The 144,179-nt window shown below is 38.6% G+C and overlaps 4 protein-coding genes across 4 annotated transcripts; 1 reads left to right on the forward strand and 3 right to left on the reverse strand.

Annotated features, from left to right (window-relative positions):
- Nucleotides 1-32,324: 32,324 nt before the first annotated feature.
- Nucleotides 32,325-45,955, reverse strand: vrk1 (VRK serine/threonine kinase 1). Its single transcript, XM_084394301.1, has 13 exons — nucleotides 45,866-45,955; nucleotides 43,836-44,005; nucleotides 43,688-43,743; nucleotides 43,090-43,159; nucleotides 42,430-42,517; nucleotides 42,127-42,235; nucleotides 41,575-41,667; nucleotides 38,447-38,579; nucleotides 38,059-38,179; nucleotides 37,745-37,803; nucleotides 34,757-34,929; nucleotides 32,719-32,812; nucleotides 32,325-32,601 (listed from the first exon to the last, which is right to left on the reverse strand). Exons 2-13 carry the CDS (start codon nucleotides 43,999-44,001, stop codon nucleotides 32,483-32,485), a joined length of 1,281 nt encoding a protein of 426 aa, XP_084250427.1. The 5' UTR covers nucleotides 44,002-44,005; nucleotides 45,866-45,955; the 3' UTR covers nucleotides 32,325-32,482.
- A 984-nt stretch (nucleotides 45,956-46,939) lies between these two features.
- On the forward strand, nucleotides 46,940-87,961 carry LOC311281327 (protein phosphatase 1 regulatory subunit 37; the record flags this gene model as incomplete). Its single annotated transcript, XM_084394170.1, has 11 exons — nucleotides 46,940-47,069; nucleotides 47,740-47,837; nucleotides 51,016-51,061; nucleotides 53,085-53,185; nucleotides 55,275-55,394; nucleotides 56,352-56,499; nucleotides 61,557-61,712; nucleotides 61,834-61,946; nucleotides 64,651-64,792; nucleotides 64,926-65,092; nucleotides 87,409-87,961. The coding sequence occupies 11 exons, from the start codon at nucleotides 46,940-46,942 to the stop codon at nucleotides 87,559-87,561; spliced, it is 1,374 nt and encodes a 457-aa protein (XP_084250296.1). The 3' UTR covers nucleotides 87,562-87,961.
- A 5,230-nt stretch (nucleotides 87,962-93,191) lies between these two features.
- On the reverse strand, nucleotides 93,192-108,853 carry ak7b (adenylate kinase 7b). Its single transcript, XM_084393859.1, has 18 exons — nucleotides 108,743-108,853; nucleotides 101,818-101,997; nucleotides 101,597-101,705; nucleotides 101,411-101,505; nucleotides 101,194-101,304; nucleotides 100,954-101,037; nucleotides 100,758-100,846; nucleotides 100,577-100,667; nucleotides 99,822-99,899; nucleotides 99,568-99,717; nucleotides 99,310-99,438; nucleotides 99,020-99,113; nucleotides 98,819-98,947; nucleotides 98,658-98,711; nucleotides 97,729-97,926; nucleotides 93,916-94,136; nucleotides 93,498-93,656; nucleotides 93,192-93,403 (listed from the first exon to the last, which is right to left on the reverse strand). The coding sequence occupies exons 1-18, from the start codon at nucleotides 108,830-108,832 to the stop codon at nucleotides 93,368-93,370; spliced, it is 2,097 nt and encodes a 698-aa protein (XP_084249985.1). The 5' UTR covers nucleotides 108,833-108,853; the 3' UTR covers nucleotides 93,192-93,367.
- Nucleotides 108,854-109,615: 762 nt separating this feature from the next.
- galcb (galactosylceramidase b) lies at nucleotides 109,616-116,787 on the reverse strand. Its single transcript, XM_084392872.1, has 17 exons — nucleotides 116,580-116,787; nucleotides 116,397-116,465; nucleotides 116,245-116,308; nucleotides 116,029-116,142; nucleotides 115,784-115,923; nucleotides 115,662-115,700; nucleotides 114,945-115,075; nucleotides 114,618-114,773; nucleotides 114,386-114,510; nucleotides 113,199-113,326; nucleotides 112,523-112,612; nucleotides 112,348-112,437; nucleotides 112,027-112,171; nucleotides 111,732-111,915; nucleotides 110,231-110,394; nucleotides 110,063-110,139; nucleotides 109,616-109,897 (listed from the first exon to the last, which is right to left on the reverse strand). Exons 1-17 carry the CDS (start codon nucleotides 116,718-116,720, stop codon nucleotides 109,751-109,753), a joined length of 2,004 nt encoding a protein of 667 aa, XP_084248998.1. The 5' UTR covers nucleotides 116,721-116,787; the 3' UTR covers nucleotides 109,616-109,750.
- Between the last annotated feature and the right edge of the window lie 27,392 nt (nucleotides 116,788-144,179).

Here is a 144,179-nt window from a genome sequence, read left to right on the forward strand (position 1 = left end):
AGTATCAATCAAAAACAAGGCAAGGGGCAGAATGGAAGCCATAATGTTAACCCAGTCTGAGGAGCAGAGGGACCAAAATGCATTTCCTTTGTATAGGTAATTCACTTGCTCTCTCCAGACCATAAGCCCCCAGCCTGGGTCCTGGAAAAAAATAAAATATATAAATCCTATCTCCGGACAAGGCTTTTGGATTATCAAATGGAGCATGTGCCCATTACAGGCCTGTTTTGTGATGGTATCTGGTCGTACAGATAAGGGCCAACTGGTCAGACGTTTGCAATTTTGATACATGCGAAATAAAGAGCTTGTGGTGTGGATGCACCTTTTTCCATGTTCAGTTTGAATATAGTTCATACTGTACATAACATTCATGCGAAATAAAGAGCCTGTGGTGTGGATGCACCTTTTCCCATCAATCATTTCATGTTCAGTTTGAATCCGATTAATACCGTTCATGAAATGCATAGGCTTGAATAGAGGTTGTCAATCCAAGATGCAATATGTATTGGTATTAGGAATAAAGCATGTACAGTACAGTAAATTTTAGTATAGTACATGTGTAAATATAATTATATTATAAATAAATTAACTGTAATATACTAAAATATAATATACATGTGTAAAACCCACAAAGTTGACAAATAAATATGAAATTTGATAAATGATGACAGACACCATGCCACAATCAAATTGAAGCATCCATTTAAGGGTCAGGCTCACAAATTAAATAAGTTCTGTATTTTGAAATTGATCATTGTTTCATATCTACAATTTCTTCCTCTTTTTGAATAAATTCTGAATGATTTAGCATTAAACAGATATAGTTCCAGCAATCAGTCTATAGTTGAATGAAGGTCATACGTGTTGACCTCCAGATTATGCACTTCCAGTGTCTTTAAAACAAGGTGTGTTACCATACATTACAATAATTGTAAGGCATACAAATTCCTTCAAACAAAAATAGTCAAGCAGCTTCCTTTTATGCACTCATTGTACACAATTTGGAAATGCAATAGAGTTTTTTTAAAAACCCATTTAGCTATTTTCAGAGGTATATATATAAACCCTAAAAAAAAACAAAAAACAAATTCACACCACAAGACTAATTGTACATTTTGGTACGTACGTTTCACAACTGTTTGCATACTACTGTAGATATGTCAATTGCAAGATCAGGTTTTTGACTCTTAAAAAAGTAAGGTCTTGTAATGTGCCCTTGAGTTTACGTGAAGAAATACATCGAAAACAAAATTCAAACAGCCCATATCATATTGAAATGCCACAGAAGATAACTTTAAATTACATTACAAAACATGCGCTCATTATGACTTCATAAAAGTGGGGGGTGTATGACCGACAAGCCAGCTCATGGCAAACACATAAGTCAAAATCACTCCACGTTAAGATTCAGCGTGCCTTTCCGAGCGGCCCATCCAGCTTCCTCTGTCCAGTCATCCATCTACCCCCACCATCTATCTGTCTCCGAGCTCAATGCCTACGTGCCTCTTCGCCGGCCCCATTTCCCCCCTTTGCACAAGAAAAAAAAAAAGCACGGCCAAGGTTTTTAATTCAAATTTCATCTCCAGTGCCGCGGCCCGTAAGCTCACTCAGCAGCCACTGGAGTCTAAAGTGACTCTAGGGAGCCCTCTCACAGTTCTATATGCAAATAGGCCTGCACCTGGGCAGTGGAGCAGGCCTGCTGAGAGCTTACTTATGCAAATCTGATTGAGTGAGAGCATATTGCTGGAGCGCGTGCGCAGGCCGCCAACACCTCAAGTTATATTTCACAGGATCTGCTGCCTCTGTGTTCTGATAAAGCGGGGAAGAAGGGGAGCGGAGAAGAGGGGATAGAAAGTGGGGGGAAAACGAGAGGGTGCTGGCCATTCCAAGAATGGAGGGCTGTTGGTTTGATGAACACCCTTTTCTCTCTCCTAGATTCCACCCTTCTTGGTTTTATAGCGTCAGGGGGCAGATGGAGTGTAAATGACACAGGACCTCTGTAATTTCCTATGCACACTTTGTAAATGGGTTGACATCTCAATATGTCCAACACACCACCATCACTGAGTGTGGTATTAACCCCATGATTAAGTGGTAAAGGTTGGATGCAGTTCAATCTCAAACTGAAAGAAGGCCTTGATGTAGATAAATGAGACTGAGAGCAAAGAAAAATAAAAAAGAAACCAAATGCAAGGCAAATCAGTAACTGAAAACAGACAGGGAGAAAGACCAAGGTACATAGATGGATAGAAAGACAGACATACAGTATGTATATATCAGGGCCATTTCCAAGGGAGGCAAAAAAACTGGATGAGAAAATAATATTAAAAAAATAACACAACACAAATATAACAAAATGTGACATTAACAAAAAAGTGTACAAGTCACTCGTTTTTATAAAGTAACACTGCCAGCATTGCCTCTATGATTGGATATGATCGGTTATAATTAGATATGATCAGTTATGATTGGATATGATCGGTTCCGGCGATAAATCCATCCTCTAGTTTTCATGCGCGTTCTCGAATTGGCCTGAATGAAGACAATGATGACCTTAATTGTTAATAAATGAAGACTAATTAATAAGTAAATATACAACTCATCCATTTAGATATCAATACTATGTCACGTCAAAATCAAAACTATAAAAAATTGTTTTCTGAAGTTTTTACGTATGGAGGCGCTTGAAAAAGCATTCAGTTGTGTTCTAGACGGTGGGACAAGTCTATGGCAAAACTCAAGTGTTTTCTACATACCATTCAGATCAAAATGAAGGTCGAAAGCACTTGTTGGAGGCACAAAACCTTTAGCGTTAGGTAAGTGCCTATATTACCAACATAATGCAATCTGAATTTAATGAATACATCATTCGACCCGACCTAACTGTTAAATATAGGCTATATGTGTTTGCCATAGACAATATATAAACTGGACACAGCGACCCCATTGGATTCAACGGAGACAAGTGAAGTCAATTAGAAGCTTTCACTTCCTGCGGGTCGAGCGTACTGCGCAGACTCAAACTGAGCTTGACGACGTAGATGTGATGTGAGCAACCCGTCTGTATTCTAGTAGCTGTGCCAAGAGAAATCTGAATCATTCCTTTCCGAAACTTGCAGAGATGGAGAGTGTGAGAAACTTTTAGTAGGTATTCTGATTAATTATTTTGTCATTTTGCCTCCACGTCCCCCCGATTGCCCGCGAGCTTCTCCTCCTGTCCATACGGTAATTTCCTACTGTGGAACAGAGAGTCGCGTGGTTATGACGCAATCGTTAGCCTATTTTTACAAAAATTGCTTCTACGGGGCCATAACGTAAGCTACAAGGTAATGGAGCCTTTTATACATTGTCGTGTTTCTTTAGAAATAAATAATGGACAAATGGAGTCTTTAAACGCCTCAGATGTAAAGTTATTCGCTGTCAAAGTGACGCCAAAATGAATGGGAGTCAATGGGATGCTAACAGCAGGTGGGGGTCTGCTAGCCAATGGCGGCGCCCGGGGAAGCTTCAAAATAATATGAAACGCTGCCCCCCTGGTGTTTGCGCACATGATATCAGGAAGCGACGTAATACGCACACGACGACAGGAAGGTGACGTGACACCGGTGAGTAAATCAAGTTACCCCTCCCAATTCTGCTAGTTTTACTGAGATATCTTATCCTACACGAATTGGCCATTATTATTACAGACGTCCTGTGGTAACATTACAATCTACCCTTGTAAAACGAATCCCTTCCAAAATCCGAAAAGGGCTAAAGACAGATAAAAAGATAGATGTGAATAAAACACTTACATAGTTTCATAGTACAATTACATACAGGAAACGTATCATTATTATTATAATTAGGCTATTATTTAAAGAGTTTTACCTAAACAGGAATATCAAATAAAAGTAAAACACTGCTGATGATTTGATTTGTCATTATTGCAATAAACAGACACCTTGAATGACATATCGAGAGAGGAATATTCTGTCTGATGTCACATGATCAGTCAAATCACACCAGTGGATGGTTCCAGGAGCAGCACATCATGTATGGAATCACATTATAATTGCACCAGGTGTAGTAGCATGTACCCGTTTTGTTAAGTACAGATGATTGCATGCACTTTTGGTCTCTAAGGCAGTATATCAAATCGATCATTAATTTTTGAACAAATTAATCCACTTCACTGTTACATAATTATTGGAGATAACAGTCAAGGCTGTTAACATATCAGTCATGACCATATACTGACTCATGGATAAAGACACATATTATTAGTGCTAGACTCAGGGGAATGAACCATTGATTAGTGCACTGGGATAAAAAATATATATGTGCGATTACGAAGAGTCTTTTGTTTTGGAGCCATTGTGTTGTGGCCTGTTGTTTCTCTCCATACAATTCCCCCCAAAAGAAAAAGAACAACAAAAAATGTTTTCTTCTATTGAAGTAGAAAAAGCAAAGGAACTGAAGGGAAACAAACACATTCCTCCCAAAAGTCAGTGATGAAAAAATGCTTTTCTCGTTTGTCTATGCCTCATGCACTTATAATAGCCCAATTAAGGAAAGAAAATGCTTGTTTTCTTTAGGTGTGTCAGAAATTGATTATCTCACCATGCACAGACACCCCAATGTTCAAAGATTACTGCTGTTAAGCCAAATCAGGCCGTTTATTCACACTGTCAAGGACTCTCGAGCCTAAATTGCTCTAATAAGTGATCGTTTTCACACTTGTTTAGTTTTTAAAGTGCTCATGCAAAATACAATAAAAGGGAAAAAAAAAGGAATTGGGGGGTTGGTTATGGAGAGCATGCTGCTGTTCCTTTTAATAAGGGTGAACATGTCATCCATGGCAGTCATTTTTCTGATGGTGTTCCTTCTCAAACGTGCCTTTGCAGCTCTGCATGAGCTCTAATGTCATTTAAAAAGATTAGCAGATTTGTCCCTCACTGCCGCCTGATGATGCATCAGCCAATCGCAGCCTTGAAAAGATAAGCCCGACAGGGTGTGGAGCACTTGTTCGCCCATTCCGCATAAAAAGAAGTTAAGGAGAGGAAAGGAACTGACCAGAAAAGGAGAAAGTAGCTCATATATGAGGATCCCAGAAAAGGTCATCTCCGATGCCGGTCCATCATGCCCTGTCTGCATCCGAGTCTCTGACAGATGAGCAACAAAAGGGTCCCTGCGTTTCTGATTGACAGCTTCTCTAATTGTATCCAGTCATTCATGACAATTTGATTAAAATATTACGCCAAAGTCTCGCCCCCTGTTTGTTCCGTTGCTCCAAATCTAATTTTGATTTAAAAAAAGAGAGATTAGCACCACAAGCGTGACTGAGGATGCTGTTCACTTCTATGATCTTTGTCACCGATGTGATTTTAACATATGTATAACTTTCGTTTCGCTCTCTCTTTTCTTTTTTTTCCACCTATGAAATTTTAACTGGGAGTAGAAAAAGGCAGAACAAAGATCTATTTTCAGAAAAAAATGCAAAGAATATGACTAATATAGAGTGGTCATCCCAAGATTCTATCAAGATCCTGCTCATACCATCAAAACTTTGTCTAGTTAGGGACCTAAAATGGAAGTACAACCAGCCGAGGTGTGACCGTTAACACCACAGTGACCTTTTCTCCGGAACTTGAATCATCGTGTTGAAAACCACATTAAGGTGATATCCATTTTTGCCCAATCTAGATTTTATTGCAATTAGGTGCACTGAGTAAGGCATCAAAAAGAGAAGGGATCCTTGGATCAGTAACTCAATGTTTTACCTCAACCCCAGTGCTAACCTATGGTACGATGAATGAAATATGGCTCTCAATTTTTCTGATAGAGTGATCTCAGCAAAATAGAAATTGTTCGTCCTTGTTTTAGGTCATCAATTCAATTAGTTCATCCACCGCTAAGACTACAATAAATCTGAGCAATTCAACCTCTTCCTCCAGTTAGAACACCTCCTATTACCCTCCCTCAGCCCTTGTGGCTCCTGCCCTTCCCCTGAAAGAAAAATAAATCCATTGTAATATGATAGCAGTGAGCGGGGGCTGATTGGGGGGGTTAGGCTAACAGCTAGGAGGATTTCGGAAAGGAAAAAATACATGTATCATTCACCTGATTTGAATTGTAGCTCCCTTTTTTGAACCTCTGCCAATTCATTTTGTACATTAAAAATTGGTCAGGGTTGATAAGATTCCATTTTCACGGTTGGCAATGCAGAACTGGAGAAAGAATACAATTACAGACCCCAGAGTAAACTCTCCGAATGTCAACTTGATGTAAATGATCAAGAGCGGCTGCACAAAAGAACAGGCTTCAACTTCAACGTCAACCCCCCCCCCTCCAACTCTCCCTTTCTCTCTTTTCTCTCACAGGGACCTTTTCACCCCAGTGATCTTGCCCCCGCACAGCCGGTTATGTAAACCAAAGCTCTAGTTCAGTCTGTTCTGGAAACGTTGATAGAAAAACAGCCATTTTAAAGTAGGTTAATTGACTTATACAATGTTAACACCAAAAATCAGGGGTTCCTAAACTTTTTGTCAGCTGAACACCATAGGTGTAGAGTATTTACTTGAAGTACCCCCTGAGATTTTAAGTTAATATTTCAATCATTTCACGATGATGTCTGTTAATGGTCACATGATATGGAAGTAAAGAGATGTGTCATGCCCTGTTCCCATTCCCCTAGTGCTTTCTTGTTCCCCACTATCCTATCAATAAAAATAAATTAAGAAATATTCACTTATTTCACTGCATTTATTTTGCATTTCAACAGTAAAAAAAAAGTCAATGTGAACTCTTTGTGAATTGTCTGAAAGTACACCCAAGGATAAATGTCTGGTAATGAGAGCAGTATGTAAATGTCTCTGGGCACATCAGAATTCAAATGTCAACCCCTTTGACACTAAGGCTGTTTGGAGAGACCTCCGTGCTATATTTCGCTCTGGTGTCATCACCCAATGCCAGCCAGGGCGGAAGCAGCTGCATGGGGCGACACCTCATAATTACAGAGCCGTGCTACCGCCATATTATCAGACAATATTGGCCTTTCCCTACAGTCATCTCCATCTAACCTTTACAGACAGCTGCCCTCTTTCTTTATCACTATTTATGCATATGTCCCCTCAACCAAACAGATTAGATTTCGATAATGACCGGCATGGCCCCATTAACAGGAGCTACATGTGCGGACATCGGGAAATAGGATGGAAATCAAAAGCAGGTCAGTTGTGCTACATGATAATGCCTAAATGGCACAGAATTCTGCCCCGTGGATCGATGTCATAGCCTACTGACAAATTGTTCTGGCAACAAAAATGTAATCTAATAAACTTAAGGGTTGTTTTGTCTATAAGAGTTTAATTCATGCAAATTTATTTAGCAGTTCACTATTACTGTTCACTTTTTGTAATTAGAACTAAAACTATGTGATTTACTTGCCCTCATGTTGTTCCAAATCTGTATCTTACTTTCTTCAGTGGAACACAAGGAGAAGATTTGTAATGGTTGTTCTTTCCATTCAACAATTTTTTTTTAAAGCTTCTAAAGAACACATAAATGCCATTACATACCAAGTACACATACTGTACCAAGTATCAGGAAAGTGGTCCATACAGTTTTTCCATTAACCTTTAAATACATGAATGTTTCGCCAATCATTATTACATACTTGGGTCTTTAGCAACCCGATCTATCTCTAACACCTTTTTAACCATTTTTAATAACAATTACAAAATAATAAAATAAGGCATATTTTGTTAACTTTCGAAACATGGAAGGGTTCATTTTGAGCAGATGCTTTTTACCGTCATCATTTTCAGATGTCATTTCCCCAGTACATTCAGCATCTGGCTAATGTTCGCGATCTTAACCACATTCACAAAACATCCCATTATTATTGTGTATCAGACATTGCCACTTTGAGGAATAAAGGTGAATTCTGCTAACTGAGTCATCAGAGATTCAATTATTATTGCGCTTATTGCGCAGACAAAAATATACTTAAACTATTACATATCTCTGGTCTCTAGGGACCCTATAAACAAAACAAAAAAAAATAGAAAACAGACATTCTTTTATAATTTTTTCGTGTTATATTGTTTCTAATGAATAGATTGAGGAATACTAAGAAGTTTGATGTCTAACTTTAAAAAAATGAATGAGGGGGGGGTTAGTGAATGACGTCCCGGGTCTATGCCGACCCGAGGTATACGCGTTTAAGTGTTACATTTACTGAGTTAAATAGTTATTTACTGAATTTTTTTTTTTTTTTTTTTTTTTTATCTGCTGTGACTGAATCATTGAGTCAGTGAGTTGAACTTGAGAACTGGATCGGTTTAATTTGTAAACAATTCATTAAGATCAGTTTTATGAACTAGATCATCCAATTTATTGAAAAGATCAAACTAAAAAAAACACTGTAAAAAGTGATCAGTTGACTTAACTTAAAAAAAATTAGGAAACCCATTGCCTTAAAATTATTAAGTAAATAAACATCATGCATTAGCAAAAAATAAAATAAAAAAAATAATGTGAAATTGTCAAGTTCGCATAAGTAAATTTTTTCAATTAATCATTACGTTTATTAACGGGTTTAGTAAAAAAAAAAAAGTGACCTGAACACTTTTTACAGTGAATGATTCGTTTTCGCAAATCAGATATTCCTACTTCTTTATTAACTCTCATGAAGATGCCAAGGGGAACTAGTGTGGACATTACATTTTTTGTGAATAATGACTTAGTGAATAATGTCTGTTCCTCACATAAAGCCATCACATTGAAATATAGTGCTTGAGTCTATGGACCACTTTTGTTATACTTTTAAAGTGCTTCTGCATCATTTTTTAAGTTTGATAGCCTCAAGTCACCATTTATTGCATGACAAACAGTGACCTGTAGAAATCTTTAAAACTTCTCTGATGTTCAACAGAATGAAAAAAGTCATACAGGTTTAGAACGACACAATGGTGAGTAATTCTTTTTGGGTGAAATATCCCTTTAAGCATCACAATCAATTGAACACAAGGAGAATGCATATTTCGTAATCTGTACATGGTGCAGCAATATGGACATGAATACAGCAAAACATACCCCTGCGGACCCACTATCAAAATCACAAGGAGACTAGATTAGAGGAAATAGACCCCATATCTGTTTGACTGCAGTAAATGCACTGAAAAAGTGAGATTCAGAGGCGGCAAAATGGAAATATTGAGGAAAAACCATTGGCACACTCAGATGACTCGTTTTCTAGTTATAGTCGAATCATCGTATCATAGTTTGGCTACTCTCACATCTGTTGCACTGCCAACAGAAAACATAAACAGCACGATAGAATATACATTTTGCTGTTTGACAGGTGGTTTGGCAAGATGGAAAGTGCACTGAGATTTCTTCTTGTGTGGAGGAGAGGCAGACGGCTAATGGTCAAGCTCCCTATGAGCTTTGTTTCTAAAGTTAGTGGCTTACAGTAGGTACTATAAACAGCCTAAATGTTTCCCTAAAAAAAGAATAAGAGTAAAACAAGATATTTAAAGAATGATTTACGAGATTTAAGACAGTTCCCATCGCTCTATCCCATGCAATTACATTTATTGTGGACTGAAGCTTTAAAACTTAAAAATGGACACAAAAGCATCATAAAGTTATCATTAAAGTGGCCCATAATACTTGTGCTCTATATTCTAAGTCTTCTGAAGCCATACAATAGTTTTGTGTGAGAAGCAACCCAAAAATGGAATGTTATTATTTTTATGTTGTGAACAAATCATTCATACCAGTTTTGTGAACCAAATCAACTTTTTATTGACGTGAACTGACTCAAAATAATGATTCTTTTTTGAAGTTTGTTCATTATAATCAAGTTTTCCTTCTGAAAAGAGACTTGGAACAACATGAATCATTTTTGGGTAATCTATTGCTTTAAGTGTTGGCTCAAGCGTTTTAACATGTCCACTCATCCCTGACTGTATTTTAAAAGATTATCTGTCAAACAACAGAACCCTAAAACTTTAGCATAAAAGTTCCAAAGTGCCTCAGCATGTGATGTGGCTTTGATGTGCTTTAAGTGGGCTGATGAATTTCAAGCATAACATCCTGCTTTCATGATGCTTAAGATCATCAATATTCATTCCGTTCTGACAGCCCCAGTCGACTTTGTGTAACAGTAAATGCTTTAAAGACCGCACGGAAAACATTTGAGGACGTCAGTACGTCTTTGAGATGTGCTCATCAACGAACGCTCGTACGCAGTGTACACAACTTGTGCTGGACACAGGTCCTGAGTCTCTTCTGGAGTGGCTCGATGGAAATGGGAGTTGACACCATTTGCAAAGTGGGAATGAGGATAGGCATTGCGCATAGCTGGAGCGGATGCCAGGGAACTGACGATCTCTCACCCCGACTGGAGAAACAGCCTTTGACACCCGCGTGGCACCGCCATCTCTAATGACCACATGGCCATTTCAAAGAGATAAAGAAACACGCTCCGACAACCATCTGATGGGCCTAAAGCTGCAGCGCAGGAAGAGGAAATGGATCGGAAGGGGTTACTTCATTATGCAGTAAATTAGAAAAATTCATAATTTATCATTACACCCAGCCGAAATGCCACCCGACTGAGCCTCACCCTGTGAAAAACATCACGCGGAAAGAGGGAAAAAAAATTACTGTCAGAGGCCTGCAGCAGCCAACGGGCAAAATTAATATGCAAATGTATGCAAGAAATTAAAAAGCAGAATTACACAGGCAAATGAGGTAGCTACACTTGAATTGTTAGGATTATGAATAATTACTGTGAATTTCCTGCTCCTAATATAACTTGTTTTTTGATAAACAAAGACTTAATTATCGAGATGCGCTGGAGAATTTCCGCGGCACTCATTAATCTTGCAGAAAAAACAAGTCCCTGGTGGCCGGCGGTAATGAAGAGAGCGTGCCCTGAATCGGCAGAAAGATCAGAGGCACCAGGGTGCCAGGGTAGCAGGAATGAGATGACAGTGCCACTGTCCCTCACGCGTACCCAAGAGTGTCATAACTTCTTCCCCTAACTATCAAAGGGACTTATTTATGCTGGCAACCGAGCCATAAGTCCAATTTTACGAGGCCTGAAGCGCTTGAGGGATAGTATGTTGATGCGCTCTGGAAATGCCACTTTTGTCGGCTCCCCCAGCTTGGTCCCCACTGATAGCGAACGGTAATGGACCTGAAGGTTGCTGGCAGAGGAAGGGAGTTGGCACACCGTGGCGCCAACCTATGGGGGGCCATCGGGGCCAGGCACTTTGGGGACACGTGCCATAGGTCTTCGGTAAGAAGCTGGAGTCCAGTGGTGCGGCGGGGGGAGGTTGGGGGGGGGTATGTCTTCCCCAAGGATGGGTGAGCAGATAAACATGGACGCATGCTACAGATGGCTTTAATGGGGCCTGCAGGTACCGTTTGTTCTTCAGGGAAATCAGCAATTTTCCAACCTTTCCAACCAGTCTGAGACAGACAGGACGTACACACAAAGCGGAACCTCCACATGATAAACAGAGGATGAGAGAGATGGAAAGAAACACACACACTAAAAAAAGGCAAGAACACAAGTCAAGGGCACACTCCTTCTTGGCTCACTTGGTGTCATCTGATCTGCTGCACTGGTCCCAAAAGTGAAATCTGAACCCAGAATGAAGATGAATCAAGGGCCCAAGTCTGGCAACAATATTTCAGTTATATATTTATTTGACTGCTCGCTCTGAAATATATACTTACTTTATGTTTCTAAATGCATATATGAGGGACTTCATGCATGTGCGGCGTCAGGTGGGATGGTCGTCCATCTCCAAGACATCAAAACAAACGCAGAGCAGGCTGAACAGTTAATAAAGGACAAAGGATGACACAGGGATATTGTGAAAATATTCTTGCTCTGTGCATCTGCTTCCATCATGAAATATTGATATATTATAAAACAAATAGTTCTGGTCTTTGATCATAATTGGTCAAAACAGTGGTCCACCAGTCATGCTTAAATAAACAATACAGTAACAGCTATGATTTCACTTCATTTTTTGGTGTTTGCACGGCAATTAACGAATTTGCTTTTAAAAGTAAAATTAAAAAACGTCCCTAATATTTAAATTTGTTGAAAAAAGTTAGCAAGAAGTCATTGTCAATATAGTAATGGCTGAATCAAGTGTGCCGCACACGTCCTGAAAGTGAAGCCAAACCATTTTGATTGCCCCCACTAGTGGTTGGCTGCAGTATAGGTCATAAACTCCTCCCCTCTCAGTGTAATCGAATGGGACATGAGCCAAAAAAAATAATAATTAAACATAAAAAATCAGGAGCAGTAGAATGGGTAGGACCTTGATAACGCGGCTCCACATCACCACATCCACATGCAAATTACGCAGTTGGCACAAGTTCTCAATTTCTTCTACTACAATGGAAGAACAGTTTTTCTACAGTGGAAGGAAGTGGAGACACGTCGTCCATCTTTTTTACAGTCTATAGGCTGAATGTGCCATTTAGTTGTGACTATATTATTTCTTATTTAATGTAGCTACATCAACATGGCCATTCTACATAACATACTTACGTACCTAAAGGTGCAATATGTAATATTGACAGCTAGTGGTTGAAATGGGTACTGCCATACAAATTCAAAATATTGGAGAGGGTTGTTTCTCCTGTCCCCTCATACTAGACACCAGAGGTGTGGACTCGAGTCATGTGACTTGGACTCGAGTCAGACTCGAGTCATGAATTTGATGACTTCAGACTCGACTCGACAAAATGTACAAAGACTTGCAACTCGACTTGGACTTTAACATCAATGACTCGTGACTTCACTTGGACTTGCGCCTTTTGACTCGAGAAGACTTGCTACTTCCCATGAAAACTGGGGGAAAAATGTCCACATGGCCGCGCCGCTCTCAGTTTATCTGCATCTGTGAAAAAAATGTGCACCACCTGTATGCATGCAGCGAGCGAGCGCGCGCGCTGCCTGCACGACATCCAATCACTGTAGTCCCACGTTGTTTTGATTCGACAGCATCTAACGCCCGTTTCACATTCACACATACTCCGTTTGCAGTGCGTATGCGCCAGCGGGTGCGCATTTTTTTCCGTACCCATGTTAACAGGTTAGAGCTTTCACACTGCACGCGGTTGCAGTCCGTCGATCCGTTCCAGGTGCGGTGCGTATACAGCAGTGCCGCGATCGTTTCCGCACCGAGTCTATTTCTGCTGTGCTGCACATGTGCTGCACGCGCTGAATTAAAGTGACAGCGCATGTTTCGTGGTCAACATGAACACAGATTGACCTAAAAATGTAGTAATTTCACCATAAATGCGATTAATTAAATAAAATGTAGTAATCTCACCATAAATGTATTTAATTAAATACTATTTTCACTTTAAGACCAGGGTAAAGCAAGGAAAACTACAATTTACCTCAACAAGGCGACATAATGAACAAATCTTGTCTCATTCCTGGAGGTGGAAAAACATGTTCCTTGTGACATGCAAGATTTATTGTATTAATTTAAATATAAAATAAAAGGCATGAGAGTCGGCTGTTTTTTTATATAAGTAGCCTAGGCTACATGGTTAAATATTTGACCAATTGCTTTAGGAACTTAATATAAGTAGAAGTAATGCATTGAATAATAGGCCTACGTGCATACGTCTATTAAAGAGTGTATATGTGTACAAAGAGAATCGCAATGCTGAGACGTAAGACCGGGGTAGCCTAAATCAAGGGAAAATACATATTTCAACAAGGCAACATAACACTCGTCTCATTCGTGGAGGTGGAAAAACAAGTTATTTGTGACATGCGAGATTTATTGTATAAAGATTTAAATTATGCAAAAGAAAGAGTATGAGTCTGCTGTTTTTGTCAATTTTAAGTTTTAATTTAAAATGTAGGCTATGCGATTTTAATATAAATACATGGTTAAATATTTTACCACTTGTTTGAGCAACTTAATATATAATTATATAAGAGTAATGCATTAAATAATATGTTGTTTAAATTGTATTTAAACGTGAATACGTCTATTAAAGAGTGCATACGTGTGTACAAAGAGAATTGCAATGCTGACAAAATTTTTTTTTTAAATAAAAGATGCTAATAACTTCTGGATTTGAAATACAAATAGTGAGTATGCATTTGTGGTACAGCCGCGGATCACGCACTGCAAACGCAGCATATGTGAAAGCACTATTGCGCGTGCTGGTCTTGCACCGCATATGCACTGCAACACGCATTCCAATTATATTATCAGGTTGGTCCAGTTTTTCAGAAGTGATAATTTTGAGGAGTGAGGATTTTATTGATGACATGTTTAAAAAGGTTTAGGCTAAAACGACCCATGTCTATTTGAAAGTTAAACTGTTTTGCAATATGAGGTTAATACAATACAGGACTGAAGCTGCATGCTGTGCATTGTTCTAGTGCAATATGCTGTTGAAATACAAGCATTTTTTGTGAAAATTAAATTTTCTGTTTTTTACTGTATTTGATTATAAATCAAAGTATAAAAAGAGCTTTAAATAAATACAAATCTTACAGACGTACATGATTTGTATACATTTTATTTCTGTGGTAAGAGGACTTGAAATGACTCGAAACTAAAATGGTAGGACTTTGGACTCGACTTGAGACTTGTTGGCTTTGACTTTTGACTCGACTCGGGACTTGCCTCATCTTTGACTCGACTTGACTCGGGACTCGAGGGCAAAGACTTGAGACTTACTTGTGACTTGCATAACAATGACTTTGTCCCACCTCTGCTAGACACTTACGCTGGTTACCAGATTAAAGACACACAATAGGAATGAGCGCAATGGACAAACAGACCTAGTTTGTTTGTTGGCTTCCGTGGCTACAATACGCTGTGTTTTCCGCGAAATGGCAACCCGGGGTGTCGAAATACTATGGGACCAAGGGAAAGGAAAGAAAAAATATATATATATATTTTTAAAGAAAACAATTAAAAGAATAAAAAGATAATGAAAAATAAAACATACACTCACTCTTTACATGCCATAAGGTCTACCTACAAATATAAATTATATTTATGAATAAAAAAAAAACAAAAAAAAAACATTCCCAGATATTTTGTAGGTCAACATCAGATACTTTTGTATCAATTAGCCAACACTGCTGTCACACTGGCAGCTCCTGTCTGTTGTTTCAAAACAAAATCATCTATCCCAGTGATGTCTAGCTTTAAGCTGACAGGGGGCTTTGATGCTGCAATGCAGCTCTCCAATGGAACACTTCCACCCAACACTCACCTCTCACCACACAGCCAGCGCTGTCTGGAGCTGGCCTAATCGACATGAAAAGCAAAATATATCCTTTAAGGAAGCCCTGCCATGCCCAATAAATTACCTCTGAAAAATATGAAAACAAGCCTTTTGACACTTGTCAAAAGTATCATTTGAGGAAAAAGGGAGTATGAAAATTAATAGGCAACAGTTCCTCACAGGTGATGGAGAGCAGGATGCAGACGAAAAAAAAAGAGTAGAGGTGGTTTTAATCTTCAAAGGCTGTTCTTCCAACAAGCACTCCATAGGTGCTGTTAAATCCATCTGAAATCAGCACAGTGGACAATTTGACTACATAATTGCCAAGTCCTACTTCCTTAAAATGAACAAAACCTTTAATGCAACAGAGGACCAAAAGTTAGCCAGTGAGATCCCTCTTGTTTTGCAGAGCCTAGTGAACAATGCGAGTGTATTGACTACAAAGTGGCCACAGGAGGTCATGGAACCTCAAAGATTAAGAGACCACTAAGACCCAATTAGAAGAATGGCGACCCAGAGGAACACGGCCTTTTCCCTTCAACCGCCCTCTGTGGAGTTTCATTACAGGAAAGATGCATGGATCTGATCTCTAAGGACATTCTGGACAAACCAACAGGGCTCATCTTCCTCTAAACACATGCACACAAACACACCATTAATAAAACAAAAAAAAAAACAAGAAAAAAAAACAAGCAGGGTTTATGTCCACGATGAGTTGAGCATGCATGCAATTAGGCGCATTGGGAAAAAAGAAAACACAACAGATGGTGAAGTGTTGAACATGCCATGATCTGGTCAAGCAAGGACATGGCAAGCTGGTGATTACACCAGCACCCAAAAACAACAACTGCATTAGAGCTGAAAATTAGGTGATAACTGTCGTGATATATGACAGGCTACAAGACCAGCTAGCGGGGAACAGATTACTGAACAACATGTTTTATCCTGGTCTATAATCAAAAAGGCACAATACTTGAGAGCAATTACTCACCCTTATGTTGTTCCAAACCCGTATGGCTTTCTTTCTTCTATTAAGGAGGACTGGGCAAAACACAAATTGTGTGCAACACTTCATGTTTTCTTCAACCATATGATGGTTCTGTTTGAGAAACGAAACGAAACGAAGTTTACATTGTTTTGTTATGTTTTTTTCACAGAAAATCTTGGCAAGAGGGGATTCAGAGAAGAGAAGTGATTCATATTTACAGATTCACTCTTTTTTGTTGGATGTTTGCAAAACTGGTACAATTCAGTGTTTCAGTCTTGAAAGCTACAGTCCCCATTTATTGTAAAAAAAAAAAAAAAAAACACATATAGACCTATTTGTGCTCCAAGGAGAAAATTAATTCATACAAGTTTAAACCGAAGAGGGGAAGTAAATGATGCCATTTTTTTGGGTGAACGAATTCTTTAAAAACAGCAAAATGGTTTGTGTATAATAGTACAGTACATACCCATTGTATAAGTTAAGAGTCTTTAAAAGCGTTTCTGAGGCTGCATGAATAAATGTCGGCAGAATGCACTACATTTGCCCAGGGCTTGCCAATAATGTCCATTTGTCCCTCAGCATCTTATAGAAAGAACTGCCTTCTAACAGCTCGGGAGCCCTAAAGACATGCCTCTGGATGTCCTGGCAGAGAGATGGCAGTTAATGTGTTTGACCAAAGATCTGAGTCCCGCAAGCCAGAAGTATCTTGTTTTAATTGAAGCCCAGTCTAAACCAAAGCACCAGGATTTCTAACACATGGTTGGGAGTTATAAATGCAAATTTATAGCCCTCGTCTTGCCAGAAATGTGCCCCTCTTGATTTTTAAAAAGCAAAGATTTATATCCACGGTGCAGTGGACACTTTCTGATGCGATGCCAGTTACTGCAGGGCACAGGGGCATGTTTTTGGCACACGCAGGAGGCAGGGGTGGGTTCTTGCGGGTTGTAGTCGTGCTCCATTTGCACAGAGAGCGTGAGGGTGGCTGTTAACGGATGTGATTGCGCTGTGAAACGAGCGGTTTGTGTGAAGAGGTGATTAACATAGGTGGGAGATCACACGTATACGTGTCATCAAGAGGAGCTGTTGATTCTAGCCAGGGGACCAGAGGCAGAGGTTTCTTAACTCATGTACTATATATGTGTGTGTGTGTGTGTGTGAGAGAGAGAGAGAGAGAGAGAGAGAGAGAGAGAGAGAGAGAGAGAGAGAGAGAGAGAGAGAGAGAGAGAGAGAGAGAGAGAGAGAGAGAGAGAGAGAGAGAGAGAGAGAGAGAGAGAGAGAGAGAGAGAGAGAGAGAGAGAGAATTTAGTTTGATTTTGTGTTTGATTGTTCTCAGCAGGCTAAGTAAAGAGCAAGAGTGCAAAATGCTTAGCCAGCCTTTCGGTTATCATTTGAAGCTGGCAACATATTCTGATTTGTGGCTCATTATTCAAAGAATTAAAACAATTTAGCTCTTTCATGCTAAGCTTGTGCATGTCATCACGCCAATTGAGTGGTGCAGGGATCATGTCAGTACCCGGAAGCCTAATTCGCCGCTGGTTCCTTCGAGATTTTATTAGACTTCCGGGTTCTGATGTCATCTCTGCACTAATCTATTACCACGGAGAATAACTGACTCATCCCTTAACTTCTAAAAACAAACAAAAACCATGTGCTAACATCTATTTTTTTTTACATTTATATGATTTTCCAGTCATCTAATGCTCACTTACAGTTACAGTAATTTAATAACACTTTTAAATGTAATGTTAAGCAAATACCTAAATTAATATCCATTTTTCAAATTGTATATTATAATAATGTGATGCCTAAATTCTCTTATACTGTAGCATTATAAATGGTTGATGAGACTTTTTAGTGTTTTACTTACAAAATTGTATGTAATGTTACTATCATTCATTTATCGGTAATTGGCCATAACATTAAAATAATTACTGGCTTGTCAGTAAAAGGCTTTACAAATATACAAGCTGCAAAGTGTCATTTTATTTATATATTTGACTTTTATATATATATATATATATATATTAAATATGTCCAGTGTAAATGAGCTTTTATTTTTAGATTTTCAGTTTTTATTTAAGTTTTCATCGTTTTTTTATTTTATTATATATTTGTATTTAGCTTTAGTTTATATACTTCAGAGTAATTTTAGCACTTCAACATTTAGTACTTTCCATTTAAGTTTAAGTTCACGTTCTCATCTAATATTATATTTGATTTCATCTTTATTAAAAAAAGGCAATTATTTTCAATAGTTTTAGTTAGTTTTAGTTAACAAAAACAAACCTGTTTTACCCATCCAGAACGCCCTGCCAATGGACTTCCAATGTTCTCTAAATGCATAACTATAAATGCAATTGTCTGTTTACAAACTTTGTGGCGAGTCAAAATGATTGTCTGTGGTGATCAACAGCATGCCACCGATGTTGCTGACAGCTTAACTTGTTTTGAACTTGAACAATCCTTTAAAATCTAAAAGGATAATGCGGTTAACTATTCCCCTTCCTTTGTGAAAATGTGCTTTCCGGCATTTTCACTTCATTAAAATTAAAACCGAGCCAATACACCCACTCGTATTTCTACCTACATTTCAGAGAAACATCTTCCAAAGTGGTTAGCCAGGCTTGCGTAGTTGCTGGAAGCCGATTGGCTGATGTGGGGTGAAGGGAGGGAAGTTCAGTAGGCTCATGGCCTCCTCTGAGGAGTTCCCCTTAAGGCAGTCTTCAGGCAAGCTTCAGGACAACACCAACATGCTATCACCACCCTGTGGAAAAACAGTCTGGAGAAGACAGCACTATCCACAGCTAAGAACCCATTTAATTGTAAATTTATAGGTGCATTAAAAGTTAACGTTACCCTGATAACTATTTCCATGCCAACCACAGGGAACAACAGCCATTCTGTTAAAAGACATTTCAGTACCCGACGTATAAAAGAGACTAAATAAGAGCTTACCTCTCTGAACATAGCACACATGGCTTTCCATCATTCAGTGAGGAATTTAACATTGCTATACACACAAACACAAAATTAAAATCTAGCAAGCTCTGATTCGACCGAATCGCTTCACGCACACTGCCATCACTTCACTTTTAGCTGGAGCTTCCAGTCAAAATAAATAGCAACTGATTGGGGGGGGCTGGTCTTTGTGATTAGCCTGTCTTTTATCCTGTGTGGCAGGAACATTAAAAAATCAACTTCATTACAGTATACAGCATGCTGTTTTGCGGCGGTGTCCGTGTCCTACTATCCCTAAAATGAAAAGACACACGAGTCACAAATTGTTACGTGCAAACCTTGCGCCTGATGAATTTATGAGTAAACTACAACCCCGTTCTTGTGGAAAGAGACGGAGGGGGATGTGAGCGGTAAACACAGGCGGACTGGTTTGAGGCCATCCACAGAGGGCAAATTCAACATGCATTTAAAGGGATAGTTAACCTAAAAATGAAAATCCTGTCATCATTTACTCAACCTCATGTTGTTTCAAACTTGTAGCACTTTCTTTCTTCTGTGGAACACAAAGACATTTTGATTAACGTTCTGTTTGCTCTTTTCCATGTAACAATGAATCTGCTTTAGAAATTATGTAAAGCACCAGAAAATACCCCATGTTACTTAAACACTATATTCCAAATCGTATAAAGCCATATGATAGTTTTATGTTAGAAATATGTTTGCAATGTTCCTCTTTCCATTCAGTAATTGCGAACAGATCAGTGAATCTGTGAGAACCATATCCACAACGAAACAGGATCAAGTGAATCACTAAAAATATCTGTTCATTAATCTCTCAAACCTACCATTTTAATTTTGTTCCTAATACAAAGCAAATCATGTGACTTCTGAATACTTAGAACATGCAACCCATTCTCATACATATATATATATATATATACAGTGCAATGCATAAGTTAATACACCCATGCTAAAGTTGACTAAAAAGAGGAATAAAAAATCATATTTTGGAAATTGAACTTAATGCCTTAATTTAAAAAATTAGGAAAAATCCAACCTTTAAGGACACCAATTTTCTTTGTGAATGAATAATGTATCGTAAATAAATAAATGTTCTTCCTTAAAATACATGGTGCATAAGTTAGTACACCCCTATGTTAAATTCCCATAGAGGCATTCCCATTGAGAGCAATGCAAATCAAACTAGCTTTTAGGCTAACTGAAATAAAACCATGTCAATCTCTAGGTATGGTGAATGCTATGTGATGATGTGGGGCTATTTTAATTCCAAAGGCCAAGGGAACTTTATCAGGATGCATAGTATCCTGGATCCATGAAGTAACTGGCCTTTAAAAATAAAAATCTGCCTGCCTCTATGGGAATTTAACATAGGGGTGTACTAACTTATGCACCATGTATTTTAAGGAAGAACATTTATTTATTTACGATACATTATTCATTCACAAAGAAAATTGGTGTCCTTAAAGGTTGGATTTTTCCTAATTTTTTAAATTAAGGCATTAAGTTCAATTTCCAAAATATGATTTTTTATTCCTCTTTTTAGTCAACTTTAGCATGGGTGTATTAACTTATGCATTGCACTGTATATGATCTCATACATCATATATATATATTGTAGTGTGGAGACATTTTTGAAAGAAATGGTGACACCTTCGGAGTGAGAATGGTTTGCAACATAACAGAGTCATGAACCACTTTTATCATTCTTTTATGGTCCATTTTGGTGCTTTAAAAAGTTATCCTCATTCACTTGCATTATATTGAAAAAGAGTAAAAAATATCACTTGTGTTCCACAGAGTATAGAAAGTCTTAGAAGGTCATGAGGGTGCATGAGTAAACGATTACAATTTTTGTATTTGGTCGAACAACACATACTCTATGTTTCTGCGTGGATATCGAATGCATATTGATTTTGCTAATGAATTCCAAATATTTCAGGCGAGTGAGAAACACACAGTGTGTGTAATTAACTTCTCTCCAGCCTCACTCTCCCAACGCTCCAGCCCCTTCACTCGAGCTGTGTCACCGGGCTATTGTGTTTACCGTGCGAGAGTGTGTGCGTGCGTACGACACTGTCCTCTCTCTCTCCCTAAGGATGTTGCAGCAGTAGCCGTCTAATGAAGTCCCACAGAAGGGAGCTAAACCTGTCTTGTTTTTTCATGCTCTCCTTTTGGGCCAAGAACTTAATTGGGGACTGAGTATCCAATTAACGCTGAACGATTGAGGGGACTCATGTGGAGAGCATAAGGTGGCTCGGCTAATATTGTTTGGTGCTGCCTTGTACCGGAGCAGGAGACGGTGGAGGCGGGGGCTTTAAGTGGGTAGGAGGGAGCTTTGGGGAGGGTCTAAATGGAACCATCGTTTAGCCTAGTGGCCGGAGGGACGTTTAATATCGAGGGACACTGATCGTTTACTGTAAGTGCTCGCTCCTTCTCCACCCCTGTCCAGCTGCCGCTGTGAAAAACCCATTAGTGTGTTTATGAGCAAGGAGGACACTGGATGTTCACGCAAACAAAGCCGGATGTCCTTTCCGGAGACCAGCACAACTAGGTCACAAACAAATGCGAGGACAGGCAATCGCTTCTTTGGAAAGGGGGGGGGGAAATCACATTAATGCCACCGGGACAGGGAGTCCCTCAATCCCTTCTTCATTAAAACTAAATAAAAAAGCCAGGTCATTTATCTCTTTCCCTCTAAAGCCATAAACACAAATAGGTTCACTCTCCTATTTTTCTCTCACTCAGTTCTACGGCATATATCATTGACAATAAAAGTCCGCTTCTCGGGATTTACTGTACTAAATTGGAATGTAAAGAAAGAGAGAGATAACAGGGGTAATTGGAAGAAATATGGTAAGGATAATAACACCAGGGTTGCCATTAAGTTGTCCCCTTTGAAGAAGTGAGACACATTGAGGGCCACTGGCATTGCAGCCCAGCATTGGCCGCTAGTCAAAGGATTTAATAAAAACTAGCCTTGCATACTGAGTAAGCCAGCAGTGGTGGGCGAACCCTGGGGGGCATGAATGAACCCTCAAAAGCGTTTCAGCTGGGTCCTCAAATAACAAACGGATGCTAGATCATTGTGCCTGTTATTAATTGGATTACAATTAGCCAGATTTAACCCTTATTAATGGGGCTCCCATATAGATGACGTGGCAGTCTCCGCTGGTACAGCCCAGCCAGAGAGGGGACCAGCACTGGTCTCAGGATACAGCGGGAACCTGGAGTATGACAGTGACAAATCATCACTAAATTACAATAACTTCACGCCATCCCATGCAAGGTGCAGAGAGAGGGAGGAAGAGGAGGAAAGAGAGAGCATGACTACATAAATCATGACAATCATCCACAAAAGGAGCATATAAGGTGGAGGTACTTATGTAAAGAAAACATATTAAAGAATGGGAAAAATAATTTTTCAAAGAGAAAAATTAAAAAATTAAAATCACATCATTAATTGTTCCTGTTCGTGAACTACAATTGGGAAGGTCAGTATTTGGGTGAATCTCAAAAAAAAAAAAAAAAAAAAAAAAAAAAAAATTTCTTAGATATCTTTATGTACACTAAATACAAATTATATCTTTCACATTACAATAATCAGATTGATTTTTCATTGGTATGATGACAAGTGGGGAGTAAATGCTGCCATGAAAAAAATACAGTCCCTAATTTTTATGGTCCAATAAGCTTCATTTATTTATTTATTGATATTGGTGTGAAACAAGAACTGGAGATTCACCCATGTGTATATCATGACACAATATTCTGCATACATTTATCTGATAAACAAAACTTTTGATATTATTTAATTAGTTGCTTCTTACCAACACGAGTGCAAGTGTGTATGTAAGCTTTTCTAAATGTGTGCATGTTACCAAGGGGACAGTAACCAGGGCACGCTCAGGAGCACCATGGGAGAAGGGGAACATTATTACTGTGTATTCGGCTCAAAGCCACCACAGGAGGCCACCGTACCACATGCGGGCAGTCTTATCATCAAAAGTGTTCGAAATGGCTCATTCATTACATTTGGTGATGGGGTTAGTCAATCACATAAAGCAATTTTTCCTTTATGTTTTTTTTTTGTTGCACAATACTCAGATAGCAAATGGACAGCAATGAGACGAGACATATGAATGGCTTTGTAGCTTATCTTACTCACTCTCGACCCACATACGACAGGAAAAACCTTTGATACCGAATCTATTCGCTGACACTGCTCATGTTCCCAAAGCAAGCCTCTCCCGACCTCCGGCCTCTCCCACCGTGCCCCCGGTATGTATAAATGGTTTACGTCTTCACCCTCAGCAGCATATATAACTGCTCTTTTGCTTCCACTTTTTGTCCTCCCAGCAAAGAACCAGTAATGTTAAGGACGTCCTATTTGAATGACACCTCTATTGTATCAGCGGAGGCAGGGACAGCGGTCCTTTGGACTTGAACTTCAACTTGACCTCCTCGCCTGGATCGGATATCAAAACACAGTGCCATCTGGCCCAAGTTCTGCCCCCAGTGTGGGCTCAGGAGCGCAAGGTTAATATCATACGGTTAGGGAGCGGAATAGAGACTGCAATTATCTTCAATTCCAGGACAGAAAATCCTATTATTTGATCCTCGGTCTGACAGATGGAGCGGCAGACACATCCTCTCCCATTCCTGAGCAAACCAATCTGGTGGCTGGAGCCACAGCAACAGAGAAAGAACACAATGGTGGGAGAGGGCAGAGGGTCAGAAAGGTTGGCCCTTTTTTGTGTCAAGGAGGAGTGGTGCTTCATGAAACCTGAGCTGCTCGTTTCTTCTCCTCCCCACAAGCCGGACACCACAATAGAACCCGCAGGGCTGTTTGAAGCCCTCAAGCATTAGCTCTGCTGCTGGGAGCTGGAGAAGCTGATGACGTTATCGTATGGGAACCACTCTCTTAGAGGGGTCTCGCAACCTCATGGTTCATCATCATCATCATCATCATCATCATCATCATGCTGCTGCAAAAATACATTTTATAATCTGCAACAGATTATAAAATATTTGCACTATATATTAGGGCTGTCAGCGTTAGGCCGTTAACATAGTCAACGCGAGCGACGCGCTCCCTTTCATAGTCAAAACAGTGGACGCAAGTGGACGCAAGCAGACGCAAGCGTCACGGGCGATGCATGAAATGCAATACACCGCTCGCGCAACAGGGGGTAGTAGAGTCATAGTAGAGTCATAGTTCTGAACCTATGTTCTGAACGCACGTCTATTTCGCTTCAAACGCGATAGACGCGAATTTGACGCTCTACTCGCGTTTTGGACGCAGCTTAATAACAGGCTCCGATGTCAAGATTGCAATGCTGGAATGTGTGTGTGTGTGCATTTTGTTCATACAGGACATCATTAAAACTGCAAAATGTTTAGCCTACTTATATTTATGTAAAACACAACATTGTGCTTTTGTCAAACTGTAACCTACAACTGTCACCCAACCAAAATCACACACACACATTGTAGACGAGATGTATGCGCATAAGCTCACATATTTTTTCTCTTCGCCCGCCATTGTATTCAAACCTTCTTCTGTAAACAATATACTTGAATTAATGTACAATACTTGCAATGTCGCCCCCGCCGACAACGCATAGTATTGCGTGCATCGGCGCGTCGCGTATCAAAAACTAGGACGACACATTTGGCTACGCATCGACGCATAATGGCAGCCGAAGCGTAGCGACGCGTAGCCTTGTGGACGCGTATGCGTACCGATGCGTTGACTATGTAACGGCCCTAATGTTCGATTAATTCAAAATCCTTAACGCGTTCAAATAATTTAACGCAAATAAATGACTGGAGCATGTGAAATTGCGCCATTAACCTTTGATGATCTTAGAAGTCTGGAGTTTATCACTCTGAGCATCTACAAAGCACCTGTAACTGGCAGGCGGAAATTTCTATACTATTTCTATATATTTTGCTTCTCTGTTTGCGATCAGATCATTTTAAGTTGCTAAACTCAGGGAAAGTTTTCAGTCCAGTAGGCCTAAGTTAATTCATTCAGACAATCATTCCAAAACAGCGCTAATGTTATGAAAACTATATCAGAGATGGCAGAGATAGAGACTCACGTTCGTTGCATTTTCAGTACTCATTCTTACGTTTCGCTTTAAAACACGAGATCTGTCATATTCTGTGATTGTTTCTGAAGAGCGCGAATCTTCACGCATCGTGCTGTGTGAAATACTAACGTCAAACCATCCCACCGCTGTATGGCCGCCAGATGATAGGCAAACTACGTTTCTCGGCTGGATATAGCAAACCAGCGTCTCGCTAGTAAAGATTTGATTGATGAGGATTGCAGTCAAGGTAAAGACGATTACGGTGGCGTACAGGAGTCCTACAGTAAGCACGCGTGATAATGCGCAAACAAACCGTGTATGTGCGCTCTCAACGCACTGATAGCAAATTATATTCATATTTCAACAATCAGGATATGTTGTTTCTGTGTTTAGTAATTCTGAATGGCTTCGTTTAGTTATACTGTATTAGGTGCATTCAAGGGTGGTGGTTGATTTATGTTTTTCTGGCATCTCATGGTCCGGTTCAGTATTGCAACTTGACTTGTCTAAAATGTAAACAAGCTATTTGCTGTTGTACTGTACTTATGGCAGACTGTGAACTCTTTAGTTTTTCGTTTTTTTTTTTTTTTTTTTTTTTTTTCGTGTGTGCTTTTGTGTGCATAAATTTATGAATGCTATCGATTCCTTATATCATTTGGTTAATTAGTGTCCTTTTGGAGTCTCCAAGTGTCCTTTTTTGGAAAGAAACCTAAATTTACTTTGAAAAAAGCTTGCAGAAAACAGTTTTGTGAGAATCACCTTATAAATCTGATGGTTTACTTGGCTAGATATAGCTGTGGCGAGCAGGGCAAGATGCGTTCGGTGGCTTGATTACTAATAAGCGACACCAGTGCGACGCAACGGTCTCGTATCGCTCACGGAGGAGTGGAAGCATAAAAGGAGGAGCGACGACAGTGAAGAACGAGAGAGGCCAGGCCTGGATTTATGTTGCGTTTTATTTTGTTATATGTGACAGCAGTCGTCCGTGAGGGGCTGAGCTTTTACTTTCGTTTTGTATTAGTTTTATTTATTGTATTTAAGTCTGTGAACGTTCGCCGGTTCCACCTCCTTCCCACAACAACAAACTGCATTACAATAGCAAATAATGACTAAATGAACATGTTAAACAAGGTAAATGGTGTATGTTTAATTTCACGACAAAGATGAAAAAGGCGCTATTAACAGTGATGAAAAAATATAATCTACTGACAGCCCTAATATATATTAAGATAGATAGATCGATGATTGATAGATAGATGATAGATGGATAGCATATCTTTGCAAAAAATAAATAATAATAATTATTGCTGCTTCTTTCCTTTGTCATGATTCTAAGAAGGCCATTTTCTTATTTTAACAGCTGAAAATGACACTTTTGATAAGGGGCTGCAAAAGTCATTCAAGGGAGTTCCTAAAATGCCATGACACATCCAGCCACAAAATGACCACAATAGTGGTGTTCGATTGCCCCCAAATAGGCACGCCATGTTCCATAAGCCACATGCAAGACCTTGCCCGGGGCATCCCATGGGCCTTGTGTTCAAGGAAAGAGATCAGCTCCCGGCTGAACGTTGCCTACAGTTACTGTAGCAACACTGATGGTTCAGGACAAAACTACTAAGGTGGACTGAACGCATTAATTGAACTTGGGCAACCAAACCCTATCACTGATCTTCAAAGCATTGATAGCATCATAGCAAACATTTCCATCAGTGCAGCCATCTATCAAGAAAGATAATTGACTCCCTGTTAATAAAATTATGTTCAGTGTCCCATAAATTGCTTAGATAAATACGTTTTGTTTCTTTAAACGACACACCCAGCGTGAAGACCATTAGACAGTGAGACCTAATCGAAGACCCGTAGCTCACAAGCAAGCATCCAGGCGTATTTTTTAAGCAGTGTGATTTTGATATCGCTGAGAGACAGCGATCACGGGCTAACAGGGCGGAACGCAAGTTTGAACATCCTCTTTAGGACCCCTTCAGAGTTCATTAGAACATCTACCAGCACTTCATTAGAAATCTTTCAGTGGGCATGAGATACGTGTCCATGTCACATTAATTAAGTCTCCTGCCTCTTCTATTTTCTCGCCGATGTCACCAGCAGTTATTGGGCCTGTGCTTGGCACTCGTCACTTGTCTGAGACATGGAGAGGTTGAGGGAGTCGTCTGAGAGAGCCTTGATGAACGGCACGGACAGTTCGGAGTAAGAGAGCTCGCCTCACGCTGATGAACATGTCTTTTTGATGACCACTAAACCCACTCAATGCCGCTGCCAAGGGTAAATCGAATTAAAGATTGCAATTTGGCCCGCAGACTTGGACTTGGCACTTTCGTTTTGGACAAGTCTTTCGCCTGGAGGATCAACGGCTTAAGAGGCACAGCTTTTTCAACTTACAAAGAGTAAAAGCACAGACTACACTGGCTGAATCCAGCTCATATATGGAAAAGAAAAGAGAAAAATCAGTTCATTTTTTTTAGTTTCTCTCCTGTTTCCTCAAAAACAGAAATTAAGTGTGTATCTACATTTTATCATGTGTAGTATCACCTTTGAAAATTGCAGGTAGTGGAGTGTTTAACATTCTCTTGTCAAGCATACCCCTGCTGGGACAATAAATGCCTGTCCAGTTTTGCTCACAGCGGCGGCGGCAGATTAGAAACAGCAGGAGGACGGTGTAGTGTGAATACAATACCGATAAGAACGCGCGTCTTAGCCCCATTGCTATGCCTTTCCTCGGTGAATGTGAGAACCTGCTGTTTTCTAATATTTACACACAACTAGAATCGCAAATGTACCATAACTGCATTGAAAGAGCTCTATCTCTCTCAGCCATGTAAAATCAGTATATTTCTTTTTTCCATGTGTGGGTATTTTGGAATGGGGGCACATGGGGATGGGAATAAATACAAAACACAATAACAGTGAAATTTATTTCATCTTAAGGAGAGAAAAATAGAAAAGAAAACAGAGGTGGTGTTGATAAATCATACAGAAGAATCTATTCTTTTATGCCCCCAAAACACAAATGAAGATACGAGATGGATAAATTTATCAGATGCCCTAACAGAGAAGAAATGACCAAAACAAAGTAAAAAGAATGAAGTCTGTGATTATAATTAGCTTGGAACCATCATTGAAGACCTTTAATTTTTACATTCTATCACTGCCAACTACCCCCTCCCCTTATTCTGATACTAACCTGTGGCTCTGAATGATGGAATTGTAGGACAGAAAATGCCACTGTACTTAGAAATATAAAATAAGCATGAATGTAGTTTGTGTTCCAACATGCAGTCAAAAGCTCCCAAAATCTCTTCCGTAAAAACACTACAACACTCCCATTCAAAAGTTTGGGGTCGGCAATTTTTAAAGCATCTTATGCTCACCAAGGCTACTTTTGTTTTTCGTTTTTTTTTAAACCAGTTAAAACAGTAATATTGTGAAATATTATTACACTTTGAAAATAACATTTTCTTTTTTATAGTTTGTTATATATACAGTACTGTGCAAAAGTCTTAGGCATGTTAATATCCCCCACCCCCCGTCCCCCCCAAAAATGGTTTTAAGTCAGTTATTTATATCTTTTGCTGTAGTGTGTCAGTAGGAAATATCAGTTTACATTTCCAAACATTCTTTTTGCCATTAATTGTAATAATCCAGTGAGATTTGTGTATGCACAAGGAGTCTGACAACAGCCAGGATGATCTGATCTCACCATCATCGAGTCCGTCTGTGATTACATGAAGAAACAGAAAAAACTGAGACATACTAAATCCAGAAGAACTGCGGGAACGTCTCCGAGATGCTTGAATAAACCTTCCTGCAAAGCTACCTGAAAAACTGCGCAAGTGTACCTGGACAAAAGCTGTTTTAAACGCAAAGGCAAGGCAAGTTTATTTATATAGCACATATCATACACAATGGCAATTCAAAGTGCTTTACATAGAAGACATTTAAATAATAAAAAGAAATAAGAATAATTAAAACAGTTTATAAAATAAAATAAAATAAAATACAGTACAAACAGTCAGACGAACAGCAGCACAGTGCTCATTCAGTAAATGCATAGCTAAACAGATGTGTTTTGAGTCTGGATTTGAATGTGACCACTGTAGGAGCACATCTGATCTCTTCTGGAAGCTGGTTCCAGCTGCGGCTGGCATAATAGCTAAAAGACGTTCCCGCAGTTCTTCTGGATTTAGTTTGTCTCAGTTTTTTCTGTTTCTTCATGTAATCACAGACGGACTCGATGATGGTGAGATCAGATCATCCTGGCTGTTGTCAGATTCCTTGTGCATACACAAATCTCACTGGATTATTACAATTAATGGCAAAAAGAATGTTTGGAAATGTAAACTGATATTTCCTACTGACACACTACAGCAAAAGATATAAATAACTGACTTAAAACCATTTTTTTGGGGTGACGGGGGGTGGGGGATATTAACATGCCTAAGACTTTTGCACAGTACTGTATCTATATATCTATATATTTATTAAAAAAAAAATCTGTAATGGAAAAGCTGAATTTTCAGCATTCATTAACACGTGATCCTTATTTTAAAATGCTAATTGGGTGTTCAGGAAACATTTCTTCTTAATGTTGTGCATACTATAATCACTTGTGCTGCTGCTTTGATGAAAAAAGGTTTAAAACAACAGCATTTTGTTTAAAAATATAAATCTTTTATAACATTATAAATATATTTTGATAAAGTTAATGCCCCCTTGCTAAAAAAAAAAAAAAAAAACTTAATGACCACAAACTTTTGAACAGTAGTGTAGCCCTAATAATGAATTAAAATGATTTCCCATCCCTGTTTTAGAGTAATAAATGGAGAACCATCTTCCCATTCCCTAATTCACAAAGTTTCATGAGTGCAGCAAGCCGATAAAAGGCAAAGTTTCGAAACAAGAACACTAGTTACCGTTAATAACAACCAACCAAGCAGAGAGCCAGTGAAACCTCTGTGAGGAGAAATTATTTTCCAGCATGCAGCCCTCCAGCAAACCCCAACAGCCCAAGACAAACTCTTAGAAACTAAGAGTGGATATAAACACAGGTCAATCAATGGCCACAGTCAGGACCATCAAAGCAGCATGTCCTCCGGTGAGGTACAGGTGGTAATGTTGTGTTTAAGGTTTGCCTCACCCACCCTCCTCCCCCAAGCTGTGCAATCATTATGTACTACTGCCCCCTACTGCGGAGCAATGGCTGTGCGCCCTGAAGGTCAGTGGTGAGGAAGGGGAAGAAAGCGCACAGGGGTGCACTTTAGTCCTCACTGTTGGAACAATCGATGCCGGCATCAGCTCAGGGCTCACGCGGCTCCACTCTGAAAACAAACATTAGGAGAAACATCTTCCCCCTTCACTGTTCTTGCTGGGCCAACTGAGTCTAACTAGAGTTAACAAGGCAACCAAGGCCGTGGTCCCCCCTCAGCAAGGAAACCAGAGAGGGTGAAAGGTGGGAGATTGGCCTCAGAGGAGCTATGAAATGGGCAAATTGGGAATAACAGCATCAATGATGTTTTTTGTGTACATGAGAGAGAATCGCCAAATCTGCCCTAGGGCAGATGATGATGGACAACTGCAATCAGTTTAGTGTTGAAAGAAAACACAACTCAGGTTTTTTGGGAACTAAGTTGCAATGGTTTGGAAACTTAAGTGCATCAATTTACCGTGTCTTATCCAGGTCTTGTATACTTTGTGTTTTGACTTTACACGTCTAATTTCACAGAACACGCTGAAGCATTGAGAAATCAAATTCAAAATTACAGATTCATCTAGGGCTGGGTAAAACTATCCTTTTTTCCAATTAACAATACATTTCCACTTTATTTCTAATTAATCGTGATCTTCATTCCAAAATAACATCGCCTCTTATATAAAAGGGTTTATCTTTTGCCTAATGCCTATTTTCCGCAGCACACAAAAAACAAAAATGCAAGACTAATGTAAGAATCAGTCTGAAATGGCATATTTACAGCCCTTTGCTGATGCTGAATAATTTACAGCATTAACAGAATGATAATTTCTATTTGAATTCAAAATGGACATTCTAACTGAAAGGTAACCCAATAAATCAGAATTTGAAAATCAAATCAGCATCAAATATAAACAAGACCCTGTGAGTCAGAATTGAATCAGCAGATCTGTTTTGATACAGTGCATTGATTCTTTCTTAAATTGTGGCAGCAACTTTCTTGTGCTCAAAAAAAAAGAAAAAAAAAAGACACGCCTGAGTTTGGTTTTATTACAAGTGCATTTCCCCAAACTCCTGGAAAACATAACTCTGCTCTTCCAGTCACGACCCTGTATACATGCCATATCTATTATTCATGTATTCTAACCTGTCCTCATCAAATTATTCCTGTCCCCTCAATGTCATATCAAATTTACTGCGATTACAAAGCAAACAATTCAAGATGACATTTGGACCTAAAAATACGCCTGCGAATGCCGCCGTGCGTTATCAAAACCAGCGATAAAGTTACAATGCATAACAAGTGGTGCAGCCACAACTAACTTTTAATGATAGCTCTTTGAAGCCATTTCCTAGCGGAGAACAGGAAGTTAAGAAAGACTCAAGTGAGAGTGACATGGAAAGTAGGACCCAAGTGCTAGTCTTTTGTCTCCACCTGATCAAATGGCAGCCAAGCAGAAAGGCGCAGAGCCCCCTTCTCCAAACGCACGTACCTGGCTCAGTGGCGTCTGCCACACGTTCGCCTGCCTCGATGCAGGTATCAAAGACCAGCTCGCCTCTCCCACAGATGTCGGAGTGCCAGCCGCACGGCGGCTTTCATAGCACAACAACAAGGGGAAAATGTGGCGGGGGAAGAGTCGGGACTCTGAGCTCCTTCAGGGATTTCCTTATCGGGGGCAAAGCAATCCCCTCTGGACCTCATCCGCATAGGCTTGATTATTCAAGGCATTACAAAGGAATGAAAATAACTCACAACTCAAAGCCACTGTCGTTTTTTTTTTTACCTCTTATTTATTATCATTTCACTGCGAGAGAGTGTGCCCAACACCCTGCTAAAGTTTAAGAAAATGCAACCACAGAGAACAAATACAGACCAGACAATTTAAAAGATACAAAAAGGAAACAACTTGAACTAGAGTTCGAAGAGGATTAAGAGTTCTTCTTGGGCCTTCCTCGGCTTTTCTTCACCGCTGGCTCAGAGGAGGCCTGAGCTTCTTTCCTCGCCGGCCGCTTTGCAGGAGTCGCCGCCTTTTTAGCTCCATTCATGTCTAAACACGTGACATGTTCATTTGAAAATGTTTACCACACCCATTGTTACTAAATTTGATAAAGATTGCAAAAGGGTAAAGCTAGAGATTACTCTAATGTCCATTAACATGGCTTACCCTTTTTCTGTGGAGCTCGCCTCTTCTTTGCAGGGGCGCCTTCGGTTTCATCAGCAGACTGGCCTTTTTCCTCCGCTTTCTTTCGCTTGGGAGTCTTCCCGTCAAAAATAAAGACACAAACATGGGGATGGAAAAGATGGTCAATTAACTTGCCAACAGCAACCTTGGGGGAAGTTCAAATCAAATATTGAGAAGGGACCCTTTGCACTATATACACATGGAAACTATTGCATGCGTCCTCAGCACTGTGAACGCTTGAGGAAATGTGATTATGATTCAGCTATCTAATAAATCCGGAAAGAACAAATAAAATAATTTGAATGTCTAAACGAAATACATGTATACTACCATTCAAAAAATGTATGGCCAGTTAATAAATGTTTCTTGAGTACAAAATCAGCATAGTATGATTTCTGAAAGATCATGTGACACTAAAGGCTAGAGAAATAGTGCTGAAAATTCAGCTGTCCCATCACAGGAATACATTAAACATTAAAATATATTAAAACAGAAAATGTATTTAAAATTATAATAATATTTCCCAATTTTACTGTATTTTTATCAAATAAATGCAGCCTAGGTGAGCACAAGAGTTTTCTCTCAAAAACTTACCAATCCCAAACTTTTGAATTCAATATTGAGAATTTTCCTCAGAACTCCAAACAATAAACTTACTATGAGTTAATCTATTTTAACAATTTCATCAATCAAAAACCCTTGATTTTTTTCTCCTCAAATGAAAACTCTAGCATTGAAGCTCAAGTCCTCAATTCAAGGAAATCGTGCTAACCGAACCAGGGGTTATGAAGAAGATGCACTTAACGACAGCAATCAAATTCTCCCTTTTCTTCACTCAGACTGCATAATGAATGCTCGCCCCTCTCTCGGACTTGAACTATCATCCTTACTAGCCCCCCCCACACCCCCTCACATTTCCCTTCCATTTTGCCAATTGCTGCCTCATGATTACCATCCAGACCCTGCTGAGCTGAACAGATTGGCTCGATAATTACATACAATAACGGCAGTGGGCAGGTAACCCTCAGCTGGCCTGGGCCAGCTCCCTGGTGGCACCTTCCATATGCAAACTGCATTGTGGGAAGTGAGGAGAGTCCGTCCCCTCCCGTTGTAAGTGCGGCTCGCTGATTGCCGGCCCGCGCCGACTCCAAGGTTACCGTGTCAGCAAATTTGTGATACATTAGCAGGGAATAAACACAGGCACTCAGGACCTGTCTGTGGGAGGAAGAGGAGGGGCCACTGGGATAAACACCCGGTCGCTGGAGAGAACCTGAGATGCAGACGGCTTTGTTGCCAAGAGCTCTTTGTGCCGGACCCCATGAATGAAGCCACAGTCTTATCATTTTCACAAAGTATATGCCATCAAGGGCATCTTTGCGGGCTCGGACAATTTGTTTTACACAAAATACTCATGACGGCTGCAGAATTCACTTCTAAAGATCATATCGCTTGAAATCCAGATAAAACGATTCAGTGATTAACAAGATTTTTTGCAAGTATTCAGAGATGAAGTATTCAGAGTGAGCTCTCATACCAGCTGACACCTTGAGGGTTGTTGACTGCAATATAGGATAAGAAACTAAGGTCAAATTACATTCTTCCATTTGAAATGCAGAGATAAATACTAAAAATTAAGATATTAAACTAACCATTCATAAAAATATTAACATCATGACACCGAGTTAAAATGAGGTGAGCAAAGAGCATGTTTGTGTGTCGGCTGAAAAATCCAAATAAGCTCAAGAAACGTTTGTTAAAAGCATTGCACGTTAATCGTATTTAAAAATCAATGCGCTCGACCGCGTTTCCTACTAACCTGAGCAATTAGTCTTGGATCGTGTGTGGGCATTTTCAAATTTGAATCTGCTTTCAAAAGGTAAACAAATTATAGGGTGTTGAATTGGCTTGTTTTTAAACGCCGGGCTTCAAAAAGGGACTGTCAGAGCATTTTCAATGTGCCGGGAATGAGGGAGTGCCACAGAGGTCGGTTTTTTGATGTTCTACTGAAGGTGGCTATCACCTTGACAGAGGGCGGGCCCATGCCGTTAGTCGACATGGTGAAGTCCAGCTTTTTGTCATCTGTCGCCCCGATGGTCTTCAGGCCTTGCTGCAAAATACCTCGCAATTTTGCATAATCTGGCTTGTCTGTGTATCCGAGAGCCTTGACCTCTTGCATGAACTTCCCCATTTCCTCTGGAAATTGAAAAAGACATTAAGCACAACATTTAAATCTTAATGCAGATGGATTTATTTATTCAGACATAGCGATACAGCTGCACAATGTTTAAGACACTTCTGGGTCAATAAACAAACGAAGAGCAATTATATGTGTGATTAAGCGCAAGTTACTTGGACCTCTGTCTCACACGCAGAAGTCCAACGTTAATAAGTTGCAAGTGCACGTATGTTTGTGCGTTTAGCATAGACAGAACAGTCCCTGTAGGGCAGTGTCTTCACAGCAGACGCTCACACTTTAACCTTCAAGCTAAGTTTAGAGGAGAGGGGCAGACATTTGTCACTTTGTTCCTTATACTTCTCCGCTCACAAACTGTTGTTTACTGTCGGCTGCTAAAATAGTCACACCAAACAGAATTAGTCGTGATGGCCGTGCTAACAGTGCCGCCTCCCATCACCTCGGTGTTGTGATGTGCCGTGTACGCACAAGACAACAGCCTGAGGAGGGATCTCGCCGTCTGCCGCGCGGCTGTCACACGGCTTAAGAACTGCCATCACATCAGCGACTGAGCAAAGGGAGCCAATGACATCTTTGATTTTTAAATGACACAAAGAACGAACGCCCTAAAGTTCTGCAAAAGTACAGACTGCCACATACTGACTGCAAAACTAGGCAATGTAGAGGTCGAGAACGGAGAAGGGTGAAAAACAAGTTCGTTTAAAAACTTCATCTTTTATTTATGTCACTGCTTTGTGGTCGAGCGGGGTAGCTGATACAATGGTTACGTGCACTTTTTTTGCTAGATTTACTAAACATTTCACTAAAATATTTGTCAACAGAAAATGTGCATATTTATAAAAAGTGGAAAGTGATCACACTCCAGTTTAAAGTTAGTGTGAGAAGTTGCGAGAATTAGCACTATATATGATAGATTAGCTCTAATTAAGGCTAAATCAGCAGGTCGACACTAATTATCACGAGAAGAGGCCCTCATGCTCTTGTTTGCGCATCAGAGCTCGAAAGTGCGTCTATCCAATTACCGTTTGGCAGACAAACAAAAAGTAGTACTGCAGAATTCACAGGTGCTTCTGCGGTCGCGACCCAGTTAAAAAATAAATATGCTTAAATGCCATTTAGTTGCGAGAAACAGCTTAAAGGGGATGTCTAATGCTATTTCATGCATTCTGACTTATTTACACCGTTAAAAGATTTGGATTCTCGTGCTTAACATGGCCAAAGTTTCAAAAGACGAGTTGGACATATGACAGAGTATTTCTGTGCCAAATACACTCCTTAAGGGTTCGTACAAGTTTCTGAACGTTTTTTTTCGAGTATGGCCCTGTATGACGTCATAAAGTGTGGAATTCCTTGTATGGGCACCTCTCCCAGAAGAGTGTGTACACACATCAACCAAAGCGAGAGCAAGAGCACGCTCATCAACGTTCTTCGTTCGGGTTACGGAAGCTGTCGGCAGTGCTGTAATTTTGTTTTTAGACCACGAAATCAGTGTGTTTTGGTTGTGAGGGAAAGATAACCTTGTTCGGCTTCCCAAAGAACCCAGCGTTACACCGTGTCCTAACTACACGCGACGCCGTGCGATAAAAGTTATCTTTTCCATGTTAAGAGTTTTTGTCCTAACCAGCCGCGACGGCGACACGCGACAATTCTATTTTAGAAACGGTTTATATTTTTCTGCGACCGTGGCTGTAACAACAAACACAAAGTGTGGCAATGATGATCTCAGGTACTGTTTATGTGCTTTATTTAATGTTAAAAGCATGTAATGTGACTTTGAACATCATTTAGTGCTCTCAGCTTTGTAGCTGTAAAAGCAACAATAGACAATTCACCTCAGATCTTGAAATTAAACAAATGGAAACAAGAACGTTCAAACTGCGAACAAACAAGTGTATTCTTTGACAAAGATTGTTTTAGTAACTCAGTAGCCTATGTATATTTAATAATGTTTAAATGGTGTAATATTTGTGAATTTGATTATGTAGCCTACTTATCCATTTTCTTGCGAGTGCCGTCAAGATTACTCTCTGGTGCTGTGCATTTGCCGCGAGACTCCGCCCACACGCTGTTCTGATTGTTTTGATTGATTTGAACGCATCTCACAGTCTAGTGTGGGCAGACAAATTATTTGTCACTTGAATCTTATCGCATCGCGTCTGGTTGGGACACGGTGTTAGGGGAACAGTGGATGCAGTTAGTTTTACCAGGGCAGCAACGGAGTTGTGCAAGTGTGTTTGTTTGTTCCCAGCATTTCAGCTACAAATGTTTTATAAACAAGGCCCAGTTCGATGCTGGAATTGCAGATCGTTTGAAACTGAAAGATGAAGCGGTCCCAGAGCTAAAAGATCCCGGTCATGAATCGGAATTGCAGGCGGTAAGTAACGTCAAATGTCTGTGTTTTGTTGGCAATCGGCGCGTAAGTGCATATAATGTAAACAACATGAACGTATTGAGAATCCAACGTTATCCAGGGATGATGCGATTTATGTATTGTACGTGGCTCTTTAGCTCCGCCCACGGCACGCCTCCAGGAGCTCGACTGTTTTCGGAAAGAACCAGTAGAGCGTATCTCTCTTTTATAAATCTGAATACTCTTCAGAGATATGAAGGATGCAATAGTACTCTATAGGTACTCAAGATTAACATGACATTGGCAGAAACTGTGTGTGTGTTATGTGCCATTTAAGGTCCAATACTATTAACCTACTGTAATACAAACTATATAATAGATATTTTACAACCAAAGTGCATTCATCGTTTTAAATATATGAAAGTTTCTCCTATGAACTTAATGCTGTTTTTTTTTTTTCTCACCTGGTTTATTTTCTGAAGTGAAACAGCTTTTCAAGAACTCATCAATATTCTCTCTACACCTGAGGAGAAGAATATTTAAAAATGGATCATACAACATCTTGAAAATTTATCTATTATAATTCATTAAATCTAACCCATTATTATTTGTATCCAGAAATTTGTTTTAAGACAATTAAGGATAAAATGAATTAGTCATATAGCATTTTTTCATGCAAGTTAATATTCATTGGCCAATGGCAAAAAATAAGGTAGATTACATCTTGGTTCAGAAAAAAGTAAAATCCAAAATGCTACAAGTGAGGTTTAAGATTCACCTGAGTTTGGAGTCTTTGACATACAATGGGTCATGAAGTTTGTCCTCCCACGGCAGACGGCCACAAAGCCACTGGATCATGCAGTAGCCCATGATTTCCAGGTCTGCTCTTCTTGAAGGGGCTGAAATGTAATATTTTCCCCCACAGAGAGGAGCTCTTAATAAAACATTTTTAAGGGGTTGCCCACTTTTGTAGTATTTGATGCAAAGTATCAATACATCAACATTTAAGAACATTATTTCTTCATAATCTTTTTCATCACAAGGTTTACAAAAAACTTAAGTGATGATGTCCTGCAGGGGTACATTTTTTATCGTTTTCAGGCCATAGGGATTCATCTAGTCTAAACTTAAAAGTGACGATAGACCTGATTGTTCCAATTTCTTACCAACTCCTTTGTGCGCATCAATACTAGTGAACTCAATGGTCCCGTCATGACACCTCTTTGGGTCTTCTTTGTACTCCTTTGGCACTCCTTCAGGAGAGTATCTATAGGCCAATCCATAATCCACTAAATATACCTGGGTTAAAAAATTAAAATAAAAAAAAAGTCAGAATCAAATTCTTCCTGTGCAACAAAAATGTAAATCACTGCTAACATAATTACAGAGAATTAAAAAAAAAGACTTGTAAATGAAATAAGGTTACTACAAATAAATCACATATGCAGCTGCAAATAGACTGATTGCCAATTAGCAGTGTCACATATAAAAGAAGTCTGACAATTAGCACTTTGATAGCAGAGTTTTCAAAGCAACAGGAAGCAGCTAACAGGGTTCCAAAGATACTAAAACAGTCAGTGCACAAATTGCAGGTGCACCTATTACCTATTAAAATTATTTGATGTGTCCTGGTTAAGTGTCTCCAAAATAACTGTATACACCAATTTGCAACAGTAAAGATTAACAGCTCACCCACAGTGACAAACATCACAAACTTTTAAGAAAAACTATAACTTAAACTATAACTTTATGTCATGCAGTGTACAAAGCTGCATGACAAACACACAGAAATATTATCAAGAACAAAAGTGTCCTCCCTAGGCATCTGCAAATATATATAGTCTGATGAGTCACCTTTTACCTTGCGTTTTACATCTGGACATGTTTATGTTTAGAGATCAAAATGTCTTCAACCCACTCTTGCCAACTGTTAAACAGTTTATAGGATGGTCATCTATGTCATTATTCCTCTACAAGTTTGTAGAAATGGTTGTACAAAAATAACACCATTTTACGTGACCAGGTGAATGCTACGTGGTTAACATTCTTCCTTAATGATGTCCGGGTTAGCGGTAGCATTAGCCATCAGGCAAGTGTTATTTAAATAAACTTGTGATGTACATACAAACTTTCCAATGCCTCGTTTTATGAGTACAGAACCTATTTGTACTACTGTAGAAGTTTGGTACCATTCTTCCGGGCATTATTATTGGGGTAATTTACGAGATACAACCTAGGTTCCATTAGCGCCTGCACTAAGCCATTCGGCTAGTATCTCTAAATAAGCTCTATCTTTAATAATGTTCGACCAAGGGAAAAAAGGCGAGGTCATGGTGCGAGGTCATGGTGCAAAGAACCCTAGGTTGATTTTACTCCGAACCATCCCTTTAATCACATTACTACCGCTCTGACATGTGTTGTGCACGGATGTACACGAATGCCGTGTGTTGTTCACACAACTTCATGAATGAACTCCATGGCATTATTCTGAATTTTTCTCTTCTCCAAATCACTAAACTCTGTCAACACAACTTGCAGTGTATGCAAACCTGGCATTGCGATGTTCATCATGGCGCCGAATAATATCCAGTACGTTCATATAAATGTATTTTGAATTTGATGTGAGTAGATTTAAACAATGGCCAGTAACATGCATACTGTATGCCTATCTGAGAGTGGTATAACCATACTTATTAGCAGATAATCAAAATAATGAAAATTGCATGTAGACTGGAGTAAAAAGAGTTCTGCTCGTGTCTTACTGCGATTGACCTTGATTATTAGAAATAATCACATTATTGGTGCACATGTAAACAGTCACTGATGTCTACGGTAGTGATCAAAACAGAGCAAATTACCTTATGAAAGTAACTTGGCGCTTCAAATAACGATTGTATCGATTACATTGTTACAATCGCCACCTGGCGACTGTTAAAAAATGTATGTGTCATTGAATCATTCATTCAAGAGACTTGTTAAAAAACGCTGATTCATCCAGTAATGAAACAAGTGAAGTATTTATAATTCAGTCATCGAATCATTCATTCATTCATTCATCATTTTTATATATAATTTATTCAGATTAACTAAATGTTTTAAATAGACTGCAGCAATTAACATTTTGTCAGAATCTCCAGTAAATTATTTTTAGTTGCCAAATCGTGGTAACATTGAAACAAAACAAATATTCTCAATTTAACCAGAATCATGCAGCTTTATACTAGGATGAGTCAAGCCTTTTTATTTCCAGTCTAATCTAAAGATCTGCATTTGATCGATTTTTCAGGATATTCTGGACACAGAGTTGTGTTTTTGCACCCTCGTCCATCCTTCACTTATGCATAATACATTTACGAAACTTTTTTTTTTTTTTTAAGCTGCAAATGTGTCTTTAACTACACGTTTACCTTGTAAAAGAAACTCGAATCCATTCAAGTGGTTACTGATTGATCACCTTACTAAAATTTATGTTAACATTACTTTCAGATGTTAATTTAGCAACCACTAGGATAACTTGTGATTTTACTCTGTAAAAGATTGTCAGACTGATTTTAACTGTAACTCATGAGTTTGAGTCTTTTGGAATCATTTGTTATAAGAACCAGTTCATAAGAGTAATTTACATTCAGTTCAGAATTCAGTTTTTACTATTAGTTTTAAAAAGCATTCTTATGTTCCTATCATACAATAACACTTCAAATCATTCCTATATCTGATTGAAATGAAAATATAACTAGGCATTCGTATTTAGTTTACAACCGGAGCATTTCAGTGTCTGTGTACTTAACACACATTTATAAAACACAGAAATACATGTATTCAGAAGCAAAGAAAATACCCAAGTAATTAAAAAAAAGGATGCTCAGACTCACCAAGTAAGCAGCGACTAATCCCAAGAGGCCGAGTTTTAAATTGTGACTTTAAAAATAGCATCTTAATAATACACCACTGATACATTATTAATCTTCAAATTAAATATTTGCCCCTGCCCAGTCCCCCCAACCTTATTTGCTAGAGACAGCTTCAATACTGTCTCTAATCTCTTCAGTTTATGAGCCGCATTAAAGGCTTAAATTGTTTTGCTTTTTTCCCACCCAAATCTCATTAACAGATGGAAAAAAAAAAATAAGACAAGTAGTTTCTTACATTGCAAATCACTGGTACTCCAATTAAAAGAAGTAGGAGCTCTGTATAGTCCTGCAGTTTACACACCCTGTCTATGTGTCTCTACTGTTAGAGCTGTACAGCCATGGCAACAGAGATCTGTTAAACATGTGGAAGGCTTGAAACAAACCTGATTGGGGTTGGTGTAGGACAGAAGAAGGTTGGAGGCTTTGATGTCTGCATGCACATATTCATGGTCATGGATGTACTCCAGAATGTCAAGCTAGAGATGAAAGATGTGAGAATATGAGATTTTATAATAATACTGGAATATAAGATTTTCTCTCACTGCATGCAATGCCACAAACAGTCATGTTGAAGATTTCTGTGCATCTTTAAAAGGTTTTTAACAAAGTTTAATAGTTATAAAAATGAATTGTGCTTATTGACATGTGTTGAATAATTATTTGTATATTATTCTATAGAAGAGTGGCCTCCCTCATTGCTCATTTTATTTTAGTAACCCTACCTATTATTGGACATTTTGGTTGCGAAATAAATTAATCATGAGTGACATATATGAAGGGTATTTCAATGACATGAAATATTTGCTGTCGTCAAAATGTCAATATGAAGCACAATGTCATACCTGTCAGCGAAACAAACAAAACATAACATGATGCACCATTAAACTTTCAGCAGTTTACTTATTCTGATAGAGGTACACTTAGAAGAAACCTACAAGTCTGAGACCCAGCTGAAGAACAAGTTTCCTTGGAAATTTCTTATCATTTCCCTCAAATTTCTTCTGTAGATCTGTTCCAAATCGATCCATGACCATAAATCTGTACCTGTCATGAAGATTAATGTGAAATCATTACATTTAAGTGGCATTCTTGTGTGTTCAAACGATCAAAGACATTTGTAACTTCCTAAACATTTTATTAAAAAGAAAAATAATTGTTTATTTTAAGATTCTTTTTAAGAAAAAAAAGATTCATTATGTAATACTTTTGAAAATTGTGATTTTTTTTTTCCTTCCTACCTCTTACCACCTTTCTCATGAAAACCAGAGCCCCAATATTTTGGAACTCCCAAATATTCAATTTTCCTTGACTTCATCCAAGCCCCAACTGAATCAAAATATAAAACATTCTGTCACAAACATGATTCACAACACATAAACTATTCCACTTCCCAGTGAAAAGAAGAAACACTACAGTGAGACATCAGTCCTAAAACTGAACTAAGACGATCACACTAACAGTTAAATGCAATCACATGATCAATTCATAAAGGCAAATTATTCTAAACTTATTCTTTAAACTTGTTGGTGCTCAAAGTAATATAAAAGTATTCCCCTGGGACCAAACTGTGAGTGTGCCGCAAGGTAATCTGCTGGTGGGACAAATATTTACCAACATTACAATATTCCAATGAATAAAACATGAGCATCCCTTAGTAATATAGCAGTTAATTGTCAAGGGAGACTGACATTTGGATTGTTATTAAATAAAGCGCAATACTGTGGCCTTGGGGCAGCCATAAGAGCCACCAAAAGCAGAGAGTTGTGGTTTGTCTGTCTTCATAAGGCCCTCAATGGTGAGCTCAGAACTTTCTTTAATTAAAAGAGTTGCTCTTCGACTTTTTTTTCAGCCTGGCTCATCATGCATATGAGAGTGTGTTTGCAGTCACAAGGGCATACTTAGATCAGGTTTGGCAGCTCGCATGTAGAACTTCAGTTCAGAGAAGAGAGGGCCATTGTCACTTGGCTCCTGCAAGACAGTCAAAATAAGCACCAAAAATAAATGACATTTAGAAAAGAAAAAGAGAAGAATCGTGAACCCTCATACATTTTAAAAAAAACCTGTAGAGGGAAAGTGTACTTCCATTATCACATATCCATGTCATGCCATTTTAACAAAGCACAAAATTAACTATCTTATTTAATTTCAATATATCTCATTTTCCTCAATAAAGTGCGATTGGTACATGCTCATGCAAAAATTGCTAGGAAGCTAGGTGGTTGCTTCTCTATTATATTACGGTCTCTGGCACTTTTTTTGTTTATTTAATAATAAATGTAATGACTGTCGAAAATTGCATTTTTATTTAATTGTTTATTTTCTATTGTATTCTATTTTTTTCTTCTAGTTAAGGCCACAGAAATTCTTCTATTAATAAATAACATTACATTAAAAAAAAATTCTGACCACCCAAACATCACAGGCAATCGAAGAAATTAAAACTCTGGACATATACCTGCCGTCAGCAACAACAAAAAGATACACACTGTCCCTTACCACTTTAATGACATAAGGTGCATCAGTGCCAACAGATCCTGAAGAGTCTTCATTAGCTAAAAGGAAATATGACAAATTTACATTTGAACAACTGATACAGGAATCCAAACAAAGCTTTAGAATTTCCTACTGTAAAAAAAAATCTTACCGAGATACAGTAGGCCAAAACCTCCCTGCCCAACAGCAGATCCAAGCTTCCATTTTTTCTTTGCGTTATCTGTAAGGACTTCTCCAGGTGGGAATTCTTCAGCCAGTTTCCTCTTGGGTGGAGCTCTCGCTTTCTTCACCCCACCTGCCTTGGACTTGGGTGGCATTTTTCTTAAATGTATCAAACAAGAGAAACTCAAGCATCATTACAACTGAATTTGGGACCACTAGGGTTTAGGACTAGGCGGCACATGGAGTTTGTATGATATATCGATATATTCTTATAAATGATATAGGATGAGATGAGGCAATACAGTTTATAAATACACAGTAGTCTGATATTACTAGGACACTGAGTGAGCTGCTGTGGGGAAAGTGCATAATCCATTTGTCCTAAACATGAGACATGCTTTATATTAAGCGCTTCAAAATAACTTGTAAGATATAGTTAACACGTATAGTTTAAAGTGGCTTGCTCTGACAGATACTTGTGCCGTTTAATGCGTTTGAGATTAGGTGTCTGTCTTAGTGCATAACTTACTTTTCACAGGTATATTTTTATTTTTGTAAATATGACCATTTTGCTGTCAGGAGTGGACGATCCTTATGCAAGCGAGTCTCTGCTAAATTTCACAGACTTCAGTGAACAAGTGCCATCTTACACATTGCATCAGCCTACGTACATGGTTACAATCACTATATTCATTTTCATTGCCTTTAAATATGAGGACAACATTGGGCAGGATGTGAAATAACAGTAAAAAAAAAGAAAAAAAAAAGAGTTTTGTTATTCAAATAGAAAAAAAGTAGAAAATACACACACACATATACATAGGCAACAGTATATATATATATATATATATATATATATATATATATATATATATATATATATATATATATATATATATATACTGTATATCGGCACTCAAGCCAACAAAAACCGAGATATGTTTTTGTCCATATTGCAACGTCCATATTGCCCATCCCTCTGAGGGATAGGCCTAGTACTTTTATTTTGTATTATTTCTAGTTTTATACATTTTGTTTTTTCATTACATTATATAGAGTGAATAGTTTAACTGAAAATTTTACTTAAATTCAGAATGTCTAAATAAATGTGATATTTTTTTTTATTATTATTTTTATTTACAGACCTGGAAATCACACTTTTGAAAATTCACTGACATGTCTAGATTTTCTATGACTATGGAAACCCTGTCAGTGTCAAATATGTGCTTACATTTGGTTAGTGGCCTAAAAATAATATGTTTTTTTTTTGTTTTTTTTTCAAAATAAAAATAATAATAATAACAATAAAAAACAGGGTAGAATGAAAAGAATTTCGAAAATTGTTAATGTGGACATTTGGACATCAACATAAAAATTGGGCCTGACCATCAGATGTAGTCTCTTCATGTGATTATGAACATAACTTTAGCTACACTGAACACATGTACTTTCAGAAATACAGGCCTACTAATAATTACACTAACGTTACCTGTAAAAACAAGACTAGGGTGTGACTGACATGAAGGCGAGTGTTTCTGTCATAATTATTGACATATATACGTTGCTATATTGAATAGCCAGACTTTCAACATGAGAGATGTATTCGTAAGCACTACAATTAATGACAAGGTCAGTGACGATGACATTTGTGTTCGGAATAAAGTTTCAATTTGCAGTCCTGCCAATGATGCTGTTTGTTTCACTTTTATATGTAAAAGAAAAACAGACATTAAAAGCTTTTCATGGCTTTACTTTGTTTAGGAATGATACAAGTATTTAAAAGTGATAAATATGCGGATAATATCACATAATATTACCAATGAAAGTGACGCTGAGTTATTTATATTGTATTTGGGGGTAAACTGCGACTCAACAATTTCAACTCGCTATGCTAGCAGAGTTAGCTGCCTTATGCCGGCTTTGTATCACAACAGAACCAATAATTTGTATACATAATCCGCTAGTAAAGATATATGGACATGACACTTTATCGAAGCAGATCGAGAATATTCTACTAACCTTTCCGTGTGTAAGTGGCAGGTTGTAACAGCTCTTCCTCTCCAAAGTTCCCGCAAAACCGCTCATCAGAGTGAAGCTCAGCGAACGCGATTGGTTAGAAAGAGAGCTGCGTAGTTCCTGGTTTTGCAATGCCTTATGGGATATGTATTTTTCACTTGTTTTTCCACAAACACTTACAGTCAAATTACGATGTTTTGGTATCATAATAAATAGGCCAATTTGAAAAAATGCTGCAACATATATATGTTTTTCTATTTTGAAGGACATTTCAAGATTAGTAAATGTATTGCAGTGTTTCTTTACCGAATTACTGCATGATATTGTCACTGACTCACTGGTTGTTTTTGGAGGGGGTGTAACTCCAAAATATGTAATATGAACTTAAATAAATATGAATTTAACCTAAATTATTTATTATACAATTTTAAAAACTAACATTACTGGTGGGTAGATAAAATACAACATTTTGTCAACTTAATACATACATTTTTAAATTGATATTTTAAGGCATTTACAATTATGTATAGTTTATTAGTATTAGTTTATTAAAACATTTTATAGAGCACTTTTCATATGTTTTAGTCCAATTTGTGTAGTGCAAACTTTGAGTTTGTCATACTTCTCATACTGTTACACATTTAATCTAAAGTAGTTACAACAGTAAGAAAGCCTCAAAAAATATATTAGGCTCTGTTTCCCCCTGTGCATATTTGATGTTGACTTATATAGTTCTACTAGCTTTGAGAGGCACATAATTCATGAATAATTGAGTGTGTAATGTGGTGTCCTGTAACTGTTTTGTACAAGTGCAATGCTGCGAGTTTAGGTTTTCTTTTGCGTAGTGACTATTAAGCCACATAATAACGACACAAGAAGTGACAGAAGCAGATTTTGGAGGACATTTAATGGTTTGGTTTCTGCAGCAAAAAGGGAAACATGATGTGTCCAGAGATGTTATCTTATATGATGGATTTTATGATGGGATGTCTGACATAGAAGTACATGACATCAGAGCTACATATTGATGGAAATTTTGGTTAGTCAACTTCGTGAGACATCGCTCAATCCAGAAGAATGACAGGGCACTCAGAGGAAGAGACAACATCTCTGTCCGTGAAGGAGGGCAGAGAAAAACGTGTATCATTTCCCCCAGATGAGGAGATGGTGTCTGACTTTGTGGATAGCAGGGTTCAACTTCAAGAGGGTGAGATGGCATTGATGTTATGCTGACGGCCTCTTCAGATCAGTTGTGCTTGTCTTTGTTCATGTCACATCATACATTTGACACGAAAGCAACATAAATAGTTATAATATGGTGTGTTTTTTTTGTTTTTTTTAATGTTCTGAAAGAAATCTCTTATGCTCACCAAGGCTAAATATATATTAAAATGTTCAATAGGTAAAATATAATTTAATCCTGTAATGGCAAAGCTGAATTTTCAGCATCATTACTCCAGTCTTCAGTGTCACATGATCCTTCAGTATTCATTCTAATATTCTGATTTGGTGTCCAAGACAGATTTCTTATTATTATCAGTGTTGAGAACAGTTTTGCTGCTCAATAGTTTTAGTGGAAACGTTTTTTTCAGGATTCTTTGATGAATAGATTGTTCAAAAAAGTCTTTATACGGTCACTTTTGATCAATATACTGTCACAATTGATCAATTATTGATGAATAAAAGTATACATTTGTGTAGGCTTCTTATCTTGAGTCATAAGGTAAAGAAAACGAAAAGAAATGAATGTACAGGAAAAATATTGTAATGCATGACTTTTCTAATTCCTATATCTCATGGAGCTAATTCATTTCATTTTTTTAGGATTAAAAATGGAATATTCTTGTTGTGGCTCTAATACGTTTGTTCTGTTTTAGCTGACAGTCTCAGTCTGACAGATATAATTCTGGCCTACAAGCAGAGCTGTGAAAAGCACCAGGTGAAACCAAACACAAAGGCTCTTGATCAATTAAAGGTACAGTGGAATAATGTGCATTAAAACACACGCCACTTTGATTCCCTGCTAATATTAGGTTATTTGTGCAGAAGATTTGGTTTGAAATAGCTATGTGTAATGAACATTATTTGGTGAAAATAACTTTGAAATGAAAGAAAGACAAATAAACACATTTGAATCCCTCTTAGGGAGCAGGTTAATTAGCCAACCACGTTTTATTGAACTAAAAAAGCAAGACAATAACAAACAGGTAAATGAAAGGAAATGAGACGCGCACGCACAAACACACACACACACGAGCATGCATGCATAATTCAAGCTCCGCACTTATTTTACATTGACCAGCAACGTTAAGAGCATCAGTTTTCTCTTCTGCATAAATTTACGATTAGATCAAGGAGAATTATTTGTGGAAAATGAGGGACTTAGCAGTGCTTACATTAAACACACTCTCGGCATTATCTCCACGCCGCTAATGAACCCCACTGCATTTGAAAGGAATGTAGGTGGTCCCCCTAAAAGGGTGAAATATGTATGCTTAAGCAGAAGCTAAAATGAAGGATATTTAGTTGAGAACTGCATGTGAATTTCTAATAAGAGAATGCTAAATGAAATTTGCTGCTTAAAGAGCATATTTATCAAATTAGGTGCTTTTTTTTTTTTTTTCCAGGCAGGATCATCCCCAAGAGGATGGCTGCTGAAATCTATTTAAAGCTGTTATTGTACCCGTGGGCTTTCTCTATTCTTTGATTTTTTTTTTTATAAAGTGGGTAAAACAGTATTGCTTTTGGTTACGTCTTCATAGAAGGGGTAAACAAACAAAAGGCCTGTGTGAAAGACCTGCAGGCCCCCTTAGTTCAACACAAGCTTAAATGCTCACCCTCACCCTCATATATACCCCGTTTTCTTTGTTTAGCGTCGCAAGCTAGTGTCTTGAAGTTTCTCATTCGAAGTTTTCCGTGTCCACTCCGTCTCAGAACACACAGAAACTTCTTGATATGAGTAACTATCCCAGGGGCTTGTAAATGAGTAACGTTTGTTGAAGTGTCACCGCCACTGAAGTGCAAATCCTGTCGGAGGTGGTGGCAATTGTAGTAACAGAAAATAACAAAGAGAAAAGACTTACAGAAGCGCCCCATACAGTATGAGTGCTCGCCTCAGAAGCCGAGGAAGCATCATCAAACGATTCAGCATTTCACATCTCCCTGCAGGATAAGGCGTAGATTTTGAGAGAAGTTTGTATTTCAGACTGAACCGTCCTCCCATTAGAGCGAATGCAGTGCTGCAGAGCTCCCCAAAAACATCCTTGCTCTCAGCCTAACTCTGTCGAGCTGCTTAGCTCTGAGCGTCGAACATTCATCAGAAAGCCACAGAGTGTCTGAAGTGAAATAACTGTCCTCCCTCCCCCCCAATACGGAGCAGAATTTCACATCTCTCACATCTAAACACCGTAGAGTATAAATAACTTTCACACTTTTAATCTTTAATGTCCATTGCACTCTCTAGACTGAGGATTCGCAATGATTTCTTTCTTTACCGCATGAAATGGGCATGTTTATTTCCTTCCCAGTTGTGTGAAGATGCAACGCTGCAGTCACCGTCCATGTAGCCAATCATGTTGTTTTTTAAGCTAGTTATTTATCATTTTCTATGACAAGCACCAAATTGTTCTATTAAATGTGTTTTTTTCCCCGGCACTGCTGCTGATGAAGAGCCAGGGAGACAGCGTAACAATTTTAAAAATAAAAAAATTGTGTACATTTTAATTTTGTTAATGATAAATTAAGTTATTAATTTGGTCTATGCTCTTTCTAGACACTGCAGGTTTAATTGCTAATTGTTAACTGGGAATGAATATATTTGCATATTAATTAGATCCCAATTTACATTTTTAATTTGCTGCCTTCAAAGGGTGTGAGATAAAAGGTCGTGTTATTTTAAATAATTTATCCTTTATTGCAGAAAAGATGCTGAAAGGAAAATGTGCGGCTGATTTGAATCCCTGAGAGCTTTTACTGTATAAAATGTTTCGAACTAATTTTTTCAACTAATTAAATGAAGAAAAAAAGGAGAAATATATGCTCTCAAACAGTTGCTAATACAAAGCCACCCAGACTGCCGAGCGCTGGAGTGGGTCTCCTGGAGTCTGAGTGAAGAATTGGAAATGCACTTGAGATGCCGTCTGTGGAAGTCAAGTTTATAAGCTGTGTCCCGTTCTGCCTGGAGGAAGCAGAGCTCTTTTTATCACTTCATTTTGTCCTCTCCCTCCTGACACATCAATGCATTTTGTACTTTGTCATTTCATTTTCCTCAATACACAGCACAGAACCTTGCTTAGCAGCAATGGGCTTCAGAAGTTTCCACATTTATTAAGATGGAAAACATCAAACAAAGAAAGAGAGGTACAAATCCATGGCCTTAAGTCATCCTTGTTGAGACTTTTCTTTCAGAATAACATTAAACCGGTGTGTTCGTTCGCACGTTGCGATGCTTAATTTGTTTTGCTCTAAACGCAAAATCCCATATGACGTCCCGTTCGTGTTTACAGCAGGTTGACTGAGGGACTTCATCAGTCCGTTGCCTGATAGATGCTAACTGCCATCTGCTAGCTACAGTCTAGCGGCTAGATTGCCAGATTGAGCTAAAATGATCTGTGCTGTGACGTACTTGAAATTTACATAAACTATACGGTGTCACTTTCAAATGTTGATGATTACATTTTGTTTGAGGTACTATGATGTCTGTATAGCTAAGCTTCACAAAATACTTTAGCATTAGCTTATTGGTAGCCTTTCACACAAATACATAATGACAATAACAAAAAGTCCTGCAGGTAATTTTTATCCTAGAGAGACCATTGCAATACATATTTTGACACTTTTATGTTTTTTTTATTTTTTTTATGTTCTTTCTAAATTTGACTTTTGGTCAATGTAGTCAGGTTGATACAGTTTTGTTATATAATACATATTTGTATTTTAATTCATCCATTTTATTTAGATGATACTGCACAAATCATATTTTCCAAGTTAAACCCAAACATTTTACAGCGTACGCCCTGTCATATGCATTAGTGACATTAATAATTCTTGCTTTCAATTTTGAAATATTCAATAATGGCAAATATTGAAAACCTGAAAATCTTTTATGAGTACAGAAATCTCTTGATTTTGATCTGTCTGTCTTTTTCATGCAGCAAATTACTTGTGTTACCGACAGAGCCAGGTGTTTTGACCTGTCAGGTAAGTTCAATAATTCACTATTTATTATTTTGCTATCCCTCTTGAACAGCATTATTGTTTTTTCAAAGCTATAAACACCACCAGAAAAATCCCCCCAGTGCTATCATTTCACCTGAGATTTTCATCCCTTCATCCGTCCAGGTATTTCAGCTTTATTCTTCTTTCCATCGGCACGTATTTGGAATCACTAGTCTGACCCGCTGTAAACGCTCTACCGCGTGATCCTAAAACAAACAGAGAATCTTTCAAATTCATAGACACTACTCTGGGAGGAGACGCACACCAACCGTGACAACATAATGGAAGGTTCAAACATGCATTTTAGCAATCAGATGTTTTGTTTATCTTTTCTTCAGTTGTAAAACTCAGGTAATTTGCCCTTTTGTGCTGCACAAAAATGTGGAATCACGTAGCCTATAAGTCTATTTGTTCTGGGAATCTATGGAAATTATGGGGCCATTAGAATATGTAGCCATGACTGCTTTTGTTCTTTCAGAATTGTAAACACAATGAATCAGTAAAACACTGTCCCAAAAACATTTCACTTTTGGAACTGAGACAAAACAAGATATATACTGTAGCATAAATGAGCATCCTGACAAAGTGACATTGTCTCAAACCAATGACGTAAATTTGAGGCGGGACTACCGTAAAGTCCGAATAATAGTGCGCCCCAAACCCATGCCACTGGTTGACCCAAAATAATATGTAAAAGTATTTCAGAAATGAAATGCTGACTGACTGAGCTAAATTAAGCTTCCTCTAATAAAAAGTAAATAAATAATAATAAAAAACAGTTCAACCCAATCTGATGAGAAAATGTATCTATATTAATGAGGTAGTGATTTCGTAAGAATTTGTACTATGTAATTTGTACGGAAACCGTCAGTGGGGCGTACGCAGATTCATGAAAACGCACAAATGAAATTGTACAAATTCATACGAATTAGCCAACAATTCAGCAAAATGTAAAATAGTCACGAATGTCCATTAGAGTTTCTTGAGTTTCAGCGGCCTGAAATATAGAATTGTCATGGACGGCGGTGATTATTAGGAAATATTTTTCCGCTGAATGCCATGATTGACTAAACAGAAACAGTATTTCAGAAAGCTCTGTAATACTGTCATATTGACAACCTAAACAAAATGTATGTTCCATCTGTGATTTTATATTTACAGTATGTGCATTTAAAACTATTTTGCATGTGTGTTTTAAGTTGCTTAGCTTAGCCTATTCCCATTATCCCTGAAGTGTGGTTTAAGTGAAAAGCAACTGTACTTTTTAGCTACCACACTTTGATAAGATCAGAACTTTGACGAGCCTGTTAATTGAAATGTACGTGCCGACGCTGAAGGGCATTAGTTTGGGATTAAAATGCGCTGTCCCTTTGATGACTGAAACAGCGGCTATTGATACCAGTAGACGTGAGCTTGATGTGCGGGTCAGCATGTTCTGGCTTCCTGCGCCCTAGTCGTACACTGATGGCATCTAACTCGAAGTCTCAGTGTCATTATCTGCACATGGCAGAGGGGATTAGAAAAATGGGATTTCTGATCCCCCCTTCCTATGGTACAGTTAAGTGATTATTGTTAAAAAAAATTACAAATGATTATGCTAATGATGAATAAATTATTATCTCCCCAACATGCAGCTCTGAGCGATCTGGCTTCTCCCCGACCAGGAAGATAAGAGTTTATGAGGGGAAGGGGGCCTTTGCAACGCGTGTCTAATATAGACGGACTGCTGTGGCCATCAAAGTATTTCTCAGGGCTTTGTTTAAAAGTCATCTGTTCCTGCATAATCAGAAGCTCTTTGATTGTCTCCTCCACTGAAGGGAGGGGATCAGACGTGATCGTGTTATGTGTGTTAGTGTCTAATATGTCTCACATTTGGAGGGGCAGATATTTTGTACTCTAGGTGTATGTTAGATTATCCAGTGCTGTACGAAATTTGTCACAGCAAATGCGCTTGACACTTTGTCCAGGCCAGGGTGATACCACTTTTTTCTGATTGCTTTTCCAGGTGAACGGTTAGATTATTGCTCCTGCGAATCTCTTGAAGAGATCCTGAAATCAGTGCAATTTGATTTTATCAGTCTGCAGGGGGCTGAGCTGGAGGAAAATGTAAGTATGCATTTGCTTTTAACTCTTTTGTCCGCCATTGACGGAAATTTCCGTCATTTGTGAGACAATGCTTCCCCGCCATTGACGGAAATTTCCGGCTTTCCGTGTTTCGCTGTTATACGGTAGGGGGCGCTATACATCTTCTGAAAAAGAATACCCTGATCAAAACACAGGTGAAAAAGAAGCAGAAACATTTGTAAAATAATGTGATCATCAATATTAAACAGCACATAAATCAAAATGCCCTATTGTTACTAGGGTTGGGTACAGAAACCCGGTTCCAATAGGGAACTGGTTCCGATGTAAACGGTAGTAACGAGACCGAATAAGAACGAAACTTTCGGTGCCTGATTTCGGTGCCTGACTTTTTTTACCGCCCCCTATAAAACATCTCGCGGCACGAATGTTCCAATAATAAAACATCTCCAGTTAACCAGCAGAGCATTCATTTCGTTCGTTTGTTAAATAAGAGACGATCTAGCGCTGAAATGTGTTTTTTAAATCAAGTGATCAAAGTGCTCGTTGCCGCTGCGATCAGTGGCGCTGATACAGTGTTTTCTTTTTTGGCTCGCGCACACCGCACCGTCTTTACACGGACGCGTGCTTCAATACATTGCGGAGAGACTCTCTATTCGTTCCGGTGAAATAACAAAATATAATGCACACAAACGTGTCCCTGCTTGATATACAACCACTGATGAGCATAATCGGTTTAAAAAAAAAAAAAAAAAAAAAAAAACTGTACGAATGCGGATTAGAACCCAAAACCTCTGACACGCTTGACGGAAGTTCAAGTTCAGCTGCCAGTGTCGTGGTGGACATGGTAAGTCTAGTATTTTAATGCCAACTGCAAATCTTGCATATCAAGTATGAAGTATATCAGGTATATGAGGCTATACTGTGTGTGTTAAATATTTCTGCTCAGTGTCATTTCTCTGTTTTAAAGTAAAAGTCATAATATGAGAAGACAAAATTTTGATCTTAAGTGTTTTAGGCTACATCAGTAGCCTATTAAACGGCGCAATTTTTCATTTAATCAGAAATCAGAAAATCTTTAAAGATTTACCAACCCTAATTGTTACCAAATGAAATGTCGACCCAGGAGTGTGGTTGGACTGTGAAGCTTTGGGGATGTTGATGGACTCGATCTCGCCTACTCCATCTATGTTTTGATCATAGTTCTGAATCTGATCTGGATGTAGTCTTTGATAAAAACGTGATTTTCTCAGCTTTTTGCTCAAAATGTTACTTTTTATGAAACTTACCAATATTCAAGTTTTGCTTAAAAGGAATGCAGGAGCTATATAATACAACTTTTTTTTCTTTTTTTTTTAAGCAGAGGGTCTGGTCTTTCTTTTGACATATTGCATGTTCAGATATTCATAGGCTACAACAAAGTAGGCTACTCTGGGGGTCATGAAAGGTGAAAAAAGGCTTTTTTTTCACACTTGGTTCAATTGTTGGGTCACTAGACAGTTAACATTAGACAAAAAGTTTTCCGAACCGCAGTGTGGTAGCGCAAGTGGTAGGCTAGTGTATATTAGCGGTAGCTTCATCAGCGTAGGCTATCACCTTTAAATAAAGAAAGAAAGAAAAAGAATAGGCTAATTAATACATTATTTTAATGTATTTTGTTTAACATATATTTACAATTTATCGTTGAAAGAAATAACTTGATTTGATAATGATTTCAATACCTCTTCTTGAGTCCAGACTCCCATGAGTCTTTTTGGAAGGACTATGAAACAAAGAGCCAGGCCAGCGGCTCGAGTCATTTGTTGTGACTAACTTAGTCGAGCGCTATGTTATTGCTCGCAACAGGAATACTTGTTTTCGTACCATTATTTCGCGCTAGACGATAATTTTTATCTCCTTAGGGTTTCACACTCTGGTAAAATATGACTTTTGATGTGGCGCTGTTTATTTATCAGTGGTCGCGATCAAGCGATGATGTGCCCTGCAGAATTCGCGCCGCCGACAGCAAACTCTGACGCCAGTCAGTCAGTCCGCCCCAAAAACTTTGTCCAAAATATTATTTTTTAATGTCAGGATTCTTTGTACTTGTTGTTAATTTATTTTCTCTCATAAGGGAGCATCATCTTTGCTGGATATGTTTTTGTACTACGAATCAGCTACGCACCTCAACGTGTCCTCAAACTCAGGCATGGGATTCTCAGGTTGGCTTTCACTGTCACACCTCCTCCGACGGGTAAGATTTACTGCACATCTAATCCTACTGCCCAATGGGTCGTTAAATATAATTCAGTTATAATATGTTATGCTAAAACGTTGTTACATTTTAGTAGGCTACACTAATTATAATACCGTGAATGATTATTACACTTAAAAGAGTCTTATTTGTTCTAAACAAAATAAACTGAACAATTTAAACCATGTATTACACTTAAAAGAGTCTTATTTGTTCTAAACAAAATAAACTGAACAATTTAAACCATGTAATATAACGATTTGCATTTCTAACTCATTTAAAAAAAAATCTTTATTTAAACATTACATTTATTTCATCTTAAACTTTTGTTAGATAATACGTTATGGCAACTTGACATTTTAAATTGACATTAATTAAATAAAAAAAACGCTATGTAAACGTTGCCTTAAACCTCTAAAAATGTCATTAAGTGTAAACCAATACCTCACAGTGGTATTCAGATCGAATTGGAAGCAATGAATTGCATCAAAGATGAAAATGTTCGCACTGCTGAATAAAGCCTCATTCACACTTTGATTTTAATGGACATCATTATAGTCCTCATAAAACTCCTGACAATATGTGTTCATTTAGCAATAGCTCTAGATGAAAGACAGCATCACCTTACGGTGATGAGGACTTCAATGGTAAAAACCAAAGCCTCTTTCTCAGGCAGTATTATATGAGATCAATCAAAATCTCCCAAGAAAGGGAAAGAAGAAAAAAATCTGGACACTTTTGAAGTGGTGGACTAGGATGAAACTCCGGAATGGCCTGCAGATCTTTGGGAACCTCCCGTCAGAATTGTTTTCCGGTTTTGACGTTTCTGCTTCTGTAGACAGGGTGGTTTTTGATGAGAGAGGGTGAGACAGAGAGGCCAGTCCGCAGCGAGGGCAAAACCAGGCCTCTGAGTCTCTTTGTCTCTCTCTCTGATGGTTTGCTGTCTTTTCTCTTCAGAGTGGATGCCTGTGGAGGCTGGATGCTTGCAACATGCCTATGGTGGACTACGCCGCACAGGCCTTGTCAAAAGCCCTTCTCACCAGCAGGCTGACAGTGCTACACCTTGAAAACACCTGCCTGAGCGGCAAACCTCTCTTCACACTTGGTATGCCCAGCACACACCATCCAATTGAAGTGTATGCAAGCTAACAATAGAAGGAAGTTTGGGTGCTTGCTGCCTGAGAATATGACCCTGTGCTGTTAAATGCAAATTATGCTAACAGGTGCATTGTGGGTTAAGGGGTTAACTGCATAATTTGACTCTTTATGTGTTTGCTCTCAATTAAAGTTGGCATGGAATGGAAGTTGCGATAGTATTTTCTTCTCTATTGTGACCAGGGCTTGATATTAACACCTGCCAATTACGCTTAATTGGACTCATTCTATGAAGGTAAAAGAGTAGCAAACCCCGAGAGCACGTAGATGTGAATTTGAGAACTTGTACAATAAATATTCGTACTTGTACTTGTACTTGTACGTGAACATTTACACTCACAGCTCCAATGTGAAATCGTTTATTTCTTTTAATATCAGTCTAATGCATTAAGCCATGTTAGCGTTTCAGTGCACGCGGGTTTCGTGACATCATCACGTACAATAGAAGTCCCATTTCATTGGCTAGGCGCCAACCAATAAAATGGCTCCTTTGAACACCCCCGCTCCCGCCCCCATTTCTCTCTCGCCGCCACTGAGTTGCAAGTGCACAAGTTAGTTTTGCACCTAATATATCGCGAAAAGAGTAGCAAAAGTTAAGGCACGAAATTTTAAATTGCAGTGACAGATTTGAGAAGCTGCAAGTGCCTAATTGAGGTTGCACTGCGAATGTGAATTTAAGATTAAACGCAAATATATATTACAAGTTTGTGTCTGTCATTGTATTTCTGTGAATGGCATTTTACACATTTGTGACTACTTGTCTGCAGCTTCAAATTCAGAATACAGGTTTGTGACTATTGTCTGCGAGTGCAAATTTCAACATTCAACTTCAGATTTTTATTTTACAGGTTTTCACATTGGAGCTGTGAGTGTAAATGTTCACGTACAAGTACAAATATTTATTGTACAAGTTCTCAAATTCACATCTACATGCTCTCGAGTTTTGCTACTCTTTTACCTTCATATCATTCCCGCTGATTTTGTGCTGACACCCAAAGTGTGTGCACATAAAGCTGCATCTCAGTACTAAATTGAGTTCTTTTTAACTGCTTATTGCACTTAAACAGTCAAATACACACAAAATAATGTCAAAATGCCGGTCTTGGCGAGTAATCATGTAAACACAGTCAGTTATGTTTTAAGTGAATGTGAACGGTTGAGAAAAAAACCCCATGTGTAACAGTATAATGGATCCGTGCGTCAGATCTTAAAGTGACAGCAGCCTAATTTACCTGCTGCCAAATTATGAGATAATATAAAAAATATCTATATGGCAGTTTTTCCCCATGGTATCGATGTCAAAATTGTGGCCAGTGAAAATGCTGAGTGGCTAGTAACTTTGGAAACCACTAGTCATAGTGGCTGGTGAGCAAAAAAGTTTGTCAAACCCTGATTGTGAATAAATCATGAACAACACAGCAAACTGCATCAGTGCTAATATAAACTCATATTAGGGAGGGCCTTTTTGTGACATTTGGCTTGGTTTTGGTCTAGCGAGTGCTGTGCAATTTCCCACTGCACATTTGAGTACATTTACTCAAGGGTAGGCAGAATTTTGACTTTTGAGTACTATCACGACAGCACAACATATAGTCCCAAAGGGCGCGTTATCTTCAAAAATATCACCTAATGTTGTTAAAGGTTTTTTTTTTTTTTTTTTTACAATGCAGCAAGTGCTAATATCAGTCTACGAGTTGCTTTACCTGCTCTAGTGTGAATTCTGCAATATGTCAGTACTAAAGTACAGATAGCATGTGTTTGAAATGAGCGTTCTCCATGAGCGGCCCTGGCCAGCAGGAACAGATGAAGCAGGACAAGGGGAGGAGTGGCAGATTTTGGCCCAGTGACCCTAACAGCTAGACTGGGCTTGGATTAGATGTCGTAATCTTCTTCCTGTCACTTTACACATTGCTGCACCGATCCGTTCAGGACACTTCGGCCAGCTCACTGTGAGATGGAGTCTTTCGGCACTATAGAGCTTGTCTCCTAAAAAGGACACAGGACTACAGACACAGCTTTTACAAAGATGTGGTGGCCCTTCAAGCCTGTGAAGGACACTGTCATTAGGACATGAATTATTAAAACATGTAGATGTAAGACTGTTTTCACTTCAGAAAAATAAGAAAGTTAATTGCAAATGTATTTATTGTATTTGTGATCTCACAATTTGTTTGATCACAGTTGTGAATATCTCATATGTATAAATTTGGCTTTTCCCCTTATAATTTCCCTAAGATTGTGACATTGTATTTTACAATGTAACTTACAGTAGGTCAAAATATAATTGTTTTTACTGATGAGGCAGAAACTGACTTCCATGAAAACTTCCCCATTGGCCTATGCATTGTGTGTGACAAACAATGGCGCTAAATAACAGAGCTAGATCATGGAGCTGTCTACATGTGGTGTGTGACCGAGGTATAGTCTGCAAAAAAGACAAAACAAACTACAAACCACCTGCAAGCCATGCATTCTGCTTAAACTTGAATACATTCCATTAAAAATAGCACTTTAAAATAAGCTATTTTTGTAATGTAGTACTTGCTTACTACTTGAATTCAGTGCAGTACACTGTGTTTTCTGCATTGCTTTGACATTGCTCAATCACCACGGCCAGGGCAAACAAATCATATTTACTCCAGTTCTGAATGAGAGTTTACAATCTGAATTGAATTTGAAGAGATAAAAAGACTACACAGCAAAATATTGCAACAAAACACATCTTTCTTAAAGGGGTCATATAATGCCATTTTTGTACAAGCTAATTTGAATCTTTAGGGTCTAAATTAAAAGTTTGTAATATACTTTAATTAAAAATTCTCATTAGTATTGTAAGAAAACACTCATTTTACCTGGTCAAAAACAGCTCTGTTTTCAGCACGCAGTTTAAGTGCATGTGTCTTTAAATGATAATGAGCTTTGCTCACCCCGCCCCTCTGTTCTGTGCGTACACCGTTTGTAACACAATAACACAATAACCATAATGCGTTGTTCATTATAAACGTGGGATTATGAATTATATTGAGAACGTTGTACATACAAAACATGCCGTAATGTACCCTGAGTGTAAACCCGCATTCATCGTGAAGCGTGCTAGCGATTTGCAAAGATTAATGTAAAGGTTAATAAAACGTTACACTCACTTCTTCTTCTGGAGGTGCAGAAGGAACACGAATAGTTGGTACCGATCCTTTTTTCAGGAGCAGCTTCTTAGCAAAACCAGCTTTATACTGACCCTCGTTTATAAAGCAGTCTGGTGTGTGAAATGATTCGCGCAAACATGAAAGCATTGACGTTGATCGTGGGGAATATTCCCTTCGAAAACAAAACTCGGATTTAGGAACATCAAAATGACTGCTGTGTTCCTTATTGCACCCAAGAACAGAACACCACAATCGCTTAGATGCCATTCTGCTCATAGACAGTGCTCCAGCGTATCAACAATGACCGCGCGGACTATAATTGACAGCTCGCTCACGAGCGAGGGCGGGTCTGTGTTGAAACGCTGCTGTCAATCAACAATCGTGGGAGGGGCGTAGATTTTGTGACGTCACAAAATTGAACGGCTTGATTTGAGACGGGAAAACATATATAATAAGATTAAAAAAAAAACACTGGATGGATTTTTATCATTTTCTGATGGTTGTCCCCTTTAAGTTTTCCTCATGAATGGCATGCAGAAACATACTGTGTAGTTCAGTGTAGTCTGATTCATGAACAAATTACTCTTAAGAACTGTATCTTTTTAATGAATAATTCAAAAGACCAATTTGAATCAGTCTGCAGATTGTTCCGGAGTACATTAGTTGTTCAAATTACGTCTTGTTAAAGATACATTTTGATTGAGTTTTTTTAAAAATAAATACGATATTTTAATAAAACATTAAAACTTGCGAAAACTTTTTTTGTATATTTTCATTTATATTTTATTTTTATATTTTTTTATATTTCTATTTTATAAGTTACTGCATTTTCTTATTAAATAGTTGTTTTCTTCAATTAAACATTAATATTAAACTCAAATTAAACAGCTATTTTGCATTTTAATCCAATTCTAGGCTGAAAAACTGAAAGAAAAAGAGAAAAATCGTGGCTAAATTCATTCATCACGATGAAAGGTCAATCCACCTGTAAATGGTTTCGTATTGTGGGATACAGTCTTATATGCAGTATATAAGCAAGGTCATCAGACTATGCATATAAACAGATTGCTGTCACTGCTGTATCACCACGCTAATGTCTGAATGGAAATGGCAGCCCCCGAAAATTACTGGGTAAAAGAAAGAAAAAGAAAGTGATGTTGTAGACATAGACCATTAACAGAACCCTAGTGAAATGACCTTAAATGAGACAGAGGAGTGGAGTGGCACATCCTATGTCTTCATGGCTCTGTCTCTTTAAGCGGCAAGTGGATCCATTTGATATTTTGGGGCCGCTCGGCCGCCCCCCTCATTCTTCCCAGCGGGACGCCCAGCTTCTGATCATTGCTATCGATCGGTGGGGCCCTGATTGCGGGACTCGCTGACTCGCACAGTGGAGTCCCTCCGATCAATTCAACGATCCCCCTGTTTGGTTCCTACTGTGTATGATGACGATGTTGGCATTCCGCATGCAACCGAAAGGGTCTGATCAAATCTGCCGCATTGATTTGGACAGACAGCTCTGTGAGGCCACAGACAAAAAGCCCATGAAAGCTTCTCTGGCCCTAAAAGGGACACATAATGATGTTGACGATTAAAATGATGACCGTGATAATCACAGCGACGTAAATAAAAATGATAATGGAGTTAGTCCTATACAACCTCAAAGTTTTCAATAAGCCTTTGTTGTCATTTGGATGAACCGCTGTGGGCATTCTCAGAAATGCGTTCTTCTTTTTTCTTCCAGATTGTCTTACATGACATCTTTTGTTGTTGCACTGTGGCACACTGAGTTCTTTGGCACACATATCTCAGAGAAGGACAAAGCACCACGCTTATTGAAGATTTTTCTCAATTCTTGCCCTAGTCGGTGCTCTGAAAAGGAACATCGCTTTGCAGGAGCTTTACCTTTCTGAAAACAAGCTCAATGGCTACCAGGACTCCATGCAACTTGCAGACCTCCTTAAATACAACAACACTCTTAGAGTCTTGGACCTAAGCAACAATACCACATCTGACTCAGGTACACACATTTAGTTTGAGGCTGTATTGTGCACTTCCAATAGCACGGTTGACAAAAATGTTGTGGTTAAACTATACAATTGGTTTCAGCTCTTGTCTAGTCATTTCTTTTTGTTCCACAGGTTTGGAGGAGATTTGTGATGCTTTGAGCTTTCAGAAGACTGGTTTGAGAACGCTGATACTGAGTAACAATCACATCACTCATCGTGGCATGAGCCATCTACAGAATGTTCTGGTGAGATTTTCTCTCGGGCAAGATAATAGAGATATGTGCAATTTTAATCATTACAACAGCACTTCTAGGATTACGAAGTGTGATTAAAAAAAGCAGAGGAAGTAAAAAATAAGTAACACATCTGGTAGATTGTGCATCAGTAATTAGCTGAAACGTTTTCAAAAATGCTTTTCACAGTTTTATTTAAAGAAAAAAGGTTCCCAAAGAATGAAAGTTCTGTCATCATGTACAAACCTGTATGGAAAATCCTTTCGTAATTTAGAAGAAATCTAAAATCCACTCAGGAAGTGTCAAGATTAAAAAAAGATGCAAAAGCACCATAGCATCAACATATAGTTTTCTGACTTGTGTTTTGTAGTCACTTGAAGCCATACAATAGCTATTTGTGACTTACTATTGTGTAATTTTGTGTAGCGGATCACTGAGCCAGTGAACCAAATCAGTCTGATTCATTCACACTGGGTTTGTGAACTGGATCAGTCGAATCATTGAAAAGATCTGACTTAAAACAACGATTCATTCATGAACGAATGTCAAGATTTTCACTGTTTAATGATTACATTTGAATCTGTTCCTTACAAAAAGCTATCATGTGGCTTTGGAAATCTCGACAGCCCTATTCCTGATTTACTTTCATTACATGGAAAATAGTGGGATGTTCACCTAAGAATTCACCTTTCGTGTTCCAGGGAAGTTTCATTTTTGAGTGGGTCTATATAGAATAAACTGCAGGTTGCACATAATACTAAATACAATGATTTTCACTCAGTACGTTTTTCAGCTATTTATTCATTGCTGTTTTATCCGAGTGTGGCTTTTTATCCGAGACGAACAGTGACACTGCATGTGGCCTCTGCTGGGCTTTGGAGAGGAAGTACCCAAACACGACAGCTACTGGATATATCTCCTTTTTTTTTGTGTGGTCTACTATGCCGGAGTTTGACACACAGAGAGAAAAGAGAAGAGAACAAAAGGAAATGGCTTGTCTCATCCTCACTGGAAAGCTCATCTCTAATCCTTAATAATATCTATTCCTCTTCAGCAGCTCTGATTGTCAGAATAAACTGTACCTTTCTGTCATCTGAATGGCGATTTAAATCAAAAGCTACAAATTAAAGGCCTGCTTTCTCTTCTCTCGGCCTTTGGCGTGTTCACAGAGAATTCATTCAGGCCAAAAATAAAGCCTGCTCATTCCATTTTGCCTGTACCAATTGGGAACAGTTTGATTAAATAATAGATATGTGTTTAGAGGGCTTTTTCATGTGGTCTGTCATTAAGAAGGATAAGTAGACATCCATGCGGCCATAATGAATATAATTAGTCCGATGGCTGGTCGTGTCGAATATGACACAGGAAGGGTTGTTATTAACCTTTCTTTCTTTTTTTCCCCTGGGGTTTCTTTAAAGGCAGAAGAAGAGAGAGCGCGAATAAATGGGTTATTTGGGCAGACACAGAACTCTCTGATGTCAGCGGAACATAATTAAATCACAATGTTATCCACATTTTACAGCGGATCCTTGTCTGACCAATTGGAAATCGGATGACTGAAGTTGTCAACCATAGGCTGTTAGAATGACGCTACTTCAGTTAACTTGAAACGTTTATTATGTTAACAATAATTTTCTATATTTGTAGTGTAGTTAATTGGACTTTAAATAACTAAATGTTTATTAATTAATACATGTTTATATAGTTTGCTTTTTTAAACATCCTGTTGTTTTTCAGCCTCACTTGATTGTTTTTGTATTATTAATTATTATTATTTCTATTATTGCTTTTGTTCCTTTGATTTTAATAATATTGTATATTTATATTTATATTTATATTTATATTTATTATATTATATTGTTCTCCCAAAAATTCGTTTTCATGTCTTTCTAAACCTGAATGACTTTCTTTTTTCTGCGCAACACAAAATAAGATATTTTGAAGAATGTTGGTAACCAAACAGTTTTGAAGCCAATTGACTTCCAATGCAATGGAAATAAACCGCTGAAACATTTCTCAAAATATATTCTTTTATCTTTCACAGAAGAATAGCAAATGATGGCAGAATTTTCGTTTCTGGGTGAACTATCCCGTAAAGTTGTATTGTATTTTATTGGTAAAAAAATATACCCAATAACATAAAACCAATTCTTGACAAAGATCATTTTGAATTCTTAAGTGGTTTGCATTTGAAATGTCATTTTCTTTCTTTCTTTTTTTTATTTATTTATTTTATATTTGATTGGGCTTGTTGGTTGTGTCTTTATACATATACTGTATATGTCGATGTGTGGGTGTTTACATGCTTGAGTGTTGTAACAGTGACGCAGATGAACTGTCAGTTGATCTCTGAGCTTGTTTTTTTTAGCTGTCTGTGGTTTTTCATTTAAAGCAGGAGACTAAGTGAGCATAATGAGTGTAGCGAGCTGGCATGGTGTACGTTCTGTTATGCAACATGGCTTTTCCCTCATGTGCTCCGCTATCTCCTGCTTTATATGGCTGCTAATCGTGCTTCATAAATGACGCGGCTAATATGCTCTTGAGAGTCAATCTATTGCCACGGCACGGTGTGCGACACTTAAAGCTCTCAAAGTGACACAAATTCACCATCCATAACTGGATTCAAATGCACAGAAAAAAGGACACTTTTGAATTCTAAAAAGTGATTTAAAAACAAGCTCATCAGTTTTCTTACACAGTTTTCTGTTTTTTTCAGCCTCACTTAAAAACCCTCGAAACATTAAACCTTGGCAAAAACAACCTTGAGAACAGAGGCATTCACACGCTAAAGGAGTCCCTCATGATCAATCGCTCTTTATTGCAACTTGGCCTAGCTGCCACAGGAATAACATGCGAGGGTAGGGTTCGTAATATTGCTTTCCTAAATTTCTACCTCTTTGGCACATCCTCTCTTTATAGATTTCCTTTTTTCTGGAGTTTATTTCTGTTTCACCCTATAACTAAGCCTGCATTTTCTACCCATGGTGCCAGGTGCTGTGACTTTGGCTGAGATCCTTGCGGAAAGTCGACAGATCCAGCGTTTGGACGTACGGCAGAACCAGGTGCTTGCTGGGGGCCTCATGGCTCTCTCATTGGCCTTAAAGATCAACCGTTCACTCATCAGACTGGATCTGGACCAACACGTGAAAGAGGAAAAGGTGAGATGTCTAATAATTCTGACTATCTCAGTGTGTAGAAAAGTCATTTTGAATAATTCAAATCGAATTGAAAATAACAGAGACTTTTTGAAATTGTAGATTTTAGGACTGGAGTATCATGAAAAAAAAAAAAAAACTTGTGTAACAATCATGAACAATTTTATGGTGTGTATATAAAACGATGAAATCATTCATTGGTTCACTGGTCACAAAACTATAAGGTACATTGTAGTTTAGGGCTGTAAACGAGTATTGACAGTTCATTTTGTATACTTTTGTATGATCTATTGATGACCAAAAAACAAAAGTCAAACTTAATTTTCTGTACTTTCTTTACCCATCCAAAAAAAATTGGTGGCTACCCAGCCCAAGTCTAACTATGAAAATCCATTGACTTTGGGGCATATTGTGGATTTTACATTCACAATTAATACTGTAGAGATGTTTAAGTAAACTAAATTTTCTGTATCAATGAAGTTCAACTGAAAAGACAGAAGTTACCGTCCAAGTTAGGCAAAGAAACAAGTTGTTGCTTATCACTTATAGCTGCTGCTTCACACATCGTTGCAAAAGCCCTGAAATGTTTTTATTGCAACTTAAGAACATGCCAGAACAGAAAAAGTTAACTTGCCATCTGTTTGTCATGATTTTATCCTATTTGCATATTAAAGCGTTAATTAAAATCATGAAAGGACAGAATGCTCTCTTTAAAACAGATTCCAAAGCTTGAAACAGAATTTGATTTATTTTTTATATCAGTCATTAGTTTGGATTCTGATGTTTTACCTTGTCAATCAGTTACACCTCGAAATATATTTTCATCGATAAACGGCCCGAAAACATGCCATCTGTCTTAAATGTGTATAAATGTGTCATATTTAAGCTCAGCTGAAACAGAGGACAATGTTATTAACATTTCCACCATGATAGATTACAGCAGGGTGGTATTTAACCGATGGAGAATGAGACATTTCACTGTGGCAGTACAAGAAGACACACTGCTGAGATTTGTCTGGGCCAGGCACAACGTGGCAGAACGACTGACGATTGTATTAAAAAGCAAATCTTTCCATCAGAAATCAGTGGGTGGTCAGATCAAGTGTTCTGATTCAGTTTCGTAAAATTCCCTGGGACTGAGAAAAGCGAAAATTTCATTCTTCAAAAGAAAAGTGTGTGCGTGTGTGTGTGGCACAATTTTACATGCGCATATTTAAACGAGAGGAAGGTGGTAGGGAGGGAATGTAGGTCCTTGGGTCTTTGTTTACAACATCTGATTTGGCGTGTCTGTTGAAGCTCAAATCCATTTGATCATTGGCCTATATGGTGTTAATTTTTGATTATTTTCTGATCTAAAATATTTATTGTGGGAGTCTTAGGCAATTCAGAAAGTTGGGACCATGTTATCCATCTCTTTATCAAGGTGCTTATAGTTATTTATCTTAGTTAAGGTCATACTTTACACATTCATGAACTTTGTAAGAAGTAACAAGATTTCTCATCAAATTATTACAAGACCTGAGCAGTATACTCTTATTATATGCCAACAATTATCTATTTATGTCCATAAGGAATTTTAAGAGAGAAAAAAAAAATCTTAAAAATATGTACTTGTCTTAAAGGGGTCATCGGATGCAAAATGCACTTTTTTTTATGGTGTTTGCATATAAATGTGTCTTTCCAGTGTGTGGACACAACCACCACAGAATAAAAAAAAAATCATTCACTCCTTTATTTTTTATCCTCAAAAAGCCTAAACACTCTCAATAATCAGGCCATTTGGATTTTCTGAGCAATATGATGTCATATTGCTCAGGCTCCGCCCACGACCACTGACGGACTGTCCCGTATTAGCATATTTCCGCCCTCAGCCATTTGTATACTGACCGCCAAGGCAGCACTTTATGTGTCTTGTGTCGACACCCCCCATGGAAGAGAGGGGTGGGGTGAGCAGTTGCTCATTATCATTTAAAGAGACATGTCGCTGTGAACAGAGCTGTTTTTGAGGAGATAAAAAGGGTGTTGTTTTACACAACCATTGAGAAATTTTAACCAAATTATGTTACAAACTTTACATGAAGACTCATAAGAGTCATCAAAGAATCATACCAACTTGTGGAAAACGGGCATCCGGTGACCCCTTTAAAGCTACAGTTTACTCAAAAATGAAAATTCTGTCATCATTTACTAAACCTTATGGAACACAAAAGAAGATATCTTGAAGAACTGTTTTTGTACAATGAAATTTTGTATATACAGTGAAAGTCAATATTGTCCAAAACAACATCGGACCCCACTGACTTTCATTTATTTTGGGGTAAACTGTCTCTTTAAGACAATGATGTACAACAATGACATCATATTATTTTCTTTTCTGTTTGCCTAATGTCACTGTTGTTGTGCATGGCAGACTTAGGTTGATGCGATGTCTCTCATTAAGGATCATTAGAGATGCAGGTAGGGCTGTAGAGGGGCAGGTGGTCTTGTGGGATAGACTCCAAGTGGAACTAAGAGTTGGTTAGTGTTTGTGGTCGGTCATGGTGTCTGACTCTATGATGGCTGGAGTTGAGTGAGTGAGCAGACAGAGAGCAGGTCCTGCTCATGGGACCTCTGATGAGCTGCTTATGATGAGCTACACACACACACACACATTGCGTGGCATTGCAGCTCAGGTTTTGAACTTTTGTGAATACAGTATTTACATGGCTACAACCTTTGGCGCTAAATTGCTAATTGCTACATTTTCTTTTGAAGTTTCCCACAAAGTAATTTTCTATTTCAATTATAAAACGGTTAGGTCCAGTCTTTGATTCTGATTGGTCAACACCCTTAGCAACCACTCTTAGCAATGAAAACATAAGTTTGTTCTCCATTATTAATATTGTTCATTGAAGCTTTCTGTATTATGTAGAAGAGTATTGTGAGAGAGAGATCGAGTGACCGAGTGTATTACCTGCATTCAGATGTAGCATTTTCCTTCAGGTCAGTCCTATGTTCATAAAAAAAGAAATCAGTTTGAATGTCCGCTGCAATATCTTGTCTTTTTAACAGTTAAGGGGTTTTCCCGTGCCTGACAGCGCTAGTCAAAGCATTTGTTAGTTCAGTTGCGTCTTGTACCTGTATTCACAGCAAGTTTCAGTTCTTTCAATATAAAAGTCTTCGCTACTGAGTGACTCGCTCATAAAAACAGTCTTTGCCACCATCTAATGGCGTAATAATGTAACTTCTGCTGCTGTTCTCCGTCAGGGACTATATTTTTATAGTCTTTTTAGTGGCTTTTAGTGATTTTTACTTCATGAAAGTTGCATTGGTTGATATTTCTTGGCTTTAATATTTGTATTGTGTGGTAACCGTTTTATAAGAGCAATAAGGAACAAGAGGCTGTGGGGGACTGAAGGTGTTGAGGTTGGCCCTTCAGCCGTGACTTATTCATGATACAGCACAGCCTCTCATACCTTATTGCTTACAGAAGTACTGTGTAATGGGTATAGCTACAGTAACGTCTTTAGCTAGTCAGCTTAAGATCATTTCCATCTAAACTGGTTCTATTTCTTAGTAGGATAATCTCTCTTCTCTTTTTTTTCTTTTTTTTTTTAACCATATTCATCTGCACAGTCACATAGAGCCGAAGCACAACCAAAACAATGTTCTTCTGTAAAATGCATACAGTTTTGTTTTTTAACCGCTAGAGGGCCAAAGTTACATCGTGTACCAAATAATTAAAAACAAAATGTGTTAAAAATGCTTGTTTGGGACAAAAATAATTTTTAATGTAGCTATTTAATGATATATAGCTATATATATCTTTATAAATGATATGCTGCAGAAATAGCCTGAATATATACTACTATAACTGCAATGTTAATTCCTTTTAATTCTGTTCATGTGGAAATATGGTTGTATGCAAGATGACTTTTTTTGTAATTAAGGTTCATAATGAAAAAGATTCATAATTAAAATAGTTACTGCAGTTAATTTAATATCAGTTCAACAGTTTGTCAAAATTATGATGTTCTATGATTTTAATTGTTGAATCCAATTAAGCAAAATCATCATTGTAGGGGGCGAAACAGACGTTTTATTTGCATAAAATTTATCTAAATCTAGGATCTAAGAAATCTAGGATCTAAGAAATCTAAGGCCCTGATTTCACCTGGTATTAAGATGTGATCGGATCACAAGTGGACGACGCTAGATACAGGTGTAAACGGAGTCTGGTTTGACCTTGTCCACTTTCGACCACTTCCAGAAGTAGTCGGAAAAACGCATTTGACCGGATTGCATTCGTAGTGTAAATGCTCATGTGGTCGAATGCGCCACAAAAGACCACCTACTCTCCACCTACTGACCTAATGCGTAAACATTTTGGGAAGCGCTTTAGCCAGACGGGATTTAAACTTTGTCGGCTGAAGACCCAAGTTTGGTTTGAAGACAAAAAAACTTACCAAGCACAATGTTCTCTCACCATTCCTGATTTCTAACACGGTCTCACAGCGTTCGTCGGGGTCTTGTGGCTGTCAGAGCAGAAACGAAAGCTGCTGCTCTCCGAATGTTTTTCTGTTGTCTCCGGCCGCGGTCATAGTGTAAAAGCTTATTTTGTCCAATAGATCAAAAGACCTGGAAAAAAACATACGTTTACCTGCCCATAGACACTCCCCTCGAAGAAATCTGGACAGAGGTGGTTGAAAGTGGACAAAAGGAGACGGATTAAAACACCAGCTGTAAATGGGAATGTGTCTCCCTCGTCTACTTGTGATCCAGTTGACAAAAACGCATCTTACTACCAGGTGTAAACAGGGCCTAAGAGTCATGGGACAACAAACAAATGCTTGTCTCATCATCATCATGTGTTGCAAGTGCTACCTCTGCTTCACAGCTTCATTTTTATTTCTGCTTTTAGCTCTCCATTGCCTTCCAGATTCAGTGCCTGCAAAAAATAAATAAAAGAAAAATTGAAAGTTCTTTGTGGCCTGAACTTTAATTAGAGTATTGGAGTTTGTGAGTATTGTAATTTGTTCCATATTTTAGTGATACTTTCACAGTATCTTCTCCCATCAACTTCACATGGTTGTAGGGCATGAAAATAACAGCCGTATATAGAAAAGCAGTCAAGTGTCATATGTTCATCAAAGCTAAACCAAATCACACTCTCACATCTCTCTCTTTCTTTGCATCTGCTCTCACTGCCATGGAAAAAAAAATAGCACTTGTCACCAATATCTTGTTGTAGAAGTCAGTCTGCTTAGAAACTAGACTCTATGTACTCACTAGACTATATTTAATTTGATGTGAACAAAAAGCATGAAGCATACAGTATGTTGCACTATTGTGTGAAAACATCTAATCTTTAGCGGTCTTTAATAATGTTTTTTGAGTATTTTGTCAGATGTATGACATACTAAACAGACTATATCTGCTTCCCTCACAGACTTGTTTTCATTTGTGTTAAATTAAATACGGCATCTAATTGACGTAGCATTCAAAGTGACCTTTCTACTGTCCTTAATTATTGCTGTCCAAGATCCCGTCCGCTGTTAAAACTTGGTCAGATCTTGCAAGATAAACTTTTACCCTTTCGCCATCCAAACTTTGAGGTGAAATCATCTTTGCGGTTTCGAAATAAACCTTCTGTCTCTTTGCATTCACAATCCACACGCAGTCTTGCTCATTTCCTGATATAGTTTTGGGGGCAAAACAGGCATATTTGCCAGCTGTGTAATTTACTGTGGCACTCATTTGCATATTAAAGCATTAATTAGCTCCTCTGAGCGAGAGAGAGGGAATAGTGTAATCATTGGACGTGTAGTCGCGGGGGACGAGTCTGTGTTTGGGTCTGGGGGGAGGCCGAGAGGAGAGCGCGGGAGTCTCTGGGTGCTTGTGTTGACCATGCGGCGCGTGCTTGTCGGCTTTGTGTTTTTTTTTTTTTCTCTTCCCCGCCGGAGGGTGGATGAGGAGGTTGCGCTGCTCAGTTTTCCAGCTTTTTCCAGACCCTTTGAAGTGTCACACATGATCTGTCTCCGTGTCATTTTAATGGCTTTACTCTCCCCCGTCAGTGCAGTCAGAGGTGCGACCAACAGTTTCACAGGAAGTAGAGGTTGTTGTTGTTGTTGTTGTTGTTGTTGTTGTTGGTTTTTTTTCATCCTCTTTTCCATTTGAGGGTGCAAAGGGGGGGTGGGGGTTGAGGATTGTGGTGAGAGCATATGAAAAACAAACTGATGAGATGCAAAGGCCTTTTTTGAGGTTGTGGTGGCAGAGTTTGTGGCGACAGTACAAAATGGACACAAATCATGTGATGATATCAAATGCATATGAAGTGACTTGGAACATGACACTCAATCTTATTAGTAATATTTCAATGAGTGAATATTCTAACTTTTGGACTTTTGGTCTCTAAACACACACACACACACACGCACGCTCGCACACACACACACACACACACACACACACACACACACACACACACAGACAGAGCTCAACAGTAAGTTGACAGAAAAGTCACTGAAAATGTTACATTCCAATCACTGCATTGTGATTGTCTTTAAAGTGTCAGTAAGAATGTTTTGAAAACTACAAAACCAAGGAGTAATCAATAATCATATTCCATTGTTTTTCAGCAAAGGTGTGTTTATAAATTTATGTAGTTACATTATAGCTATATAATTTACAGCTGCTTGCTTATTAACATTTTTGTAATTTTGTAAAATAATAATAAATATATAAATAATAAATGTACACTAATATTGAGGTTGGTCATATTTTTAAATGTTTGGAAAAGACTCCCCAAGGCTGTTTGTATATATGATCAAAAATACAATAAAACTGTAATATTCTGAAATATTATTATGTAACTTAAAATGACTGTTTAAATGTATGAATTTCTATATTTTATTTATATCTGGAATGGCAAATTTTCAGTCTTCAGTGTCACATGATCCTTCAGAAATCATTCTAATATGCTGATTTTGTGCTCAAGAAACATTTATTATTATCAATGTTGAAACCAATTTGTGCTGCTTAATATACTTTTTTTTTTTTTTTTGCAAACTGATATTTTTTGAAGATTCTTTGATGACTAGAAGGTCAAGTAAGAAAAGAAACCTTATGAATATATTTACTGTCACTTTTGATCAATTAAAGGCTACTTTCTAAATATTAATGTACTCTGTAGTGTTCATATAAATATATAATTTTATCTTTAAAATACACAGGTAAAAATAAAAACTGGTCATTCTTTTGTGGTGGTTCCAGTGAAAATGATGGCAGTAAATTTCAGAACTACTGGCCTGAAAATTTTTAATTCTGTCATCAATTATTCACCTTTATTTTGTTTCAAACCCATGTGTCTTTCCTCAGTGAGATAACTTATCACCATATCTGAACCGAATACAATTTTTTAGAGCTCTGTCAGAGAGGAAAACGTAAATTCTAGGGTGAACTATCCGTTTGAATCCCTATACTAATGTATAAGGTCACCACTGTACGTGTCCATATACTGTAGACAGGTGGGGTAAACGTACAGTAAAGTTTGAGAAGCCCTTGCTTCAGTGGTTCTTTGTTTAGCTGTCTCAGAAGCCTTTGCCTGGAACACATTGGCTCATATTTTGATGGGACTGGATGCTATCTTTTCCCTCTACTCCACTAGAAATGGCCCATTGGATGAGTTGGTCCATCAGAATTTCAGAATCTCCCTCTGGGCATGTCCACCAACTCCATGCTCAAGCGCCCTGTGTCACCAGTCAACCACATTGAAGGCTCATCTGAATATCATGAAACCCGTGAGTTACTGCCTTTATCAGAAGGGCTTTGGCCAGGAGAATCTTCTTTTCCCTTTCAAACAAACAGGAGAGCAGTGCCATGGCCTGCATGTGAATATGGATTATCTATTAGGTCTTTGTTGGTGTGCAGCACTCCGCTCTTTCTATTTTCTGTTTTCTGTTTACAACTTCAACAGTTGAGTTGAACACTTTTTTGTTTTGCACATGAATGAAGCTTTTAAATTATTCTTAGGTCTATAGACTATTGACAACCAGTCCTAAATAATGAGAGATTAAAGGTTAACAAGGTTAACAGTTTTGTTTTTCACGCCGCCCTCATGGCCAATGAGTCTTATTGTCTTGTAGTGATGTATAAAGTCAAGTTGTCTAGCTGATATTGCCATTTAATCAACAGTATAATAATAAACATTCATTTAATATTGAGCAACTTATTACAATATTGAGTAACTACCTTATGCAGTTTGTCTATTTTTGCTCCGCAAATGAGAATAGTATCAATCGAGCCCCAGCGAAACACAGCAACACACAGCACTGGCATTTAGTGAATGGATCAGTGTTTTTTAACAATTCAATTGAATGAACGATTCATGACTCACCGATCAGCCTTTTTAAGTCTACAAGCAAAACACATTTGTTGTGTTCAGTTCATGAATTAATCCGTTTTTTTAGAACGAATCATTTGAATGAATGGTTTAATAACTCTCCAAAGCACGACCAGCCCTTGCATGTCTACAGGTAAGACATATTAATGGTGTTTAATTCATAAATGAATCAGTCTTTTTCAATGAATCATGACTCACCTAAGCCAGAACAATCTTAGATACGTCTCTAAGTAACACATAAAAGTGTTTCATTCAGGAATGAATCTTTGTTGTAAATCAGTTGAGTAATTGATTCAATTACTCATCTAAGGATGATCAACTCTTTCTCGTATCAGTGTTTTTTTGTTTCTAAACTGATCAATGTTTTGAACGAATTGGTTGATTCACTCATAGGGTACGTTTACACGACAACGATATGCTTAAAAAGGAGAAGTTTTTCCTTTCAGTTTTCCGCGTACAGACAACACCATTGTCAAAACGATCACCATTCACACGGATCCGCGAAAACGACTAAAAACGCTGTATTCTGTTGCCAGGCCATTAGATGGCGATGAAACACTAGACTGAACACATAATATGCATGTGCATGATGTCATCGTCTTCAGAGATTCGCGTTTTTGTTGTTTACATGGAGATCGTTTTCAAAAACGTGCAATTTGAAACCCATTTTCAAAAGTTTGCGTTTTCAGGCACCCAAATCGCTGTTGTCTTGTAAATGAACGGCCAAAACGCATAAAAAGTTTTACGTAGTTTTAGTAGTTGAAAATGGTGTTGTGTTAACAGCCTCATAATGTGGACGATTGTTGCCACCTACAGGTGTAACGATGTAACTTGCATCACTGAATAATACCCATTACTCACCGATGTACAGCCTAACAAAAAAGCATTTTAATGGCAATTGTGATAATCAAAATGAATAATAATGAATACAGTATCAAGAAAAGTAATCAGTTTTGTCATAACTGTACTGTGCAGCCCTAGCTCTGCATACTAGTGTAAAAGTCTTGTAGTGCCCTCCTTTTCACTCTATCTTACCCTCTCTGGCTAATCATCAGAGGTGAAGATGACCTATAAACACTGATAAACAATCAATATTTTTTTCTTTAATATGCATTTAACACACCTCTAATGCTTCCAGTAAAGCTCATTTTGTATATGGATATTTAATTGGTTTATACAGGTGAACTCAGGGCGTGTCACAAAAAACACTCATCACAAATCAAGTTTTCTGGCTAATGTCTTTATATATATTATATATCTCCATGTGGTGGGACATGTGTGTCAATGACAAGCCGCCATGAATCAATTCAAGCAGGATTACAACAGGATTATGGTCGACCAATGTGTTAAAAATAATATAATATAATAAAATGAAATGAAATTCTTTAATTATTATTAAATTAAATTAAATTATTATTTATAGTAGTTCACGCAAAACTAAAATTCTGTCTTCATTTACATGTTGTTCCTCATGTTGTTCTCAACCAGTAGGACTTACTCACTTCTGTTCAAAAGAAGACAAAAAGTCTAAGTCTGTCTGTCTATCTATCTATCTATCTATCTATCTATCTATCTATCTATCTATCTATCTATCTATCTATCTATCTATCTATCTATCTATCTATCTATCTATCTATCTATCTATCTATCTATCTATCTATCTATCTATCTATCTATCTATCTATCTATGCATTTTGTATGTGTAGACCACAGGAGCCCTCTATTTGTCCTCTTGTCCCTGTGACTGGAGTGACGGGGCAGTAGTGTGTTTGGCCACTAAAATCAGGGGGAGGGGTGGGATGAGGTGGGCAGGGCACCGCCTGTCCCCGTCCTCATCTCTTTCACACCGGCATGGGCTGCCTGGGCTCCATGGAGGGGAGATAATTGGATTTGTTGTCACCTCCAGTTGCTGCCAGGAGCGGGCGTCTGCTCCGGTTAGCGATGAAGACATCATCGTGACAGGGACCCTGGGAGAGGATCAGCTGGTGTGGTGGGCACCACTATCGATGCTCTAGAACTGCCATGTCCAAGCGGGCAGGCGTTGGCCAGCTGTTTCCCTGCCCGTGACTTCAGGCCAGGGCAAAGAAAGAGCTCCAGATTCAATGGAGAGGGGGGGGGAGAGAAAGGAGAAGTTGACCTCTGGCCGGATAGCGCTAGATGTTAAGGTTTGAGTTGTGCCATGTTCCCCTGCGGTTCCTGCGTAAGGGTTTTAGGCCCAGGCCAGGGAATCATGCCACAGCAGACAAGCGTGGCGGACAACCAGGGATGGCACCTGCTTGGCGTGAGTGTGAGGTAATGATGGGCTCACAGGTGAACGGCCCCAGAGGTAATCAGTAATTAACTCACAACTACTCCATCACCACAGCTTTGGGTCTGAACCGAGTACCCCTGCCATGTCCTACAGACATTAATGCCCTCCAAACACTCTTTGCACATGCTCCGACGACATCAGGTTGTTTATTTTTTGTATATGCTATCAGTTGTTTGAATATGTTTAGCTTTTTTTTGTTTTATTAGGAGTCTATTTGCAAGACTCTGTCCAGAAAGGAAAGTGTGTCAGCAAGGGCTTCTAGTCTTATTTTTAAAGCTTCAGTCTTGGAGAAAAAAAAAAAAAAACCTTTCCACCTGTGTAAGAACTTTTTTGAAGGGACTTTTGAAAGATCGTCTCTGTTCTGACTTCAGTGAAGAGCTGTTCAGTGGCTACAGTGGAACGGCAAGGTGAATTAGATTTATACCTGGAAGTCCTGCCACTGTCTGACTGACCTCCAGTCAGAAATCCATGCATGCTGTTTTCCATTTTCCTGTTGAACCAGTGCAAGCCTATACATATCCATTCAGTAAGCGCACAGTTAGCTGTCATTTAAACACTGGCAGATGGAGATGGCACAATAGTGTCCTTAGAAGTCCTCACAGTGTATTTGGCCATATTAAGTCAATTCAAAATATAGGGAGTGTATGTGTTTAGTCCATATGGCACTGCAGACAATATTGACATATCACTGCACACAAAGTTGTAAATTTAAATATATATATATATATATCATTTTAGTAATATATAGGCCTAATATTTGTTTAAAAGTTTGGGGTCAGTCATTTTTTTAAAGAAATGTATATTTTTATTCAGCAAGGAATCATTAAATTGATCAAAAGTGACAGTAACAACTTTTAAATATATATATTTTTTTTAAATATGTTCTTTTGAACTTTCTTTTCATCAAAGAATCCTGAATCACAACTTCCAAAAAAAACCATTAATGATGATAGTTAAAAATGTTTCTTGACCAGAAAATCACCATACTGTATTAGAATGATTTCTGAAGGATCATGTGACACTGACTGAAGACTGGAGTAATGATGCTGAAAATTCAGCTTTGCCCTCACAGGAATAAATTACATATTAAAATAGTATACAGTTATTTTAAATTGTAATAATATTTCACAATATTACTGTATTTTTCATTAAATAAATGCTGCATTGGTATGTATGTGCTTTTGTCGTATGTACTTTTATATGTAAGAAATATATATAAGCATAATTCATATTTATATATAATACTAATAATACAATAAAATACATAATACTTTAATATTTGATATATTAAATCAATGCATGTATTACATGCACATAAGCATGTACTCATTACTTTTTTATATTAAGCAAAATATAAAGTGAACACTGTGTAGGGACCCTGCAAAGACAGCTAGTGTTTGTGAGGTTGTGTCAGTAGCACAGGGGTTCTGTCTGTGATGTGCGCTCCGATTCTGTTTTTGGAGCGCGATGGCATCCGTAATTGGGGGAAATGCGGATTCGGTGGGCCTAGACATTCCCGTCCCCCAGGGATCAATTACAGAAAGACTCATTCAGCTCGGTCTATTCAAATGAACACCTGAAGAGCGGGGACAGTGTGCTGTTTTAAAACTAGAGGTATTACGAGATAAACACTGTCCCAGTAAAGACCTCATCAGCAGCAATTTGTATGCATTTACGCAGACAGTCAGGGTTTCGTCTCTTACCGCTGTTGTCTTACCTTCTTCCTCATGTTTTTAATCACATCTGTACAAAAAAATACAAATAATAAAAACCTTCCACTTGGAGTGCACATACACAGGCGGGTAAAAGTGACTTTTTCTTTGACACATCCACATGTGTCATCCAGCCAGTCTAAAAGCAAGCTTAGCAACCGTCTTACAAACAAAAACTTGAGTGCTTTCTAATAAGGATGATCTGAAGTATCAAGTGTTATTAATACCCCTTTGGGCACATATTTAAAATAAATTTGTTCCTGTGATTCACTCCATTCACTCTCTCTCTCTCTCTCTCAAGGTTTTGGACATTTGTACAGTGTGAAGAGCTAGCGGTGTTTAAGTCCTTCAGACCTTGCGAAAGTAATGAATGCCAGAATGTTTCTAATCACTGAATCATTCATGCTGTATAATTTGCTGTAAATAGCCAAGGTGCACCCTTGATTTACAGCTTGCTCAAAGATCCTTGACACCACTTAGCGACTGAAAAACACTCCATATATACATTTGAGGCTTAGTTTAGCGCTTTGAAAGGAATTCGAGCTGTAGCTTTTCATAACAACTCATCTTAGCCGGTCACCCAGACCCTAAATTGATGCACAATGATCCTGAAAAGTTCGTCTTTGATATCACACAGAGTCACCTCGCGGTAAATAAAAACAAATCTCCTGGAGGTTTTGAGAAGCGGCTTCTCGGAAAAGGTTTCCAGTCCACGCTCTGTCACTGCGTTAACGGTTCCACCTGTGGTGACCTTGTCCCGCCGTCTCTCTGCTCTCGACAGAGAGCGTGAGATGGATTACTGTGACCGCTCGGCTACCTTACAGATGGCGCGGTACCGTCACCGGCACCTAATTTTCATAGCGTGCATCGAAATGACTCATTAAAATCAGCACAGGCAAGACCGGCAGAGAGGACGCTGTCTGTTTTCCTCACACCTTCCTCCTCTTCTATGTCTTGGTCCTTTTGTTAAATTCTCTCTCTTTCTTCTAATGTGGAATTTCAATGCTTCCCCTTTTGGATGATTGGATGTTTGGATGTTATTGTCATAGTTGAGCTGAGGGAAATGTGTTTTGAATTAGAGGCAGTGTTTCATTTCTGTTTTTATATTTAAATGCAACAGCACGGCTTCACTTTTATGCAGTTCACCTGATGAAGTGTGGGTTCTTTGCCACTGTCGCCTTCGACTTCCTTAGGGTTTAAAAGACACTAAAAGTCATAGTTTCGACTACACTTTTGTGTATGAAATGTGCTACACAAATAAACTTGCCTTGACTTGCCTTACACTGACACGGACAAAACTTGAATTTGAACTGAATTGAGCTGGATAATGACACCATAGGCTTTATGTCAAACGTCACATGAACAAACAGGAAAACAAGTCTCGCCACATCCGCTTGTCGGAGAAAGGGTTAACAGCAGTATGAGCTGACGGCGACGTCTATGGACTTTTAAAGTAATTAGCTAACCTAGCTAGTTATTTTTATTGTTGGCGTCTCATTCAATTTTAACATCCAAATATTAGTGAAAAAAACAAAAAAAAAACAGATGCAACCTGTTTTACAGACTACGGAAGTTTGCTGCTTATAACCCCCTTTCTGCAGAGCTGTGAAGTTGCTTTATACTGAAGCTGAATTGAATTTGTTTCATAATTGACGAATTTTGCAACATAGACACTGTTATTGAACTGAATTGATTCCACATTGACTCGAGCTGAATAAAGACACTATTGCCTTCTATAGAGCTGCTTTGCAGCTAATAGTGAACGTTAGCTAATGTTCTGGCTAGGTTCTCTCAAAGTTATGAATGAACGTTCTTCCAGTAACGTTCGATCAAAGTTATCAAAACATTATCTTAAAAATGTTATTTATACATCATTCATGGAGCATTTTTGTTTTGTTTTGCTGTAACATTCAGTGACATTTTTTTAACTGTTACTTGTTTCAGAATGTTCAGAGAACATTCAAAGGTAACATTTCCGTAATGTTTGCAGAATGATACAATGGAATGTTTCCTTAACGTTTGCAGTACAAAGGCATTGCATTTAAAAAAAAAAAAATTGAAAACCATATCAAAAACTGGACATGAACATAACTTAATGGGAGCGTTAGCAAAACATTCTCAGAAATTGTTTTTGGTGTTACAGCTGAACTGAACTTGTTTCATAATTGAAATATTGTTATATTATTGACCTGAACTAAATCAACACCGAACTGACTTGAGCTGAATAATGATACTATTGTCTTTTTAGAGCTGCATGCTTTACAGCAGAATGTGAATTAGTCTCAAATTTGATGAAGTTTTCATCATTGATACTGATATTTTCTTGTTTATTAATGTAAAGCTCTATATAAATAAACATGACTTGACTTGACTTGTTCTCTATCCGCAATCCCTCTTTTAGAGCAACAATCATATTCCTGTAGCAACAACAGTTGAAACTACCATCACCCAAGCTGCATCTTTTCCAAACGGGCGGATCGATGTCTCGCGCGCTCTTAGGCTGAACAAATAGAAGAGTTTAGCGGGGAGGGAAGCCATCAGGTCAGATCTGCTCTGCGAATAATCTCTCTTCAGCCACACGCGAGAACAAAGCCTATCTGGAGCTCATCGCCACTGTGATGATATTTAAATGTAAAGCTGAGGAGATCAATTAAATTAGCTGTGGCTTCAGCCAGCAGTTCTCCAGACTGCCCCTGAGGTCACAGCGGTGTACTTTTCAGCTCTCGCCTCTGGTAATCGCTTCAAATCAAGCCTCTCTTAAGCACCGCGGCCCACCTTAATTACACGTATGAGGTTGAGATTTCACACCTCTGGTAAAGAGAAGATAAAGTCAAATTGATAATAAACGCCTGAAAGATACATTTTTGAATCAGCCGGGAGAGCTGCGGATCGCAAAGCTGGCTGCCATCCTTCACGGAACTGACACAGGAGATATATATTCATATGATTCACTGTGTGTGTGTGTGTGTGTTTGAATATGTTTATGATGATGTTCAGGACTGAGCCACTCGTCTTTAGTGCTGTAACTTTAATTTGACACAATGTCACTTCTGTCTGATACACTTCCTATATGAGTGTACTTATTAAAATGATCAGATTGCGCATTCATTGTACTCCTCGTGAGTAATATGTGGTAATTATGAAAATGCGTTGTTAAGCTAAATCGAATAATTATTTTTGCAGTTTCACACAAATGTAAAACGAGAACGATAATTTAAATCAGTCTTGCACAGAACGAAATATTTATGATTTTTGTTTTTATTGTTGCAGCAGTAGGTTTTGGAACAGCACATCGGGATTTATGAAAAGTGTTATTTTAAAAGTCTATGAGAAAACCAACTAGTTCCTTATGACTGACAGGGAATGATTTCTTGATTTTCTTTTGTCTAAAAGGAATTGATATATTTGCGGAAGATATTAATAAGCAAACTTATTGCCTGGACTTTTTTGGAGCATTTTTAAGATGTATTTAATTAATGATTATTTGCAGATAATTAACTAGGAAAGAGAACACAGATTTAAATAAATTAATAGTGAAATCTGAACCTTAATTTGCAAGGAAAATATTACATAAAAGCCCGGTGTCTATTTTTTTATGAATTTAAAATATAAAAATTATTAATTTAAATAGTTTATTTAGAAATATTGCTTACATTAGTAAACATGTGGTCCTGTCCATCCTTCTAATATATTTCTGAGATCACAATTGTTTTTTGTTGTTTTTGTTTTATCTCCTACTAAATTACCCAACATTAAAAGTCCATCATCTCTCAGGCTGAAGTTTACAGATCCATTTAGTGTGCAAGAGTGACATCTACCTTTAGAGATGAGAAGTAGATTTACTTAACGCAGGACAGCGAGAGCGTACTTTTGATGCAGGTCATTGTGTGTGTGTGTGTGTGTGTGTGTGTGTGAGGGAGAGAGAGAGCGAGCGAGAGAGAATATGTTGGTAATTATAGCTATTTATGTTAAGAGAAAAGACCTAGTCAGATGGCGAAGTGCATTCATTAACATTTACTTAGCGGTGAAGTCATTATCCTCTTTCCCACTAACAGAGATAAAAAAAAAGAATAAAAAAAAGAAACAGAAAAGAAATATTAATGTGCCGACACAATGACAAATACAAAATCCAGGACGCACTTAAATAGGATGTATGGTGAGTGTGAGAATGCAGTTTGACTGTTCGAGTGAGAAATGAATGTGTTGGAACTGCGTTCATACGTGGAGTGACTAATTCTCATTGTCATAGTGGTAAACAAAGAAATGATGCAAGCAAGTCCGATTGTTTCAAAGATTCTTTCTGTTGCAAAGCATTAGCTGATTGTGTTGTCTGAAATGATTATTTGAGAAGTATTAAACTATTTTTAAGAGCTTAGTTGCTGCTATATTAGTTTTACTAATGCATGTGTTACTTTCCCATCCTAAAATATATTTTAAAAAACAATTTATTTAAGATTTAAAATGGTACCTTTGAAAATAGACTTCAATTGTATTGCATGAATTAAAAATAATATACAATACAAGCATAGTTTTTACTGGCATCTCAAATGCTGAGTAATTTACATATATTAGCATATAAAGTAATTGGCACAGATGCCAAGAAAACACTGGAAAACAGATTAATTGTCATCCACCAGCCACAGTGACATTGTTAAAAATGAGATGCTTTTAAGAAGCCAATTATCAGAGAGTTTTCAAAGTAACCCTTTTTTCATCATTGAATATCAACTTAAAGCCAGCTTCATACAAATATGCATCGATTCCATATCCAGTCACAAAAAGTCCCTTCATATGTGTGCGCACTGCATACTGCACACACTAAGGCAACTTTTAGACCGTGTAGATGTCAAATACTGTATCATTTTAAGCCAGTTTTGCATGAACTTAATATAAGCCCTAGTAAACCACAACATTTAAGGTAAACTAAAGATTAAGCGTCATAATGATTTATTGCAATACATCATAAGCGAACACGTTGCCATCGGTGATGTGTCACCTGTCCTGTATGGAGTAGTTTTTGAGGCATATGGGCACAGCCTTTCTCTTTCAGACACACACACACACACACACACACACACAAACTCTCGCTGGTAATAGATTCTGCTATGGTTTGCTGGAGCTCTAGTTTTATCCCCTGTAATAATTGGATAGTGCCTCCATTTATAAGGCTGTCCAAGGGAATGCAGAGTGAACAAATGAGCTAGTTTAGTTGCCAAGACCACTGCTTGGGGAGAAGGGCTTAAATGACTCCCATTTTCACAGCCATTGTGCAACGGCTACCTTAAATAATATTGAGATTACACAAGGGAAGGGAAGACATGCTGAGGATCTATTGTGCAGATAAAAGGAAAAAGGAAATTAAAAGATTTTAGGAGAAAAAAAATAGAAATGAACGCCTGTGTGACCAGACAATGAAACAACATACTGGCTATGAATGATATGCTGATATATACTAATCTGTCTGATATAAACCAGAAACTGCTATGATTGATACTAGATAATCTTTTGTTTACATTTTGCTTAAATGTATATAGGAATGTCCATGAGATTTTTGTATGTATTATAAAAATCTATATTTAAGCAATTTTAATTACTTTGTATTCTTGTAAATAGGTGTGTGTGTGTGTGTGTGTGTGTATGTATATATATATATTATGTTATAAATAGAATATAAAAATATTCCATACAATCTCTGTTCATATGATTCATTATACGCACACACACAGTATATGTACAATAATTACTTTTTAGATCATTTTTATTTACATTTCGCATAAGTGTATGGGAATCTGACAAGATTATTTTATGTATTTTTACTTTTTAATCAACAAATTGTGACTGTAAAAAAAAAAAAAAAAAAAAACATAAAGTTAGCAGAAATATTCCATCCATTCTCTCAATTCATATGGTTCACTGTAAAAACATATATCAGCAAAAATGCTGTTTGAACTTAGGTGTATCATGTCACTCCACAGGACAACCCATGTTTTTAGAGACAAGCGAATAGTAGAAGAGGAAATCTGGGTTGTTTACACACTCAGAGACGTCCAACCTCGGACAGATTCCCCAAACCGCGTCCCTCCTCTCAGACTCAGCTGGTCAGAGAAAGCCTCCTCTCCTTGCCCCTTCATTCTCAGCCTTATTTGTATTCGTTAATGACTTTATAATTCCTGGCCAGCGGGAACCTGCTTTTATCTCTATTAGTTTAGTAGCCTGGCAAACAAAGGGAGTCTGGGGCTGGTGGCACCATGCCAGCAGGAGCCGCCACCATAAAGGCTCTTGTCCATCTGTGTCGCCTTCTAACGCAGCTCCACTCCTCCTCTTTTTCGTTTTGTTCTCCCCGGTGCCATTTCTACAGATTCTTCTGCACCATCCCTGGCTGATATTCCTCTTACCGGCGCCTGTATTGATCTCCGCGATGGCCAATGAAGTGTGAAAGAGACTTCTGTTTTTCCCGCAATGAGAAAATGACAGCTCGCTCCGTCGACGTATGAAAAAAGCACTCGATCGCAAATATCCCGGGGTGACGTTTCAGAAAACGTGTCTCAGAATGTGACCGAAAGTCATTCGTATTGTCAGGCCGGGATGCGATATCTTTATTAGGGCTGAAATGAACCGAGTCGAGCGCATTTACCTCCCGTTTCAGATGTTTTTCATCTCTTTGAGGGTCATTTCATATGCTCGGAATATCATTTCGGCTCAAGCGGGCGTTAATTTGACATTTGTAATGCATGTACAATGTTCCATGAATGCATTCATAAGGCCTGAACATCTCAAACTTTTTGTGAGGCCTCTTTATTTTGCTTCCCGTCTCTCTCTCCCTCTGTAACATGTCAGAAAGACTGCATCCTCCTCTCATCTGAGATGCTGGTCAGATCAGGGGGCCCTTCATTGTATATTTTACCTTGGAGTTGTTTTGATCTTGCTGAAGACAGGGAGCAGCTTTTTTCCCATTTCCCTTTCTCTCCCTCTCTCTTTTTTTTTTTATTCCTTCGGCAGCGCGTGTGTCTTTTGCATGCATTGTCTTTGAACAATGCTCTGTTTGAACAGTGCGCTCGCAACTCAGGATACAGGCGCGCTCGACGGATCGACTTTTATCACCTGCTTTTCCCAGTGATTCTATTAACGCTTCTGTTTCATTAAAAAAGGGGGACGCGGCCAACAGACAGGCGCACCGGTGAAGAGACAGACAAGAGTGACTTCAAACAAAGTCAGGCGAGAGATTGCCACAGCGCGCAGACAGCCCTTCATTCGGGGGGACTGACAAAGCAGGGCCGGATGAGGCATAGAACTGTGTGAATGTGTGTGTGTGTGTGTGTGTGTACCTGTGAGGTGCTAAATCATTAATTAGAAGGAAGCCACTTCTGCCTCTCTAATGCACTGTTGCTAATCCATGAACACTGAAACATATGGTCCCGTGTTCGAGCTAGTCCAACAGGCTGAGTGGGTCAACAGTTTTGTTTACTCGTGGAGGTCACCATACATTGGTGCATACAGATAATTATCTAAAAAAAAGAACAAACTGAACTATAGAGATAATAACATAGCTCACCCATCCAAGAACCTTTATTTATTCTTATTGAATGTGTTCTTTTATCCAAAGCGACTTTATTAGCACTGTCACTATACCAAATTTCAATTACAATTCCACTTGAAAAATGTGACATGACAATCTTCTTGGACTGACACCTATTGGCATGGATACATTTATTCAGACTGAATAATTCTTTATGCATGCAAAAGTTTCTCCCCCACTACAGATTTTAGCTGCTCTTTTTAAACTGTTGGTGGTAGCAATGCAGTCTGTTATGTACACTACTGTTCAAAAATGTTGGGTTGGTAAGATATTTTCGAAAAAAGTCTTGCAAGGTTGCATTTATTTGATCCAAAATAAAGTAAAAACAGTAATATTGTGGAATATTATTTTTATATTATTTAAAAATATAACTTATTCTTGTGATGGCAAAGCTGAATATTCAGCATCATTACTCTAGTCTTCAGTGTCACAAATTTGATTATATACGAAAATTATTATATACAGTGGCTTCTCCTACTTTTTTCAGTGATATTTAGCGCCAGTTTATCAGGAAGTGACGATTTTGTTCTCTTCGACTCACTGGATGGAAACTGTGCTTTATTCGCAAATGTTTTATGTGATATTCCCATTTTGCGCAAAAGTTTGGATGGAAACATAGCTATTGTGGATTTTTAGATTACCGGTATTATGATTATTATTATGAAATAAACCTAGGTGACAACAGTGTCAGTGGAAAGCGTTATAATCTTAACAATATATCAGAAACTCTTTAAGTACATCAACTTGGTAAAAATGTAATGATGGATTTGAAAATCTGAAACTGGAATCAATATAATCAGTGCATAAAAGTAATTTGAAAAGTTATAAATAAATAAGCAAGAAAGGCATTGAAAGGTTTCCAAAGCAGCTTTAATGTGACTTTAATTTAAATAAAAAATGTAACATTTGGTAACATTGCTATAGTAATAACAGTAAATTATGCCCAATTCCAAGTAACTAACCCTAAACCAACCCCTAACCGTAGCTCTATAGAAAGTACATGTAGTCAATTAATATTACTCAGTACTTATTTAAGTAAGTACAATGTAACTGTCACCTTAAAATAAAGTGTAACCTTTTTTTCTTTTACTCTTGAATGAATGTTGCATCTCATTAAAAAAAAAAGTGTTCACGTGTGGTGTTTGTAGCCCGGCAGTCATTATGCTGCAGGCAGCGGCGGTGAACTCTGACTCTGGCACAGGAAGTGAAGTCAGCAGCCGTGTAGCTGCTGCTCCAGAAGGCGATGGCTGTGTTCGCGGCGGGGCTCTTCCTCCCCGTAGCAAGGTTGGCACGGTGCGGAGGTGCTGGTGGCGCGGTGCTGGTTCTGGCGCTCTTGGCTGCTGCGAGCGGTGCGTGCCCTCTGTCATTCATGTGGAGTGGCTCTGTCCAACTGTCACTTCCTGACAGGCTGATAATCAATCTCTTTATTAACTGCTCTGCTGCAGACGGCCTGCCCGGTAGGGAGGGTGGGCATCCTGCACGGTACACCGCAGCACCGCGCTCCGCTGGGGTCGGAAAGGTTGGCACCGCAAGACACCGTCGCTTCCAGGCAGGGCCCATCTTCGTTGCCTTTAGGAATCACACCGGTGTGGCCCAGTCGTCCCCAGTGACAATTTATGAGGAGGAAAAGTGCGGTCACATTAATGAAATTTCATGTGCAAAAAAGGTCCATTGTCAGCAGCTTTTTTGTTGGTCAGCATGGTGAATTTGCATGACCAACTTGAACATGAGCGAAATCTGAGTGGCCAACATTTTCACCCTCACACGAAACTCCAGATTCTGCAAATTCCTATTGCAATGACTGGATTTCTCCTGTGGAATTTTGACGAGCAGCGGTAAATGTGACAGCACTTGAAGCCGTACCTCATAAGCCAACTGTGATTTGCTTCCCAAACTTTTATTAGCCCGTCGCCACCAAACTGAACGTGGTGGGTGGGTGGGGGTGTATATATTTTCTATATATATTTAAAAATGTAACTTATTCCTGTGAATGCAAAGCTGAATTTTCAGCAGCCATTATTCCAGTCTAAAGTGTCACATGATTCTTGAATATTAACTAAATCTGAGTGGCAAACTGTTTTGCCCATACACAAAACTCCCGATTGCTCAAATTCCTATTGCAATGACTGGATTTTGCCCGCAAATTTTTGCCGAGCTACGGTGAACACAACCATGCCAAGGAGAGTAGGGATTGTTTTTATACTCTCGCTCAGCGCTCGCATGTCAATTCCACACAAGCTAATGGCAAAGTCATGTCAGATGTAGCATTGATGAAGAAACAGGGCCGTATCGCATTAAATATGAATAAGCTACAGCTCTCTCTCTTTCTGTTGCTCATAGGAGGTCTTCCTGGTGGAAACGCAGAAGACTCTGCTGAGCAGGATCTCCGATCTGTGCGTGGGAAACGCGACGGCCGCCAAGCTGCTTGCTCCTCCAGACCCGGCCGAGTGCGCCGAGACCACTTATTCACTCCCCACCCAAACAGCTGAGTAGAAGACATATAAGCACGATAATTCTATGGCAAATAACGATAACCATAAAACTCCAAATCCCTGTAATAAAGCCGAAGCCTCTCTCCCTAATGAAACAGTGGCCCTCCTGCTGTTTCCTGCCTAATGTTCCCGCCGAGGCTTCCTCCACTTTCCATAAAGCAATTTTGCAAGCCCACTCCCAACGTGAATCATCTCGAAACGAAGAGAAGCCTCTCCCTCCATCTCTCCTCGTGTCCCCGGAGGGTGACGCTGACTAAATCTGTGTTGATACAGAGGTGTGCTCTAAATCCTGTTTGCTCGGGTTCCATCTCTCCTAATATTCACACTCGCGTATGAGGCCCCTTCCCTGCCCGCATCTGCTAATGTAGCGTATCGTCGTCTGGATGACAAGACGACATCGACGAGCTCCTCACAATGTGTGGGAAGAAGAGCATATGTTAAATTTTAAGAAGCTGGGATTTACCTCTGCGTGGGTCTTAGTTTACATGCGCTACTCGACAACAAAGGACGAATCGCCGTTTTGTACGGTTCACGTTGTGGATGCACATGTAAGGTGTTATATCTGAAATATAGGCGGCTTTTGTGGAAGTCGCACTAAATACCATCTGCCGTGTCTTGAAATAAATTCAAAGTAATTAAGAATATGTTTGGTAAATGAAAAACAACCTTTGTGAAATGCAATAAATGAGAGTTTGAACGGTGAGATTGAGTTTGTAAATTTGATTTGAATTTCCGTTAACATTTCCACAGTATGTAATTACAGTGTTTAAAAATAGGCTTTTTTGTGTGTGCGTGTAATCAATTAGATTTCATTTCTCCAACACATGCCCTTCGTTTATTACCAATTAATGCTGTTTACCTATTAATTCTTCAAAAGAAAAACTTGCAAATCAAGATATCTTTATTAAAAAAAATATATATTTTTATTTCTAAAATAAGAAAGTCAGAGATATGACACATTGCATATCAAAAGCTACAGTATTCTCACTCAGAGATTTGAATGCTTTTCTTGGCAAATCCCAAATTACTCAAAGATTTCTTGATTGACAGATGAGGGGGGATAACTGTATTTAGCCAGGGACCATCTTTCCTCGTCTGGTGTGATTTGGGTCTCATGGAGGATTGGCCCCCCTGGTGTCTGCCCCCCTCCTCCTCTCGGCACGGGGCAGGGGCAGATTGACAGAACAGCATGGGGGCAAGCGCCGCTGTGCCAACAGCCCCCCCACGCTCTACCTGATGTTTTTAACAAAGGCTTCCATCTCACCAACTCCGCTGCCGAACATCGCCCAGCCAGCTTCAACCCACCCCGGCTCTGGAACAAACAGACTTTGAAACCTGATCGCAAGGATGTTGGGAACAGATGCACAGACGCTGGGAATGATGCGGCGTGTACGGCTGTACTCAAAGATAAAATGTCAAACATTTTTCAGTTCGAGCCCAAGAAATTGGGCAGTTGTCAGTGAGCAACTGCTTGTAATTCAAAGGAGGATATTGGTGGCTTCTATGATAATATAATGTAATAGAAGAGAAGCCACCAATACTATATATACAGAGTTTTATTTTGAGGGAGACCGGGGCTAGTTGTCACACTTTTTGACTTCAGTGAATATTTCTCAGTGTAGGTTTAGTTTTGAATGTAAATTTCTGTACAGGAACAAACACTAAAATCTTTAGCAAACAAAAAAACAAAAAAGATTTATTTTAACACATGTTGGCCAAAATCAATGGATAAGTTGTCACAATTAGAACCTACCCCAAATATATTATATATTATATTGTTCTATATACATTCATTTTTCTGAAAAAGCTTTAATATATTTTATAATATATTAAATCTTTGTTATAGCTTTTTCAGAAAATAAATAAATATTTTTTTAGTATTGTATCAGTATCAGTATTGTTTTGTTTCAATTTGGTTTGTTTCAACTTGGCTGAATATATATATATATACTTGTGATATACTTGCACATAATTAGTTATACAACCCAACTGAAAGCTGAAAAGATATGTTCAAATGTGTTGGAGAGGTACATTTATAATTATCGTATCTTGACTTTCAGTCCAACTTCATTAATAATGCACATTGTTCTTACTGACCCCCTTCCAAGCCATCATCAATCACTGGAAAATTTCACTGACTTTCCAAAGGGACGATGCGAGAGGAGCACACACACCGTCTGACGCACATTTCTTGGAGGTGTTCCCCCATTTTGATGAATTTCCGGCCTAGGCACCCAGCATCCCTGCTGTATGTGTGGCTGCATCTCCTCCTTCCTCCTGTCAACATGATCCTGCGCACAATCAGTCGCAGAGCGCACACTCGCCGGGTACCTTTCCGCTCCTCGCCACGTCCTCTGGCCTCACCTGCTCCGTCTGTTTTATTTGCGAGCAACAGAACATCTACAATTACATCTCACAACTTCAAAATGATCTTTAATTCCTATCACTGCTGTATTGTTGTTGCAGGGAAAATGGATCAATCTCGGTTCCTTTCATTCTTTCAGACAGTGAGCGTTATTAGTAGTTAATATAGTAAAGCTACTTTGATGACTTGCCAGGCTTTTTACGGGCAAAACAAGGTATATTGAACAAAACAACCAAAAGCATTATAAGCATTTTACTTTTGCTTATGGTCTCATAGTTTGTCAGCATGAAAAGACCTTTCATTGTGGATCTAGAATATTATTTTGATACAAAGTTAGTTATAATCCCAGACTCTGCCCTGTAATCAATAAAAATACATTTTTCAGGCCCGCAAGTGAGTGCAGCCAATGATAAATATTGGCAGACAAGAAAAATTTGTCATTTTTGTCGATTGAAGGGAACATAATGATATTCACAAGTAGACCCCCACTGCGATACAGACACAACTGTTCCTAAGCAACAAAACACTTTTCCCCCCTCCAAATGCAGACAGGGTTTTGGTTGACTGTTTGCAGCCACAAATATTCAGACCTCCAATGTAGTGATGAGGGTAAATACAACTGTACAGACTTCTGTACTTAAATTGACACATATAGCTCCTGATAGTTATACTATAAGTATCTATAAGCAATGTTGGGGGTAACTCATTACAAGTAACACGAGTTATGTAATCAGATTACTTTTTTCAAAGAACTAGTAAAGTAACGCATTACTTTTACATTTTTAAAAATGTTTTCTGCACAGGATAATCGAAGGATCATTTCTCTTTTGGTGTGAAAGGGATATATACTGTATATTTGTTATTAAAAACACACAAGCAAGCCCAGCCCAGGTGAGAAAAAGTAACGCAAAAGTAACGTAGCACTACTTTCCATGAAAAGCAACGAAGTAATGCAATGTTACTTTTTACGTAATACTGTAATGCATTACTTTTAAAAGTAACTTTCCCAAACACTGTTTATAAGTAATTATATACATCTAATAAATACAAAAAAGCAATTTAAACATAATTTTATTATGCTAGGTAAGAAAATGCATTTAATTCGCATTGTTTTATTGTAGCATTGCTGTATAATCCTAATCATAGACGATATTAGACTGAATAAAGGTTTATATTTTAATTATATATTAAGATAACATAAACATGTCTAGAAAACAGAACAATTCATACATGCTGCTGAATTGGTTATTTTATTATATTATTAATAGACATGCTTTATTGATCCAAAGGTGGAAATATAGTTGAACACTGCACACACACACACACACACACACACACACACACACACACACACACACACACACACACATTTCTGGTTCACTATCTTTGTGGGGACTCTCCATAGACTTAATGGTTTTTATACTGTACAAATGGTATATTCTATCTCCTTACACTAACCCTACCCCTAAACCTACCCATCACAGAAAACTTTCTGCATTTTTACATTTCCAAAAAAAATTATTCTGTATGATTTATAAGCTTGTTTACCCATGGGGACCTCTATTTAGGTCCCCACTGTGACACGAGTCCCCATGAGTCTGTGTGCATTCAGGTTTAAGTCCCCACCGGGATAGAAAAACAGGTACACACATCACACACACACACACACACACACACACACAAAAATGCATGTTTATATTTATACAAGTTTGCAATAGTAGTATATTATTTAGGTCTAACTGTTCAACATACTGTACATAAATGTTTCTACAGAATTTGGTCAACTCGGTTGTCACAATTTCAGTGGTTGTGGAGGGGTTCTTAAAGGAAAAGACTCTAAATGTCTTATATTGCTTGGGTAGGAGTGCCATCTAGTGATGCATTCAGTAACCTGCCAGTCTTGAAAACACAGTGGCTTTAAAAAGTATACGCTACTGGTCATAATTTTGGGGTCATACATTTCATTTTTCTTAGAAATGAATACTTTTATTCAGCAAGGATGCATTAAATGAATCAAAAGTAACAGTAAAGACTCACATTATTACAAACTAATAATTATTTTGAAATTTCTTCTCAAATAATCCTGAAAAAAAGTAGCATAGTTTTCACAAAAATAAAAGCACAATAGATTTAAATGTTGATAATTGTTATAAATTAGCATATTAAAATTATTTCTGAAGGATCATGTGCCATTACAGGAATAAATTACATTTTATATATTAAAATACAAAACAGTTACTTTAAATTGTAATAATTTCACAATACTGTTGTTTTTATTGTATTATTTTAATAAAATAAATGCAGCTTTGGTGACTTATTTCAAAATCATTTCATAAAAAAAAAAAAAAATTACAGACACTAAGTTACTTTTTAACTGCAGTGTATATTAAATTATATAGATTGTTTTATATTGAGTAACCATTTTAGGTAAACTAAGCCAATGTACAATAAAATGTTGTCATAAATATAATGAACAACTCATTTTGGCCGTGAAACATGCCATGAACAATTTAATCTACTGCACATTCCATATGATTCATTTTTTGTAACACAATATTTACATTTAAGGTCAGAGAAGGTTATGTTAAATTTTCATATCTCTGATCACTGATGTTCGCCTATTTGAGAAGCTGAATTCGGAGTTTCCACTCCGGGGCCCATCCATATTACAGACAGCCAATATTTCTGCCTAACCTCATGCACATGTCCTTTGTCATTCACGATCTTGTCCTCAGCAGCTGTACATCTCTTGTCGTTCCGCTTGACTTGTTGTAAATTCCTACCTGGTTTATTGTTTATCTGCATCTTCTGCTGCCGATTATCATATTATTCTTCATGGCTTGGAAAATAATATTGCCTATTGTAAACTGGACTCTTGTAATCTTTGTGGAACTTCTGATTTGTATCATTATATTATTTAGTATTATATTATTCTGATCGAGAAAGGAGAAACTAGAGCTAAGGAGTATGTTAATTCATTATCATATTAAGGCAACTAAAGTGCAGTATTTTGTTTATTTTACTAATGAAATTAATTATGTGCTATGTAAAAGGGTCTGTTAATTATCTACCATTTGTAACATTAATCTTTGAAAGCAGAGGACCAATCAGAGCAATCATGACATGATGGACAAACTTTGCACAAATTAACTTCCAATTAACAGCTTCATTCTACCAAGCTTTTATTTTATTATGATGTTTTTCGCATTTTAAATGCACAAGTAGATAAACAGTGGAAGAAATGAGTTTTTCCATTTGATTTTGCATTGTATTTATTAATTACAGCATTACTGCATAATTATTATTCATAATCATGGACTGTATATTAAAGATTCAGATTTTAAATTAACATTAAGACTGAAATAAAACTGTTTAGAACAAAACAAACCAACAGAAGTTAAACTTGCTGATGAAACCCAGGGCACAAAAATGTCCACGTTTATTACGCTTCAGGATTATTTTTGAGAAGGTACTCAGCCTGAAAGATACAAATGACAAAATGAGAGAATTTTCCAGAAAATACCTTCAATTAAACTAATAAGGTGCAGCTGTTATTAGGAGGACCAACCTACCAGGAAGTCTATGGGGTCATCAGGACGTATTGTACAGCATTCGATGAGGCCTTGGGTGAGAGTGGGCATCACATCCCTCATCAGGTAGTTCCTGAAAGCTTCTGACTGAGATTCCAACAAGTCATGGTCTTGTCTCCTCAGCTCCTCAAGGTTTTGATTCTTAAAACACACACCAAAATCTCATTGATGAGCTGCTAGTCTAACATATTTTTCTGCAATAGCAAAACATTAAATGACAAGAAAAAAATGAGTGCAAGTCAAAGACCTTTCATCGCTAATTTTTTCACTGTGTCATTAATAAATCCTGACAGTAGTTTATTAACGCCAAAAGATAATAACAGCTGCTGGCGCAAGCTGTTAGTAAATCTGGCCCTTAATCTTAAATTCCTTTAAAAAATATATAATGTCATGTGCTTACCCACTCCCTCCAACGCTGATCTCTCTGTTGGGCCTCTTCTTCCTCCTGCCGCTCTGCCTCGGCCCTCTGCGCCGCCTGTTTCTTTAGCTGCTCTTCAGCTTGCCGTCGCTCTTCTTCCTCCACCTCCTCTGAGATCGGCCTGTAGTTCTTTGGTTTGCCTACTTTTTTGCAAATCTTCTCACTGACCAGCAAGTACTCATTGTCATCATTGCTTGTAATCTCTGCAATAAAAAGAAATAAATTTAGACTGTTAGGCCACACTTTTAATTAATTTAAACACATTAGTTAAATCAAGTCGTATTTATTGTAAAGAAATATAGCACAAGCATACTTTTCAAGCGAGGTATGCGAGATGTCAGTCAAAACTGTTTAAACGTCACAATACCACTCCTAAAGGTAAGGTCACATTAGTGAAATTTTGTTGGCAAAAATGTCTATTTTTATTGTCAATAGTGTAGCGATGTAAGGGTGTGTTCACACTTGTAGTTCGGTTGTCTTGAGTTTTTTTTGGTACGGACCAAAAAAAGAAAATGATACATCACGTCCTGGTTCGTTTAGCATTCACAGTGTTTAGTTGAGTAAAGTGAACTCATTGTCATGTTCAAGAAACCAGTTTGAGATGATTTGAGTTTTGTGATATGGCGCGTTATCCTGCTGGAAGTACTCGTCAGGTACCAGGCAACGTTTTTTCCAATCTTCTATTGTCCAATTTTAGTGAGCCTGTGCAAATTGTAACCTGTGCAAAAAAGTTTCCTGTTCTTAGCTGACAGGAGTGGCAACTAAAGGAATAGTTCACTTAAAAATGAAAATTCTGTCATCATTTACTCACTCTCAAGTTGTTTCAAACCTGTATGAATTTCTTTCTTCTGCTGAACACAAAGCAAGATATTTTGAAGAATCTCGGTAACCAAACAGTTGATGGACCCAATTGACTTCCATAGTCTTTTTTTTCTTTTCTACTATGGAAATCAATGGGGTCCATCAACTGTCTGTTTACCGACATTCTTCAAAATATCTTCCTTTGTGTTCAGCAGAAGAAAGCAATTCCTACAGGTTTGAAACAACTTAAGGGTAAGTAAATGATGACAATTTTCTTTTTTAAGTTAACTATTCCCAGAGATAGCAAAAGTACTCACTTCCCGTACTCAAGTAGAAGTAAAGATACTTGTGTTAAAAAATACTCTGGTAAAAGTAGAAGTACTGATTTAACTTCTTTACTCAAGTAAAAGTAACAAAGTACAGGCTTGGAAATTTACTTAAAGTATAAAATTAAAAGTAGCCTTGCGAATGACAACAATTTTTTTTATGCAAAGCTACCTGGACCACACAAATGTTACTAGAGTGCAAGCTGAGAAACTTAAGTGGATTTGGAAAAAAAGTTCTTTATATGCCATTGCCTACATTTTAAATGGATGTCTGCCTATAGGCCTAAAACATCACATAGCCTATATGATTATTGTGACAGACTGGGACTCCAGGTTAATAAGATTCTAAGTAGCAAGATATGAATTCAATAGTGATTCTGTGAGAATTCACAGATCCTCTTTTCTAATCTTCCCCTTAAAGACATCTACATGTATGTAATGATTTGCCGCGAATGAATGCCGCCGAATCTGTTGAGTCGTCTTGTAGTGGTGCATAAAGTGCAACGTATACTCCCATCCAATTGACCGTTCGCAAAGACCCGCCCCCTTTAGTTACCGTTGCTATGTCCGACAAGCTACGTCACTCCATGTTCTCATGCAGTGAAAAATACATCGCGGAGGAGAGAGGACACAGGCGGATGGCGGATTATGATTGGTCAGATAGCTTGTCAATCAAACTCCCTGCGAAGGGTTGATGACGTGAAAAATAATAACGGTAACTCCACTGAAATTATTTGAAACTAAAGTAACGAGCCAATTTTGTAAAATGTAAGGAGTAGAAAGTACCGATATTCACGTTAAAAATGTAAGGAGTAAAAGTAAAAAGTTGGAACAAAAATAAATAGTAAAGTAAAAATATCTGAAAAATCTACTTGAGTACAGTAAGACCCCGATCACACCTGACGCGTTTTTTGCAGTAAGAGGTGCCTTTTTTCAATTGTTTTCCTATGGCAGTGAGCGTTCTGTGCGTTGTTTATGCGCCCCAGGCGCCTCGCGTTTTACCGCCTGCTGCGCCTCGCGTTTTTTGCAGTTGAAAAAAAAGCAACTCCGAGCGGAAAAAGCACCCGACGTCATCACGTTTTTTCCCACTGTCTCAGGCTCCTTCCCCGCCAGCGAGATGACGTTCCACGTCCCTAGAACTAGTTTCCTTGTCCAGGGATCGGGACTGCCGCCTGATCCACTTTGCACCGGCCCCTTACGGTCCCTCCTGCCGGTGGTGAGCCCACGGGAGGGCGGCCCCACGTCGCTGCTTCGGGTTGAGCCCGGCCGGGCCCCATGGGGGAGAGCCCGGCCACCAGGCGCTCGCATACAAGCCCCGACCTGGCTCCAGGGTGGGGCCCCGGCTGCGCCATGCCGGGCGACGTCACGGTCCTCGTTTTAAATTTCTTCAAAAAGGGTTAATGAACCACTCTTAGTCTGACCCGTCACCTAGGACCTGTTTGCCTTGGGAGACCTTACCAGGGGCATATAGCCCCGGACAACATAGCTCCTAGGATCCTTTGGGTACTCAAACCCTTCCACCACGGTAAGGTGGCAGTTCAAGGAGGGGGAACCAACGAACCAACCAACGAACTTCACGAACCAACTACCACAATTTTAACAGAAAGTAAATAAAGTTAATAAAAGGCTGATTTGACGTTTACTTGACTGACAGGACAGCTGTTTCGGTGGTTGCCTAGCAACATAAAAAAAACGCAGCGCACTGCTCGTTCTGTGTGATCGGGGCAGTGCTGTGTGCCTCCCGTTTTTCAAGTTGAAAAACGCGTTAGGTGTGATCGGGGCCTAACGAAGTATTTGTACTCCGTTACTTCCCATATCTGACTATTCCTTTAACTGACTTCTGCTACTGTAGCCCATCTGCTTTATCTCACTGGATATTTTCTCTTTTTCGGACCATTCTCTGTAAAACCCTAGAGATGGTTGTGCATGAAATTCCCAGTAGATCAGCAGCTTCTAAAATACACAAACTAGTTTGTCTGGCACCAACAAGCATGCAACGTTCAGTCACTTAAATCATCTTTCTTTCCCACTCTTCAGCAGATTGTTTTGACTTTGTCTACATGCCTTAAATGCATTGAGTTGCTGCCATGTGATTGGCTGATTAGATATTTGCGTTAACATGCAGCTGAACAGGTGTACCTAATAAATTAGTCGGTGAGTGTGTATTCTTTTGCCTAAACGATGCTGTGTGTTGGGCTAAGTGAGCTTGTTGTTTGTACACCTGGTGGGAATTTTACCATCTGAGAACTCACTAACAGCTTATAAACGAGACTAAATAGCGGCCTGAAAAGGTGGGTCTTGGACCTCGGTCCGCTTGTTTGGTGCACACCAAGGTTTGGATGGCAACATTCACACTTATTCAAATGAACCGCACTTACAGAGCAATTTAGTTTTTTAATCAAACCAAAGTGTGAACACATCCTATGAGTGTGTCTCACATATAAGTCACTTTCAGAAGCTTTCTCTTGAACCCATTGCAAAATCTGTGTGTGGAAATTTTTCGCACTCATGCAAAATTTGCGTGGATTCTTATTGAATTGACTGGATTTTCACAGAACAGCTGTAAATGTGACCATACCTTTATGCTTGGTCTGTATTAGCTAGCTCAACAGATGCAGTATTACTGGACTTCATTAAAACAGGATTTGGTTCACTCCTTCAATGTTACCTAAGTGCTCAGGATGAATCTCTAGGTCCTCAAAGAAGTTCAGCACTGTCTGATCCTCTACATTTCTCTCTCTGAAACGGGCCAAGTGGCGTGGGAACTGTTCAGGGGTGTAGGAAGTTCCCTCTACAACAGTCTCGGGTAGATTCAGAACACGGTTTTTCAGGAAATCATCAGTGGCGTCAACAGAGAACACAAACTCTGGAGAACAGACAAATGATTGTTTCTCCAGGATCATGTTGAATTTCAAAGCCACTTGTTACAGTATTTCTTTTAAATGAGTTGTGGGTATTCTGTCTACAAATACAACACCTCTTATTGACCGTGTTCACAAAAGTTACCACTATAATGTAAAGCTGAGCTAAAAAAGTACGTTTTTATTAAGCAAGGATACATTCAATTCATGTGTTAGTAAAGACATTTATCATGTTACAAAATATTTTGTTTCAAATAAATGCTATTCTTTTAAACTTTCTAAAGCCCCCTGAAAACATATGTATCACATTTTCCACAAAAATAATAAGCAGCAAAACCGTTTTCAACATTGATAATAAGAAGAAAAGTTTAGAATGATTTCTGAAGAATCATGTGACACTGACGACTGGTGTAACAGATGTGGAAAATTCAGTTTTGCCCTCACAGGAATAAATTACATTTGAAAATATATTAAAATAGAAAACAGTTATTTAAAAATATATAATATTTCACAATATTACTGATTTTACTGTATTGTTACTGTTTTACTGTATTCAGCCTTGGCGAGCATGAGATTTCTTTCAAAAACATTAAACTTTTGAACAGTACTGTAGTTAAATGAGTTCAAATCAGTCATGCAAGCCTCAAATCTTAAGGCTAATAATTATGATGGAGAAGTCTGGGGAAAAAAATGGATTTCTAATCTGCATTATACATTATATTAATAAATTACACACCTGGGATGATCTTTTTCTCGTGTTTAGATTGCAAGTCTTCAGGCTCTTCTTCACCTGTTGAATATTTAAATAATCATGCAGCAAATCAAAACTCATGTATTATTAATCAGAATCATGATTTAATTTGTTCATATATCACCTAAAAAAGGCACATTTCTCACCAGTAAATAACTGCTTCGCCAGCTCGTATGTCTTAGGGAAACCGTCCAAAACGAAGCCCTGCTTCATACAGGGTTTAGTCCTGAGTTTGTCTCTCATTATACGAATCACATGTTGGTCATCCAGTCGTCCTAAAAAACAACAACAAAAACTTAATATATAATTTCAATATAAAGCACCAAATTTTTTTACAATTATACAACCTTCATTCTCATTCATGTTTTCCTTCAGAGTGTCCAGAAACTCTTGAGCTTCACCCTCATCATTTTCCATGTCCTCCGTTTGAACGCACGACTCCTGATTAATTCAACTAAGCATCAGTATAAATCTATAAAATTTACATTTATTTTTCAATGTAGAAAAACAGAAAAGGTCACTGCAGGGAGTTGTTTATATCGACATTGTTATAATGATTTTTTTTTAAATCAAATCTGAATTATTTGAACATGCTTTGCTGGTTCTGAATAAATTCTGGGTTTTGTATAACACTCACCAGGTTGACTAATGTTTCAGTGATTGTCTCCTTAAGTTTAACATGATGAAGTTTGTAATGCTTGCATATCCTCTCTGCTATAGTGCTCTTCCCAACAGCAGGTGGTCCCAGGATGCAGATACGAAGGGGCTGGGACACACACAAACACAGGTTCTTGTACTGTGAAACTTTAGATTGAGCCAAAAAGACCAACATAAAAAAAAGTACCAAAAACAAACATTCTGTGAGAAAAAACACAACTAGAGAATTTCAACGTACCAACAATCCCCTGGTCTGCTTGTATTCTTCAGTGATCTGCTCAATGTTTTCAACCATGCCATCTTTTGACACCCACTGGATGTTAAAATTGTCTTTCAGATACAGTGCTTCAATACGAAGGTTGACAAGCAAAGAATCAATATCTTTTTGCTGAAGAAAGTAAAAAGATATCATAGTTGATACAAAACCAAAAATGTACAATATTGATAATCTTCTCTGTAGAATGTCAGAACAATATTGACATTGATTCTTACTGTCAGCTCCCGTATAAGATAAATCTCCTCTTTTGAAACATTCTGAGTTTTTCCTGGTCCAAGCACAAGTGTTATTGCCTTGAGGAAGAAGATTTACTTGCATGAGAACCATTAACTTAAAAAAAAAAATATATATATATGTATGTGTATATATATAATGTATGTATGTATGTATGTATGTATGTATATATATATATATATATATATATATATATATGTATATGTATATAATGTATGTATGTGTGTGTGTGTGTGTGTGTGTGTGTGTATATATATAATGTGTATATATATATATATATATATATATATATGGGTCAATGACGTGACGGGTCATTTTTTTGTCCAAAGGCCTTAATAATAATAAAAAAACAAATATATAACATCCAAAGTATGTAAGGTAGTACAACTTGATCTATTTTACTGAATCCAAAAGGTTTTAATTATATTTTACTACATATAAAGGTATTTTAAAGATTTTGAAGTGTCAAAAGGTCATTCGGTAAAACCGATATAGTAAATATTTCAATGGAATAATATTGTTTTTAATAACTAAAGGAACTACAATAATACAAATATAAAGCAGATATAACACAAAAAACAGTGTTAATTGATTGTACAAACCACAAAATCTTATTGTTAACACCTAGGTAAACTAAAAAATGGTTTCAAATATAGTTATATCTCCATTCTATTTTTTTACACTTTTAAAAACCTTATTCGTCAATGACCCATATACTGAATGTGTAAAATCTCACCTTTATGATATCCTCCATTGTGTTTTTGGAGTCATCAACAGCAACAAAGTATTGTGACTTTGCCTTGTGGTCAATGACATTTTGGATGATCCTTAATGAATATGAATCAAACGGATGTTAATGCCCAATAATTTAGCTTTTGCCTGGATGAAGTCATAAAAAGCTCCACAATTACACTAACCCTGCCAGATCATTGATGTGAATAGTGGGGATAATATTGGAGCCATCACCAAAGATGGGCACCTCGGAGACTTCCCCCTCCCATGACATCTGCATAGAGCAACGCAACACAACAAACTATTTAACTTCAACATTTCAATTAGTAAAAAGTATTTACAAAAGTAATATTTTTTAAATGTCTGTCCACTATGATTTACCTTAAAAAACAAATGAAACATGTGTTCTCCCATTCCATATTGTAGCCCTGATGCAACAACATATGTAGAGAACAGGGAGCTTTTCTGAAAATCATTCATAAATAAATATGAACTTCACACTTTTAAAGTCATGCTCAGTGTTGAAATATCTTACCATAACTAGTGTGTACAATTATTTAATATTGCATGAATTTTCAACCAAAATGGAAAAATTATTATCCCACAAGGTTTCTTGCTTACAGTTTTGCCTAATTTGAGCACAAGTTTCTCCAATTCGATATGATCACGGAAGTTGGGGTGTGCTTTTCTTTTCCTGTAGTGCTCGTCTGTAATAGGAATCTCTGGGTCATCCTATTGTGGAGTTAAAATATTCATTAATACAACCTTTTAATCATGTTTACATGCTGATCAATAAAGTAGCATACTTGATAATTGATAACAGTGTTCTTATTCCTACTTTATCGACTGGTTTAGACATAGCCCACGTCATGATGGTTGACACCAGGATAAACATCTTGTGTCCAGAAAAAGTGTCCATTTCTGTATGAAGAGCTGTGATTGGATGATAATTTAACTAGCATCTGCTCAAGAAAAAGGTTCATAGCAGGAAGTAGCAACATTCAATAAAAATGTGATAGCCTACCTGAGACGGCCCACTGTGCTTCAGTTATCTGATCAGCATGCTGAGTAATATCAAAAATGATCACATCACATTTCATCAGATGATGGAGAAGCTCTTCACGCTTCAAGTGCTGGTAGAGATGAAAAGGGATGTTATAGAAAAAATAGTAAAGTGACAGACTGTAAGTTACAACTTATGAAAGACTTCTTCACAATGCTGTAGTACATGGGTGATTTATTTACGTTGTACACTTCAGAGATAAAACTGCACTTCTCCTCTGTTTGGCTGGAAACTGTTCCCACAATTTGGAAGGTTGCATCTTTGATTTTGGGTTGCTCATCCTGCAGCCTGTCTTCGTCCTCCTCCACATCAGCCTCACCCAAGTCCACAAGAGATGCACCAACTACACACGAGTCTAAAAACTAAATACAGGATAATAAATTATGGACATTATAGCCCTAATTTCAAGCAGTGTCTTGATGTGACATGCTGTAATTCATCTGAAGCAAGCTAACCAAGTTAGCCAATCTTTCTAATTTCACTGCAAGTATTGGGCTAACTTATACGTTACCGTTCTCTTACGAGAGGTTCTCTCGTATTGCGTAAGTTGCTTACGCTACGGGTAAAGTAATCTTTTCTCGAGATATGAAGGCAAAAAATTATCCTTAATTTTTATAATCTTGTCAATGCAGTGCAGCAGCAGGCAGACCTAGAGCAGGCTATCTAGCGTGCTCATTGGCTGCCCAGCGGCAACTGCAGCAGCCTACCACTGAGCCTGGCGTGACGTCACGCCCAATGGGGGCGCTTGGCGCCCTCACGCGTCACAGCCCGCCAGAAGGGGCGTGGTTAAGCGTATAAAAGGAAGGCTCGGAGGCTGGTTCACTGATTTTCGTCTCGTCAGCGAAGCTCTCTGCATCGCTGGACTCTGAGAGAAGCCGCCGTCGAATCAAGCGACCAGCAAGCCGAGGATAGAGTCTGAGGAAGCCGGTCGTCTTCGCCGCCTTCAGCCATCCGTGCCTGCTTCGCTATCCGGCGATAGTATCCTTTTATTACTGTGCTTCACTGTGTGCTCGCCGCCGCGACACACTATTCTAAAAGAGCGCGAGGCGTTTGATTCAAAATGCCTCGCATTTCCTGCGGCTCGTGCAGAGCCCCGCTCAGCGACAGGGACCGCCATGTGATCTGCGCTCTCTGCCTGGGACGAGACCACGCAGCCCTCGCTCTCTCTTCGGGGGGCTGCGAATTCTGCGTAGAGAACTGTCGATGTCGACCCTGCGGGCTCGACTCGCCTCGTTCGACGCTCCCGCTGTCTCTCCGCCTGCCTCCACCGGGCCGCGCAAGAAGAAGCGCCGCTCCCAGAGGCCACCGGAGCCCGATGCAGCAGCTGAGTGCTCGCCGGATTCCTTACCGCGAGCCTCGCTCTCTCCTTCTCCGCCCCCCTTCTCCGACGCGCAGCTGCCGGCTCTCGCCCGCACTGCCGTCGCCTCAGGGGATGAAGCGGACGAGGCTGCTATCGGCGACAGCTGCTCTCTTCTAGCCAAGGACAGCGAAGAGTGGTCCGGATCTCACCGCTCCGCCTCCTCTTTGACACGGGAGTCTAGCAGGTCCCGCGCCAATGTCAACGCGGAGCTTCTCCGCCTCCTCACTAAGGCGGTCGACCAACTGGGCCTCGAGTGGTTCCCACCGAAGGCGCCCACGCCCAACAGACTCGATGGGTGTTTTCTGCCTAGCCGCCGCCAAGCGCCTGCCTCTAGGTCAGCACCCTTCCTGCCTGAGCTTCACACCGAGCTCTCGAAGTCTTGGAGCACCCCCTTCTCCGCTAGACTCCGCTCTCCGGTCTCCTCGACCCTCTCTCAAGTAGACGGGGCCGTCGAGAAGGGATATACTCAAATCCCCCCGGTAGAAGAGGCTGTCGCAACGCACCTTTGCCCGCCATCCGCTAGATGGCACTCAAAGTCTGCCTTGCCGTCCAAAGCCTGCAGGACCACATCAGCTCTCGTCGGCCGCGCCGTCTCTGCCGCCGGCCAGGCTGCTTCCGCCCTGCACTCGATGGCTGTTTTCCAGATCCTTCAAGCCGATCTCCTCCGCGAAATGGACGAGAAAGGCCCGGATCACGCTGTCCTGACGGACCTGCGCAGCGCAACGGACCTCTCGCTTCGCGCTACAAAGTCCGCGGCACAAGCCATCGGGAGATCCATGGTTTCGCTCACCGTCACCGAAAGACATCTTTGGTTGACGCTCGCGGATATGAGCGAGTCTGAGCGCTCCGTGTTCCTCAACGCCCCGCTCTCCCCCACCGGTCTTTTCGGCCCAGCGGTAAGCGGGATTGTGGATCGTTTTTCGGAGGTACAGAAGGCGTTGCAGGCTATGAATCTCTTCCTGCCCCGCCGCTCGAGCTCATCTGCAGGCCGCTCTCAGAATCAGCCTCCTGCACGCAGCTCGTCACAGCGCTCTTCTCAGCCTCCGTCTTCGCAGCGACGACAGGGCGGCCACCCTAGATCGCGCTCGACCAGCCGTCACAGACCGCCTCCCCCTCGGGGACCCCGGCCCAAGATAGCGCTGAAGCCCGAGCCCGCGAAGTCCTCCTAGCAACCGCAGGGAGGAAAAGATGGTTGAGTCCCGCCGCGGCCGGACTGCCATCAAAGCGCCCACCTCTGTCAGTCCCCTTAGAAAAGGCTACTGCAGCAGTGTACACCGCAGCCAACGAGTCAGTTATACAACTCGGTCGCCTGCACACAGACCCAGAGAAATCTCAAAAAGAGTGTAATGTCTGGTTATCCGGCTCACGCCGAGGGTGTTATGAGTGTAGAAAATGTGCCCACATCTCTGTGTTCACCCCTACACACAAGCACGATCCCCCCGGTATCTCCCACAGAGCGCACTCTCATAAAGCGGGCACGCGCCGCTCGAGTGCTAAGTGTAGGAAATGTGCCCACGATCCCGTGCCCACACCTACCCACTGCCCGCTCTGTCACACAGTTGTCCCGGGGTTCAGATCCTCTAAAGCACGCACGCGCCGCCCCATCCTCTCTGATACAGGTTCCCCATCCCGCGCAGTGCGGCGATCTGAACCCAGAGACCATTCGACCCCTAGCTATGCGTGCGAAAGCATGGAAAGCGATTCCGGGCGTGTCAGAATGGGTGCTGAATACTATAAAGCAGGGCTATTCGCTACAATTCGCTCGCCGTCCCCCGCGCTTTCGAGCACGGACCGAGACGAGAGTGAATACAGAAGTAGCGCACCTACTTCAAGCAGAAATAGCAAAGCTGCTGTACAAGGGGGCTATAGAAAAGGTGCATCCTTCTCTGAGTGAGACGGGCTTTTACAGCCGTTATTTCCTCGTACCCAAGAAGGACGGAGCTCTAAGACCTATTTTAGATCTGAGATATTTGAACAGAGCTCTCATGAGACGGCCGTTCAAAATGATCACAACCAGACAAATCCTCGCGCAAATTCGCCCGAGGGACTGGTTTATCTCTCTCGATCTGAAAGACGCATATTTTCAGATCCAGATTATACCCCATCACAGGCCATTCTTGAGATTCGCCTTCGACGGTCAGGTATATCAATACACCGTCCTGCCGTTCGGCCTGTCTTTAGCACCCCGTACATTCACGAAGTGCATGGACGCTGCTCTCGCTCCCCTGAGAAGACATGGGATGCGGATATTGAACTATCTGGACGACTGGCTGATACTGGCGCAGTCAGAGACAGAGCTCATGTCTCACAGAACAGCGGCAACTTTCTGGGAATAGAACTGGACTCGGTGGCTATGACGGCCAGATTGTCAATGCAGCGCGCGCGCCGCATTCGACATCTCGCCGCGTCTTTCCACACAGGCAGCCGGGTCCCGCTGAAAACATTTCAGAGAATGTTGGGCCATATGGCCTCAGCTGCAGCTGTGCTCCAGCTGGGCTTACTGCGCATGCGCCCGTTACAACGCTGGCTGAAAGCGCGAGTGCCTCACCGAGCCTGGACTGCCGGCGGCTCGCGAATCAGTGTGAATCAGGGCTGTGTTTCAGCCCTGCAGCCCTGGCTGGCGGCCGAATGGTACCACACGGGGGTGACAATGGGAGTTGTCTCGCACCGAAAAGTTGTCTCGACAGATGCCTCCAACCTAGGTTGGGGGGCTCTTTTCGAGGGCAGACCGGTCTATGGCCTCTGGTCAGACCAGGAGAATCGCCTTCACATAAACTGTCTAGAGATGCTGGTGGTTGAGAATGCGCTGAAGCACTTCCTCCCATACCTGCGGGATCACCATGTACTAGTCCGCACGGACAATACGTCAGTGGTGTCCTACGTGAACCGTCAGGGCGGTGTCAGATCCAAAATTCTCTGCGTCCTGGCAGAACGCCTACTCGTTTGGGCTCAGCACTCACTGCGCTCGCTGAGAGCCGCGCATGTGCCTGGTCACCTGAACGATGGTCCAGACAGACTGTCCAGAGACAATGTTCCCCTGGGGGAATGGTCTTTGCATCCCCAGACAGTCCAGTTATTGTGGTGCCTTTTCGGCAAAGCGAAAGTCGACCCTTTTGCATCAAAAGACAACGCTCACTGCCCAAGGTTCTTTTCGAAGAACGAGGATGCGCTGGCCCAAACCTGGCCCAGCGGCCCGCTGTACGCTTTCCCCCCGGTCTCACTGTTGCCACAGGTCATCAGGAGAATCAGGGAAGCGCGCCACTCCGTGCTCCTCATAGCCCCGCACTGGGAGAATCAAACGTGGTTCCCGGAGTTAATGCGGCTGGCAGACACAGCCCCATGGCCGATCCCGGTGAGGAGAGACCTTCTCTCGCAAGCCCACGGCTCGATCTGGCATCCTCATCCAGAGCGCTGGTCTCTGCATGCATGGATAATCAACGAATACCCATTGACCTGCCAAAAGGGGTTGTGAAGACGATCACACAGTCTAGGGCTCCCTCTACGCATCAAAATGGTCTGTGTTCGATAAGTGGTGCACCGCCAAAGATTTGGACCCACATACGTGTGGGGTGCTTTGCTTCCTTCAAGAGCTGTTGGACATGGGCAGGTCCCCCTCCACGCTCAAAGTGTATGTTGCGGCCATTTCAGCGTTCGCCGACTCGGCGCATGGGATCATGGCATTAGGCAGGAACGAGTTCATCATCCGCTTCCTTAGAGGAGCCAGGAGGATGAATCCCCCGCGGCCCCCGTCGGTTCCTATTTGGGATCTTTCCCTGGTCTTAGAGGCCTTGAAAGCGCATCCCGTTGAGCCGATAAAAACTGTGGATTTCAAATATCTCACGCTCAAAACCATTTTTCTGATAGCTCTGTCATCAGTCAAACGTGTGGGTGACCTACACGCGTTATCAGTTAACGCCGCGTGCCTCGAGTTCGGACCTAATGACTCGAAAGTCATTCTCAAACCGAGGCACGGTTATGTCCCCAAAGTGATGGGCACTCCCTTCAGAGCGCAAGTCATTTCTCTCTCAGCTTTGCCGGCATCCGGCAGCGAGGTCGATAATAACCTCCTCTGCCCTGTCAGAGCACTGAGAAATTACATCACGCGCACCGCCGCTGTCAGGCGCTCGGAGCAGCTTTTCGTTTCGTTTGGTGGGCACACCAAGGGTCTCGCCGCCTCGAAACACAGTCTGTCCAGATGGATAGTGGACGCTATTGCGGCTGCTTACGCATCTAAAAACCTGCAGTGCCCCTTGGGCATCAGAGCTCACTCCACTAGAGGCATGGCCTCGTCGTGGGCTTGGTCCAGCGGGATTTCCATTCATGACATTTGTACAGTGGCGGGCTGGGCCTCCCCTTCTACATTTGTTAGGTTTTACAACCTGGAAGTTCCCGCCCTGCAGGCTAAACTTTTATCAAAAGTCTTTGTCTAAGTCGCGCGTATGCCCGGCCCACATTCTCGTGCGCAGGCTACTGCTGTTCGATTTAGCTCTCCTGGTTGAGCTGCACTATAAGGGTTGTGTCGGTTTCAGTACAGACCGGCTGGGCCGCTCTGCACTCCCTACTGTGTGCTTATGTACATGCGCTAGCCATTCTGTTGGCCGCCCGGCTCCCACTTATCGTGTTCCCCGGGCTTTCCCTGGGACTCATTCAGTGGATGCTGGGCGCGCACGGCGTTGACAAGGGTGTTCCCGTAGCGTAAGCAACTTACGCAATACGAGAGAACCTCTCATAAGAAAACGTAATTGGTTACCTAACGTAACCTCTGTTCTCTCTAGAAGAGGGAACGAGTATTGCGTAATCCGCCGTGCTCGCGCCACGAGCTCATTCGCTTCATTGACGAAAACCAGTGAACCAGCCTCTGAGCCTTCCTTTTATACGCTTAACCACACCCCTTCTGGCGGGCTGTGACGCGTGATGGGCCTTTCACACAGGACGCGGTATGCGCGGCGCTTGCCGCTGGGTTCAGCGTTGCCCTTCAGATACAACGCGATTTGCGCTGCGCTATGACGTAGGCGGAGTTTTAAAAACTTTTAGCGGGAGCTCTATTACGTCTGTTGTTCCTCCTTTCAGTCAGCAGCAAACAATGTATCTGTCCCGTTCTAAGAAGCGAGCGATAGACGATGTCCCTATACGACCTCAAACTTGTATCGTACAGCTCAGGAAATTCCGACACACACAGTACTAGCCGTTCATCCATTTTGATTTCCGTGCTTGTTTGGATCCCCCGATTCTATTGGCCGCGCTGGTAATCGTCACAGAGCGCAGCGGCAAAAGTTGAACTATTTTGAACTTTGACCGCGGCGTGCGAGTGAGCACGCCAATGATGCGCACCGCTGCGCTTGCGCTTTGGTCGACGCAGCAACAAAACGTCCTTGCGCGGCGCAAGCCATTGAAATGAATGGGTTTTATAGCGCAGCGCCGCGCATACCGCGTCCTATGTGAAAGGCCCATGAGGGCGCCTAGCGCCCCCATTGGGCGTGACGTCACGCCAGGCTGCTGCACTGAATTGACAAGATTATAAAAATGAAGGACAATTTTTTGGCTTCATATCTCGAGAAAAGATGACTTTACCCGTAGCGTAAGCAACTTACGCAATACTCGTTCCCTCTTCTAGAGAGAACAGAGGTTAGGTTAGGTAATCGATTAGCCTACGTTTTCGACTATAACGATTTTTTTAGAGGGTTAAGAATGCATTTGTGCCGCTGCAACTTTGGTGCAATATTATAAAAAGAAATAAAATAACTTACCTTTGCAATATTTTTCGTTGTGTAATTATCAACATTGTTGATAAAAACCCGCATGGATTTCGGCGGTCTCTCCTCAATCTTGTCCGCCATACTGTGTTGTTGTTGTCCTGTTGCTAGGAAACGGATGCATTCACACTGTTTTCATTACTAAAATATAAAACTAAACTCATTGTGTAGGCGCTTAAAAGCCTCTATAAATAATATAACAAAACGCACACACACACACAATATATATATATATATATATACACACACACACACATATTTATAACCTTTTAACGTTAATTTCATTTGAATGTATATTATATATATTTTTTCATATAAATATGACTAAGCTGTAAAAAAAAAAGGTCTTGCATTGATTGTCATTTGCTGTCCATATTATTACAATTATTTATTTTGTTTGTTTGTTTGAATGGTTCTGCGACTGCATGCAAGGAAATCTTCAAGGCATTTATTCAGCAAACATATAGGCTATTGATTCTTTGCTTGTCAACCTTCGTATTGAAGAATTTTTAACATCCAGTGGGTGTCAGAAGATGGCATGGTTTAAAACATTGAGCAGAGCAGATCACTGAAGAATACAAGCAGACCAGGGTTGGTACCCTGAAATGCTCTAGTTATATTTAATTTTTTGGTATATTCACAATGAAGCACTGATATTGTGCATGATTGATCATGCTGGTCATTTGTGGTCATTATCTGGTCAAAGCTAGATGATGAATCATCTGATTTACCCGCAGATGGGGAAGATCCTTGGTAGACACAATATTGTTAATTTTCAGAAATTCTGAATCACACAAGTGGTTTAAATTATATATTATTATATTATTATTATTATTAATAATAATAATAATAATAAGACACATTGGTTATGGCTGCATAACTGAAACCTTAAAAATTAAAAACTCATTAAATCTCTTCATAATCACATTAGTCAGATACAAGAAAATGTGTGTTTCCAGTCTGCTTGTTTACAGTGTCACAACAATGGCAAACCAAAAAAGATCAGGCTAAAGCCTCTATAGCAAAATTATCGAACTGTGCAAGTTCAAAAGAACTAGTGCCTATGGCCGCCCATCCATGCCGTGGCTCCCAGAGCACTGCATTATTCCAGAGAGCATAGCCATTGAGGTCTGCTGATGCATAGTTTCCCTAAAAACAGAGAAGAAATAATCGATCAGCTGCGTTTATTCATGAAAAAGTGCAAATCCAACAGTATGGTGAAATGAGAATCAAGTCACAACAGGTAAGACTTAAAATAGAGGAATAACTCGGCAATTAATATGTATAGGAACATTTCTATATAATATAACAAACCTTGACTGTAAGGGTCAGTGTGTACCATACCCGCGCTCTAGTTCCAGACTGTCCCTCAGCAAGAACTGTCATTCCACCTGTCAAACAAAGGTTTTGCATACATGACCTGGCCTAGTCAAACTTACAGCAGTAGGGGAAGAAACAAACTTTTATTTTTCAGATGCTTACTGAGGTCATTGGTGACTTTGTAGGTGCCATCTGCATACACCCAGAAAAAGATTCCCTTTGTATTTCGGACGACTCCTCCACCTTTATCCACTCTGACAGCAATGAAGACTCCACCAGTGTGCACAGCCTCCATGTACACGTCGCATGACACCATTAGGTCATGCCTGATAATCGTAAAATACACAGAGCTTTTAATAAGTCAAGTCGCCTCAATTTATATAGCTTTATACAGTACATTGTTTCAAAGCAGCTCTATGGTGTGTGGCAAGCAGGGCGGGGCCGAGAGCCGTGGGGACGGAGCGAGGCCGGTGTTAATGAGCGTCGCCTGTGCACCACACCGGTCTCGAGTCCCACGGAGGAGCTCCAGAAGGATAAAAGGAGGAGTGACGACAGTGGAAGATGAGAAAGAACCAGGCCTGGGACATTTATGTTGTGTCTTATTATGTTTATATGTTACATATAATTTATGCTTTACTTTTGGTTTGTTATTTATGTTTATTTTGTGAATATAGTTATGTTGAATGTTTGCCGGTTCCCGCATTGTTACAGAGTAGCCCCTTTCACACAGCAATCCCAGTAAATAACCGTAAAATTGCCAGAATGATTTCACCAGTAAATACACAAATATGCTGTTCACACAAGCATGGCGTTCCGGCTTTTTACCGGTAATGCCGGATACCCACTTAACGACTAGCTGAAATATTCTAAGACTGACTAAACACACGACTGTTTCCATCGATTGCAGCAGATTTTAAACACAGACTGTGAACACCGACCAATTTACCAGTATTTTTTTCAGTCTTGTTCACACATGATCTCTTACCGGTAATTTACCAGTAAAGACTGTATGTGTGAAAGGGCTAGTGATAAACAGGAAAATAATCATCAGTGATGCAAACAGAATTAAATTCTGCTGTAAAGTTCAGTTCAGTTCAATACCTGTATGAAGTTAATCAATAGAATCGAATTACGTAAATTATCGTTTATTTCTAATATAAAGATGATTTTCTAATTATTATTTTCTTAATTCACACAAGTACACTAGCATTTAAAAGTTGAGTCAGTAACAATTCTTTTTAAATAAGTATCTTATGCTCACCAAGGCTGCATTTATATGATCAAAAATACAGTAAACCAGTAATATTTTGACATATTAATACCATTTAAAATAACTGTTTTCTATTTTTGTAGTATATTCCTGTCATGACAAAGCAGAATTTTAAGCAGCCATTACTCCAGTCTTTAGTGTAATTTAATGCGTTTACTGTGTCTTTTGCTCATCTTAATGCATCCTGGCCGAATAGAAGTAAATCTAACTGACCCCATACTTTTGAACGGTAGTGTACATAATCAGGGCCGTGTGATCGCACTGGGCCCTGCGCTAGTCCGCTTTCTCTAACTCGCGCTGAGCCCCGCCCCATGCTGGGGACGGCCCTGTACATGATAGTCATAAAATCCTGACAAATGTTATGCAAACCATATTTAACACTGCTGCTCTCACCATTTATAATCACCAATAACACTTATTGTCTGATCAGCATCTGCAACCCAGGTCACCGGACGCTGAGTGACCACCTGTCGCAGAGTGAAAACATGAGGTCCAGGATCCGTCAGGTTCGTGAAGTATTCGAAGACCCCTGTCTGATCTGCAAAGTTTGGAGCCTCTGAGAAATATGGATTTCCAGCTGAGAGATAGGAAGCCAAAGTTCCAGTTGTTAGAGTAACACAGACTGTTGTGTGAAAAGTATGCAAAAAATAATTAAAAAAGGGGAAAAAATTACAACAAAGTTACTTACGGACATCAAAATCATCTTTGTACTTTTTAGGAAAGGGAGCAGTGGGTGGAGGATCTGGGTAACTCCCTCTCTGACCGTTTGTTACAGTAGTAAATGTGTATACCTCGTCAACATCAAGCTCAATGCTGAAAGACCCCTCTATTACCTATAGCATTCACAATTCACACAGAAATATTACATTAGATGTCATTTTATGAAACACACATCCGTAAATAATAAACCCAGGCAAAATCAAAAACATACCCTTATAGCCTACTGTTTTTAAAGAGGTTATATCATGAGACAATTCTTTAATTTTATTGATTTTGTGTATGTACTTACTTTAATAGGCTTGAGATTTTGGAAGAGGACTGTCTTGTCTGTCTTGAAATCAAACTTTGAATGCCACACCTGCAGTTCACTGATCGAAGCCTGTTAAAAAAAGTTATTCCATATATTACCATAAATTCATTTAGTCCATAATAAACTCATTTAAACCACATCAAACAGCACTTACAAAAGTCCCTTTCAGATGGAATGTTACATTCTGGGCCGTGACATTATAGGGAAGCAGAGGAGGTCTTATACACACAGAGTGGTCATGGGTCTAAAAAAAACCCAGAAAAAATAGAATAATATGTTTACATACAAATATAAAGACCATTAAGACGTGCACTACTGTTCACAAGTTTGGGGCCAGTAAGATTTTTCTTTTTTAATTAATACTTATATTCAGCAAAAGTGACAATAAAACATTTATATTATTAGAAAATATTTATATTGGACTTTCTATTCATCCACAAAATATGAAATATTGATAATAAGAAGAAATGTTTCTTGAGTGACAAATCAGCATATTAGAATGATTTCTGAAGGATCATGTGACGACTGGAGAGATTATGCTGAAAATTCAGCTTTGCCATCACAGGAATATAATTTTATAGTAAAATAATAATATAATTTGAATATAAAATATATTAAAATTGAAAATAGTTAACTTAAATGTATAATATCTCATAATATTACTATTTTTACTGTATTTCTAATCAAATATATGCAGCCTTGGAGAGCAAATAGACTTTTTTCAAAAACCTTTAAAAAAAAAAAAAAACATCTAAGCGAACTTTTGAACAGTAGTGTATGTTATGCTAATTGATTCGAATTTTTTTATTTTTTATTATTTAAAGTCTCACCATAGTTTCAGTGATTATTGTTAGATTTCCTCTCTCATCAGTCAATGCAACATAACTCCCACCATGTGTGAAGTGTCCCACTGTCTGCAGGTACGTCCAGCCAGGCTCAGTAAACTGGGTAGTGTGGGCTTATAGGATTTTATGAATCAGATACTTTGTTAGTTGCATCACACATGATCTATATGATCTTACATGATTCATATAAAATTAATGCATACAGTACCAGTCAAAAGTTTGGAAACATTACTATTTTTATTGTTTTTGAAAGAAGTCTCTTATGCTCATCAAGCCTGCAGTTAAAAAAAACAACAAAAAAAACAGTAATATTATGAAATATTATTACAATTTAAAATAATGGTTCTCTTTTTTAATATATTTTAAAATGTAATTTATTTTTGTGATGCAAAGCTGAATTTTCATCAGCAAGTACTCCAGTCTTTGGTGTCTTATGATCCTTCAGAAATCATTCTAATATGATGATTTGATACTCAGTTATTATCAATGATGGAAACAGTTGTGCTGTTTAATATATTTTTTTGGAATACTTTTTTCAGGATTCATTGATGAGTAAAACGTTAACAGCATTTATTCATAAAAACAGCATTTATTCAAAATAAAAACATTTCTAACAATATAAATCGTTACCATCACCTTTTATCAATTTAACGCATCCTTGTTGAATTAAAGTACTAATTTCTTTTAAAAAAAAATAGTTATTGTTCCCAAACTTTTGAACTGTAGTGTATATTGTTACAAAAGATTTCTATTCTAAATAAATACAGTTCTTTTTAACTTTTTATTCATCAAATAATCCTGAAAAAAGTATCTCAGGTTATAAAAAAAATATTAAGCAGCACAACTGTTTCCAACATTGATCATAAATCAGCATATTAGAATGATTTCTGAAGGATCATAAGACACCAAAGACTGGAGTACTTGCTGATGAAAATTCAGCTTTGCATCACAAAAATAAATTACATTTTAAAGTATATTAAAAAAGAGAACCATTATTTTAAATTGTAATAATATTTCATAATATTACTGTTTTTTTTTTTTTTTTTTTAACTGCAGGCTTGATGAGCATAAGAGACTTCTTTCAAAAACATTAAAAATAGTAATGTTTCCAAACTTTTGACTGGTACTGTATCTCTAGAGTGCATAAAAATACACAGGTGTTTGGATAATACCTGTTATCCAAATAGGGGACTCAACAACATAGTTTCCACTCCATGGCTCCATTGCAGTCATTAGTCCATCCCTTCCAAAGGGAAGGTCCTCATAATAACTAGCAAGGAGGTTCCAAGATATGGTCCTGTAAGAGAACACAAACTATTGCTTTTCCAATTGTCAAATGCACTCTGTGAAATGAATGTATGATAAAAAGGGAAATGCTAAATGTCTTTATCAGAGTTGTCATACGCTGTCATTTTGCCATTGACGTAGTTCTGGTTGAGAATTCGGGCCCAGCAGCCTCCGCCAACGTTGTCATTAAAGGTACTGTAATCTTCAGAGGACCACAGTTTTTTCCCAGTCTTCAGGGCTTTGGGCACAGTGCTGGTTCCAGGGTAATGAACCCTGTCAGTCAAACAATTCCAACAGGAAGATCTTACATCACCATTCTTCACATTTATTGACATGTCATGCTAGTGTATTTTATTTTAATTCATTCATCTTTAAAAATGGGATGTGTATATTTTAATAAGTAATCATTCATAAAAAATAAAATAAAATAAAAAAGTATCATACCCTAAGACTTCAACAGCATCTTGTAGCTCTCTGTCAGCAATTATAACAGAGGTGATCGGCTCCCAGAGGTTATCACTGGCAATGATTTTAACTCTCTCCAAACCAATTTTATCCAGTGTATATCGTAAAAGCTAGTAAACAAGGCAGAGAAAGTAATTTCTGACTTTTATATTTCATATGCAGTATATGCGTACCAATGTTAACAGATAATAATAAAACAGGCACCATGATTACACCTTTCAAAAGTTTAGGGTCTGTCAGCAGTCTCTTCTGCACACCAAGGCAGCATTTATTAATGCAGCAAAACAATAATATTGTGAAATATTATTACAACTATTTAAAATTACTAGTCTTCAATGTCACATAATCCTTCAGAAATCATTCTAATATGCTGATTTGGGGATTAAGAAACATTTCTTATTATTATCAATGTTGAAAACAGTTGTGGTGCTTAATATAATTCTGATAATTTTGTGATTCTTTGATGAATAGAACATCCAAAAGTATAGCATTTATTTGAAATACAAATTGTTGTAATATTGTAATATTACAATGTAGGTTTGTCAAGCTATTGCTTAACCATGTCATTCTGAGGGGAGCAACAGAATAGGAACTTAGGAAGCCACAATGCAGGCACCTAAAAATATTAAATGTAAAAAATAAAACACATTTTTTATGCAAATAGTTTATTATGACTCTGACATTGTCAGTACTTACCTTTATGTACTTACTGTCAAAATGCCTTTCATTCCATATCTGTACAAACAAAAAAAAGTCAGATTAGGAATACGGCCACAGAAATGTTTTTAAATGTAATGGAATATATGAGATGCATTTACCCCGACATAATCAATATCCAAGTCATGGTACTGCTTGGCCCCACGAATCCATGACACCACATAAGAGGCAGTGATGTCAGGGAAACCATAAGGCCAGTTTTCACCATTTCCAACCCATCCTGGAAAGGCCCATGGCAGACCTGTTGATTAATAAAAGGTAAATACAAAACCAAATACAATTTTGGATTGAATGTGCATAAGCACTAGAAGTATTTGTGCATGTTTGAACAATAGGTCATTTTTACCTATGAGGGTGATGTTTGGATTCCTCTTCTTAGCTTCCCTCATAAGCCACCATTCATATCCTCTAAAATAATTCTCATCGTCTTCATAGTGCATGTGTGAAGGCTCGGTTCCATCTGTAAATCATTAACTTACATTAAATAAGTCATTTGGATATTGCAAACACACCTTCACGATTAAAGTTAGAGGTTTTAAAACTGAAACTGCTCTGTATGTACCTGTAGTCTGAGCATCGCCTCCAATTTCAACCTTCAGTATTTGTAATGAGGCTCCAAATTTAGGCTGTTGAATACACATTGACATAACGTAAATATAGACATAATATTACATCAAATGTAGCCTGATTAGATTCCTTTCAAAGCAAACACACCTTGAATAGGTAGTCTAGTATCTGACTCCGATATGGTTCTGCATAATTGACAAGTAAACGCGAGGTTGCCTGTAAGTTAAACACATCGGTTTTCACACAGACGTTAGCGTTTTTTGTTAAGTTTCACTAACTAAGCACTTTAGAAGCTCTGAGAAAGGAAGCGCACTAAAGTAAAACACTCACCCCACCACCGCTTAAACCACCAATGCCATCAAACGATCGTCCTAAACCAGTTGTATCATCTAAATCGTAGTCCTCGCCTAAACAAGCACTGATACAGAGAAAAATACTAAAAAACACAAAACACTGTTTTTCTACGTTCATTCTATCTCGTGCGTTCCTGCAACATTATCAGCTGACTTGCATGTTCCGTGATAGGCGGTGCTGTGATGAGCCGACCACGCCCATAACTACGCCCCTCTCAAGCGTCATTGGTCACAGTGGCCGTGCGTAATCTACAAGGGCGCGGCTTGTCGCGGGGGCAAAAAACCAAAATGATAATATTTGTTAGATCTGCTTTTAGAAATAAGTCATTTCTGCTATATGTACATTTTCATGTCTCCATCATTTTAATATTGGCCAATTAGATAACAATATTATACTCATTATTTTTAAAGATTAAAAGATTGTAGTTTTTGAACACAGTTAGTGCAACTTTTAGTGCAACTTAATTTGGGTAATTCTTAAATCGGCCTCATTTTGTTTGAAGAAATGTTTTTGATGTCATGTCTGCCATGTTTCCTGGTTCTCTGCACATTTCTAAGATGACAAACTGCCATTTATTAAGATATATTCCAGGTTTCTTCATTTTTCCGTTTTAAATAAATCACGCTTTCTTACCACCTTTTATCCGAGTAGTCTCGTTTGCAATATCCCTTTAATTATTAAAAGACCGTCTTCCAGGAAGTGACATCATTTTGGTGGGAAAACAACAATCAACAATTTCAGCGTCTGTAAGTATTAGCGATGGATCGATTCCTGTGATGTTTTGTGGTATTAGTTGTTCTGTCACTGTAAAGCAGTCATATTTGAAAATAAATACAGAAATTGTTATGCTAATTGTTATCAAAATGGCAAAAGATGCTTAAAAGCATGTTGAATCAAAATGTTATTTTTTGAGTGTTTGTTGTGGTCACATAGACATGTGGCAGTAAATTGTCAGTATTTTAACATTACATGACAGTAAAGCCATGCTGTTTCATGGTGAATGCTTCCCCTGGGTTCACACTTTTTTCATCAAAGTCGAAGCATATGAACAGAAAATGTAGCCTATACAATAATGCTTGATGTCAGATGATGGCTTAACTGAATATTGGAATTCTGTACAACTGTGGTCGATTTTGATGAAAAATATATGTACAAGCAGGTTGAAGATTCACCTGTGGATTTCATTTTTGTGACGTGGTGATTCTAGTAATACGTTTTTCTGTGTTATTGTAAGCCATTGGTAAAGACATCATTATCTCTGGCATTGTGATGGTGATGTGGTCATACCTCAATTTTTTTGTAAACAATTTCAGTGGAGAGAAAAGCATGGTTTAAATTTAATATTCAGTTTCTTTCTTTCATAGTATCCAAACAGGACATGTCATCTTTCATAAACCATTTCATTTTTCATTCTACGTTTTCATTGCGGGTGAGATGCGAAAGGATTTCTCATAGATGGTATGAATTTTCTCAGGTTTGTGGAGCTGCCAAGTCAGCTTTACAGACTACTTTATTTACAGCATTCTCTTGTGGAGGCTTATAATACAATTGGAAGCATACATTGATTACTTATATTTGATTTTTAAACTCCTACAATCTGTACCTCATTTATCAGTCTTCTCTGGGGGGAAGGAATAGCAAGGTCATCAGAGATAGGATTTTGGTTTATTGATTGATGGTTTGATATCTTAGAAATATGAGCTTCTATCTGATAACAATGTAGGGAGGGAAAAAATAGCTGCACAGAGTTTTGTTTCTAGAGATTAACCATTTTATCTTTTTTAGGTAGCAAAATGACAATAGAAATTTAATTTTGTTGTTGTTGTCTTAAAGCATGTAGTTGATTATAGATATTTATATAGTTCAATATTGAAATACTGTTTATGCTGCCTTCAGTTGTGTGAAAAAGCTTTTTTTCTTTTAGATGTCTAACTATAGACTATATATGAGGGTATTTTTTATTCTTAAACGCATAATTTTGACCTTTTTATATGAAGACAAATCATCTATCAAGTAAATACATCCAATGCAAGGTCTAACCACAAGGGGGCAGAAGTGACTCACAATTGATTTTTTTTCTTTTCTTTCTTTTTTTCTTTTTTAGTAGGCCATTTACAATTACAAGCAATGTAACTGAGATTACACAGACAGTGCCATGGGCTTCCTCCAACCTGCGTCTTCATTTTTATGATCAAGGATTGGCGTCAAGCTCCCTAATTACACCAGGGGTTCCTTTAATTTGCTCAGACAATGTTATCCTGCTGGGAATATCTGAAAGAAGAGGACAAAAACTTTTGTTGCACAAGAAAAGGGGAAGCTTAATTATCCAATGATGAGTTGGGAAGTACTTACAATGACTTTCCTCAACCGTTAGAGAACAGGTGCTGTTAATTGTATGAATTGTATGATTTTAAGGTCTACTCTAAATGGCTTTTTTAATGTGACCCCAAAATAGCTGGACACCTAAAAGTGTAAATGCCATTACATTAGATCAAATCATAATTGATATTTTCACATCAGCACAGATTCCGAGCAAAATGAATAACAGAACAAAAATAAATTGTATTGGAAAATAAAAGCATCACATGTATGCATTTGGCACTTGGTTTATCTTATACAGTGAAATACATACATTTTTGTTTATTTACTTGTGGTAATTTTCCAGGACAACACTGAACCTCAGATTTGTTGGGTGTAGATGACTATTACTTCAGCATGTTGCCTTGGTGCGGAGGTTGTAGGGGGCGTTTGTTTATGTCTCATCTATTTGACATCATGGTGCAAAAATAAAAAGCCTCTGCCGTGTAATTTTAGCAGCATGAAGGTGTACATGGCTCTTAAATCACCGCCGTGACCTCGCTTGCATCCGTTCTTTGCCTCTTTTTTTTTTTTTTTTTTGGTGTTTTATTCTTTCTCCATGCCCTTTTCAAATGTTAATGGCAACAGGGTTACAGAAGAAAGCAGGTTATTCTTTATTCCAGAGAGAGTTGACTTGATCTCTTTGAGCATTTCAAGTCAGACACTGATGCATTACACAGTTGGTCAACAATTTATTGCCTGACCCTGTATGCAAGTAATGCGAGTTGCGAGAGAGAGAAGCAGTTTACACTTGAAATATGAATAAATGTTTTAATGTCAGCCTGACATCTGTTCTGTGCTCACACTGGCACTTAGGCCTATTTGTCTTTTTTTATTTTTTATTCTCTGCTTATGTGGTTATGTATTCTTGGCACATTTTCCCCTTCGGGTCGTCACCTTTCTGTGCATCTACATGAATACAGCTTTGAAAGACCGACCCTTATCTCCTTTTTGACTGTGTGGAGCTCAATTGAATGTAGACAATAGCAAAAGGCTTTGTATAGAGATGTTATAGAAATACCTTCCCATATTTTTATCATATGCACATGGGTAATCTATCTGACATGGTGTGAAATTGCACTATATTGACCATTGAGAGACAATAGGAAGTGCATAGGTGTCCACACAAGAGCCTATGACTTGGTTCAGAGATCTGGTCATGTCCCTCTTGTTTTCCCTATGGCATAGGATGTGACTGGAATATCTTTAGAATGGATTGCTAAATGCATAGGGACTGCAAGAGGTATGATATTTGCCACCTGGATTATTTAAGCACTGGAATGCTTGATTTTGATTGGTCAGTGGGTATTCAGAGGTCAGATATTTCCTAATATTTACTGTCTCCCATGACAATGATGTGTCCACCTTATTTTTAATGCGAGTGTGAATGTGGCCATTTGTAAATCGAATGTGTCTGTTGTCATCCACCTCCCATTCATTTTAACTGTATACAGCTTGTTATTAGGGCTGGGCGATATATCGCATGACATTGTTATGCGCATCTCGTCAGTAAAGCCGGTTCCTTGATTAGTAGTAAATCGCCATCACCTGCTTTCAGATGGAGCGGCATTTACTACACAGAGCCGTAGTTAACTGACAAGCTGAGCCATATCGCATTCATTTTCACGGACGTATCGCCTGCGATAATTAATGCGATATGGCTCAGCTTGTCAGTTAACTACGGCTCTGTGTAGTAAATGCCGCTCCATCTGAAAGCAGGTGATGGCGATTTATTACTAATCAAAGAACCGGCTTTACTGACGAGATGCACCTAACAATGTCATGCGATATATCGCCCAGCCCTACTTCTAGTTATTTATTTAGTTGCTAATGAATTGGAAGTTGTACAAAAAATCATGGTGCGTTCAATTCCTAATGGAAAGTTAATATTTATGAGTTGGGAAGTCGTAATTACAATGTCAGGTGTGTTCAAGTCACTTTGGATGGGGCCAGATGGCAATGTACCTTCAGCAAGATTTTTTTAATCTACTTCTACAGAATGATAAATAGACCTAAATACTGTGCATTAGGTGTGCTTTTGCATTTTTATGTTTTTGTTCAATTTATGAAGGTTATATATTCTATTGTAATTGTACAATGCTGTTGTATTTTGCAATTTAGCTAGTTTTACTGTAAATGAAAAACAAAACAAATTCACCGTCAAAACAAACGTGTGCACCATATGTTTTTACTAACACGCCCCTAACTCGGAAAATCAGGGCTTAAAAAAAAAAGTTCAGATTTCTCCACTATTTTGACTTTGTGGTGGCGCTCGTGTTTTCAACTCGTAAAGCGATCTTTCCGGTATGGCTTAAACCCACCATTAGTCTGCTCAGTCAGGTAACTGAAACAGGCACTACTTTCACGACTCTGTATTATAATCAGTACAGGTAAGACTATAAAATAATTTCAACTCAAATCAATATTTCATGTCCATGTATTTATTTGTTGAGAAGCCATGTGATAAGCTGGATAACAGAATGTCTGCCAGTCATTTTCATTAAATAAACCCTGACAGGGTAGCAGAGGAATATGCTACATTTATCCAAACATGTAATAGCATGCATAAACACCTGCTTATATTCGGATGTTCTTCTGTTTCATGTTTAATGCCTTAAAGCTTATAAGCTGAATGGGGGAGATGGCAGATCTGAGATTCCTCAGACATATCCCAACCTTCTTTACATTATTGGTTCAAATGGTTACCGTGATAATCTTCTTACCACGACAGTGAATCCATGTTTGCGAAAACATTTCTCAATGTCCTGAAATGAATGAATCCGCTCCCTCGCCTTCCAGAAGCAATCACTTAAAGCGAAGGCCATGTATTTCATTGGTCGGGCTGCAGAAAACACAAAGACTGCAAAAAAGGTCATTCATCTTGATTAAATATACATTGGCAGCAGGTCAGGACTGCAGAAGGGATTCAGATTTAAACTGCACTGCTTCAGAAATTAATTTGATAGCTTCTGGTGTTTATGTGACTTTTTGTGTTTGGGTGTGTACATGTGTGCAGCTGTTGTGTGTTGTTTTGTGTGTGTGTTTATATATTTCATTCAAGAATAGTCATGACTTCTTTCATTAGTGAAGTGGACCTGAGTGCATTCATCTCTGTATAAGGCCGACAACCTTGAGTGTTTATGACTCTGGAGGCACTGTCAAGCCACAAACCTCACTTCCTCTTTTCACTCAATGCCTCTCAGAGTTTTCACTCTGCGTGGGTTAGTTAGTTAACTATAGAAGACATTTTGTTGGTTGTTTTGAAAACTAACTTCTATACATGTCATTACTTACAGTGCAAAGATTTAGCACCAACCTTGAAGGTGATTTATTTATTTACTTACTTTCTTGAAGCAAGTACTATACATTTCTGTATAGATTTTTGCACAAAAAAAAAAGCTATATAACATTTAATGGCATGAGCAAATGAAAATTTTGCATGCGTGATCTGCATCACACTCTCCGCCCCACGGAGTGGGTATAAATACAGAAGTGGATGCACACACTAGTTGCTTTACGCTGAGGAGCCGTTTGAGCTCGGTCAGCGGTGGTCCTGCTATAGTGGCAAAGGGACTACGTCGAGGACGTCGACTGAATGGGATCTTTTGGCCCTGGAATCCGCCACTAAAGCTGCCACCTTCCAGTGCCTGGGAAAAAAGCCTCAATTCCCCCCGCAATTCTGAGGTGGAGAAGGCTTAGGCCAGGGAAGTCAACTGCTGTTCCTACAGGACCACTGGGAAAGCGTACCCTTGTCAAGGAAGGAGAAGTACGCTACGGAACCACATCCTGGCCCGAAGGGGAGGTAACATGTGGGAGATAGACATATGAACTGGTGACCAGGCAGTGTGGAAATGTCAAAATATGGAAATGTCACTGTGATGATTCCAGCCTATAACAGGGGGGAGGATCAACCAACAGTGATGGCAGAGCGGGCTCTGCCGAGGGAAGACACAGGCTCACCGCAGGGAGCTGTACCGTGGAAAAAATACACATATGGAATTGCCGTAGGGATCGCAACATATGGACCCAGCCTAACACAAGTTCCACTAGTGCATATGAGTGATAGGCCTGGCTTCGGACGCTCCGCCACGTCCGATGCCGCAGGGTATGGAGGAACTCAACAGGGTTCGGTTAAAGGAGAACTCCGGTCAATTTTAACATTGAGCTCATTTTTTTGTACATTTGGAGTGCTGTCAGTACAGAGAACAACGACAAAAATCGGTGTTGCGCATAGGTTTAGTACCTATGATCACGCGCGTGAACTCGACAATCGACTACTGTGGACTTCGACCGAAAACAGGATGTAAATACAGGTATGTGCGCTGGCTGAATAAACATCATTTTTTATATATTTCTTTCACATCTACTGCAGTCAGATTCACCCGCGTTCACTCCGAAGGAATCACTCACATGACCTGTGCACTTGTAATGACACATCAAGGATGTTAAGAGGCTAAAAGCAGGTTTAAAACTTGCCCCATTGAAGTCAACAGGGTGCAAATTTTAAAAAGAGGATAACACGTTGTAGGCAACACCGATTTTTGTCGTTGTTCTCTGTACTGACAGCACTCCAAATTTACAAAAAAATTAGCTCAATGTTAAAATTGACCGGAGTTCTCCTTTAAGGGGAACTCTACTGGAGCAAAATTGCGCACGTATCCAGTCCATAGGAGGGGAATGGCGCAGCAAGCCGACACTTCAAACTGTGCTTATGGTGAAACTGGCTTCATGTGAAGGGAGTCCACAGTAAGCAACAGTTCGAGACACATGCTAGATGTGTATAGGTGTCGCCCAGCCCCCAACTCTATTTAACATCTGTTCAGTGAGGCACTGTATGCCAAGGCCTAGGAGGGAGCAGTACTCTCACTTAGGAGGAGCTCACCGCCCAGGTGGCACGTGCATCTTGGGAATTCTCACCAAGACGAAGGCAACCACTGTGAAGTGGGCCAACCTCTGCTTGGAAACAGCCTTCCCTTCTGCTGGTTCCCATAACAGATAGAGCTGGTCTAAGGTCTAGGCTTTGCATTCTGATCACGTATATCCGCAGTGAGGCGGACGGACAGAGAAACCCAGGGCTGGGTCTGCCTCCTCCGGGGCAGCGCTTGCAGGCTCACCACCTGGTCCCGAAGGAGAGGTAGGAACCTTGGGCACACATTCAGACCGGGGTCTCAACTTGTGAGAGTTAGCCGGCCGAATTCCAGGCACAACTCATTGACCGAAAGCTAGCAAGTCCCTACCCTCTTGTGGAGACCACGTGAGCAAACAGAAATTTTTTAACTCACTGCCTGCGATGGCTCAGGGGCGGTCTCTGCAGTGCAGTAGCACCAGAGAAAAGACCAAGAGGGTAAGGAGGGGACGCAAGGTGTTTATATATCTCCTTGCTCAAGATCAAATCGCACTCCGTTTGAATCCACTGCCTTATGATGTGCGCCAATGTAGAAGCCACAACATTTTGAGGTGGAGGGGACAGCCCTCACTCCAACCACAAGCGGTTTAAAAGGGAGCACTGAAGTGATCGAACACCTTCGGGATCTCTTCACGGAGAGAAGACTCAATTCAACGAACAGGTTCGGCTTCTTTCTAAAGGTGCTCACAGAAGTGATGGTCTCTACTGCATAACAATTCTTGCGGTAGACCAGAACCAACGCATACCGTTCTTAATAGAACCAGACCTGGAACTTTCCAAGCTTTGCCGGGTGGATTACCCCTCACCGTAATCCTCAGGTCACCCAATCCAGACGGCACTCGAGGCTTCTTCCGGGAAGGTAACCCGGAAGCAACACTAGAGCGGGGCCTGGGGATGGGGACTGCACCTTCACGAACGAAGGCGAGTCTTGACCTCAATGCCGAGATGGTCATATTCCCGCAATAGGAACATGAGTCATCCACCAAAGCTGCCTTAGCGTGCTGTAAGCCCAGACACGTGATACAGCTTTCGTGACCGTCAGAGGGGGACAGAGCCTTACCGCACCCAGAAACGCACGGATGGAATGGCTTCTTGAAAAAGACGCACTCACACCCGTGTTGCTCTTTTAGAAATGGGACCCGTCACCAGTGCCGGAGCACACAGGGAATGACCGCGGCAACACTTATCTCAGCGAACTGAGACAGTGAAGCACTCACTTTCTCGCCCTCAACCAACCGTCAACACACAAACAAACAATAACTTTGTTGCTGTTAAAACAGCAGTTGAGAGCTCAAAGCTCGCGACCACCGCTGCACCGCGCTGTAGAAACCACCAGCACTGGGAGAGTCTTTCCAGAAGAACACCGACACACTCGCTCGTAGAATATACTCAAAACACTCTTCAGACACCATCAAATGGCTCCGAAGCAAAAAGCATTTTTTTATGTTTTTGAAAGAAGTCTCTTATGCTCACTAAGGCTGCAACTATTTAATAAAAAAAACAGTAATTGTGAATTATTATTAAAATTTGAAACCTTTTTTTAAATAAATTTGTATTTATTTAATTGCAAAGCTGAATTTTCAGGAGCCATTGCTCCAGTCTTCAATGTCACATGATCCTTTTTTAAGGATTCTTTGATAAATATAAAAAGTTTAAAAGAACAGCATTTATTTGAAATATAAATATTTTGTAGCATTACCACTTTTGAACAACAATGTATATCTTTTTCTAATGGTGTTTAAATATTTTTTTTAAAGTGTGTAATTGTGCTCTTGATCTTGATGAGCCAAAGACCATGTTGACAGATATTTGCTAAATAATGGATTTCCAGGCTGTTTGGATAGCATTGCATAATTTTGCTTCTCCAAAGACATAAGCTGTGATGGATAGTTTTCCTCTGAAAACTGCTTGAACTTATTCCACCTTCATCCTTCTGCCAAGAGGGATGTTCTATCAGAATAGCCCTCATTGATCATGATTACGTAAATCATTTTATTACCCAGTGCTAATATATAAACGTGCCATGAATACATTGAAGAATCTGAATTAATGTAATCAGTCTGGCTTAAGAGGGAAGTATGAGATTATGTACTTTAAAACACTTTCGGCTTTAAACAGGTACCAGACTTTACCTGCTCTTAAACTTTTATGTTTGTATGGGTTTTGTTGATATTCATATGGTATAAACACTAATCATTAGTACATCAGTATTTCAGAATAAGTTTAGGGAGTAAAACTCCCTCATGTAACGCTTGAATGCGCACCACAGAATGCAATAGATACGTGTATCAACAGATCGTTTTATGAGAGGCAGACTTCCAATTTACAGATGGCTTATGGAGAACGGATGCAAGTTTTTCTATCAATAAATTATGAAACCTGGATAAAGAGAGATGAGTGTAGGACCTGCTAAGCCGGAGTGTTTACTATAGACAGGATTTACCACCCATCACTAGTCATTTATCGGCCCTTTAGAATCTCTGAGAGGATCATTAAAAAAAACAGACATGGCTTGTATTGACATTTCCTATTTAGCAATAATATGCTTATCTGTGCTCCCTCTTGACCTTAACATGTTGTGAATCCAAAAGAGGTGTATTGACCTGTGCTGAAAGGAGGAATTCAAGCTGTTAATCATCTCTCTCTCTCTCTCTCTCTCTCTCTCTCTCTCTCTCTCTCTCTCTCTCTCTCTCTCTCTCTCTTTTCAGCAGTATAGTTGTAATTTTAATGGTAAAAGGCTTTGAAAATGCTACTGTGATATATATAAAATGAGTTGAGTTTTTATTTTACGAGTTAAATATTTATTTGTTTATTAAATATTTATTTATTTTTATTTTTTTGCATGGGCTTTTTTGAGTTTTACTTTCAAAAGTGGAGAATTTTGTCAATTCAAATACATTGGACAAATAATTTGGATAAACGTTATACATTAAGTTTAGCAAAAATGTGCGGTGAAAAAACAAATCTAATGGACGTTTTTATGTAGTTTTACAGAAAAATACAGTTTTAATAAAGTAATTTGATGGTTTTTTTTCATTGAAATAACTTTCTTGTTTCTTTGTTTTATGAATGTTTGTTGCATTACTTTAGAGTCGCGTGTTAACATGATGTTGTTTTGTATTTGTGCATATGACGTTGTGCAAGTTTCAACATGCTAGAGTCAACCTGGCCCTTTTTTAATTTTGTATATGCCTTGGGCGGGAATATTTAAACGAGGGATATTGTGACCTGTACGTTCCTGGAAGAAAACTTCACTCAAGACATTTCAGGGAGCTCAGAAAGAGTGCTTACTGATATAGCGCTGAATATAGTGCATGGGCAACTTTGCAGGCCTTTTGCATGATCAATCATCAACATTACACACTAAAGAAGGTTGAAAATGTAAAAAAGCATAATAGGTCCACTTTAAATCTGTAAAAACTTTGTCACTGCCATATTTTTTATGGTAAATTTCTGGAAGGTTTTTTTTTATTTTTTTATGCTGACTAAGTTAAGGATAAATAAATATATCAGCTCAATGCAGAGACAAGCTCGCTGGGCATTTCTTAACCTTTCCATCATAGGATTGTTATGATTGCTGCTTGACGAGGATGTTTAGTCGGCTATTGATTTATAACTAGTGGCACAGCACCACAGGAGGCAGCCAAAAACACCAAACTGGCATTCGATTTCCTCTTATTTTTGTTGTAAAGTGCTTCAGGATACAAGGCAGATGATGCCTCAGGGGCACCACCGTCTAAAAGTGTCCATATGGCCAGTGTCGGAGCAGTGCAGACACCATTCAACCTCAACCCAGGGGTGTAAACACACAATGTGCCCCTGGACATAGAGTCTCGCCACTCTCCGTATCTAGAAAAATGATGACATATTATCTGTCAGGTGTTGAAGGGGACAGAAGCGTGTCTATGTGGATATCAGGTTAGAAGTGGTTTCTTCATTGTACAGCTGGAGTCTGCTGAGGATCAGACCTCTCAGTCATACACACGATTTGTCACGGTTACACCAGGAAATGTGAATTTGATTGACATTGCTGAACCACGCTTATGACAAGGACGATTACAACTGACATTATGATTGGCAGTTTACACGGATGTATCATTCATCCGCAATAACTGAAAATAACAAAAGAAAACAATGCGACAGCACATGCTGTGCAGAAAGAATAAGATTTGAGAGTAGATGTTTAATGTGTATTCAAATGCGCCTGAAAATACACACAATGGTGACATGAGTCATGACTCGCCTATGAACATGTTCATAATTATAATGTAAAATTATATGTAAAATATTTAATCAATCATTTTGATTTTTTTGTGAGTTTTAAAGTCAAAATTGCCATTGTGGTGTAACCGTCTTGAAAGTGAAGAGAGAAAAAAAAGTCTCAAAAAAGAAAAATGAACAAAATCTTTTTTTATTATTATTATTTTTATAAACTAAACTAAATGTAATTTACTGTCATCATTTGGATGTATTTGAACTGACAAAATAAAAGTTATCTCAACTTTTGTGAAGTAAAAGCCCATGCAAAAAAAGAAAAATAATTTTTGCATTATGTTTTTTTTATTTTTATTTTTTATTATCCTATTATAAAAGTATTTTTACTCTTGTTATTTTTGTGCACTGAAGTCTATTCAAGGTGTTGGTCATTAAAACATTTCTAAACTTTGTGTTTTGTAACTTTGCAGACCTTTTTCAAGCATAAACTGCAACATTACACACTAAAGAAGGTTGAAAAAGAAAAAAGCATGATAGGTCCTCTTTAAATCCATAAAACCTTTTTTGCTACCATATTATAATTTGTCCCCTCAAATGAGCAGAGCTGTTGATGAGGTCAAATCATCAGAGCCTCTTTCTATAAATTCCATTATGGATCAATGTGAGTCGCAGGCTGATGAATCAATGTCGGCACCAAAACGATATAATCATGTTGGCTTGTTGGGGATTTTAAAGTTACTGGCATTTATCCTGCTGAAAGTATTGGCTGTTGCATGGGCTTTTCTCATCTGCATGCAGTCAGAAAAAAAACAAAATGAACAAACATGCAAACAAACTGACAAACAGTGTTTTTAAATGACGGTAATTGAAGATGAAGGAATACAGTTGAGAGAGCATGAAATGACTTTGCAAGCCATTTCATTTTAATAGTAACATCAGAGACAAAACGCAATTTGCTACTTGCAAATCTCTGTCTCATCTCTGTTCTCATTCTACAGAGCTCTTAATGGACAAAAATCGTGCAGGAATGTCTTCAGTATTTAGTCTTTTTTTCTGGAAGAGAATGACTCTGAATGAGAATGATTTACCGTTCAAAAGTTTGGGGTCAGTAAGATTTTTTTATGTTTTTAAAATAAGTATCTTATGCTGACCATGGCTGCATTTATTTGATAAAAAAAAAAAAAAAAAAAATGCTGTTCTTTTGAACTTTCTATTCATCAAAGAAGTTTGAAAAACATTTGTACACAACTGTTTTCAACACTGATAATAATAATGAATGTATCTTGAGCATCAAATCATCGTATTAGAATGATTTCTGAAGGATCATGTGACACTGAAGACTGGAGTAATGATGCTGAAAATTCAGCTTTGATCACAGGAATAAATTACAATTTAAAATATATTAAAATAGAAAACAGTCATTTTAAATTGTCATGATATTTCACAATATTACATTTTTTTTTTTTTTTTATCAAATAAATGCAGCCTTGGTGAGCAGAAGATACTTCTTTTAAAAACATAAAAAATCTTACTGACCCCAAACTTTTGAACGGTAGAGTATATTTAATGTTATATTTTAACTGTATAAAGTGCATGGAGTAAATGTTTAAGAGTACACTAAGTATGTAGATAACCTCAAATCTAACACATGTGGGCCTGGTTTCACAGACAGGTTTTAGGTTAAGCCAGAATTAGGCCTTAGTTCAATTAGGACATTTAAGGAGCTTTTATAAATGTGCCTTAGAAAAAAAAAAAAAAAACATTACTGATGTACATCTTGAGACAAATCAATGGCACTGACATATTTTAATTTAAATGTAAATATACTTTTAATTTAAACCAGCTCAAACATGCATTTTAGTCTGGGACTAGGTTTAAGCCTTGAAACTAGAAGCTGTGAAACCGGCCAATAGACTATTTTGATTTGAGATTAGAGATGTATATGTTACCGGCAAAGTGTGTAATCCCGGTATTCTATAGAATGCCTAGGTAATGTATAGAATTAGGTAATAACCTAATTCCATCAGGCATTCTATACATTGCCTAGGCATTCTATAGAATACCGGGATTTCACACTTTGCCGGTAACATATATATTCCTATTCCTGTTGCAGTATAAGAATCAACCTTGCATGGCTTACAACATTTTAAAGAATGAACTCTGGGAATTTTGAAGCATTTTTATATTGAATAAACATAGCAGCCCTCATGCGCTACACATGACTTGAGGAAAAAATATAAACATACAAAGTAAAGCAGCCTTTTTAGCATCTTTAGCTCATTTGCATGCAGCAGTTGTTCATTTTATTCATTCTAATTTGATAGTCCAAAAAAAGTGTATAAGACTACAAAAGAGCTAGCAAGTGCAAATTCAAGTAAATGTTTTTTTCTTCCTTTTGAAATTCAGCTCAAACCAAAATGGCAGATTTAGTTTTACCCAGGCTCACTTAACGTAAAAAAAAAGAAAGGAATTGCAGAAAAAAAAAAAAACACTGATGACTGTTTTTTATCGCCACAATCAAACCGTTCAGAAGGAATATAGCCATCAGAGCACCGTACACATAAACATTTAACGTCTATAGATCACATTAGCCTGCTTTATTGGCATCATCACCTGTTTACAAATGAAACAATCTAGTTGTTATGTGTTAAAATGGTTTCCCTTTCTTGACATGACCCGTTTTACTTGAAGTCCCGAGAGCCGATGTTCTGATACACATATATGAGCAATCTCCATTGCGCTCTGCAGCTCTTTCTGTCTGCAAGGCCGTTTTTTGCTGATAGAGAAACACTCTTGTGGAAAATTGGAATGCTGGATATTTGTGAGGGCGATATCTGTTACTAATTAAAACTGCCAGAAGAGACATCTCAGTATGACTTGTTGCACTTGAGAGGAGTTACGTAAGGGCAAATGTGAGACTGTAAGCATCTATTATCAAAGGTCATTTGAATGATTAAAACAGTGCTTTACTCATGGGACAGTGGTATTTTTTGACTGTACACTGAATGCGCTGACTTGTTTGACTCGCCTCAACCTCATGTTTTACAGAATAACAGTTTTTGTGCTCCATGTGGCATTTAAATGCATGAAATAAGCTGTTGTACGAACTTGATTAAATTAAGGAAAACTTTTCCACGAAAATGAATTACATTTTTCCAACAAAATCTAATTTGTTTGAAATGATTTGTTGTAATCTTGTTGTATGAACTTAAATTAATTTAGTCATTCCTGCTAGATAAAGTTTTGTCAGGTTGACTACATTTAATTTTTGCCCTGCCTAAAATCACCAACATTATAATTTTAGCTAATTTGACTCTACAGTTATTTCCAATGATAGGAGCTACTAGTGTTCAGTTTAATTAAAACCTCTTTTTACAGAGTAATAATGAATATTACATATTATGCAGGTCTGTGAATGAGGTTTATTCCATGTATAGTGTGTATATACTGAGTGCCCACAGCCCTAAACTAAACACAGTCGCCACTCTTCTGCATAATGGTAACCACAAAATTCGAAAACATTACAGAAATTCCTCCAAGTTTCTAACATTACTGAATATTAAACACTAACATAACAACATCTTTCCATTTACAGAAAAACACATAAAATAACACTTAAATCCCTAAAATTACCCTCCTAATGCAGTCCCTTGCAAAGCATGCTGGGAACTACAGATCCACTGCCCAGTTAGTTGTCAACAAAGATGATTCATGTAGTTTTCACACAAATTAATTAAGTAAACTTCAGTTTTAAATATATTAGGTTGATTGAACACAATTAAATTAAGTTGTGACAAAATACTAAACAATTGTGTTACTTTTGCTTATTTTAATTAATTCAATTTAACAAGAGGCAAAAATTCATTTTTTGAGTGTACCGTGATATATTCACTAACAGGCTTATTCAGACTAAGTCCATGTTTTTTGGCTTTAGATACATGCATGACTGGACTTCTCAGTGGAACGATGCATTTTTATAAGCTACTTGTCCAAATTATAGTATTGTGCTTTATTTTATTTTGATTTTTAAAAAAAAAAAGATTATTATCTGGATCTCGAATAATTCTTTAAGGTAATCAAGTCTTTAATAGAACTGGTCTGAGCAGATCCGGCATTATGCAGGCCAGCTCTCGTTGGTTATCGCGTTGAACTGATAACCACACTGATCGCATTCAGAAAGCAACAGTCGGTGTGTTTTCAGGTCCATGGATGTTGTGCAAAGCTGTAGGCCGTGTGCATTTAGCAATGGATGTTTTAATGAAAGATGAGTATCTGTTTCTCCCCAGGCAGTCTCTGCGGTAATAAGCATTTTCGCTTAAAATAAAGTGGGTTATTAATCTTCACCGCATCCTCTCTGTTATGTGTGCAAATGACTTGTCTGCCATAAACATATTACAGTAATTTGTAGTGAAAAATACAATATGCTGAGGATGAAAAGCCAATTCTTATACATGCAAAACCTTAGATTATGCAGGATTTTATTAAATAATATACATATATACTCTGTGCTTCTCGACTTATCAAAGCTGTTTAATGTACAAAAGTAAACAAAATGATGAAAATGTTGAATTTATTAAAACTATATACTATAAAACTATAAATATTATATTAGGCAGCTAAATATGCGAAAATGCAAAACCAGATGTTGGCATCTTTCTAATTTGGCTAGCTTTTGGCAAGTGATAGATTAATTTATTATTATCATTATTACATATTTTACAGGCAAATGAAGGGATACACCTAACATGCTAATTAACATGGATGATGCAAGACCACATGACATCATTTGGATCATAAATTTCTCTGGCCCGCACTCTCTTTTGTAAATGGGCGCATTTTATTACCATTATAAAGCAGTCATGGTTCACGACTGATTGTTAATGGGTTGCATAGCTGTAGACACTTAACGTTCTGACTTCTCTGAGTAATGAGGCTAGATTTTATGAGAGAATAGAGATGTTCGACATGGTGAACAAATTAAGATCTTAAGGATGAGAGGATCGGTGTTTTAATTGTATGTAAAGAATGAATTTTGATAAGGGTACGTGTCATTAAGAAAGAGAACTATACAGTAGCTCTCACATCTGATATCAAAGATAGAAACGCTGGGGAATGGCTCTTATGTTGTTTCTCTCTTTTTTCCTCAAATTGGATAATACACTTCCTCCTTCCTTTGTTAAATCTAAAGTATTATGCAAACCCATGTCACCATGGCATAAGCCAATGATAGGCTAACCATCAAAACAAGCACAATAATCCTGGATTAAGCTAATGAATCATACAGTGCATTTTTATTCCTCCAAAGATCATGTCTTTAATGTCTGGTATTTGTAGCATTAAAGTCATATGATTTTTATGTTTTGTGATTTTTGCATTTTCAGTTTATGTTGTTTATGTTTTCATTTAAATATCATCTTTGTCATCTTAGGAGAACTACAAATGTGACAATTGCTGACATAAAGGGCTCTAAAATGAATTTAGATAGCAAAACTCAGCTTGGTTTTGGTAGAATTTGAGAAATTATTTTAAAATATCTGGCTATTGATTGCAGACTTGTGACATTGTAAAAGGGGCTATATGTAAGAATTTTTATGTACAAATAATACCTTCCCCGACTTAGTTGTCTATGAAAGCCTGTTGACTGATTTATGTGAAGGATTTTTTTTGCCAGGAAAATCAAAAGGATGTGACGTTTACATGCACTCCTGAAAGTCTCTCTTCCGTTCTGTGACACGAAATGAATGAAACAAACAATGTTCAGGATAATGCGGAAAGAGCTTTTCTATACTATAATGTCAATGTGTCTATTGTATGTTACATGTGTGTTACATGTGCACGAGTGCGAGCCCGATCTCATGAAAGTGCGTATATAGCACGAATGATATTTCTCGTATCATTTATACGCCAAAAAGAGTTGTTGCGTACATATGATACGCAGTTTTCGCGTGCATATGATACGCACTTTATGATGTGTAATACGCACGCACTCCTCACCCCTAATCCTACCCAAGGGGTTTACAGTGCGTATAATTTGAACGCAAAAACTCTCACTATCATTCGTGCTATAGATACGCACTTTCATGAGATCGTGTTGGCATGTGCCGCAAGTTGGCTGCAGTTCACTTAACGTCCACCGGTGTCGCTAATAACAAGCGTTTCGTAATTCTACATACAGCCCCATTAAGATCTCTTTTGAAACTAGCGAAAACGTGTGAGACTACATGGGGCTTTTTCTCAAACAAAATTATTGTTTTCTTGATGTCATTGTATAAATGTCTAGGATAAATAATTAAGATGCTTTTACACTTCCTGTTTTTGGCATAATAGTAAAGCAGAATTTCAGTATGTGCAAATTCAGGCTGGTACACTTTCTAGGAGAAACTTGGATAAACTAGTTATTTTTTTAGTTATTTTTTTCACCTGAGCTATTTTCTTGCTTTAAATTCTCTAAAGGCGCCCAGGGCATCTTGGACAATCAATATGTGAGCAACAACACCACAGCTTTGTGAATACTTAAAAAAACTTCCTTAAATAAATTCTAGGATGTAAGAATGCATAAATCAAAATAGGAGCATCAGAAGTGTGATCGAGTGAGGCAGAATGAAACTCTTATCGCCGACTAGCGTCCTGCACCCAGCTTCACTTCAAAAAGTAACAGATATGGATGAGGTCAACATACTGGAGGATTGCCCGAGGGTTTAAAAAGCACAATATTCCACCGAGACATAAAGAATGGCAAAAGAATAGGCTGCTACTGTTCAACATTGTCAGCTCTATCTGTAGATAAATAAAATACTTTTTTTTTTGTAGGCTAGAAATTGTCAGCACAAGTCATAATAAAAAAAAAAAAAAAAATCTTTATTTATTTATTTACAGAATGTCAGTCTAATTTATAAAAACAACTTTAACCTTTTCTCTTTTTTATGTACAACGTATCTCACAAGAACTGTGGTGACAAAGGTGTCTGCCACATTAACCTTAGAAGTGTAGGCGACTTGGCTAGATGTGGGGTCGACGTTACAGAATGAAAGTGGGAAGGCGACATCTTGACTCATTTCCACACCTGCTCGATATGTTCTCTTTGATTCAATAATCAGAACATGTTATAATACTGGCACAATTTTCCATTTTATATTACAGATAGAAATCCAGTCTCAGTAAGGAGCAGGAATGCTCACACATCGGTTTGTATGCTTTGCATGCAATTATGCCCATAATAGATGGTAAAAGGTCATTATGAAAATAAAAAGACATTTGATATCCAAAATGGGTGTCGAGAATCTCTCAACAATGTTTTTACTAAGTGGGCTTTCTGTGAATAATAGAACAAAAAAGCCGTTCAATCTTTAAACCAAGACTCAGCAGACAAGAAAATGGCTTGTGATTTAAAATTAAAATAGCCTGTCTTTTTTTTTTTTTTTTTTTTTTTACCTGTTTTCATTTTTCAGAACACATCACTTTCCACTCATGCCATTTTGACTGGTAAAATCTTTCTTTTTCTTCTTTTTTTTATGTGTCATTTTGCATGAAATTCAGTATTTGTGTTTTGTGTGTTCCTGTTTGTATAGGACCATAGTTACTAAAATTCTACAATATACTGTACATAATTAATAATTATTTTGCACCTAAACATAGTGAACAAGTTTAGAGACATACAAATGGTTACGAGTCATTTTCAGTTGAATATTGAATTCATGATTTTATTGATTGATTTTATTGTATTTAATCGGTATCATGAATGAAATATCATCACATTTAATGCATTTACCTAATTTGATATTAATAGTAATTTGCTACAAATATAGTCATTGTACATTTATCTGCCTATTAATATTTTTCTTTATTTTATAGGGGCTCAAATATATCTTTATAATGTAATTGAAAAACTCTGCACATAGTTATAATATAAATGATTCATAAGTATTGTCACGCTTCTAAAATGGTGCAATATACATTATACGGTGCAGTATGTGTAAATACTTTTACGCTTTCAATAACTTTTTAATGCTGTCAATACACATGCAGAAACATGTACACTGTAAAAAAAAAAGTTGCTGCCTTAAATTTATAAGTACAATCAACTTTGATTTTTAAATCATTGCAATTTAAATTACATTAAATTGACTTAAAAAAAAAAGTTGAATCTTGTTTAACTTAAAGTTGAAATTGCTTAGCTTATTTTGATGAGATAAAGCAACGTAAAAACATATGTTGTCATAACTTATTGATCATATAATGTTTTACAGTGATACAGGATGTGTAAATGTTATAAAGGAGTAATAAGATGAAGGCTGTAATGTGACTGAGTGATTTTGCTATTCTATGATTTGTCTCTGCCAACATTCAGGGATTTAATAAAAAAACATGCATTTGAAACCATGTCTGAAACTGTAGACATTCTAAGCAAATTTGACTCATGCATTAATACTAATTAATCCTATTCATGATATGATGGATTATGCACTGGCCGCAATGTATATACGAACACTTTCCCCTTCACAATGTAAATTTTTAGTGGTTTTGTCGTCAAAATGTGATATCTTATTTTTACCGGCAATGCATCCAATGTGAAGCCCACTATTAACATTAAAGGAACACGGCATTCATTGTATCCCCCAGAGTTAGATAAGTCCATACATACCCTTTAGATCTCTGTGCGTGCCGTAACTCTGTCTGACGCACCCACTGCTAGCCTAGCTTAGCACAAATCACTCCGCTCCAAGTAGCAGTGCTTCGCCTTCTGAGAATATAGTTCCCAGTATGTATATGTTTAGAAGATAGCCGTGTCTCATGTGACCTTGTTATTCGTACACGCTGTGACTATACAAATCACAACATGTAAATAGGAAAATGTTGGCGTTATTTTGTCACTTATTGGGAGCAGTATGCTAGCTGGAGCCGTTTACCTCCAGTCTTTGTGCTAAGCTAGGCTAGCGGTGGGTGCGTCAGACAGAGTTACGGCACGCACGGAGATGAAAAAGGTATGTATGGACTTATCTAACTCTGGGGGATACAGTGAATAAGCTAAAGTCCCAAAAAGTCGGCGCGTTCCTTTAAATCGTCCACGGCCACACCCACATGACAAATAAACAGACATTAAATCCATGTATGAACAGAGCATTAGACAATCAAAAGGTCTTGTGCAATTGACCATAGGTCATAAGGTCAAATTTTAGGTGTTATATGCTTAATAGCATTTCCTTACATCTTCTTTGACGGGAACTAAAGCCCTGATGCAGAATCATCAAATGCAATGCAGACATACGCCACAGTCCCCTGTGTTTCTTTATGCAGCTATATGAGTTCTTAAGGGAATGATTGGAGGATTATTTTAGGAGAAAATAAGTTGTGTTAATTTTTTTGCTTGGGTACGATGGTTGCAAAAAAAAAAAAAAAAGATATTTGGGACGCTGTTGTCTTAGTAAGCGATCTTAAACCAACCTCCTGGGCAAAACTATGGCTTCAAAGGCTCCACTATGTTACAAACTAACTTGATGCTTTCTCAGCAGGCTGGAGAATAATTCAAGAAAAGTGAAGAGTCAAAAGTGCAAAACATTTTTTTTTAATGTGGGATAGAATGGTACAAAACGTCCCATTCAGAGTCTACCTTGAGGTCTTGACATGGAGCGGAGGGAAAAAGGGGCACTTGGGAATGAGGTGGCAAAATTGGGGGAAAAAACAAAAGCTGTATGTCAACAGTATACAACTCAGAGCTTAATTGCTGAGCAATGGCACATTTCTGTGGCTCTCGGGAGACCAGGGCTTGCGTTATTAGATGGTAATGTGTGGTGATTGAGAGCTCCAACAAGCATAATTCTGCCTTGGGGCATCTTCCTTCTCCTGTTTAATTCCCTAGACGAACCTCAGCGGGGTAATTTGGAGGAGCCCAATAGATGGCTCAGCTCATTACAGTGGCTTTTGCTGGGCGAATGCTATGCTGAAAACTCGATGGCCAGGGTCTACCAGGCAGGGACGTATTGATCTGCTGCCAAAATGCGTAATATCACCTCCTGTGGGCAGATTTCGCAGTCACCAGCTCTTCATCTTGCAGAAGTTCCTCAGAGTCTTCTCCTGTTTTATAACAACCTGACAACAGAGGCAAATGCTTTAACTTCTGTAATTAATCTGTTAATGAGAAATTTAGCCACACATTTGCATGTGTGTGTGTGTGTGTGTGTGTGTGTGTGTGTGTGTGTGTGTGTGTGCATCTTTCTTGTCTGATTTTTCGTTTTTGAGCATCCAGTCTTGAGATGTCTTTGAGAATCCGCATAATGACTGCTGATAACTGAAACTGGACATGACCCCCTTTATGGCCCAAGGGTGGAAAGAATTAACATGGCAGATTTTTGCATGCCAGAAAAATTTCATCAAGAGGCACACTCAATGTTTTGTCATCCTGGTTTCTGACTCCGGGACGTGTTCGACTAATTAAGCGAAAATTACAGTGAGGCTGTTACTCAAAGGTCCTTTTGTGCCAGAGCGTTTCGCGCCTTGCATTTTAATTGTAAAGCATTATCCATTGACTTACCTCTGTTTGAAGACTATATTTAATGAACTACAATATATTACAGATGAGGTCACAGACCAATTGCATGCATACTGTCCTTTTTATTAATATTATGTTTATAGAAGTGGGGTTATTTGTTTGTTTGTTTGTTTAGAGTGCACTGATTCTCATTTGTCTGACTGTGAATAGTAAATTGGCCACATATAGGATGTGAAGGACAAAGGGGTTAACATGTGCTCTCAAGTTAGAAGCAACCATTCAGTGAGTATAAGTGGTTTTTGTCAGTCTCCCCTGGGAAGATCAGTATCTAGAGTTTTGGCCTTGTTTGGCAGAATGGCTGGATGCACTATAAGTTGACCTTGGTCTGTACAATGAAACAATGTCCCCAACTACTGTGTTGGCCCCTCACTTCACAAACCAAACTAGTTTAAGAGCTTGTGGGCCTTTCTTTGATGAATATCTTGAGGGCTGTAGCTGAAAAGGTTGGCTGTATTAATGACAATTCCATATGTTTTGCATGATTTGGCATATGGCCCCATTTTTAAGATGGCAGAAAAAGGGCACCTCATTATTCCATGATGAATCATCAATGAAAGGTTATTTTTACTTGCATAAGAATGATGTGTGTGCATTTGCATTGAAACTCTAATGTGCAACCCTGCAATTCAGAGATACTGTTTCAAACAACAGCGCAATTCTTACTGAGGATAAATTTGTGAATAATTTGTATTGTTTTGGAAATGACAACAGTATCCATTTACAGCAGACAAAGCGATATAAATGCTCCAAAGACTTTCACAGGTCATCACAAATTTCCCAAAGACAGTCATCTTTTAGGGACAGAAAGCAGAAAATCCTAGACAAAAGGCTGTTCGCTCTTAATCTGTTTTTTTTTTTTTTGCTCGCTACTAGGCCTATCTCACTACTGCACACCAAGATTTAACATATTTTTTTTTTACTATCGGTTGTGTTGATGCACAGTAATCAAATACAATTAGACATGCAGTTCAAATCTGCTTTAGACTTCTCAGTAGTTTTTGGTTACTGCCCCTTTTTGCAAAGCAAGCAGACACATCCTGAAATGAATCATTAGTTTCACCCTGGAGTTACTGCTAAGTCACAGCTAAGAACTTTTAGAGAAGGTATACAAAGGTAAAATGGGTATATTATAACAACACAGATTATTGTTGTTCTACCATCACATCGATTTGATCTTGACGAACTGTACCTTTAGAAAGATTTAATACTCCAGCTCCGATATTTGACCACTTTTTATAAAATCACTCACGGCTCTTGACTGAATGACTTTTGTATCTTTAATAATAATTTTTTTTATATTTAATGAATTTTATATTTAGTGAAGACTCAACAGTTTTAATTTACATTTGATTTATTCAGTTTGTCTATTATTTCTTACTACATGTTAAATAAGCCTACTGTACCTGAAACAAAGTTTAAATTGTGTCCTTTTTTCTATTGTATTTGTCCTACTGTTTGTAATTTGTGTCTTTGATCTTGCTTTTAATAACAAAAAAAAACTATATTGTGATATATATATTGTAATAAGATTATTCACATCATGAAATAATATTTTGGTCATTATTATTATTATTATTATTATCGTTATTATTACCCTGGTAGCTGGGTTATGTTTCAGGCAGTGCTTAAATGAGTCTGTGCCGCACATTGGCTATCCTAATTGAAAAAGTCTACGCATGCCACTGCAATAAGTGCCTTGCCATATACTGTAACAGCTCTTTATCAGCACGTTTTATCAGAAGTTTTAACTATAATGTGTGAAAGCTGTTGAGTTTTGCAATGAAGGCCAGCAGAACAAGCTACAGTTGCGCCTACACACCTCCAGCTCTCTCTCTCTCCTGATATCTCTCTCAAACACATGTCTAAAAAATGTTCCCTTTGAGCCTTAACATAGACCATGTGAAATTCAGTCGGGGAAAAAGTGTTCAAATATACCAACGGGAAGGCAGCATTCGAAAGGTAAAGTTGAGTTGCTCTGTCTCCGCAGTACAGTAAAGCCCTAAAGTGCTTGGGCAACTGTGTCAGAACCCTCGCAGGATTTAAATGTGAAATGCATAAAAAGCTAAGGAAAAATAATGTCGTCGTGGCTCTGCAGATTGAAACTCTGTCCTGAGAAAAAGTTAGCAGTTCAGGTCAGAAATTACTGTCTGAGTGCATTTCCATCAGGCAGCCTCATTGAGTCGTGAGTGTTTCCTCAGTCGTGGCTCATTTTCTATCATTTGTTAGTCATCTGCTAGGTTTTACATGCAATGTGAGCAAAGTTGAGCTTGCTTCTACAAGTCTTTGATCGCTTTTATTATGCCTCGTGTTCCACAGAACTCGTAACCAGGCCCTTTGTATCGCAATGCTGTACCAGGTGAGCAAACGTGCAAGTTTACTACATCAGAAAAGCCATATATAAGGAGCTGGTTATGTGATGCAAACATCAAAATGTATTCGTTTACAAATAATGCACTATGGTAAACGTGTTTTGAGGTCATAATATAGTATTGTAAAAGAACTACGTGAAAAAAAAGTCTTTGTTAAATGATTAGTTCACCCCAAAATGAAAATTTCCTAATAATTTCCTCACCCCAATGCCATCCAAGATATCCATGTCTTTCTTTCCTCAGTGGGAGAGAAATTATGTTTTTTGAGGAAAACATTTCTGGATTTTTCTTCTAACAATGGACTTTATTGGTTACCATCGTTTTTAAGTCCAAATCAATGCAGTTTCAAAAGTCTTTGAAGTGTTTAAACGGGCTGTACGCGATCACAGCTGAAGAAGAGGTTGTTATCTAGCGAAACGATAGGTCATTTAAAAAAATATATATATCATTTATAGACTTTTTACCTCCAATAGTTCGGATTGAGCTGATCAACAAACGGACAGGGAACTACGTCATCACGTTGAAAGGTCACGCCGGCGCCGTCAGAAGTACCGCCCCACTGTTTACAATGCGACCGTACGTAGGAGGATAGTTCAAATAGTATTGTTTGCTATTATATAGTAATAGTATTCAGTGAATATGAATATGAATAGTATATGAATAACATTCTGATGAATATGAATAGTAGTTAAAATAGTATTGCCGGCGCCGGCGTGACCTTTCAACGTGATGACATAGTTCCCTGTCCGTTTGTTGATCAGCTCAATCCGAACTATTGAAGGTAAAAAGTCTATAAAATATATATATATATATATTTTTTTTTTAATGACCTATCGTTTCGCTAGATAACAACCTCTTCTTCAGCTGTGATCGCGTACAGCCCGTTTAAACACTTCAAAGACTTTTGAAACTGCATTGATTTGGACTTAAAAACAATGGGAACCAATGAAGTCCATTGTTAGAAGAAAAATCCAGAAATGTTTTCCTCAAAAAACATAATTTCTCTCCCACTGAGGAAAGACAGACATGGATATCTTGGATGGCATTGGGGTGAGTAAATTATTAGGAAATTTGTATTTTGGGGTGAACTAATCCTTTAATCAATAATTTGCCTAGTGTAGTGAAATATACTCTATAGTTACCAACTTACTTTTTGGTAAGTTTTTGTAGTTTTGCAGAAATGTATGCAGAAGTGCATGTTGTGTTATAGAGCAAGTCCAGATGATTGTTGGCTAGATGATGCAAGTGTTTCAGCACTTCCTCCTAATCATCTATGAATATAGCTGGCTTTGACAAGGCCTGCCTTGTTGTTCATAAAAACTGAGGTTGCTCCAATGGCTGGGAGCTGCCAACGGGAGCTAAACGCAACAGCCTTCCTCCAGCCCTTCTGTCGGTGCCTGAAAGCTTCATGTCAGTCAAGCTTTTGTTGTTTTATTATGTGGAAGAACAAACCCTGGAGCGTATCTCACTGCACACAGGGTGATTCCAAACCACACTTCCTGGAGTCTCCTGAATGATCTCCTACAGCTAAACAAACTTGCACTATCAAGAAGTATATCTGATCTGCAATATGCACCATTAGTAACCATTATGTAGCCCCGTTGCACTGCAGTCTTTGCGGATTTAGTATTTACTGTTTCACCTAAAGTTTAAGTGCAGGGCGGTTTATATGCAGTTGGTTTCCCTGGCCGTGAAATTCTTCAAGATAAAATACTATGAATTTGGGTGAGCTTTAACCTGTTTATTTATTTCTACCCGAAACTTTAATTAAAAGATATCATCTCTCCCCTAAGCCCTTATAAAATTTACAGGCCTGTGTCTATCTTCCGTGTTCGCCTCTGGAAGGCCATGCTGAGGAGCGTAACTGGACAGGTGGGGACTTTTGCATGACTGTTACAAGTTAAGAGCCGTGACTTACATCAGTTTCCCCCTGCTGTTTTTATCACCTTTGACCTTTTCTTGTTAAAACCCAGAGTGGTGTCGTTTCTTCATGGTGTGTTATTGTAAGGTTTTTTTTCTGCAGTGTTTTGGGATATTGTGCCAATTCTTTTTCCAAGAAATGAGAAAAGTAACGTTACCTATTCAATTTAATTTAAATCCTTTGTCACGTTATGCCTTTACTTTCTCTTTGGATCAATTTAATGTATCCTTGCAGAATAAAAACTATTAATGTATATCAAAAAGGCCTTAAATCTGAAATATTGTATTGTTAAATTATATTAACCTTTTGTCGGTCTCAAGAAATATTGTTGATTTCTGTCTGTTCTTCTCATTTGCCATTTAAAGCCAACTGAATGCACATTACCTTTTAAATCAATCTTAACTATATTGCCTCAACACGAACACAATATGCCACAGTCACTGACTCTAAAGAGTCTAATTTCCGCAAAGTCATAATGGTGTTCGAGAGAGGAAGAGCAAACAAGAGTATCATCATCATTGCCATTTGCATGAGATCCAGTTCAATAACTGGCCAAGTGCCACAGTCCATCAGACAAGACAAGGTTATGGCAAGGACTTATGTTAAGAAACCTTGTAATTACCTTTGCAAACAATGAATTGTGATCAAGTTAAACGGTATTGAACTGTTGTTGATTTATAGCTTTCTTAAAATTCACTGCTTCTGATGTGTATCAATCACTGTGGTTCCACCCACTTGCTCTTGCATGTTTTTGAGTATCTTAAAGTTTCTGTAGAAAGCAACAGTTGGTTCCTGGAATGTATATACAGTATTATTTCACAATAATAAAGGGGCCCTATTATGCCCTTTTACAAAGTCTTGGTTTTTATTTTTGGGGTGTACTAGAATATACTTTCATGCTTGATTGTTCAAAAAACACATTATTTTTCACATATTTTATATTATTACAACACCTCTCTCCCCTATCTGGCTCGAACGCATCTTTAGTTCCTGTTGCGATTAAGGTCCTCCGTCCGAAATACGGAATGTGCTGTGATTGGTTAGCTGGCCCAGTGTGTTGTGATTGGCACCTCGGTTTAGGAAATGTCATGCCCTTTCATCTGCTAAGGTATAAATATTAAGGATGGCGTCAATTTCAAACCAATTCAAGCCTGATTCAGACTTAAGAATGTTAACAAACAAGAGGATCGTCCTAAATGGATTTCATGCACTGACTTTGCAAGCACAGATTTCACAGGACGTTTCAGAGTGGTATACAACT

This window comes from Rutilus rutilus (genome assembly GCF_951802725.1).
Source record: "Rutilus rutilus genome assembly, chromosome: 21".
In the NCBI taxonomy this organism is placed as follows: domain Eukaryota; kingdom Metazoa; phylum Chordata; class Actinopteri; order Cypriniformes; family Leuciscidae; genus Rutilus; species Rutilus rutilus.

Bases quoted from the DNA above. Each gene is read 5' to 3' on its own strand.
- vrk1 (XM_084394301.1), bottom strand. From the start codon at position 44,001: ATGCCACCCAAGTCCAAGGCAGGTGGGGTGAAGAAAGCGAGAGCTCCA. The intron at 43,744-43,835 runs GTAAGATTTTTT...ATTTCCTTTTAG, and splicing joins TTTTGGCCTACTGTATCTCG to CTAATGAAGACTCTTCAGGA. The intron at 34,930-37,744 runs GTGAGAAAAAAA...TTCAATTTCCAG, and splicing joins CACTTCAGAAAATAAACCAG to AGGAAATGGGGAAGTTCATG.
- ak7b (XM_084393859.1), bottom strand. From the start codon at position 108,832: ATGGCGGACAAGATTGAGGAGAGACCGCCGAAATCCATGCGGGTTTTT. The intron at 101,506-101,596 runs GTAGGCTATCAC...ATCCAATCACAG, and splicing joins AGCACAGTGGGCCGTCTCAG to CTCTTCATACAGAAATGGAC. The intron at 100,847-100,953 runs GTAAATCATAGT...TGCTCTATGCAG, and splicing joins TGTTTCATTTGTTTTTTAAG to ATGTCATGGGAGGGGGAAGT.
- galcb (XM_084392872.1), bottom strand. From the start codon at position 116,720: ATGAACGTAGAAAAACAGTGTTTTGTGTTTTTTAGTATTTTTCTCTGT. The intron at 116,309-116,396 runs GTGTGTTTGCTT...TGTATTCAACAG, and splicing joins TACTAGACTACCTATTCAAG to CCTAAATTTGGAGCCTCATT. The intron at 116,143-116,244 runs GTACATACAGAG...AATGATTTACAG, and splicing joins AGGCGATGCTCAGACTACAG to ATGGAACCGAGCCTTCACAC.